At 42.4% G+C, this 144,179-nt stretch overlaps 1 protein-coding gene across 13 annotated transcripts; it reads left to right on the forward strand.

The window, feature by feature from the left end:
* The first annotated feature begins 27,511 nt into the window (after positions 1–27,511).
* On the forward strand, positions 27,512–119,960 carry LOC110535018 (semaphorin-6A). 13 transcript variants are annotated; one of them, XM_036935458.2, is made up of 20 exons: positions 27,512–27,767; positions 63,510–63,653; positions 64,094–64,211; positions 75,168–75,228; positions 75,868–75,930; positions 76,395–76,496; positions 79,242–79,332; positions 91,668–91,787; positions 92,218–92,306; positions 94,020–94,237; positions 94,946–95,077; positions 95,818–95,973; positions 97,082–97,255; positions 98,129–98,269; positions 98,436–98,513; positions 100,283–100,341; positions 100,887–100,907; positions 101,081–101,122; positions 103,155–103,310; positions 116,458–119,960. In XM_036935458.2, exons 2-20 carry the CDS (start codon positions 63,554–63,556, stop codon positions 117,573–117,575), a joined length of 3,039 nt encoding a protein of 1,012 aa, XP_036791353.2. In that variant the 5' UTR covers positions 27,512–27,767; positions 63,510–63,553; the 3' UTR covers positions 117,576–119,960. The 13 variants fall into 13 exon arrangements, with proteins under 13 accessions (XP_036791353.2, XP_036791354.2, XP_090046285.1 ...); XM_036935459.2 differs by having other exon boundaries at positions 27,512–27,682; XM_036935457.2 differs by having other exon boundaries at positions 27,524–27,952.
* Positions 119,961–144,179: the final 24,219 nt, after the last annotated feature.

A 144,179-nucleotide genomic window follows, 5' to 3' on the forward strand; every position in this document is an offset into this window, starting at 1 on the left:
ATTTAAGGCCTATTTCGATAAGTTAACCAAGTTTTTACTGGCTTTGCTAGCCATGTTAATGACGAGCTGACTAGCACTGTCAATCAGTGCACTGTAATGTCACGCTAGCTATTGCTATCAGGTGATTGATCAAAATATTAAGTGAATGTTTATTTTCTTACTACCTTAATTGCATTGCAGTGCTAGCTGTGCCACCAGAGATTCTGGGTTTGAGCCAAGGCTCTGTCGCAGCCAGCCGCGACCGGGAGGCCCATGGGGCGGCGCACAATTTGCCTAGCGTCGTCCGGGTTTGACCGGCAGGAATATCCTTGTCTCATCGCGCACTAGCGACTCCTGTGTAGGTGCAGTGCACGCTGAACAGGTCGCCAGGTGTACAGTGTTTCCCCCGACACATTGGTGCGGCTGGCTTCCAGGTTGGATGTGCATTGTGTCAAGAAGCAGTGTGGCTTGGTTTTGTTGTGTTTCGGAGGACGCATGGCTCTCGACCTTCGCCTCTCCCGAGTCCGTATTGGATTTGCAGCGATGAGACAAGACTGTAACTACTATCAATTGGGAAGAAAAAAAGGGGTAAAAAAACAAAGGGTTGTACTTGTGCTCTGTATTTATGGATTATAATATCACTTCACATTGAGGGCATGTATCATTACTGTTGCTCCTATCTAAAAATATATCTTGTGTACTACCTAACCAGTGAGTGTGTGGCTGTGACCGTCCTGTCAATGCCTGTCATCACCGTTTGATATCTTTTACTGCAGGTATGCTTTTCTGTATTTTTGTTATTTTCTAAACACAATGCATTTATATTATACGATCACTTTGTGGATATATTCTGAGAGCAGTGAACATGTGGCTGGGACCGTCCTGTCAATGCCTGTCATCACTGTTTGATATATTTTTCTGCAGATAAAAACCAAGTCAAACTGAAGTGTCGGTGTCCGTGTGCCTTCCTTCTGGGGGGCTATGTGAAGTTGGTTACAAAATTGGTGCCAAGATCAGTTGTCGCCGATCATCTCCTCCAGAGAGGAGGACCACAACTCCCGTCAACTTCAAGAGACAGTCGATTTAAATATTTGTCATGAATAACATGTCCACACCAAAAATCCAGGTACTTTGGTCAAGCCCAATGGTGATCCACCACTTTTAATGGTGACTGAGGACTTACAACCTAGGGGAGTTAACTGTTATATTGTTACCCCCAGTATTGGTAGGGGGGCTCAGATAGCTAGAATGGTATAGCATAGCTTTTCTGGGAGTGCTGGTGTAACGTCAGTAAATGAACAAGACGATGTTATTGATCAAACAACCGGTCAGAGTGATGGAGATGATAATCACTCCAATGATGATGAATACCATACGCAGCAGTGTTATGTTTGATTTGGTCAAACAGATGGGTCAAGAGATTGGTAACAGTATTGTTTCAAGTCTGTCAGTAATATCACTCCATCCAAGGTCGCCGCCGACACCATCCCAGTGTGCATGCCAGACTGGTCCAAGGTAAACTTTGTCATGAAATCTGACATGTGTGAGCCACCCACTTTCAGAGGTGATGGAACAGAAATATGTACTGTGTATGAGTGGCAGGAAATGATGAAGACTTACTTGGTAAAGAAAGGTTACAAAACGCCAGAGCAAGGTCATGAAATCATGGAACGGTTAATGGGGAGGGCCAAGAATTTAGTCAAGATAGGAATCCGCAGTAACCCCCTTGTAAACATCAGCAGAGACCCTGAGGTTATTTTCAGTATTTTGAAACAGCATTATGGTGAGGCCATCTCCTCTAATACGCTGCTTCAAGATTTTTATGAAACGAAACCTTATCACAGGGAGAGTAGCTTAGACTACTGGGTGCGCCTTAACCGAGTAGCAGATCTAGCTAATGAATGTCTACAAAAACAGGGCAGACGGATGGATGACGTGGGTCATGCGGTCGCCATGATGTTTGTGAAGCACTGCCCCAATCATGAACTGTACACAAAATTCGGATGCAAGCCTAAGGAGAAATGGACAGTGGGTGAAGTTCAGGAATTGATAGACAGCCACCAAAATGACAGATGTGCTACAAGGAGGAAACAAAACATTGACACTACAGGAAGACATCCAAAAAACAGAGGAGAGCTCAGAGCGCCCCATCCTTACCTCAGCGGTTCAAGGAGTTGAGTAGCAATGATCAGTTGACAATGACAACTTGTAACACTGCTAGAACAGTTTATTATTAACCAAAACTCTGCTCACCCCACCACAAGAGAGCCCCGCAGAACTGCACAGCTGTCTCCCTCCTTCCCATGTGCTATATGTGAAGATGTGGCTCACTCCACTCGGTCTCACTGTCTTAATGACAGCATGTGCTTCAAATGTCACAATCCTGGCCATCAAACCATAGACTTCCCACAAAGCAGTAGGTTAGAAGAGAGGCACCAGTTGGGCAGCGGCCATAAAATCAAGTTCCAGCTTTAAACTAATAGGTCTGCACCTTGAGGGGAAAGGTGCAGCTAAAAACTCAGCCCCTATAAATGAATGATCCTGAAATAGAACTGTCTTCATAATCTCAGCAAAAAAATAAATGTCCCTTTTTCAGGACCCTGTCTTTCAAAGATAATTTGTAAAAATCCAAATAACTTCACAGATCTTCATTTTAAAGGATTTAAAAACTGTTTCCCATGCTTGTTCAATGAACCATAAACAATTAATGAACATGCACCTTACAGATGGTAGGCAATTAAGGTCACAGTAATGAAAACTTAGGACACCAATGAGGCCTGTCTACTGACTCTGACAAACACCAAAAGATAGATGCCCAGGGTCCCTGCTCATCTGCGTGAACATGCCTTAGGCATGCTGCAAGGAGGCATGAGGAATGCAGATGTGGCCAGGACAATAAATTGCCATGTCCGTACTGTGAGACACCTAAGACAGTGCTACAGGGAGACAGGATGGACAGCTGATCATCCTCGCAGTGGCAGACCACGTGTAACAACACCTGCACAGGATCAGTACATCCAAACATCACACCTGCGGCACAGGTACAGTCTTGCAACAACATCTGCCCGAGTTACACCAGGAATGCGCAACGCCTCCATCAGTGCTCAGACTGTCCGCAATAGGCTGAGAGAGGCTGTACTGAGGGCTTGTAGGCCTGTTGTAAGGGATGTCCTCACCAGACATCACCAAAAACAACGTCACCTATGGGCACAAACCCACCGTCGCTGGACTAGATAGGACTGGCAAAAAGTGCTCTCCACTGACTATTCGCGGTTTGTCTCACCAGGGGTCAACGTCGGATTTATGTTTATCATCGAAGGATGGGGCATTAGTCAGTCAGTATCTGGCCACACCAGATACTGACGGTTACTTTTGATTTTGGATCCCCCCTCCATTTGTTCAGGGACATATATGTCTGTGGAACTTGTTCAGTTCATGTCCCAGTTGTTGAATCTTGTTATGTTCATACAAATATTTACACATGTTAAGTTTGCTGAAAATAAATGCAGTTGACAGTGAGAGGTCGTTTCTTTTTTTACTGAGTTTGCAAAGAGAAAAATCAAGGCTACACAAATGTGATATATCAACGAACTCGGAGAATAACAGGCAATGAAAGTCTGTTCTATGCACCAGTGACTGTGCAATTATCAGTAGAACTAATAATGGTTCAATGGCCTGTATGTTAAGTTAATTGCTTCGAAAACATCTCTTAACTGAAAGCTCGAAAATGTCCTGTCCTGTAGGACTCGTTGGATGTGGAGGTCAACATTGGGTGGAAACTGCCTATTCAGCACAATGGATCTGACATCGGGATTTTACAATATTCCCATATACGATGAAGATCGTAAATACACAGCCGTTTCCACACCAGTTGGCCTTTTCGAATATAACAGAATGGCTCAGGGCCTCTGCAACAGCCCAGCTATGTTTTCCAGGATGATGATGTCAATCTTTGGGGTTCAGAACTATCTAGATGACTTACTAGTCTTTGGTAAAAGTGAACAAGAAGCACTTGAATGGTTGGAGTTGGTTTTCAGTGGACTCTCAAACAACAACTTGAAGCTTGCCCAAAAGAAGTGCCACTTCCTTAGGTGTTCTGTGAAATTCTTAGGCCATGTGATATCTCAAAAGGGGATCCAGACTGACGAGGGAAAAGTGACGGCCATCAGTGAAATGACATCCACTTAACTCATGGAGATGGATGGGAAAAATCCTGGACTGAAGAGGGTCCAGTCATTTCTTGGAATGATGAACTATTACTCCTATTTTATCAACATGTTTTCAAAAATTGTCAAGCCACTGTGCTGTTTAACAGCGGGACATAAAACCAAACGAAAAGATAAAAATGGCAAGACTGAGTAGGCCGTCCGGTAGGCTGACACCCGAAGACTGGACGAGTGTGTGTCAACTTGTATTTGATGAGTTAAAAGCAGCTGTGATAAATGCTGTAGTTTTAGCTCACCCAGACTTTAGTAAACCCTTCATACTTTCGACTGATGCTTCAATTGATGGCCTAGGCGCTATTCTGAGCCAGATCCCAGAGGGCAAGTGTAAAACTAGACCCATTGCGTTTGCTAGTAAATACCTCAAGCAAGATATCCAGCCCGTTGTCAATAGTTTCTTGCATTGAAATGGGCCGTGCGTTTAAAATGTAGTCACTGGCTAAAAGGTGCCCAGTTTACTTTCCTGACAGATAATAACCCACTCACTCACATACTGACAAAGCCTAAACTTGATGCCTGTGAGGAGAGGTGGGTGGTGAAGCTAGCCCCGTATGGCTTTGATCTGAAATACATACAGTGGGGCAAAAAAGTATTTAGTCAGCCACCAATTGTGCAAGTTCTCCCACTTAAAAAGATGAGAGAGGCCTGAAATTTTTCCATTTTCCAAACGTACTATCAAACCAATTAGTCAGATAAGTATCCACCCCAGAGTTTTCTGCCAAACCGTGAGCCAGGGTGGTCAATCCAGCTGAGGCTTTGGTCACTGATTCGTCCGGAGCTGTGTCTTTTGGGATGAAAATACAACACATGGTCTCGGAGATCACGCATACTCCTCCCTTTTCAGCCAATAACATATCTAATGCAATTCTATTCTGCCAAGCCATCATGCTGATTGCTTCAGTCTGTTCTGCCAAGCCTTTAATAGCATCTCTGGTATAATTGGTAAAGCGCTGTTGATTATAATAAATATAATCAATCCAGTCCATGTTCTTATTGAGAGTAGACCACCAGGAAATGCTTAACTCTAATCCTGTTACGATCTGATTTCTTGCTTTGAACTCGTCTTGTATCCCCAGTAGAACCCCAATGTTATCAATATATACTCTCTCGTCAAAAGACCCAGATGGAGTACTTCTTTTCTCCCGTTTGGCCAACTTCATGTCTTGGTGTTGAATGAGTGTAAAAGGCATTCCCAAATGTACAAGGGAGCATAATCCTGTCCAATCTGCCGGTAAAACCTCGCCCTGACATCATTCCCCCACACAACCTCCAAATGTCAGCCCTGGCCCACTTTACCTTATTGAAATCCCCAGAGTTCAAACCGCCTATCAAATTAGACATGGTCTCGTCAGTGGTAATATTGCAGGTACTAACTTCCCCTACATATTTCCCAAGAGTACTGTACCGGGCCAAACAGTAATAATCTCCTCCGGTCACTGTAAAGGGAGGAAGTCTTGATTTAAAAGGGGAACCTGTGGATATAAATAGTTACTGTAACTGTCATTATCTGGCATTCCTGCTTTCGTCAACAGCTTTACCATACTGGCCTAACCTCCTCTACCCGGAACCGTACTAGGGTGTCGACCGAAAACTGGTCATATCCAACATACAATAACCCTAGATCCTCTTTCATTACTTTTTAAAGGGTAAGACATATCTTTATGCAATAGATCCCTCTCTCCGGATTACAGTCAAAAACTCTTACCTTCACTATACTCAACCTCCTTCCATACTGGGTGAGTAGATTCATATAGCCCTCTCTCTCCGAATGAGCTATGACCTGTCCCCACGACCAACATGGGGACCTGCACCGTTATATACCATAATGGCTCAGAGTCCTAGACTGCCATGTAGTTAAAGACCCCATTTTGTCTACATAAAACTCCATTGAGAGAGTCTTCCCAACCTCTATTCTAACTTCCTGTCTACCCAGATCTAGGGATCTCTTATGCTTGTTTTGGAACAAAATCCTCATTGTCTAAACCATGGGTCAAATTACCACTCTCCGCATACTCAGGTGCGCTCAATTCGCTATCTCCCACATTTAAACGTACCATGTTCTGTGCTAAATTTATCGTATGTCAGTCAATTCGTAAAAAAATATAACATCCTGGTAGCACAAAACTGTATCGTATCTCTCCGTTATTCCCTACATTTAATCAGGATAAGTTGACTTTCTCTTCTATGATACATTTATTTAAATACAACTCCCATCTCAATACATTATTCTAGCAGATCATTTTGGGAAAAATAGCGTATTACATCGAAAGTGTCTCGCCATTATTTACTTATTTTTTCAATTCAATCTAAACAACATATTAAGCGTTCAGTTCACATCTTATACAAACACTAGCGATCATATTTTTTCAGGCAAAACATACAAATAGATGAATTGTAATCTAAAATCAATTTTAGTCTATCAGTTTCAAAGCTGAGATACAAAACTTAGTGTCCCGCTATTGAAATGATGGAGTTTCCCCGCCAATAATTAAATTATTATAATTGTCTGTAGTCGCAAACTCCGGCACCGAGAATTCCCAGAAAATAGTCCTAATTTAAACCCTTCCTGTCTATTTTAGTAATATCAGCTTCTATTCAGGTTCTTTGTCTGAGTCAGATTTTGGACGCCGCCCTTCCATTCTCTTTGTTCTCAGCTCCCTTCCTTGCCTAGGCTAACCATATTTTATAAATCCTTGCCGTGTCTAGTAGCTATGTTATTTATCAGTATCTATGTGTATGGATTTCTATTTGTGTTTTCTCCTTTATGGAAACCTTATCAATAGCTTTGACTGTTGAATCAGATATTAGGTCTTACCTATAAACTATAAGTCCAGGGGTCGTAAATCCCTAGTTAATATCTTATTTTCCGGTTGTCAGAGGGCTTTTAAAGAACACTAATAATCGTTATCTCACGCCACTATTTCTTAGGCTTCCCTCTCGCATGGAACCTCTTGTCTATAGATTTGGCTTTTATCCCATTCCTCTAGATGTTGGTTTCCCTCTCCTCCTCATTTGGATATTTCAGTACTATTTGTTGAATCGGAACGATGGGCAATACTCCCACAATTCAAATGACCATTCAAGTTATCTTGTCCGCATAGAATTCCCTTCCTGTCTCCCCACGCCTAGTTAATATCCTACTTGTACAAGATCACCGTCCTATCCCCCAGCACCTATTTAATATCCTGTCTTAATCTCGGGCGAACATGCCTCTCATGATTAAGTTTATTTTATTTACAGTAGTGCACATTACCACAGGTTATTTTCGAACCTGCCCAGTGTATATCGGTTATACAAAACCCAGTGTATGTTGGTCATACAAAACCCTGTGGGAATAGCAAAGCTCCCATTATTGATCAATTCTAAACATTTTAGAATATCAAATCAAAGAACTTAAATCATTCTCCCCAGAAACGACAATATAGGCTACTGACCTTGCCGCCGACTGGGAAAAGCACTGTTCGTTGGATCTAGTCACCGTCCCTGTCGGTCTGGGGTGTACACCGGCCTGGTCTTTTCACCCTCAATTCAGAGGCCAGGTCTTAAATAACGGGACCCAACCCGCTCGTGTACGATTTTCGGCGTACTACCTTCAGATGGCAGGGACGGATATTTAGATCCGGCATTCGAAGGACCAATTGTTACAGGAATTATATTCCTCTATGTTTTAATACCCAGCTGTCTGAATTGTCAAGCCCTGCCAAACAGTGGCATGACAGGGTCTAATCAAGGTGCAAAGGCTGTTGAGGTCTCTGGTGATGAAGTGAAGTGTTACAGGAATTATATTCTTCTATGTTTTAATACCCAATTAAAAGTCAACCAGCAGCGTTTATTCTCGAGAGTACTGCCCAAGATACATTTTACCACAGGTTATAAACTGAAAATGACGTCATTAGTTTTAGTACTAGCCCGTCTCATCTTCGCTCCAGTACAATGGCTGTATGGTTCTCAAGCTTTCCCACATGTCTCTCCCTATTAAGATAATTTATGAACAGAGCCAAGGTCTGCCTGTGTAGATAAGCATTCTCGCCAGTCTGGCTATAAGTTCATTAATTTCTACCAAGGAACAGACAGTCATTGTTCTAATTCTTGATTATATTTACACACATATTCAGTACTAGGATTATAAAGAAAATTCATACATATACAGTAATATAATAGTATTCTGATTAGTCGGTCCTGATTGAAATGTATACATAGTTAGCCATTATTGATAAAAATTCCCTTAACATGAAGGCACTCATAGACAACAGCTTGTACCAAAAGGGGGTAATATCCATGTGCACTGTCCCTCTGATGCAGCTATCCCAACATCTGCTGCAGGGAGGTTTCCAGCACTCCCCGCTTTTTCACTAGGAGATCTCAAAGAGATGCAACAAGTAGATGAGACATTGGCTCGTGCTACCTATTATGTGGAGAGGAAACGGAGACCATCACATCGTGAAAGAGAACATGAAACAGTGAACGTGCAGACACGTTTAAAACATTGGGAGAAGTTGGAATACAAGGATGGAATACTGTACCGGAAATCAAAGGACAAAACCGCAAAGATGAGATATCAGTTCATTTTACCTTTGTCCCTGAAGGTGGATGTGTTGAAGGGAACACATGATGATGCTGCACACCAAGGTCAAGCAAGAACCTTACACCTCATCAGAAAGAGGTTATTTTGGGTTGACATGGATGAACAGGCGAAAGACTATGTCATGAGATGTAGACGCTGTGTTGTGAGCAATTCAAGAAGACTTGAGGCAAGTGCTCCTTTTCAATTGATTAAGACAAGTGCGCCACTAGAGTTGGTCTGTTTCGATTTCTGGTTGGCTGAAGGAAAGGATGGAGAGAGTATTGACATGCTAGTAGTAACAGACCATTTTACCAAAGTAGCTCATGCCTTCCCTTGTACAAATCAGACAGCAAAACAAGTTGCCCAGAAACTGTGGAACAACTTTTTCTGTCGTTACGGTTTTCCTCAGTGTCTTTTAAGCGACCAATGGGCCAACTTTGAGAGCAAGCTGATATCAGAGCTAATGGACCTGGCAGGAGTGAAGAAAGTTCACACAACTCCGTGTCACCCAATGTGCAATGGACAAACAGAAAGATTTAATAGTACTTTGGGGAATACGATTCGAGCCTTGCCTCCATTGACAAAAGAGAAATGGCCTCAGATGATACAAACTCTCATGTTTGCATGTAACTGTACCGCACATGAGACGACGGGGTTTGCCCCTTTTTACTTAATATTTGGGAGGACCCCACAGCTTCCGGGTTGACGCCATGTTTCGAAGTGTTCTGAGAGACAAGACCGTTTTGGGTAACAGCGAATTTGTAGACTTTCAAAGAGATCTTCAGGAGGCCGTGCGTGTCACACAGAAGAACACATCAAAGGCACAGAAAAAGCAGGCAAGAGAATATGACAAGAAGGTGAGAGGATGCACCCTGGAGGTCGGTGACAAAGTTCTCTTAACCAACAAGACAGAACGGGGCAAACGGAAATTGGCAGATGTGTGGGAATCTACAGCCTATGTAATCAGCTGAAGCAACCCAGATCTGCACATCTACAGAGTAATCAACCCTTTCACAGACAAGAGCAAGGTTTTACACCGCAACTTCTTACTTCCTGTGAACTTTCTTCTGATTGGAGAGGCTGAAGAGGAAACAACCGTTCCCTCCATCCTTTCAGAGGAGATGCAGATGCCAGAATGTTAGGAAAATTATGATTAAATGACTGAACAAATCATTTTAAATGGAACTGTAACTAAGTAAACTTATACTCTGTTTTATTATATCTGATTAACAATATGAGTTCATAAGAAGGGATTGCGTGACACGAACAAGGAGTAATTCAAGTTAATGAACACCATTCCAACTAGGCAGAAACGAATGGGCTGTGGATTAAGTAAGCAGATAAGGTAGTTAACCTATGGTTGAACCGACGAAACTGGGGTCTGGGGTGTTTTAGATAAGGCTGTGAGTGCATTCCTAGGTTTTCTGTTAGAACTGTCAGCTAAGTGGTGATTCGATAATGTTGAGGGGTCAAAAGTTAATTCAGTTGTGTGTCCTGTGTATGTGCCAGGGGGGTCAAAATGAACTTTTAAAGTTCCCTTTGTCCCGGTCGAGAGGAAGGGATTCTGTTAAACAATGAAATGACGTCATGTTATTGTATATAAACTGTTGCTTGTGGTAACGTGGCAGCGCGCTCCGAGAATAAATTCTGTTACCTATTATTGAAAAGACTGGTCTCCGTCTATTTTATGCAAACAAGAATATTACAAATTCTCATAAAATAGATTAAGGGAATTCAATTAATGAATACATATTGGTATAATTCAATTACAGTAACACAGAACTATGAAACCAAACCCACTACCGGATGTGGATGGGGGCAGTGATGACCAGAGACCTGCAGTCTGGATCCTCTGCAGTTCAAAAAGTAGTCAATGAGGCTATGGTCATCGTTGATAGGACAAGAGTGTAATGGAGATACCGAGTCAATGGGAGATTCTGAAAGCGAGCAGGAATCTAGAACTAGTGACTCCGGTCACATGGACCATTTGAATTTCAGAGCAATAATGACTGAGACCCAGAAGGAGACCCTTGCCACTCTGAGGATGGTAGCTTCAAACCCTTGGCTGTTGAGATAGAAATGTCCTCCAAAAGCATATAAAGGTCAGTGACTTTGCCCCAAATTATCAAATTCAAACAAGCAAATCACCCACCCGGAATAGTATCAGGGTCAGTGAAGTTGGCCCAAGTGAGCAGGCCTGAAGCAGCAGACTATCACCCCTAAAAGACAGTGTTAAGGACAAGTCTGACAATGGCACAGGAGAAGAAGGCTGACGTATTCAAATCAAATCAAATTTATTTGTCACATACACATGGTTAGCAGATGTTAATGCGTGTAGCGAAATGCTTGTGCTTCTAGTTCCGACAATGCAGTAATAACCAACGAGTAATCTAACCTAACAAGTCCAAAACTACTACTTTATACACACACAAGTGTAAACGGATAAAGAATATGTACATAAAGATATATGAATGAGTGATGTTACAGAACGGCATAGGCAAGATGCAGTAGATGGTATCGAGTACAGTATATACATATGAGATGAGTAATGTAGGGTATGTAAACAAAGTGGCATAGTTTAAAGTGGCTAGTGATACATGTATTACATAAAGATGCAGTAGATGATAGAGTACAGTATATACATAAACATGTGAGATGAATAATGTAGGGTATGTAAACATTATATTCAGTAGCATTGTTTAAAGTGGCAAGTGATATATTTTACATCAATTTCCATCAATTCCCATTATTAAAGTGGCTGGAGTTGAGTGAGTGTGTTGGCAGCAGCCACTCAATGTTAGTGGTGGCTGTTTAACAGTCTGATGGCCTTGAGATAGAAGCTGTATTTCAGTCTCTCGGTCCCAGCTTTGATGCACCTGTACTGACCTCGCCTTCTGGATGATAGCGGGGTGAACAGGCAGTGGCTCGGGTGGTTGGTGTCCTTGATGATCTTTATGGCCTTCCTGTAACATCGGGTGGTGTAGGTGTCCTGGAGGGCAGGTAGTTTGCCCCCGGTGATGCGTTGTGCAGACCTCACTACCCTCTGGAGAGCCTTACGGTTGAGGGCGGAGCAGTTGCCGTACCAGCCCCAGGATGCTCTCGATTGTGCATCTGTAGAAGTTTGTGAGTGCTTTTGGTGACAAGCCAAATTTCTTCAGCCTCCTGAGGTTGAAGAGGCGCTGCTGCGCCTTCTTCACAATGCTGTCTGTGTGAGTGGACCAATTCAGTTTGTCTGTGATGTGTATGCCGAGGAACTTAAAACTTGCTACCCTCTCCACTACTGTTCCATCGATGTGGATAGGGAGGTGTTCCCTCTGCTGTTTCCTGAAGTCCACAATCATCTCCTTAGTTTTGTTGAAGTTGAGTGTGAGGTTATTTTCCTAACACCACACTCCGAGGGCCCTCACCTCCTCCCTGTAGGCCGTCTCATCGTTGTTGGTAATCAAGCCTACCACTGTTGTGTCGTCCGCAAACTTGATGATTGAGTTGGAGGCGTGCGTGGCCACGCAGTCGTGGGTGAACAGGGAGTACAGGAGAGGGCTCAGAACGCACCCTTGTGGGGCCCCAGTGTTGAGGATCAGCGGGGAGGAGATGTTGTTGCCTACCCTCACCACCTGGAAGTCCAGTACCCAGTTGCACAGGGCGGGGTCCCAGAGACCCAGGGTCTCGAGCTTGATGACGAGCTTGGAGGGTACTATGGTGTTGAATGCCGAGCTGTAGTCGATGAACAGCATTCTCACCTCTTGTCTGACAGTGTGTCTGCCTCCATTGTCAAGGATGTCACAGTGGAAGTGCAGAGAGGGTTTTTCAAGCTCAATTAAGTGGTGCAGAGATAAGTGGGACAGACAATCTCCTCATGAATAATTAAAAGGCTGACATGTCATTGACATTAAGATGGTTTATTAAACAAAAGTATATGACAGTTGGTGAAACTATTGACTGTGCTGAAGTAGGTCACAACGTTATTAAAGATGCAGTTCAATCCTCCTACTAAATATTACACATACATACACTCACGTACGCACGGACACACAAGTGAGCATGCACACACGGACACACACACACACACAAACGTTGGTTTTACTATCCAAGTGGGGACCAAAAAATGTATTCTCATTCAAAATCCCATTTTCCTTAAAACTAACCCTTAACCCCTAACCAAAATACTAAATGTAACCATAATTCCTAACCCTACCCTAATTCTAACCCTAACTGTAACCTTAACACTACACCTAACCCCTAAGCCTAAAGTAGCATATTTCCTTTTCGGGGGCCAGCGAAATGTACTTGTCAGAATTATCATTTTTTACTATCTTTGTGAGGACTTTTGGAACCAAAAAGGATAGTAAAGTTAGATCACACACGTAGGTTTCTTCTCCCTCAGAATAAACATGTCACACCATCTGATAATATCTGCTTGTTTTTTACACTTTGAATTAGACTTGGAATAGAAACGCACTGACAAGAGAAATGCTAGAGAACGTTTAAAAAGCTTTGCCCCAGGTGTGATATGTTAGATAATCTGAACTTGTTTTTCAGGATAATATTTAATTATCAGAGGCCTCGATGGTGGCTGACTTTGTTAGTGAGTGCACTGATCAAACTTCTGTTTAAATAGATATTCTACACTGTCAAGGCAATTAATTATATGCATTGGCAATAATTAAAAGAAACTAAGAAAAGATAGCATTTTAAAATACACATTTCTATATTTCATTCTATATTTTTATTTCCCCATCCCTAATAATCAATGGTCCAAGGTGCCCCAGTACTGATGAAAACAGAGATGTGTAATTCAATCACTTACCACAGTGGACATGAAACTGGACCCATACCAATTTGCTTAGAGAAATAGCTGCAGCATCTGATCCTCAAACACATAGATCAGTCACAGACCTATGCCAAACTAGATTTCTCCTTCGCTTTCAACACCTTCCAACCGTACATCCTTCTAGCCAAAATGCAACAGCTGGACAGTGGACATTTAATCCATACCCCATTTACTGGTATCACTCCTTACGTGCTTAGAGCTTCCAACAGTTGTTCGCTAGTAAAAGCGAACAACAATTACAAATCCCTCCTGGTTTGTATCCATCAACTCTGTAGCAAAGCAGGGCTGATTGAGCTCTGTTGTCCTTTTCATTTTACACACCAATAACTAAATGGGTTTGACCACCAATCATGATATCATGCATGTAGCTCTCAGACGACACCTAAAAGGTGCTTCATGTTCCTCAGGGCCAACCAGTTTTAAAACCTTGTGCTCAATTATCCAACTTAACAGGCATTAAGGAGAACAGTGGGGGTCTATAGGGATGTACGTCTATAGGAAGTGTTGATGAATCATTCTGTATCATGACACAAGCCGAAACCCAAATGCAGACACAGGAGGCAGATGGTTGGTTGGAGTCTTACAATATTTATTAATCCAGTAGGGGAAGGCAAGAGAATGGTCATGGACAGGCAAAAGGGTCAAAACCAGTTCAGAGTTCAAAATGTACCAAATGCCAGGCAGGATGATCAGGCAGACGGGAAAGAAGTCCAGAGTCAGGCAGGGGTCAAAACCAGGAGGATTATCAAAAAGAGAATCGCAAAAGGAGTACATGGGAAACCACACTGGTTCTCTTGACTAACATACAAGACAAGCTGGCACAGAGAGACAGGAAACACAGGGATAAATACACTGGGGAAAACAAGCGACACCTGGAGGGGGTGGAGACAATAACGAGGACAGGTGAAACTGATCAGGGTGTGACATTATGGCGTGTGCAATGTACAGAGAATTGCAATTACTGAACACTGACTATAAGGTGTGTGCAATATACAGAGATCACGTGTGGGTAATGTGTTAATTAAGAACATACATACAAAAATAACTTAAAGTTATAAGTTAAAGTTATTAGTGCAATAACTGAAAGTGATGGACTGTATTTGTAGGGGAGGAGCAATAATGAGCCAGATGTGTTTCTTGTTGTTCTGGCTCTGTTCAGTTTGTCACAATACACTTTTGTACGCAAAGCAAATTTAAATCACTATAAATATCTAATCTAATGTTATGTAAATTAAGGTTCCAACAGTATAATGTCTGATAAAAGTGTTAAATAAAGAGCATGTTGAACCCATTTTTATTGTGTACATTTGTATGTTAAATATCATACACAAGAGGGCAGTGTTGAAACATTAAAGTACTTCAGTGTCAAGAACTTCCTGGCTTTCCAAAACAGTTGAGCCTCAGCCTCTAAACAAATGTTACGCGTAGTGGAATATTCCCTTTGAAACAGGACAATTCTCTCATGGAAAAAGTTTGTTTATGGAAGTTGTTCAAAGGCCATTGGCCTCAATGTCTGTCGTATCATTGTTTGAGATCTCATTGTATTAGAAGTAAAGCAAATTACAACATAAAGTGTTGTTAATCAATGTGGTTCTCTTTCAGGTTCCATACACTGTTCCCGTTAGCATTAGGAGGTTGAACCATTCATAATGCATAATCCAAGGCTTTTATTTCCTCTCCTCTTTGAAGTGTTTTGTGGCGTTATTATATCCAGGCTTGACTAGTAACAACGTTGATGTCTTTTGCGAGCTATAATTACTGGATCAGAGGTAGGAGGGCAAAGCCAAAATGTGCTTGAAGTACCAGTGTGGCCATCCTTTGATGTTTGAGGAACAGAAATGCAACCCTTCCACAAGAGAATTTCCACAGAAATATCTGAGAAGGCCATATGCATCAAACCTTAATGACACATAATGGCAAATAAAACAGTAATTCTTTATAGAGTGAACCATTAGCATTTGGCTCCAGTAATTGTAAAATGGTCAATTATATCATTTTGGTGAATTAGCGTACTTTAAACACCCCTTTAATGGTGAGCTTTGTTCCTGACATGCATGTGTGAAACTGTCCTCACTCAGCAACTACGCCACGTTCAGAGGACTAGGCCAACCGTACCATGATGATGACATTGCTTTTGTTATCGCCATTTTTGTTAGATTGTGTGAGTTTTGAATTCATCTTCTCTGTGTTATGGTTACAGCAGTGTCTGCCGCATGTGTTAATGTCCTAAGTGAAAGCGTCCTTGGCTGCTTTTGTTGTTGAGTCACCTGGTGGTGTCTGTGTGCACTTCAAGTGCAGCATCCTGAAAAGGTGATTGGGGCTGTGGGAACAGTTACTGTATGAGGAAGAAGGGCTGGCAGCAGCAGGATATCCCATCACATTGACTGCACCCAGTTCCTGAAACGCTTCCCAGCAGCAGCGTCCAGGAAGAGGTCGCCAGGGGTCAAGCAGCCTCCTCCCACTGTCATTATCCTTCCATCACCTGCCTGACATCCTTGTGCTGACAACAACAGAACACTAGATGTAGGATCTTTATTTGATCACCCTGTTGTTGCAGGAAATGCAAACATGTAGTGTATTAAAGGTTTAAAAGGCTTCTAAAGTTTGTAATTTCCTCAGAAAAATGTCAGACTTGATTTGCCCTAACAAAAAAATGTATCAACCCCTACAAAAATTGTAAAATTAAGATCCTACACCTGTACTCTTTCACAGAGGATAGCTCAAGTACCGTCTGCTGCTTACTCTTTTTGTTATTCTGGGTAGTTACTTTGTGGCTGTCTATATCTGAGGCTTAAATAAATAACACATCAGATGATTTGATTAATTAATTTTGACACTGAAAAGTTCCATTTTAATTCAAATGAATGTTGGTAATTAACAACAATATGGAGTATAATTAAGTACTATAACATATGCATGTTGTATAAGGTTAGCCATCAAGGTGAAATGTTGTTAAATGATCATTTTCAATTATGCAAATATATGTAAAAATTAATTATTTCAGTCTGCACAGCACTAACATACAGTAGGAGCTGTTACTCCCGTGGCAGATGTCATTCTTTATCTCTAAACCACATTGGGTTTTGTTTTAGCACCAACTTGGTTTCTAACAGGTTAAAATATTTTAGAAATTCAAATGTTTTATGGCTAAATTTCACAGCACTCTTCGCCTATGGTTACACAGTCTGTATACCTTTTGAGTGGAGCTATGACTTTGTTGATTTCCCAGTTCTTCAAATGCCTTTGTGTCATTCGTTGTCTGGCAGCCTCCCTCTTGTCTCTGAAAATGCAAAGTGAACAAGGCTTAATGAGAAGAGGAGAATATTTTTACATGATTTAAAAATAGGAGATAAGCAGATGCTCTGAGCAATTCTTACTCAGATACTGCACTCTCACCAACGTATCTGAAATCTAGTCGAGAATGAAAGACAGATGTGCAGAGAGTATTTCATTCGTGTCCCTTCTCTAGATACTGTAGATATTGTTTGATTCATACATTTATTCATAAATGTATTGCCTCAGCGATAATATGAGGGAGAGAAAAGGTGATTTTGTAAATTAACTTATTCTGATGAAAAGCAGTAATAGGAACATTAACTGAAACGACTTTCTGATATATCAAACCATTGCCAGGGAATATAAATATCTCAAATATAGTGAAGATGAATTGATTTCCTTTGGCACCAAGCTGTTTGTTGTCTGTTTACTGAATATGGAGCCATCACGGTAAATCATTTGATATCAATAGCCCACTACAGCACAAAACGGTGTATACCATAACAGTAGATGTATCATTTACATCTTAAAATGATCACAAATGTTTCTGTCCTAAAGGTAAGTGACTATATAAAGACCGTTTTGTTTTGCATTATGGACCTTGAATGCACCTCAAAATGGTCTAGTGGTCCATTATCTTTAAGGTTAGTTGGTTATTATCCTTGGTGATTTATGCTGTCCATGTAGACCCTCACCCACAATGACCTACCTTGCTTTCATCTGACACATCAATCATTAATCAGTTCAAAGTCAGGTCTGTCATAAGCCTAATCGTGATGTTTAATCATGGGTGGATATCAGTTTCTGCAGACCTCTACTCTTGATTCCTTTGGTTAATTTAAAACATTGTTGCAGTTAATATACAGTAGAGGTCTGCAGACACAACATGGTGAATGTGCACTGATTTCAGAGCAGAAACCCATGCTTTCCACACATAGCACCTTCACCTTAGTTTCAACCATGGGCAAAAAGCACAAAGCTGCAGATCATGGAACAAAAACAACAAGCTCCCTAGACCACTGAGAAAGAATAAATGACTCCATAGACAGTTCCTATGATGATAAAATATGCAGTGGCTCTGTTGAATGGGTGGAACACACTAGCCTTACATGCACATTCACATCCACGTTGAGAGAGTGACAGAAATGAATTGGCTGAAAAATGTATGAGCACAATCGTGTGTTTGCACTGGCAGGATTATTTATTCAGCAAGGACTGAGCACTGTTGTCATTTAATCAGCTGGTTTACCCACAGCTAGCCTCCCATGTGGGGCTGAGACTGGAGATGAGGCTACTGGAGACTCCCTAACCCAGGGAGTCAAAGATGCACATGACACACAGAACCAAGGCAGGGCGGGTCCTGGTCCAGTTACCCAGTAACCTGAAGCATATGCTTATTTTCTGCACAAGGTCCATTTTGAGAGTCATGATGGCAGGCAGGTGCCACTGTAGTCCAAAACACTGGCCTCTTTAACTGTCACTCCTCATTATAGGGAGTCAGAGCAGAAACACTGACTTATTCATGCTTCTGCCAGCCTTGGTGCATGCTCTAGCTCAGGCTCAAGGTGCAAGTTTCTGAGTGAATGTCTACCTCAGCTTTAAATTGTTTCACCATTATAGTTCACCAGCATTTCATTCATTTAATATGCTGAGGTAGATGTCTGCAGCTTTGAGTCCGAACTCAGAGTTCATCTCCGAAAGGGCTGTTTTGCAAACTGCAACATTCGTCTAAAATGATGATAGGACAATATATAGTGACTGGAATAGCTGTACATACAGTAAAACCATCGACAGCAGGCATAATTGGAAAAACTAATCCTGGATCATCATCGGCAAGATCCATTATTGACAGATGTGTAAAGTACTTAAGTAAAAATACTTTCAAATACTACTTAAGTCATTTTTGGGGGGTATCTGTACTTCACTATTTCTATTTTTTACAACTTTTACTATACTCTGCTACATTCCCTATGAACATAATGCACTTTTTACTCCCCACACATCCCTGACACCCAGAAGTACTCGTTACATTTTGACTGCTTAGCAGGACAGGAAAATTGTCCAATACACGCACTTATCAAAAGAACATCCCTGGTCATCCCTACTGCCTCTGATCTGTTGGACTCACTAAACGCAAATACTTAATTTGTAAATTATGTCTGAATGTTGGAGTGTGCCCATAGCTATCAGTAAATTACAAAAACAAGAAAATTGTTCTGCCTGGTTTGCTTAAGATAAGGAATTTGAAATGATCTATACTTTTACTTTTGATACTTAGGTATATTCTAGCATTTACATTTACTGTTGATACTATATTATATATTATATTATATGTATACTGTTGACTGTTGATACTATACTATATTTAAAACTAAATACTTTTAGACTTCTACTCAAGTAGTATTTTACTGGCTTTCACTTTTACTTGAGTCATTTTTACTTTTACTCAAGTATGACAATTGGGTACTTTTTCCCCACTGCATATTGGTAACATACTATTTATCACTTTCAACACATCACTTGCACACACAGCGGGTAGCTGTTATGGCTTAGAGGAGAAAATTATCCTATTGGGATTTAGTAGAATATATAAAGATGGTAAATTCTTATTACCTGTGCAGAATATAAATGGATTGATATCTTGATATCCTGTTACTGAGAGTATGGTGGTCTATGTGTTGATGAGAAAACGTTTTCACTGGAATTTTCTCCGAGACCAATTAAATGTTGTGAAGCTGAGAGGGTGTTAAATAATGCCATCGAATGAATATTTTTCCTGTCACAATGAGATGACTGCTCTGATCATCGTCAAGTGCCATTTATACGTGTCTGTCTGTCTGTCTGTCTGTCTGTCTGTCTGTCTGTCTGTCTGTCTGTCTGTTTGTCTGTCTGTCTTTCCAGAAGATCCTCCACCTGTAATTCATAACTTCATTTCAACTTGTCATGCATGGTGTGCTCCAATGTTTGTTATACACATAAACTGGAAGCTGACACATCCCCTTGTGAAGTAACACAAGACTATTATTCTAACTATTCCACAGTAGGCAAAAATAAAATATCTAAAAGTCGTAATTGATTGTTTGTTGAACCAATATGTGCTTACTCAGACAACAGTAAGATAATAATGACTGGCTCTTGGAGCATGGGTGAATGTTTTTCTCTTGTCTCTAATACTGCATCTGACAGGGCCCCATACAGTTCCTACATAAACTCAGCAAAAAAAGAAACGTCCTTGTCTTTCAAACATTATTCGTAAAAATCAAAATAACTTCACAGATCTTCATTGTGAAGGGTATAAACACTGTTTCCCATGCTTGTTCAATGAACCATAAACAATTAATGAACATGCATCTATGAAACAGTCGTTAAGACACTAACAGCTTACAGAAGGTATGCAATTAAGGTCACAGTTATGAAAACTTAGGACACCAAAGAGGCCTTTCTACTGACTCTGAAAAACACCAAAAGATACCCAGGATCCCTGCTCATCTGCGTGAATGTGCCTTAGGCATGCTGCAAGGAGGCATGAAGACTGCAGATGTAGCCAGGGCAATAAATTGCAATGTCCGTACTGTGAGATGCCTAAGACAGTGCTACAGGGAGACAGAATGGACTGCTGAACGTCCTCGCAGTGGCAGACCACGTGTAACAACACCTGCACAGGATCAGTACATACGAACATCACACCTGCGGGATAGGTATAGGATGGCAACAACATCTACCCGAGTTACACCAGGAAAGCACAATCCCTCCATCAGTGTTCAGACTGTCCGCAATAGGCTGAGAGAGGCTGGACTGAGGGCTTGTAGGCCTGTTGTAAGGCAGGTCCTCACCAAACATCACCGGCAACAACGTTGCCTATGGGCACAAATCCACCGTCGCTGGACCAGACAGGACTGGCAAAAAGTGCTCTTCACTGACGAGTCACGGTTTTGTCTCACCAGGGGTGATGGTCGAATTCGCGTTTATCGTCGAATGATGAGCGTTACAACCAAGGCCTGTACTCTGGAGCGGGATCGATTTGGAGGTGGAGGGTCCGTCATGGTCTGGGGCGGTGTGTGACAGCCTTGCAGGCAATCTCAACACTGTGCATTACAGGAAAGACATCCTCCTCCCTCATGTGGTACCCTTCCTGTAGGCTCATCCTAACATGACCCCCTAGAGGAAATGTTCCGTGCAACCTCAGAGAATAACATTGATTTATACGCTGAGTTGGCGAGTGAGTTTAGAAGAAGTGCATTGGAGATGTTGCACCAACTGTGACTATTAAAACCTACCCTAACCAGAAACCATGGATAGATAAAACTGAAAGCACCAACCACCGCATTTAACCATGTAAAGATGACTGGGAACATGGCTGAATATAAACAGTGTAGGTATTCCTACCTCAAGGCAATCAAACAAGCAAAGTGTCGGTATAGATACAAAGTGTAGTCACAATTCAACGGCTCTGACACGAGACGTATGTGGCACGGTCTACAGGCAATTACGGACTACAAAAAGAAAACCAGCCCCGTCACAGACACTGACGTCTTGCTTCGAGACAAACTAAACACCTTCTTTGCCCGCTTTGAGGTTAATACAGTGCCACCGACATGGTCCTCTACCAAGGACTGCTCTTCTTCTCCGGGGCCAACATAAGTAAGATATTTAAACGCGTTAACCCTCGCAAGGCTGCTGGCTCAGACGGCATCCTTAGCCGCATCCTCAGAGCATGCACAGACCAGCTGGCTGGTGTGTTTATGGACATATTCAATCGCTCCTGTGCTTCAAGATGGCCACCATTGTTCCTGTACCCAAGAAGGGAAAGATAACTGAACAAAATGACTATCGCCCGGTAGCACTCACTTCTGTCATCATGAAGTGCTTTGAGAGACTAGTCAAGGATCATATCACCTTAACCTTACCTGCCACCCTAGACCCACTTTAGTTTGCATACCGCCCCAATAGGTCCACAGACGATGCAATCACCACCCCACTGCACACCGGTGCCCTATCCCATATGGACAAGAAGAATACCTATGTAAGAATGCTGTTCATTGACTTAAGCTCAGCATTCAACCCCATAGTACCCTCCAAGCTCATCATTAAGCTTGAGACCCTGGGTCTCAACCCCAGGGGTGTCAGGAAAACAACCTCTCACTCAACGTCAACAAAACAAATCAGATGATCGTGGACTTCGGGAAACAGCAGAGGGTGCCCCTATCAACATCGATGGGACAGCAGTGGAGTAAGGTGGAAAGTTTTGGGTTCCTCGGCGTACACATCACAGACAAACTCAGGAGGCTGAAGAAATTTGGCTTGTCCCCTAAAACCCTCACAAACATTTACAGATGCACAATTGAGAGCATCCTGCCTGGTAGGGCAACTGCACCGCCATCAACCACAAGGCCCTCCAGAGGGTGGTAAGGTCTGCACAACACATCACCGGGGGCAAACTACCTGCTCTCCAGGACACCTACAGCTCCCAATGTCACAAGAAGGACAAAAATATAATCAAGGACAAAAACCACCCGAGCCACTGCCTGTTCACCCCGTAGCATTGGATAGAAAACACTCTGAAGTTTCTAAAACTGAGAAAATAATGTCTGTGTGTATAACAGAACTGATATGGCAGGCGAAAACCCGAGGGAAAAAAGTTTTTGAGGTCACAGGCTATTTCAATGCTAGCCTATGGGAAAAAACAAATAGACAGGAACCATATTGCAGTTCCTATGGCTTCCACTAGATGTCAACAGTCTCTAGAAAGGGTTTCAGGCTTGTTTTTTGAAAAATGAGTAGTAGTAGTAGTAGTTTTTCCAAGGTGTCCCTCATTAGAAAAGGAGTCTTGTTGCGCGTGTGAATGCGGTGTGCGCTCTTTGTTATTTATCTTCCCTGTTGAACATACTATTTTCCGTCTTAAATTGTATTGTTTATTTAGATATTAGAGTACCTGAGGATTAATTTGAAACATCGTTTGACTTGTTTGGACAAACTTTACCTGTAACTTTTTTGATTCATTTGTATGCATGTTGAACGAGTGGATTACTGAAATCAATAATGCCAACTAAACAGACTTTTTGGGATATAAAGAGGGACTTTATCGAACACAAGGACCTTTCATTGTGTAGCTGGGACCCCTAGGATTGCAAACAGAGGAAGATCTTCAAAGGTAAGTGATTTATTTTATCGCTATTTGGGATTTTGTGATGCCTGTGCTGGTTTGAAAAGTATTTTGATGTGGGGCGCTGTCCTCAGACGCACATGGTATTCTTTCGCCGTAAAGCCTTTTTGAAATCTGACAACGCGGTTGGATTAACAAGAAGTGAAGCTTTTATACGACGTAAGACACTTATATTTTCATGAATGTTTAATATCACAATGTTTGTATTTTGAATTTCATGCTCTGCAATTTCACCGGATGTGGTTGTAGTGGCACTGTCACGCCCTGGTCTTAGTATTTTGTGTTTTCTTTATTATTTTGGTCAGGCCAGGGTGGTGTTTATTATGTGGTGTGTTTTGTCTTGGGGTTTTTTGTAGGTATTGGGATTGTGGTATAGTGGGGTTGTCTAGAATAGTCTATGGCTGTCTGGAGTGGTTCTCAATCAGAGGCAGGTGTTTATCGTTGTCTCTGATTGGGAACCATATTTAGGCAGCCATATTCTTTGAGTGTTTCGTGGGTGATTGTTCCTGTCTCCGTGTTTGTTTGCACCAGAATAGGCTGTTTAGGTTTTCATGTTACGTTTATTGTTTTGTATTGTTCGTGTATCATCTTCATTAAAGATGTATTGAATTAACCATGCTGCATTTTGGTCCTCCTCTCCTTCGATGGAAGAAAACCGTAACAGAATCACCCGCCACAACAGGACCAAGTGGCGTGGTGACAGGCAGCGGCAGCAGGAGCAGCGAAATACAGATTTCTGGACATGGGAGGAGATATTGGATGGTAAAGGACCCTGGGCTCAGCCTGGAGAATATCGCCGCCCCAAAGAAGAGCTGGAGGCGGCGAAAGCGGAGAGGCGCTGGTATGAGGAGGCAGCACGACGACATGGATGGAAGCCCGAGAGTCAGCCCCAAAAATGTATTGGGGGGTGGCTCACAGGGAGTATGGCGACGCCAGGTAGGAGACCTGCGCCAACTTCCTGTGCTTACCGGGGGGCTAGAGAGACCAGGCAGGCACTGTGTTATGCTGTGGAGCGCATGGTGTCTCCAGTGCGGGTGCATAGCCCGGTGCAGTACATACCAGCTCCTCGTATCTGCCGGGCTAGAGTTGGCATCGAGCCAGGTAAGGTTGGGCAGGCTCGGTGCTCCAGTGCGCCTGCACGGTCCGGTCTATCCAGTACCACCTCCACGCACCAGCCCTCCGGTGCCAGCTCCCCGCACCAGGCTTCCTGTGCGTGTCCTCTGCCCAGTACCACCAGTGCCAGCACCACGCATCAGGCCTACAGTGCGCCTCGCCTGTCCAGCGCTGCCGGAGCCTTCCTCCTCTACAGCGCTGCTGGAGTCTCCCGCCTGTCCAGCGCTGCCAGAGTTGCCAGTCTGCATGGAGCTGCCAGAGCTGCCAGTCTGCATGGAGCAGCCAGAGCTGCCAGTCTGCATGGAGCAGCCAGAGCTGCCAGTCTGCATGGAGCAGCCAGAGCTGCCAGTCAACATGGAGCAGCCAGAGCTGCATGTCTGCATGGAGCAGCCAGAGCTGCCAGTCTGCATGGAGCAGCCAGAGCTGCCAGTCTGCATGGAGCAGCCAGAGCCGCCAGTCAGCATGGAGCAGCTAGAGCCGCCAGTCAGCATGGAGCAGCTAGAGCCGCCAGTCAGCATGGAGCAGCTAGAGCCGCCAGTCAGCATGGAGCAACTAGAGCCGCCAGTCAGCACGGAGCAGCCAGAGCCGCCAGGCAGCCAGAGCCGCCAGACTGACAGGATCCGCCAGAGCCGCCAGTCAGCCAGGATCCGCCAGAGCCGCCAGTCAGCCAGGATCCGCCAGAGCCGCCAGTCAGCCAGGATCCGCCAGATCCGCCAGTCTGCCAGGATCCGCCAGTCAGCCAGGATCTTCCAGATCCGCCAGTCAGCCAGGATCTTCCAGATCCGCCAGTCAGCCAGGATCCGCCGGTCAGCCAGGATCCGCCATTCAGACAGGATCCGCCATTCAGCCAGGATCCGCCAGTCAGCCAGGATCTGCCGGAACCGCCAGTCAGCCATGATCTGCCGGAACCGCCAGTCAGCCAGGATCTGCCAGAACCACCAGCCAGCCAGGATCTGCCAGAGCCATCTACCTGCCTGAGCTTCCTCTCAGTCCTGTGCTTCCCCTCAGTCCCGAGCTTCCCCTCAGTCCCGAGCTTCCCCTCAGTCCCGAGCTTCCCCTCAGTCCTGAGCTACCCCTCATTCCGGAGCTGCCCCTCAGTCCAGTGGGGCCCTTGGTTAGGGTTACTAAGCCAAGGTCGGTGGCGAGGGTTGCCAATCTAAGGACGCGATGCATGCGGACTAAGACTTTGTTGGAGTGGGATCCACGTCCCGCGCCGGAGCCGCCACCGGGAACAGACGCCCACCCGGACCCTCCCCTATGGGTTTAGGTGTGCGGCCGGGAGTCCGCACCTTGGGGGGGAGGGGGGGGTTCTGTCACGCCCTGGTCTTAGTATTTTGTGTTTTCTTTATTATTTTGGTCAGGCCAGGGTGTGACATGGGTTTATTATGTGGTGTGTTTTGTCTTGGGGTTTTTGTAGGTATTGGGATTGTGGTATAGTGGGGTTGTCTAGAATAGTCTATGGCTGTCTGGAGTGGTTCTCAATCAGAGGCAGGTGTTTATCGTTGTCTCTGATTGGGAACCATATTTAGGCAGCCGTATTCTTTGAGTGTTTCGTGGGTGATTGTTCCTGTCTCAGTGTTTGTTTGCACCAGAATAGGCTGTTTAGGTTTTCACGTTATGTTTATTGTTTTGTATTGTTCATGTATCGAATTAACCACGCTGCATTTTGGTCCTCCTCTCCTTCAACGGAAGAAAACCTTAACAGGCACGCTAGCGAAACTCCGATCCCAAAGAGGTTATAACCGCTGCACCAACGTATAGGTACTCACACGACCAACGGACATGGGAACAATAACTGACAAAGACAGAGGGAACAGAGGGCACATATGCAACATACTAATTAGGGGAAATGAGAACCAGGTGTGTGTAATCAAACAAGACAGTCCGGGGTTGGTAATAATGAATCCCGTTCAGTGAAGCCTAGAAAGCCAGTGACGTAGACCTCCAGATCTGGTGAACAGAATGAGCAGCAGTACCGGGGGGTTCCGTGACATGTAGTTGTTGGGGAATTGTTAGATTACTTGTTAGATATTACTGCACTGTCGGAACTTGAGACACAAGCATTTCACTACACTCACATTAACATCTGCTAACCATGTGTATGTGACCAATACAATTTCATTTTATTTGATTTAGATTTGATTGGATATCTAAGGGCTTCAAGCTAGTATAAGCATATGTTTTGTTTTGTTTTATTTGTCCTGTTATTTCCATTTAGTGATGTCATCCGTATGGTTATGTCATGTTTGTATACATTGATTCTGTAATGGTGGCAGCCATGGTATAAATAATATTACCACACATAATTACAGGTGTGACATCATTCAGAATCTCGTTAATTTATGTAAAATGCACTTGACCTTTGCAGCATTATACCATTTCATAATTAAAATCATTTTTTATGTTGTCCACACTATCAAATAAATGTAGGCCGGGAACAAATGGCACAACAACTTGAAAGAGACAACAGTCTGTAGGCCTACTCATTTATCTGGGATAATAGTTTATAATCTTTTGGCCATTGACACACACACAATGATCCACCTGCATTGTAATTATGTAATAGTGAGTTACTCAAATTGCAGACTTGAATTTGCCATAATTCAAGAAGATAAAGGTGAAATGCTGTCATAAATCAGTTTACATTACTGGACTGGAACCATGAGGAAGGTGTACATTGTAAATTATATCAGCATGTCTAAATACAATTTGTTGCAGCAAGCATCTGGCCAAGTGGCTATAGTTTATTAAGGGACATAACTAATGCAGCCACCCCCATTGGGCTGTTATTTCATAAAGCAAACACTCCCGATATGAGCATGAGCCATTATGAATCCTTGGCCTTCTAGCGTGTAAGCACCTTGTAACAGATGATAAGCCTGATTTCAGTGTGTCTTGCCTCAATCTAGAGTATGACATGTTTTTGTTTTTCGTGTAGTAGACATAAAAACAAAAGTAGCTGCAACTTCAGAGGGATTTGCTGTTATTCTGATAATTGTTTTTAGGTATTTGTATTTCACCTTTATTACGGAACTCGCAAAGAAATGGGGGTACAATGCGTAACTGTGGGCATCATCATTGTCACAGCAATATTGTTTCTGACAGTTTCCGTGCAAGCCAGATAGGCTTGTGCTTCACGTTTCCATTGCCTATATAAATGTAATAGATCGTTTGTTGTTATTTCTCTTAAACGAAAATCATTCTCTGTACATAATTATTCTATTTGGTCATTTAGGCTATAATGATTCGATTTTTGCATTTATGTCAATGTCTTTTCATGGAATACCAGTGTACATCTAAAAAATACAGTCGTCATAAGAGGCACCCATGAAACAAAAGATCCTATTCCACCAGCACGCTCCAGTCTAGGGTTTATAGCTCCTCCCTGTGTGTAGCGGGTGACAGCTGGGATCGCTGTGCACTAGTAAGAAGGCTTCATCTCCAAATAGGATGACCAGCAGCTTTTGTTAGGGGACTGAGTTCGGTTGCCACGAATGGTTCGGGACGCTCCATTGTTAATTCTTGAACGCCAGGTTGGTCCTGCTCAGCTTTCTCAAATGAGTTTTTAAAACCGCTGGGTTTCAAGTGAATTTCCGATGGATATTCCGATTTGAAGAGGTGCGTAGCCTACAAGAGCGGCATGTAACAAAAAAAGCCCAAGAGGTTTAGAAAAGTAGCGTTCGCATAGTTTTTTTTATCTCTCGAAATGAGCACTGTCTGAACTGCTTTTTGAGCATTCGTTTTAATGGATTAAAGGACGAGCAATACATTTACCCCAAGGCATATCCATTCATGAGCTGAAGGTATTGTATTATGATTTTTAACCTTGGATGTGCATAATAGTAGCCTATTTCCATAGAGCCTATAAACTATAGCCTGTTTTCCAAATCACTATAGGCTATTACAAGTGCAGAACGGATGCATAACGAGGTAGTCTAGGTCACTTCAGTAACTTTATGAAATATCTGTCTGTTGCAGTTAATCAATAACCATTCATTGGGAAAGTGTAGGATTATCTTGTAAAGATAATAGGTATTTTGGCAATTTAAATATAGAATGTTTGTGCGTAAATAAGCATTTACACGAAGCCTATTATCCAAGCTGTCACGGGTCCCATTCAATATAATTTGGAAGAATTTCGACGTGCCTTTAAAGCTTCAGAAATTATAGATTATTATTGACAAGTCTCCGACAATTTTTCCCAGGTGGTGAAATCGTCTATAATTACAACGCCTGTCAATTATGGAGACAAACTCTCACTTGCTTTTACTGTGCTGTGAACTTAGGCTAGCAGGACTCAACATTATAGTCTACTTAAATCATCTGAGCTCTCCTTCGTTGTTGGGCTCTCCATGGCTGCGCAATGAGATACAATTGTCATGTGTGAGAAGACAGACGGGCATTTAGATTGTCAGTGTTGGCTAAACGAATATCACCTGTGTCTTTTCATGTGGAAAATAAGGTATTTTATCGCAGCAGGTTATTTCAATGTATTGGCCTTTATCATTCTTCAACACATCATACATTATTTATTGATGTGGATTTAAATATACAGTGGCTATTTCATAAATGTATTTTCACTTTTATTTTACCACAATTGGGTCCAACTGATTTCTGACTGACATTTCTTTAACTGATGTACTGTAGATGGTTGTAGTTACACCACTTGTCTCTCTTGTCTCTCTCTGTCTCTCTCTGCTTTTCTCTGCCTTTCTCCTCTCTCTCTCTCTCTCTCCCTCACTCCCCCCTCTCTCTCTCTCTCTCTCACTCCCTCTCTCTCTCTCTCTCTCTCTCACTCACACACACACACACACACACACACACACACACACACACACACACACACACACACACACACACACACACACACACACACACACACACACACATAGAGAGATTAGGAGTGAAGCGTTGTCCACACAGGGTGTTTTTAGTGACTACAGGATTTATGGGCCATTTCAGGGATGGTCATTGTTGTAATTCCTCCATTCGGCATCAAATATGTGTTACATGTATGTCATTTATTTCCTTTAGAAAGAGATATAACTGGTGTGAACAGCCATATATACTGGATGCTGAGTTTACCCATTCTTTTTTACTAGGTGGGCAGGGAGGCCCCATGCAACATGCTAACACCTCAGCTCTCTCAGCCAGTTTGAATATGTCTGGGGTTGCTGTATTTACAATGGGAATCTAGTCAAGGATAAGGGATGTTTCTCAATATGTTGAAACCTCCCATTTCCTGTGTGTTTATAACAACACAATTAGGAATAGTGCTAAATGACTGTGACATTTTGGGGGAATTATTTGTAAGATGGGATGGTCTTGTAAAAACATTGATAGGAAAAAGAATAGTCTATGATCCATTATTTCATGAAATCACTGGAAAAAATAATTGATGCGTTCCCATTCTCGGCACTTCCGCATGGATATATAGTGTAACAGTAAAGTTGAGATGAGATACTGTAGAGGATATGTACTATGGGTATCTCTGTGAGATATACACTACAGCATTCTTACAGTGATGGGCAATAGTCCTGGAGCCATTTTGAAACACCTGCCATGATACATTGTTTACAAGACATACTCTGAAAGCAGATCATCCTGCCATTGATGTATGTGTACATGTGTGTCTGCCACTGTGTGACTGACTACATTTGGAGAAAGCATTGTTTTTTCTTCAAAGCAGACAAGAGGAGAAACCAAAACACCAGCATGCATTGTGGCGCCCTCTATTTGGAGCAATGCTCTGTGGGACATTTGATCTGCAGCTTCCCAACAATAGCAATGAGGTTGGCATTGTGTGTGACTGATGTGGATTTGTCACACTTGTGTGCTTGGATCCGCTGTGCAGGGGTGTAGGTTGGTATTTACATTTGTCAGTCAAGGATAGATAGACGTGCTTGGTCTTGAATAATTGATCAATGGCATGCCTATGTGTAATGAATTGAACTCAATTACTCAAAGCGAGGCCTTGTTAATCATTGTGTTCTAATTTAGTGACAATGCTATAGGTCCAACAGAGTTGTCTACTTCTGCATCTTTTATGATTGTATGTTTTATTAATGTGCAGCCAGTGTATTTTTTGTTGTTTAAACAATTTGTGTATGAGAGCATCATTAAAATCCTCACACTCGTCAACATGTGATTTATTTATGATTAACCCTTTATTTATGTATTATTTTTATTGCAGTTCTCTTTATACTTTAATCATTTAAAATTAGGCTTTCATCGCATTTTAGACGGGCTACCATAGTAGTCCACAGCATAGCAAAATAGTATACATTTTAATACCATAATCCTTTGGGGAAATTATATCCCATGTAGCCCATATTTAACTAGGCAAGTCAGTTAAGAACAAAATCTTATTTACAATGACGGCCTATCCCGGAAGACACTGGGCAATAGGACAGCGCACAATGACAGCCGGAAGTGATTCAGTCTGGATTCAAACCAGGGACTGTAGTGACACCTCTTGCACTGAGATGCAGTGCCTTAGATCACTGTGCCACTCAGGGGTCCAGTGGCAGGATATAGGCTAAGTTTCAATGTGACATGAACTGTCTTTCACTGTAGCAACTTTCACCTTCTTGCCAAATGGAAAATTATTATTTTTTGTGTGTCTGTGGGGATATTTTCCAATAACTCTATTTCCATGAGCAGCTCTGTGTGTGCCTCCTACTGATAGAAAATGTTAAACACCTTGCATCCTCCATCCACCCCCACAATAGAATGGTGTTAAGCTCAGATGAAATAAATAGCATGCTGGTGTTCAGAAGCTGCATGACATTCAGAGAAAGTTTTTTTTCCCCACACATTATTCCCCATATTGCAAATAACATGACATTGGCATCATATTTAGTGGTAAACCTCCACTCAAAGGTGAAATAGCAAAACCCATCCCATAGTATCAAACACTTGACCATTGCTCTGACAATAATATATTCAGTGAAATCCAACCCCCCCCCTAGCATTAACCCCCCCCCCCAGCATTAAACCCCCCCCCCCCCCCCCTCCCCTAGAATCTCAATGCACTATTTATTTTTCTTGAAGTAATAGGCCTTGTAAAATTCCCTTCCTTGTTAAATTAACATAATGGAGGTCCTTATTAGTGTCAGAATAGCCAAGGATGTACATTATGGAGCTGATTTTTGACAGAACCTCTTAAGCCAATGGCTGAATTGGCAGAGTGCCTTTTGACATGCTCACTGTTGCTCTTAAGCAATACTTTGTTCATAGAAATGAACACAATTAAATTATGATTGGCAATCCTAGGAGGAGAGTTGATGTAGCCGACCTGCCTGTGTTTCATAGAAGTTATCAGAGATGATCCACCTCTCTGGGATATGTGTTTGCAAACACAGTATAAACTGGCTGAGATAGACAAGTGTTGATAAGGCACCTAATCTGATGCCAGACAACACAGTTTATAGTATGTACAGTTGAAGTCGGAAGTTTACATACACCTTAACATTTAAACTCATTTTTTCATAATTCCTGACATTTAATCCTTTTAAATATTCCCTGTCTTTGGTCAGTTAGGATCAACACTTTATTTTAGGAATGTGAAATGTCAGAATAATAGTAGAGAGAAAGATTTATTTCAGCTTGTATTTCTTTCATTACATTCCCAGTGGGTCAGAAGTTTACATACACTCAATTAGTATTTGGTAGCATTGCCTTTAAATTGTTTAACTTGGGTCAAACGTTTCGCGTAGCCTTCTACAATCTTCCCACAATAAGTTGGGTGAAATTTGGCCCATTCCCCTTCACAGAGCTGGTGTAACTGAGGCAGGTTTGTAGGCCTCCTTGCTCACACACGCTTTTTCAGTTCTGCCCACAAATTTTCTATGGGATTGAGGTCAGGGCTTTGTTGTCCTTAAGCCATTTTGCCACAACTTTGGAAGTATGCTTGGGGTCATTGTCCATTTGGAAGACCCATTTGTGACCAAGCTTTAACTTCCTGACTGATGTCTTGAGATGTTGCTTCAATGTATCCACACATACTTTTCCTATATCTTGCTGTTGTTCTGGGATTGATTTGCACTTTTCCTACCAAAGTACGTTCATCTCGAGGAGATAGAAAGCGTCTCCTTCCTGAGCGGTATGATGGCTGCGCGGTCCCATGGTGTTTATACTTGCGTACTATTGTTTGTACAGAATAACGTGGTACCTTCAGACGTTTGGAAATTGCTCCCAAGGATGAACCAGACTTGTGGCTGTCTACAATTTGTTTTCTGGGGTCTTGGCATATTTATTTTGATTTTCCCATGATGTCACGCAAAGAGGCACTGAGTTTGAAGGTAGGCCTACAGATACACCTCCAATTGACTCAAATGATGTCATTTTGCCTATTAGAAGCTTCTAAAGCCATGACATAATTTTTGGGAATTTTCCAAGCTGTTTAAAGGCAGTCAACTTAGTGTATGTAAACTTTTGACCCACTGGAATTGTGATACAGTGCATTATAAGTGAAATAATCTGTCTGTAAACAATTGTTGGAAAAATTACTCTTGTCATGCACAAAGTAGATGTCCTAACTGACTTGCCAAAACTATAGATTGTTAACAAGAAATGTGTGGAGTGGTTGAAAAACGACTTTTAATGACTTCAACCTAAGTGTATGTAAACTTCTGACTTCAACTGTAAATAGTTAAATGTGTACTGTACTTATACAGGTGAGTGACCATGAGTCACAAACAGCACTTGCTGTGAACACTCATTATGAACAACGGTGGCTTCCGGTTGTGTTTAGCTCATTGGGTGCTCATGAGGTGTGCATCGATGCTTGCATAGGACTACATGGATGCTCTACAGCAGCTTGTCCTGGGAGAGTTCCATGACACTGTGTTGACGGGGTGCTTGTTGCGTGCTTTGCAGGCCCTCCTTCCACCTTCTGTGCCTCGGTGTGTGGCAGTGTATCACAGAGAGGAGCGTGCATCTATCCCCCTCCCTAGGCCCATCTCGATTGGCACTGCATTTCTCATCTATTAATCATTGAGGCTGCTCTCTTATTCGGTTGCCATAGTTTCAGGGCCTGATACGGTGTTGGGGTGCCCAGAGAAGGCCAGGAGAGATTTCAGGGCAGCACTCGGATCAGCACTCTCCATGGGTGTCTGCTTGAAAAGGCTAAATGGTTTCCACTTTCATCTCACAGCGGTGCGCTCCCTCTATAGAAGGAGGAAGAAAATGTAAGGAGGCTTTCACAGTAGGCCTTATCCCTGGAATCATGTGTCTTTCACTGGCGACAATATGGGTCTTATTGTCCTCCTGGGTTTGCAATGGGTGATCTCAGAGATAGAATTGGCCTCCATTATTACACAGAATGTGTTTGGAGAGATTAATTTTGTTGTCTGGTATCACTCTCCACCAAGAAAGATATCAGTATGTTGAGGCTACCAGTGTGTTGAGCATTTGTTTTTCATTCCTCTAAGATGGTCTTTCTTGGCCGTGTTGTACCTCCCAAATGAGTCTGTAACCTATGTTAACTCTTGTAATGGTTTAATGTGGCCATATTGTTGCTGTATCATATTAAACTTTGCCTGTGGTATTTTCAGGGGAGCTAGTGGGCAAAGCCCTCTAATCATGGGACTTTCTTCTTGGCCTTTCATGTGGGCCACATTAAGAAGAAAGAACCTTGTCATTGTTAGTGCCATTGGGATGTAATCCAAGCCTGGGTGATTTAGACACTGCAATTCTCTCATCTGGGTGACCTTTCTGGAGGGAATCCTACCATGGGTTTATAATGGAGAATTGGCCTGTTTGCTCAATTTACCCATGCAGACGTTTTATGGCTTTAAAGTGATATGATTGTAAACTCAGTGACATAATTTTTTTAGGTGTAGGTGACTGGCGAGGGGGCAGGGCTTGTGGACTATTGTTAGTCTGTTATTTATGTGGAGAAATGCACTGTGTAAAGTGCTATGTGAGGGATGCTGCTCTGAGGCAAGGTCTATCTCGAAAGCTTTGATCAAAGTACACCCGTGGTTAGTAAGTGTTATTTAATAGAGCAAATGTCATTTGTAATGCCCTCCCAAGTCATGTAACCTTTCAGACGATGACAGATTTTTTGCAATAGTGCTTTATGAGGTACAGTATTTCCAAATTCCTTATTTTACCTATATGAAAGCAATCTCATCAATTGACGGCTTTTACACGTTAGTTTATTTAAAGATAAATCAAATTGACATATATTTTTCATTAGCTCTAAGTAAGGGATGTTACTACAGACATACAAGAAAGAAGGATCAGTCACTGTTGCTGGCTACAAATTTAAAAAAACTAGAGTCTTTTTCCATTTCTGAATCCAATCAGGACAAGAAATTGAACAATAATACCTCTGTGTGTACATTTATGACATACCTAATGAACAAATTGCAGCCAATGTTGCGTGGTCGTGTGGCTGGTAGGAGACGCACACGACCACAGGGCCCCCAGTGTTTCAGCACTCCTGCCTATCCATCAGCTCAGGTGGACCGGTGGGCTGGGAACACTTATCATCACTCTCATAGAGGCCACACAATGTCCCCCTTGCTCACATTTCACTCAACCCTGATTAAATGTATGGCAACGGATGCTGCATTGTTCCATGCATAGTGATGTGTTCATTATCTAAATTCTCATCTTATTAGGCAAGCAGCACAAGGTTAGTGTGTGCAGGCGGAGGAATACGCTGTTATTATGAGGCATGTTGCTGTGATTGAGCTCTACATTTTATTGAGAAATGCACAAACAGTATTCACAACACTGTTGACGACTACCATACTTTTACTATGCATTTCAGATGAATGTGAATGCTCTGGCTGCACTAGCCATTTGATGTGTTTAAATGGTAGTATTTCGATCAACGTCACTTGTTTACATCCTGTGTACAACCATCAACTTGGCTCTTTATTGATTATGCTGCTAAGGTAATTGAACACTTGATTATTTAATTGCGTTTGGAGACCGTATTAAGATGCATGGCCCTGTTCTCAGGCGCAGCAGTCGCTGAGAATATGGTTTGACTTCACAAATGCAGGTTTTTCATGAATCTTGTTCTGGAGGCAGCTCTGCAGAACGGTCACTAGCTGGCACAGTCACAAAGTCATAAAATCTGATTTAAACCTAACCTCAACCCTAACCTTAACCGCACAGCTAACCCTGATGCCTAACCCTAACTTTAAATTAAGCACATTTTTATTACCATGAATTTTTACAATTTAGCCAATTTTGACATTGCAGTTGGCCTAGGGATAAATCACCCAGTTCTGCCTCCAGGACAAGACTCGTGACAATAAGCATCAGCACGCTTCACAAACAGTCTGAGAATCTGTTAGAGCATCCTCCCATTTGTTTTCTTCCACATGCCATTTTTTTATGCGTTCAAACAGGTTCCTCAACGACTGTCCATTTTAAGTAGGTAGTTAATTATGAAAAATTACTATCAGCAATTCATTAGTCACCCCCTCTTAGGTTTCGGTTGGCTCCCCTGTCAGTCGGTTAGTGCATGTGAGCTAATGCAAGGTAACCAGAGAGGAAGGGAGGAGACAATCTACAGGCAGCGCAGCACAGCTCCTGTTCATCATCTGACCTACATAAGAGAAGGATCCTCTGGTACTGTTGTTTCTGGAACAGTATTTCTTTCTACCTGACTTTGATCTCCACTCCTCTCAGGGTGATGCTGTGTGGATTTATTTCCCTCTGTAGGCCCATTGAGGTGTAGCCTTACTGCCTGCGTCCATACTGGACCTATGTCCCAGTGCCAGCTAGCCAGCTAACTAAATTCCCCTGCATGGTGTATGTAGACACTATCTAAAGCAAACACTATTTAATGTGGCCTCGGTAGATAAGATGGGTCATTGCTGTTAAATGGTGGCGCCGTTGTGTAATCACTCAATTCTCACACTAACAGGTGAATGGCTTAATGTGGCCTTGTGTTATACAGGCTGGCTGCTCCTGACTGTGGTTGAGTCAGGAGTTGTAGAAAAGGTTATGTTGTTGAATCAGGGTTCCAGTTTCAATATATTGTTTGTGCAAAAATGACTATAGAAGTAATTAGCCAATGATTGGTGTAAGAGTCACTTCATCACATTCGATGAAAGCGGAGATCATGTCACGTTCTGACCTTTATTTCCTTTGTTTTGTCATTATTTAGTATGGTCAGGGCGTGAGTTGGGGTGGGCAGTCTATGTTTGTTTTTCTATGATTTGGGTATTTCTATGTAGTGTCATTAGTTGTCTCTGATTGAGAATCATACTTAGGTAGCCTGGGTTTCACTGTGTGTTTGTGGGTGTTTGTTTCCGTGTCTGTGTTTTTCACCACACGGTACTGTTTTGGGTTTCGTTCATTCCACGTTTATTGTTTTTGTATTCAGTTGTTCATGTGTACATTTTCGTATTAAAAGAACCATGGACATTTACCACGCCGCATATTGGTCCTCTGATCCTTTTTGCCTCTCCTCTTCGGAAGAAGAGGAGGAAATCCCTTACAGATCAATTGAGTTAGTGATTTCAACAAATTTTTCAAAAAATCATCTGCTTAACAACTACCTCAAGAACTACCTCAGGAAAATCAGAACTCATGGTAGTGCCAACTACAGTATCTCTTAGGGATGGCTGTAATTGTTCCAGAGTAACAGACAGACAGAATTAAATACCCAAGGACCCCATATTTCTCAGCTCCACCATGAGTGCAGTAATAAGGCGTGATTTTTCTATCCAAAGTGCTCATTGCTTTCCCTTAAGGCAATGTCGACAGTTATTACTGCATCACGGTAATTTCCATGGCAATAATGCTGGACTAATTGATAGAGTAAATACTACAGCTGCATCGCTCTAAAATATGTCCTGAATGGAAGTATGAATGGAGCGTGGCTCTATTCTTTCCCCACTGTACAATTCCCCACACAGTTTTAGTTCCTAATTCTTCACGCCACCATATTGAAATTGAAGAGAGGTTGCGGTTGGAGGAATATTGATTTTAGCCAATCGAATGTTAGCAGAATCTTGGGTGCTTTTTATAGCCATTAGTAATGATTATTTATTCACGTGGACGCATTGTATTACATCTTGGAGGTTATTATGCGGACACAGAGATACTAATCAATGAAAGCATTAATACTCCTGTTTGTCCTGTACTCTCAAACAACTGCCTCCTCCCTCCCCCAGAGTCAAAAGCTTTGACAAACAACTCATGTTGTTCAAATGGGCCAATGTGTTTTGTCATCGTCATGTGGGTTGGTCATAAGAACGGCCTTGCCCTAGTTGCCAATGAGATTGGCAAGAAGAAATCGGCCCAAGAAGAGGTTATTATTCAGAAGGCATGAGTCGAGAAAAAAGGGCCTAACGTAGAATAATTAAGGTGGAGTCACATTTTACTTGAAAACAATCGCAAACTACCCGGGGAATAGATATACTGTACGTGTGTCTTGGTATTGGATAACATGGATATAGAACTGAATCCTCAGTCTCTAGAGTTGGGCCCTGATGTTTGACTAGATACCAGAGAATGCTAGTGATAACATAAGCCTTTTATGGCATTGTGACGGTTGAAACTCAAGATGGCAAACCCAGTTATAAAACAGTTGTTGTTGCTGTTTTTCTTAAGTGCCCTTTGCGTGGGTTATGGCATGGTCTGGGTACGTGAGCCACTCTGGTGTCTAATGGGCAGGGCATGGCGTATAAAGTATCTGTTGGACATGTACTGTGGGTCAGATATCCTAGTGGTCAGATGAGTGGCTGATCATGTGGAAGACAGAGTGATTAGGTTTCCTTCGTGTTGTTGGAGTCCGATGTCTGCTAGAACTCCTCAATCGGTGCCATGTTTGACTATCACATGTATGCGGTATATGAAATGGTGTATCCTACATGTGATATGATGAACAATGGAACTACAACTTGATTAAAGTTCTCCATTTCAGGTTATGTTTCCACCCACCCCATAGGTGAGAATGTAAACTAGAAGTTGATCATAATAACCTATTCACCAACCCCAATAGGCCCATGTTGTGTATAGGGTCAACAACATGATATTTCCTGTGTTCAGGATATGGATGCTGTTGGATGTGGTGGATTATTGTGTCAGAGGATTGATATGATAGAGAATCAGAACAAGGTGGTGGTATTGCATTCACCTTTACATTCTCAAGTGTGGATAAGGAATGGCATCGTTACGTAAAGAGATCTCCATGATTATGCCTGGCCTCTCAGTGCACAGTATGGTAGGTAGTTCTTTGGGTGTGTGTGTGTGTGTGTGTGTGTGTGTGTGTGTGTGTGTGTGTGTGTGTGTGTGTGTGTGTGTGTGTGTGTGTGTGTGTGTGTGTGTGTGTGTGTCTGTGTGTGTGTCTGTGTGTTGTCTGTGTGTGTGTGTGTCTGTGTGCCCCCTGTGAACCAACAGTGCTTGCATCCTGTGCATACAGCAGCAGGGCACACAAGCGCTCATTGTACACTTCAAATAGCAGTGCTTGAGTACAGACAGTTTTGTCCCCGTGGAGATCTGTCAAGGTTATACATTATTCCACAGTTTTCATATGGTAATCATTTCTGGACTTTTCAAATGGAGTTGTTTTAATGAAAGTAGTCGTTCATTGTATGCTCCTTAATGGAATGTGACAGCCTGTACTGTTTAGGTGGCTTAATTGGCCCTCCATAGAGATTGAAGGGTAGAAAGGTGAAAGGAAGAGGAGCCTTCCTTATAACACAGCCAACACGCTTCACTGGCAATTCTAGTTAGTATAAAACCCATTGTTTTATTGGCAAACACAGAACAATAGACGGATGCACTCAACTTCCCTCTTTTAATGAGGACATTGTCAAGAACTATCATCATTATAATGACATTTCTGTTGATTTCCTATTTACTGTATACAGTAGCCATTACAATGACGGGGTTGAGGAATATTTCTGAATTCGTTTTTTTGTTGTTGCCAGTTACAAATGTTTGTCTGTGTGCTTCATCCAGTGAGACATCAGCTGTTTATGTGAGGTTTTCGAATCATTGTTATTAAGTCCTATTTTCCTGGAACCGAGAACACTGATTGACCCCGGTAGGTTTTGTTTATGACACCAAGTCCTAAGTGGATGTGGTTATTGTCGTTGTATGTCTATGCCAGATTAAAGCTATCTTGGCTGCAGAGACCAAGTTAAAAGGCGAGGTGCAAGGCCACAGGAAGCGAGACCTTCCCAGACCTTGCTGAATAGAAAGGTTTTCTTTTATTTGACTTAGTGGCACTAAATCTCTGTAGCTATTTTAAAGTGATGCTCTGGAACTTTTGTTTAATTTCAACCAGTAGTTTTGGAATTGGTCCCCGTTTTTAGTGTACTACATCATTCAATTGTGAACTATGTCATCCATTTCGTATGTTACCTCCTGCAAATGTACATTTTCTGGGCAATTTGATTAATATGTTATGAATCCAATTCGTACAATACTGTATGTTACAAATTTGTTGTGCTTAAGATCTCCCCTAGCCTTATGGACACACCACCTCCCCCTTTTAATGTGGCATAAACACAACCAGTCATGACAATCAAACAATCACTTAAGAAAGGCGCTCCTGTAGGCTACCCGTCCACTCACAAAGTAATTTCACCATCCAAACCACAACAGTGCACTGTGCACCCGCATTTTGATTAAAGGAAAGAGACATCTGTTAACAAACACCAACGTGTATTGTAATTACATTATGTGATAGTCATTAGGCTTACACTTGTAGCCTGAGTTGATGCATGCACTGTTGTCCACTCGCGCCTCGATCTCGGTCTTGTCATCTCTGCCTTGTCTGTGAGCATCTCGGCCACTCATCTCTGCCTTGTCTGTGAGCATCTCGGCCACTCATCTCTGCCTTGACAAAATGTAAGTGTTTTTTCTCAAACCACAATGCAATTTTGAGAGTATACCACTCGGTTTCCAGTCAATTCGCAAATGTTTCATATGGCTGACATACAGAAATATTAAATAATGGTCTAATAGCCTATAGTTTATTGGGCGTGTTGTATTAATTATGATAGGCTCACGTTTTACTGGCGTACCCCCACTATTTATTTTGCCGGGACGCCGTACCGGACCGTACCACCTTACTTTCACCCCTGCCCTTAACTTCACACAGCCCTGTCAACCTTTTCACTCAAGAACTCGCTAATCTCCACATGAGAAGATCATGTTGAATTAGGCACTCTGAATCTGCATAACTCCTCTGGCTTATACTGTTGCAAAATTCAGGTCGGTATTTCTCTGGCGTGTTGACTAAAAGAAGGATACAATTCTCACTGACTGACCAGTGGTGCATTAAATAGCCTGCCTGAGCACGGTTGATTATGAATAACAAAACTGTATGTGTGTCACTTACCACGAAGATAATTATTTTCACCAAGTGTTTTTGCATCTCTGAAATTTAAAAGGGAGAGGAGAATGTTTTTGTAATGACTTTTTCCGATGTTTATTTTCCTCAGAGTGGTGCACACAGGTCTAGAGTGTGGTATAGTTTGGGATGATGTTACTGGTGTGAGTTAGTACCAGCGACAGTTCCACAGTGGGAAGCCAGCTCTGGTGGGGAGACCTCATGTCCAGATTTGGCCTACATTCCAGACACTCAGTGGTCCGTCTGAATTCTATGGCCTGAGGTGAAAGAACCGGGGGAAAGAATCGAGGTTAGTCCTGGGGTCAGTTTGTATGTGGCTGTGGATGTGTGTGCATATGCCTGTGTAGAAGTAATTTATTCAAGATAGATGTACCAAATATTAAAGGATAAGCCTGTGGTGCTGTCGGTATTGCTGTAGTGGATATCCAGGTGTATTGAAGCAATTCTCTGAAGTATGATGGAGAGCAGATTAGCTATTTTGGATGTTGTAGGAGGACTGTTTGGAAAATCTACAAATGAAGTTGCGGCATTGTAATTAAAGGATGTCTAAAATGTACAATACTATTAGGATGGATGTGGCACCACAGCAAATATGGTTGTAGGTTGAATTCAGAGTAATGACTACTAAGACCTTCTCTTTCTCTGAAAAGGTTTGAAGTCAAATGGCCATAAAAGCTGTCAACACATTTGATTCTATGGCTTGTCCATCTTGTTCATCTGCAGGTTACGTCACCAGCATGCTGCCTTGTTTATTTAGATAATGGATGTTAAGCACTGTTGTTGTTAGCGTCACTTGGTGATTGATGGGGAAAAATCCACCTCAACTGACCTGGAAAGCCAGCATGCACTGCTGTTTACCTTGTGAGACATACCGAGACAAACAAGGTATTGAATTTCATAACAACGTGTAACTGTGGGATCCAGACGTAGGGTATACTAATTTCAAAAACTAGAAGCATTACACTGCACTGTTAACAGTTAAGGCTTCATAGGCATAACTGAGGTTATATGCATGGACTGTTTGGAGGTCCCTCTATTCATTGGTCATGTCCCATAGTGGTTGGCTAATTGGTCGTCCCGGCTAGCTACTTTTTGTCCTGGGCTCTCAAAAAGGTGTGTGGATGGAGTTATAGAAGGCACACATGGGGGAAGAGGGAAGCAGAGTTCCTATACAACGCTGTGCTGGGAAGAGCTGAACCGAAGGGGGTCTCACCGGTTTGGGGGAACAGATCCTGCCAGTTGTTGGCCTCCACAAGTTAGCCTTGACCCACATAGCCACCCATGTGTGAGACGTTTCTTTATAGAGCTCCTCTCACTTGAAACATTGAAATATGGGTGTTCCTGAATCTCCCTGCTTGTTTTCTCCACTGGGACCGAGAGGAGGCCCCATGTGGGCTGACATTGTTCCCCCCGACCCAAGGACAATAAGCCAGTTGGCTCTGCCAAGCAGAAGAGTGCTTCATTCTGGGAGAGAGTATTGATTGTTCTATAGGCTGAATGTCTTCAGCTGCGCTAGGATACAGGGAGAGGTCGTTATTGCTCCTGAATCATGGAATCATAGACGTTAGTGGGTCTTTAACATACTCCATGTTGATTACGCTGGTAGAAGAATTATATGTTTTTTGAGGATAATGTATTCTGTGTAATTAGCACCTGGCCTCTAAAAGCACATTCAGAGACATTACAGTGGCTGTGTAAGGGCTGCAAAGCTATGTGATTCAAGAAGGGATATGCTGAATGAGAAAATGGCTAAATTCTCTACTGTTGATTTTATTGTCTCTTAGGCTTTTTACCCATTTAGGAGTCAGTGCTTTATTTGTGTGAAGAAGCCAATGACCTAATCTTGATACTTTATCTTAAAGGCATAAAGACTATGAATCAGTGAATTGTGAGCGATGAGTAGGTCATGGATCATTATAATTTACCCCCTTTCCATTTGGCCATGATTAGTGTTCCTGTACGGTCTGAGAACATATAATTGAAGTAAGTCAAGTGATTGTGATGATAACTTAGGCAACCTATAACCCCTCACCTGTTTTACCACCAACAAACCACACACACACGCACGCACGCACGCACGCACGCACACACACACACACACACACACACACACACACACACACACACACACACACACACACACACACACATACAGAGGGTTGGGTAGGTTACTTTCTAAATGTAATCAGTTACAGTTAGTAGTTATCTTTTTGGATTACTCTGATTACTTTCAGTTACTTTGAAATGACTTTCCCCTTAAGATGCATTAGGAGAAGACAAAAAATGTATATTACCAATTGAACAACATCTATTGAAGGATAAATCAATGTTAGAGTTTACATAGCTGGCCATAAATGGATGTTGTATTTGACTTTATGGGTTATGTGGGATTCTTCTGACCCATTGCTTTCTACCTCAATACAGAATATAATAATAATAGTCTATATCTTTACATTAAAAACCAAAGTCTGTCAGATTTCCAGTCATATGGAAATATAAATTAGCCAAATTCTTTTACCTGAGCATAACCCAAAAACTAAGGATTTATTAGCCTACTCTGTTGTTTATGATTTTGTTTTCATGGAGGACTGATTGCTTCGTGTTGAAAAATAAATTCTGCTCTCATGGACTGGCATACTTTGAGCACTATGGGGAACGTGCTATTTAGATGTGAAAAATGAATGCCATTTGCTATAGACCTATCGTTTATGTATTTATTGGTGACACTTTGAAATCTCGACAATTTGCAGCCGTTTAAGTCTATCAAAAATGTGTGAGTTTGCGCATGTGTCCATTAGGCCTATGGATTTAAAAAAAATAATCATCACAAATTAGAATGAGCAATAAAAGCCCCACTCAGGGGTCTTCTTAAATTAAACTTGTTTTTGACAGTATGGAGCACAATACCACAGAGTTTAGAAGGGAGGAACTGTTGCAAGAGCAAATTTTTTGCTTACTGCCCACCGGTCGCAAAAACAGTGATTGAAAGGCAGCTTTAACTTCCCCAATTATTGGGTTAAAATACACCTATACATTCATGAACAGCCATCCACAACAACCACAAATAGCTAAATGAGAGAGCAGTAGTGTGATTCACATCATTGGGCTATGTAGATCTCAATAATAAGTGATATCCGTATGGCCAGTAGGCCACACCACTGGTGTCATCCTAACCTCCAAGCGTTTATTCAAATTGGATGTATAATCTTTGGATGTCGACAGCAGTCGCACCATTGGAAGACATAGCTTGCTTGGATTGTAGCCTACAAAAGCCTATTCTTGCTCTTTTCCCGTGATCCATCAAAACACATTGTGTGTCATCATAGTAGTCTCTGATTGTGGTCAGAACTGCAGATTCTTGTCAGCTGCCATGTTTTTGGGGTGACTGTGAAGATCCAACCATTTTCAACAGAGAGGAAAGACTGTGGTTGGGTACCACTTTTACAGCATAGAAGCTTAGAAGGACCTTTAAAATCTTTTTACAATGGAGATTAAAGACAGTGGTAGGGTACTACTCTTACAGCAAAGAAACTTAGAAGGCCCTTCAAAAGCTTTTTGCTTTGAAAAATATGTTCCTCACATTGGTTTTCAGTTTTTTTTAAATATATATATATATATATATATATATATATATATATATAATTTTTTTAAATATAAAAACAGGCTTGCAGCTAATACTTTTTTTTTTATCTAGGATGATGGGGCTCTAGTTTTCTTTTCCCAAAACACACTCATATATAGCACACATATTCAAACACACGCGAGTTTGTACACACGCGAGCTTGCACACACACACGCACACGCGCGCACACACACACACACACACACACACACACACACACACACACACACACACACACACTAGCATGGAATCAAAAGCTTAGAATTAAGCTGTGTGTATGCTGCTTCCCCTTCACTGAAGCCCATTTTGGGGGAGGAAACCACATGAAACAGCCTGAGCCCTCCCACTCCCACTCAGCAGCCATTAAAAGATTAGACAACTTTACTGGATCTTATAATCAGTGATGAAATGCCCAACAAAATGCATTTTGATATCTCAACAAGAAGCCAGAGCCATATGCAGGTCATTACAGACTCTCAAAGCCAGCTGTTGTTTCTAGACCTGACTGAAACTCAAGCATAAATTTAAAGTAATTACCATGTCAGAGATCAAAACTGGTCTGACACCACTTTTTCAATTACTCAGAAAGGTTGTTAAAATGCAAATTCAATAAATGGCTAAACCCCCTGAGAGGGATATAGTTTCTAACATTTCCTTATCTCGTCTTTAAGGGTGAGGGCTGCAGACTAGAGGAATTGACTGCTATTCCTCTTTACCCTGAATGAAAGCTGGCTGAGCTTCAGAATCTTGTAATTACAAGGCTGGTACTGGAAATTTCCTTCCCCACACAATTTAGTGAAGATTCCGGAGTCTGCCCTTTTTGTGGAGAAGGAGCCATCTGAGATGTATTGTATACAATTATATAATGTTATTCTTAAAGATGAATGCTGTATTCTTATAATTTACCTCTTTATGGATAACCAGCACAGCTCTCTCTGTTTATTTAAAAGTTTGTTTTCAATGTTCTAGTATTTGATATATATTGATGATGTCTTGTAATATCTATGAATTATGCACGTTTCTATATGTCTCTTGGCAAATTGAAATTACGTAATGATGTTATTTTGCCTTGAGCACTTACTCAGACATGCTATACAAGTTAGTCAGTGCTATTTCTCCAGCCTCCACAACAAGATGCCCTCAGATATTGCCACCACAGTGGCACCGCAGTGACAGTGACATCATCACTAGTGGACAGATCCTGGAAAGGTTCACTTGCAGGGCTAATCAGGGCTACTGTATATCCTGGCAGGAGAAAGCCAACTTGGAATCAAGCAGGGAGACGGGGGAGGTGGGAGAGGGAGGAACGCAACGCTGACTGGAGCAGGGAATGCTCTGAGGTCATGCCATAGGGGCCAATCCCGTGGGGCCCACCCTGAATCCAATGGCAGCTATCCTCACCACTCTGGGGGGAATGCCAGATAGCTGGGTCCTGGAGACTCCACAAGCCTTGCACAATGAATGGCTGTATATTAGCTCTTCCCTCTCTCCCTCTGTCTCACCAGTCACCACAGCCTCGAAGGGCATGACGGGGGTAGTATAACTCTCAGGGAGTTCTTGTGTCGTGTGGAAGAGTGTAGAAGGATGTAAGGAATGTGTCCCCTCAATAGGGAGTTTAGAAGGGTTTTATTTACAGTTTAGAAAGTAAAGGTTTGGTTAACACTTTCTATGAGCCTCCTGTGTATAATGCATTATGAATGCGTTTATATTGTCTTCTATCACAGACACTATCCTCCTTTAATCTGAGTGAATGACAGCTTATGCACAACGCTGCATGTCCTTGTGTTAATTGAACTCAGACTTTGCTGGCATTTATTTGCACTTCCAAGCTTCCATGTTTCAGTGTCTCTCCTTTGTGTTAAGTTAAGTAAACATGAGTGTATATCCCATGTGTCCTGTCCCCCTTCTTCTCTCGTTCATTCATGCCATTGGAGCAGTATAATGAGTTGTAATCAGCAGCAGCCCTGCTGGCCATATTTCATTACACTTTTGGCATGGTTGTGCGGGCGTTTTTATTGCAGCGCCGAGCTGCTCTCAATGAGCTTATGGCAGACCTTGATTAGATGGAGAGCTTGCCGAGCAGCGATGGACGTCACCTTTTTTTAAATAGTTAATCTCTTCCTAAAAGGACAATGACTCCTTTAACCCCCCTCCTCACCGCCCCCATCTTCCCCTGGCCTGGAGTAGCTCATGGCTGAGGCACGCCGTGGATTAAACTCTGTTATCCACTCCCCTTCTGCCTCATATCACACATAGGGAATACTGTTGCCATTTCTTTTGATAGAGCCATCTTATAGGGCCAAAAGCAATAACCATATGTTCCAAAGCAGTCCAAGACAGGAGTACTTCTCCCCCATAGTTACTTTCTCTGAGCCACCACACGATGCAATTAGAATGCACAATGTTCCACGGGACGATTTTACAGCGGCATCATTTCAGAAGCCTGTAGGAATTAAATGTTTAAGATCGCTTGCCCTGAATGAATTCGTATATAAAACAGACAAATATCAACTAGAGAGTGTTAGTTCTAAATGGAAAATGTTAATTCATTCAGGCATTATGGAGGTGGCTTAATCTTGTACAGTTGAATAGAGAGGAGCTACTTTGATTTGTAGTGCTGGGGGGAGGGGGCGGGGGGGTCTGTTCCCACCAGATAGAGCCGTATCTTGCAGCCTCTAGAGTAAAGCTTTCACTAATCCCCTCAATGAGCCACTCCAAGGAGGATTCACCTGAAATTCTCGATACTGAAATGTGCCCCTGCATTGTTTAACAATTTTATGCAGTAATATTGATTTCTCCCCCCAATTTCTCAATTTCTCCCTTATTTTTGTTTGTCAGGCCCACTTTCTTTCAACAGTACTTTCTTGAATAGGAAAGTAATCCCTAGATTCTTTGTACTTACTCACAGAAAGAGAAGTGACTTAATGTTGTATACTGTCCTACAGTGAATAAAATGGCCTTAACGCAGTCATAATATTTGCATAGTACAGGAATAATGTGTTTCTTAAGCTGTCACCTTTTAATAAAATAAGTCATGTTGACGTATGTACCACTATGCAAATACCACACTATTATTGCTGTGTATTCAAAGCCCCAGGAAATAATATGTAGCCTGGTAACTTCAGAAGAGTACTCTAAGCCAGCGTGAGTAAAGGACTTGGACAAGGTATTAGGCCTAAGAAATGTCTGGCATGATGGCTGCTTGTCCATTGTTTCCCCCCAAATTCGCATGTCTCCAGTATTAAATGCACAAACAGTTAAATGTTTTAAGGCGGAGGATGAGCAGGCTTATCTTCTTAAGTCTTAGGGCCTGACACTGCCAGTAAAGCAGACACAGATTTCATTGTTACTGCTAGCAGACAGTAATTGCTATCTGCCCTCCTGGATGCAAGGCTTGTCTTTGGATTAAGCATGTTGGTGGTATGGTGGGGGCGGTTGTTGCATAGGCTGGTTATTACCTCATTGGGGGGAAGAAAGAATGCCGTCTCTCCAAGGACAGTATGGCAGGAGATAGCAACGGATAGCAGAGGATAGCAGGGTAGAGCAGCAGAGGCACAGTTGCTGTTGCCATTAGTTGAGTGGATATTTTGAAACTAATCTGTCTCAAAGAGATAGTCGCTGTGTGTCTTCAATTCCATTAAGTTGATTTACATTATTTACCTTAGGCTTAGGCGGTACACTCTTGGAAAATTAGGTGATATCTAGAACCTTAAATAGTACTTCGGCTGACACCATAGAGGAACCCTTTGCAGAACCCTTTTTGTTTGCAGGTAAAACTGTTTTGGGTTCCATGTGGAACCCTTTTCACAGAGGGTTCTACATGGAACCGAAAAGGGTTCTTTCTACCTGTAACCAAAAAGGGTTCGACTTGGAACCAAAAAGTGTTCTCCTATGGGGACAGCCAAAGAACCCTTTCGGAACCCTTTTTTCTAAGAGTTTATATTGTATATTGGGGTATTTTGAAGTACAGACCGTATGATTTCCAATACCGTCCCAACAAATAAAATAAATACATTATACTTTTTTTTTAATTGTAATTTTTTTTTATTGAACCAGTCACAGGGCATGTTTGTTTACGAAGAGCAAATGGCGAAATGATTATCCACTGTTGAGAACCACAAGATTGATGATGAAGTTACACTTCAAATTCACTACTACTGTTTGCCAGCTAAATATTTTATAACTATAAATGAGCTATCTAAGATGTGCCAAATACATTTTCTCCAGCTCAGGGCTCCAGCTACAGTATGCATTTGGTTTGCTAACTTGCTAGCTATAACGTTAGGTGGCTAGTTTGCAATATCAAGCTTCTTGATTACAGCAGAGACAAGTGTGAGTAGCCTTTTGAGATATAACTTAATGCGCTGGGTTGTCTGTTCTTGTCTGCATTTAGTTTATGTTCACTTGCGCTTGTTAGCATTTAGCTAGCGACCGCTATGGGAATTCACTAGTACTCTGTTAGAAAAAAATAAATAGAATAGAGCTCCTTGTGTGCACTGCAGATAATACCGTATACAGCAACGGTATGAAGGTATGAAAATCTGGATACCGCCCAACCCAAATGTTCCCCCTGATTTAAGTTGCCTGTCAACCAGAAACATGCAAAATAAAGGGAGCGAGTGAGAGAGAGAGAGAGCGAGAGACAGACAGACAGACAGACAGACAGATGGAAACTATTCTGTCAGAGTGCCTTAGACAAAATAGCCGTAGTTGGTGCAGTTCACTGAGATTGTGCTCATCCTTGTGGATATTGTGTCTGCATGAACAAACCCAGGCCAGTGTGTTTATCTCAAGGCCCAGACAGGGAAGCCAGCATCCAGCCAGCGATGATGAATCACATTGACAGAGGGAATCAGGATGAAATGCTAATGGAAGTCTACTCGTGAACGTAGCTCCCTATGGAATAAGATGATGATGTATTCCACGGGGAAAACAATTTATGCAGAAATTGGAATTCATATTGTATTTGTTGGCTGTCGGTTCATGGCGGGATTTACATTGGTTCATTATATGCAACAGCAAGCTGTGAAGTGTATTTTGTATATATGTTGTCAAGGAAACAGCTATATGTTAACCCTTACACAAAAATAGGTGATATTTACAGCATTGTTGACATGATACTATACACAGCATTTCCGTTGTCTGGCATCTTTCTTACAAATGAGCTGAATGCTGGTGTGATGACCAACACATGCCTCATCTCATTCATGCACCGTTATGAACTGATACTGTGTTCCTGACATCTATTGAGGCAGTTTAACCTCTGAGCTTTCCCCTATGTAGTGTACCTAAATGATTGATCAAACTCTTGAGAAAAGCGCTCGGCCACAGTGTCTATCTTCTAAATAAATACTTTTTACGTATTCGTCTGGTATACATAAGGGGATACTTTTTAAAGTTTCTCTCCCTCTTTTTCTCTCTCTGAGATATCAAAGTACAGTTTACAGAAGTTGGTTTAAGCTGCTCCATGCCTGGTGTTTATTTGCTGGCAGGCTGGGTTTCTGGCTGAAAGGAGCGGTAATCCTGGCATTAGGCAAACATCAGAGTGAGGCTGACAGGTTCAGTCTCCTCCGCGTCTCCAGACTTAGGCCTGGGAGCTGCAGGTAGAACGCTGACACTGATACTCCCCACATGCAGGAATGGTCTCTTTATCCAAGAAGGATCTCCATCCTTCATCTTCACTCACTTAGACTGGTGTGAACCCACAGCACAGAACCTCTCTCTCTCTCTTTCTCTCTCTCTCTTTCTCGCTTCACTTTTATCTTCAGTCTGGTCAGACAGGAACTCGAAACGGGATGTCTTTAGATCTAACGCGAGAAGGAGGTAATGGAGAAGGTTAAAAGGTCAACATGAAAGCAACAGGAAGTTGTTGAATTCGGAGGTGGAGCTTGTAGGTTTACAAGGAGGATACCAACAGCTAAAATACGTTTTTGGGGGGGGAATAATAGTTTTTTTCAGTGAACGTATCTGTGAATAGTGACGTTGTTCCTGTTAAATGATACCACGATAATTTTTGTTATGGTGTCATGAGGATGTCATTGCCAATTATGCATAGTGATTGTAAACTACAATCAATTGTTTTTCTGTCAGTTTACCGATCTTCCCCCCTGCATATTATTTCTTTACTGTTCCAGTTATGTACATGTTACTGCCTGCCTTGGGTGTTCCTTGAAAGCAAGGCTAAGGCAACACACCCTCCTCAGGCCCTTCAGGGAAATGTATGGCCATGATCTATTGCCCCGGCGACTGAATTAATGAAAGATTTCCATTAGAAAAATTTAATGACACGGCCGATATAAGAAGTTATCAATCAAAAATGTCCTGTGACACAGCAAGGAAAATTACTTATTGAAGAACCGTCAATCGTGCTTAGGTAACACCTGTGGGGGAGATAGAGGGGAGATAAAGTGTATCAGTTCATCCCACCGGGCCATCCGTGTGATTGAGTTGCTGCAAGGGAAGCTTGTATACCCTGCAGTATTCACTGGTTCCAACTAGTAGGGGCCTCTTACTCTGGTGGGTTGCTGCTGTTTATTTTATGTGATAAAACTGTTCACATCACAAGATTCACATTCTGGCCAGGAGCCATGGTCTGAGATGGGTTGCTGTAGTGTAACTTCAGTCAACAGCATGCATTATTAGTGTCACACACGGTTACATTTAGAATTAGCTGGTGTCGTTAGTAGTGGGATAAGCAGCCAAGCATGCAATTAGGCTATGTGCCCGTGGACTTGCACTTGCATTACATCAGTTTGTCTACAATCCTGTAGAATATCTGAAGGATGTTCTTCTTTTTGAAAATGTCACTTTATCTGCTTTTCTCCTCTGACTTTTGTAGTGTAACACACAGTACATGTACGTTGGTGAAACTTCACGATCGATTGCTCTTTGTGGACTTTTCACTCATTTAGAGGAAGCATACACCAGCATCAGTAATCTGCTTATTTCCCAAGAAAATACATGCCAAGCTGCTCCCAGTTCCTGTATTTGCCTCAACAACACGATGCAGGGTATATTATCGTATTGGGAATGACTGAAATCATACAGCTTAAACAAGTGTTGACTGTAACAATGAAATGGTCTTAACCAATATGAACCAATAATTTTAGCCCCATATACGTAAGCTTAAATGGTTTCACTGTATTGCTAATGGCTAATGGTACAGTACAATTGCATCTGCAAATGTTGACATTCAGTGAGCTCTGTGCCCTGATTGGCTTGGCTTGGGCCTAATCAGTCAAGGTTTAGTTCAGTAGTAGAGACACTGGTCTCTAAAGCACAATATCCAATTAGGTGGAGCAAGGCTAAGTCACAGAGCAGGTGAGGGGGTTTGTCTCGTCAGTGCTCTCTCCCCTCCCACCTTAGCAGTCTCCTCACGTCCAGACGTACTACTACAATAGGCTAGGCTGCACCATTCCCACGGTACACTCTTAGAAAAAAAGGTGCTATGTAGAACCTAAAAAGGTTATTCGGCTGTCCCCATAGGAAAACCCTTTGAAGAACCCTTATTGGTTCCAGGTAGAACCCTTTTGGGTTCCATGTAGACCCCGTTCTACAGTGCCTTGCGAAAGTATTCGGCCCCCTTGAACTTTGCGACCTTTTGCCACATTTCAGGCTTCAAACATAAAGATATAAAACTGTATTTTTTTGTGAAGAATCAACAACAAGTGGGACACAATCATGAAGTGGAACGACATTTATTGGATATTTCAAACTTTTTTAACAAATCAAAAACTGAAGAATTGGGCGTGCAAAATGATTCAGCCCCCTTAAGTTAATACTTTGTAGCACCACCTTTTGCTGCGATTACAGCTGTAAGTCGCTTGGGGTATGTCTCTATCAGTTTTGCACATCGAGAGACTGACATTTTTTCCCATTCCTCCTTGCAAAACAGCTTGAGCTCAGTGAGGTTGGATGGAGAGCATTTGTGAACAGCAGTTTTCAGTTCTTTCCACAGATTCTCGATTGGATTCAGGTCTGGACTTTGACTTGGCCATTCTAACACCTGGATATGTTTATTTTTGAACCATTCCATTGTAGATTTTGCTTTATGTTTTGGATCATTGTCTTGTTGGAAGACAAATCTCCGTCCCAGTCTCAGGTCTTTTGCAGACTCCATCAGGTTTTCTTCCAGAATGGTCCTGTATTTGGCTCCATCCATCTTCCCATCAATTTTAACCATCTTCCCTGTCCCTGCTGAAGAAAAGCAGGCCCAAACCATGATGCTGCCACCACCATGTTTGACAGTGGGGATGGTGTGTTCAGCTGTGTTGCTTTTACGCCAAACATAACGTTTTGCATTGTTGCCAAAAAGTTCAATTTTGGTTTCATCTGACCAGAGCACCTTCTTCCACATGTTTGGTGTGTCTCCCAGGTGGCTTGTGGCAAACTTTAAACAACACTTTTTATGGATATGTTTAAGAAATGGCTTTCTTCTTGCCACTCTTCCATAAAGGCCAGATTTGTGCAATATACGACTGATTGTTGTCCTATGGACAGAGTCTCCCACCTCAGCTGTAGATCTCTGCAGTTCATCCAGAGTGATCATGGGCCTCTTGGCTGCATCTCTGATCAGTCTTCTCCTTGTATGAGCTGAAAGTTTAGAGGGACGGCCAGGTCTTGGTAGATTTGCAGTGGTCTGATACTCCTTCCATTTCAATATTATCGCTTGCACAGTGCTCCTTGGGATGTTTAAAGCTTGGGAAATCTTTTTGTATCCAAATCCGGCTTTAAACTTCTTCACAACAGTATCTCGGACCTGCCTGGTGTGTTCCTTGTTCTTCATGATGCTCTCTGCGCTTTTAACGGACCTCTGAGACTATCACAGTGCAGGTGCATTTATACGGAGACTTGATTACACACAGGTGGATTGTATTTATCATCATTAGTCATTTAGGTCAACATTGGATCATTCAGAGATCCTCACTGAACTTCTGGAGAGAGTTTGCTGCACTGAAAGTAAAGGGGCTGAATAATTTTGCACGCCCAATTTTTCAGTTTTTGATATGTTAAAAAAGTTTGAATTATCCAATAAATGTCGTTCCACTTCATGATTGTGTCCCACTTGTTGTTGGTTCTTCACAAAAAAATACAGTTTTATATCTTTATGTTTGAAGCCTGAAATGTGGCAAAAGGTCGCAAAGTTCAAGGGGGCCGAATACTTTCGCAAGGCACTGTACATGGAGCCCAAAAGGGTTCTACCTGAAACAAAAAATAGTTATATCTTGAACCAAAAAGGCTTCTCCTATGGGGACAGCCAAAGAAACCTTTTGTAAACCTTTTTTTTTCTCAAATTCCATTAGGTTCTGTTGTTTTCATTGCAAAGATTGGATGTCCAGTTGTCCAGAGTGACTTCTAGCTACCCCGCTATCTCATTTCCCCTGGCCTGCCTATTAGCTTGAGGAGATTAGCATCATACTTGTTCAGATCAGATTGCTCTGCTAGAGCAGCCAGCCATTTGCCAAGTCTGTGGGAGTGCTCATGTAGAAAGGGAATAATCCAGGGTTGAGAATCCTAGACAAAAGTCAATATCACACCCATTGTAACCACGAGGGAGTGGGCAAAATGTGTGGTCCACGGTCTTCACACACACAGATGGATGCAACAACTGCTCGTTCGCACATCCCTCTTGAATACTGTGACAACCTGTTTGTTAGCAAGACAAGTGAATGGAACCATATGAAAAACATGGCATTGAGCTTGTGGAAGTGTAGTTGTGCAGATGTGTTTGTAAACATGGATACATGGTTGGGTTAAAGTTGTTTGCTTGAATCACTCTGATGAGGTTTCTCTCCCCTTGCAGGAGTGTTGTAAATGTTGATGGAGCTATTTTCAGGTTGGAAACGTTGCACACCACACCAGTATATTTCCTCTCTAACTCTATTACTTCGTGGTCAAGGGCTGAGGATGGGTGGCATAACATCATACCTTTCCACTCCACAAATCCCTCATGCATTTATACCAGTCAAATTGATAAATGTGATCTCGCAACTGTATTGATGTGAAGACTTTTCTCATTTAGGCTTTTGCCTCTGAGGGGAAAAGGCCTGTGAATATATAATTCCCACTGAAAATGAATGTCATTGTTTTATTGTTTTCTCATTTATCTACTGTGAGAGCTCCCTCCAGAACTGACCCATCCCTCAGACTCTTCTCCGTACTCAAACTCATTTTGGGATTCATACCTCGTAGAGTCAACACTTTCAATGAGACCCACAGCAGTGCTTATTTATTTTGCACTAAACCACACAGCTTGTCTCAGTTACTCGATTGATTCCTTGTGCATGTTTACTTACATGAAGCAGCCGTTCTTGTGCATGTTTACTCGCATAAAGCAAACGTTCATGTGTTGTGGGGTTTTATTAATTACACAAATTCTGTTGCAAAACGTTTTGGAACAGAAACCGTTTACTCCAAACGGAAAATGTTTTGCAACGAAAACAAGAGTTTCTATTGGACATATTCAGGTAGGTCCGTCCCCGTTATTTTTTTTTCTGTTTTCTTCTGAATGATTCTTAAACGGTAAACGATTTATGTTGCATTACGTAATGAATACACCCCTGCTTGATATTGTGAGGTGATGTCGTAGCCCTAGTTTGTTTCCGGCCCCTTTGTATTTTTTGGGGACATAGATTTGAGTGTGATGTGAAAAAATCTACTCTCAGTGCTCAGGTTTAGTCACAGGCACACAACAGTTAGCATCAAATGGTTTTCCAGCAAATTGGAATTATTCAACGTGACAATTCAGAGCCCTATCACATTTACACAGTGTGCTAGGCTGTCAGGGTGTCATCTTTTTAGGTAATTTGACATTTAGCTTTTGTGAATATTTTTGCCATTGTGCCGCGGCTCAGTAAGAGGCTATATTTTCACCCTGCCCTTCTGAGTTGTGCATTTGTTTGGTCAAACAGAATATCAGAGAGGGCTGATGATCTTGGTTGTGCCGCCACATTTAGCTCACTCTCCAGATCCAGTTCCTTAAAAAGGAATGGAATGGAAATACATGGGTTAACAGCATGATTACAAGAATGGCATACATCAGAGAAGAAGACGGAGCTCTATCAGAGGAGGTAGATAATTGGATCAAAAGGGAAAAGTCGTCTGGTACCAAGCCACCTTATCTGTAATCATTTTCCCTTCTGCCCGCCGTCTCTGTATCAACCCGCTCCAGATTGATTAAGTTGTGTGGCCTGTATCATCTTGCGTGATTGGCAGCACTGGGAAAGGTTCTGATATTTAAATGTGTAACCTCATTCTTTTTGGGGCCAATCTTTAAAGCACCAGCCTTCATAAATGATTTTCCAGGCAGAGTGAAGAAGCATCTTGCACCGCGGACCGCTTTTTGCCGCTCCGCATCGGAAGATGAAGAGAGCAGGAGACATGAGAGTGGGTTATATGACACATGGTATTTAATACTGTTTGCTGTGCAGTGCAGTGCTGAAGCTCCCTGGACTGTAGCTGACCCTGTGTTGTCAGTGACCGTCTTGGTTATGTTTACTTTGGCGACGCTCCTGCGGAAAACGCCAAGCCTGCCCTGTTCGGTTCAGTTCAAGACATCCACCTCAGGATGTGTTGAAAGGCCTCAGTGGTACAGTACTGTCAGATCAGGAAAAAAAATCATTGTTTCAGTTTGCTAGAAATTCTCCTCATCTGTAATGTGCAGATCAGTGCTATTGGACTTGAAAGAGAGCCTACAAAGTGTTTACTCAGCCAAGGATCACCTAATTGTTGTTTTCGGTCAACTTTAGAATTAATTTACCCTTGTTGGACAACAGTGAGCAGCAGTGCCAGTCATTATAATGTGTCTTGATCAAGAGGTATACTGTACACTACAAACCAGGCTAATGAGAGGCGGACTGAATTGTGCAAGAGGAAATGGCTGCAGTTTTACGGGCTCCTAACCAATTGTGCTATTTTGTGTGTTTTTTATTGTTGCGTTGTTTGTAACTTATTTTGTACATAATGTTTCTGCCACTGTCTCTTAGCTTCTGGATATCAGAACAGCGATTAATCACCTCAAACTGGATGAAAATTGTTTCCTTAACGAGGCGGACGTGAAGGATTTACTCCAGATACCGGATCAGACCCAAATCCCTGTCATTCACATGAAGAGAAGCTGCCGATACACGGGATGCAGGTCTGTGTGCCTTGTGAGAATTTGTTGACGAGTGTGCAACCCGCCTCTTTCATCAGTCCTATTGGTCAACCTGCAATCATTGGAGAATAAACTGGATGAGCTCCATTCAAGACTATCCTACAAACATGACATTCAAAACTGCAATATCTTATATTTCACGGAGTCGTGGCTGAACGACCACATGGATGATATGCAGTTGGCTGGTTTTTCCGTGCATTGGCAAGGCAGAACAGCTGCCTCCGGTAAGACAAGGGTTGGCGATCTGTGTCTATTTGTCAATAATAGCTGGTGGGCGAAATCAAATATTTAAGGAAGTCTCAAGGTTTTGCTCACCTTAGGTAGAGTAACTCATGATGAGCTGTAGACCACACTATTTTTTCAAACAATTTTTTTATCTATATTTTTCATAGCTGTCTATTTACCAACACAAACCGATGCTGGCACTAATACCGTACTCAACCAGCTGTATAAAGCCATAAACAAACAATTAAATGCTCATCCAGAGGTGGCGCTCCTAGTGGACGGGAACTTTAATGCAGGGAAACTTAAATATGTTTTACCTCATTTCTACCAGCTTGTTTCATGTGCAACAAGTGGAAAAAAACTCTAGACTACCTTTACTCCACACACAGAGATGCGTACAAAGCTCTCCCTCGCCCTCCATTTGGCAAATCTGACCATAATTCTATCCTCCTGATTCCTGGTTACATGCAAAAACTAAAGGAGGAAGTACCAGTGACTCGCTCAATACGGAAGTGGTCAGATGATGCAGATTCTAAGCTACAGGACTGTTTTGCTAGCACAGACAGGAATATGTTCCGGGACTCATTCGATGGCATTGAGGAGTATAACACATCAGTCACCGGCTTCAAGAATGACGAAATTTGGCTTGCCACCTAAAGCACACACAAACTTTTAGAGATGCACAATTGAGAGCATCCTGTCGGGCTGTATCACCGCCTGGTACGGCAACTGCACCACCCACAACCGTAGGGCTCTCCAGAGGGTGGTGCGGTCTGCACAACGTATCACCGGGTGCAAACTATCTGCCCTCCAGGTCACCTACAGCACCCGATGACACAGGAAGGCTAAACAGATCATCCAGTAGTGAACAGCTACTGCCTGTTCACACCGCTACCATCCAGAAGGCGAGGTCAGTACAGGTGCATCAAAGCTGGGACTGAGAGACAAAAAAATTGCTTGTATCTTAAGGCTATCGGACTGTTAAACACCCATCACTAACACAGAGAGACTGCTGCCTTCATACAGACTTGAAATTATGGATCACTAGTCACTTTATTAATGCCACTGTAATAATGATGTTTACATATCTTGCATTACTCATCCCATATGTATATATTGTATTTTATACCATCTATTGCATTTTGCCTATGCCGCTCGGTCATTGCTCATCCATATACTGTATTTATATGTACATATTCTTATTCCATCCCTTTACTTAGATTTGTGTGTATTAGGTAGTTGTTGTGGAATTGTTAGATTACTTATTGATATTGCTCCACTGTCTGAACTACAAGCACAAGCATTTTGCTACACTCGCAATAACATCTGCTAACCATGTGTATGTAACCAACAAAATGTGATTTGTTTTAAGTGCATCGATGACGTTGTATCCCAGTGACCGTACGTACATACCCCAACCAGAAACCATGGATTACAGGCAACATCTGCACTGAGCTAAAGGGTAGAGCTGAATCTTATAAGAAATCCCACTATGCCCTCAGACTAACCATCAAACAGGCAAAACGTAAATACAGGACTAAGATTGAATCCTACTACACCCGCTTCGACACTCGTCGGATGTGGCAGGGCTCAATGCTGTTCATTGACTACAGCTCAGCGTTCAACACCATAGTGCCCTCAAAGCTCATCACTAAGCTAAGGACCCTGGGACCTCTGCAACTGGAGCCTGTACTTCCTGACAAGCAGCCCCAAGGTGGTAAGGGCAGGCAACAATACATCTGCCACGCTTGCGTGGCCAAGCATGACTCCAACACCATCATTAAGTTTTCCGACGGTACAACGGTGGTAGACCTGATCACCAACAACGATGAGACAGCCTATAGGGAGGAGGTGAGAGACCTGGAAGTGTGGTGCCAGGACAACCTTTCTCTCAACGTGCTATTTAATTTTTAACTTTAGTTCATGTAGTAAATATTTGTCTTAACTTAATACTCCATAATGACAAAGCAAAAACTGGTTTGTATAAATCCTGTTATGGATGATGCGAATTTTCGCAGCTTTTTGTTAAAAATCGTGCAACATTTCAAAGTCCTGCTACTCATGCCAGGAATATAGTATATGCATATGATAAGTATGTGTGGATAGAAAACACTCTGAAGTTTCTAAAACTGGTTAAATCGGGTCTGTGGCTATAACAGAACGTGTTTAGGAGTAAAAATCCCTGGTAAAACTGTTTACCAAAAACAAAAACAAAAATATTCGTCCTCCATCCAATGAATTGTTTAAGACGAGAGAAAATATATGCGAACCCCCTGTAAACGCCTACAGTTTCCGCACGATGTCACCATTGCTATCAATATCAGAATCATTTATCCCTGGTTACAACACGAATAGACCCCTCCCTTCTTCTGACGCACCACAGTATGTTGTGAAACTGAAAAAATGGACGATGTATTCCAGACTTGCTGCTATCGAATACAGATCGCCCCGTGATCAATTTGATACATCATTAACGTTTATTAATACCTAAAGTTGGTTTAGAAACGTCGTTTGAAGTGATTTGTAAAAGTTTATAGGCGACTTTTGTAATTTTAAAAAGTGACGTTGCGTCTTGTAAATGGACTTTTTGCAGCATCAGACTGGCCTTCAGCAAATGACATTTTGGGTATACAATGACGGATTTAATCGGGAAAAAGACCCAATTGTGATGTTTATGGGACATATAGGAGTGCCAACAAAGAAGCTCGTCCAAGGTAATGAATGTTTTATATTTTATTTCTGCGTTTTGGGTAGCGCCGGCTACCGCAAAATCTGTTGTTTACGTGTCGTGCTGGTATTTTGGGGGGTGCATGCTATCAGATAATAGCTTCTCATGCTTTCGCCGAAAAGCATTTTACAAATCTGACTTGGTGGCTAGGTTCACAACGAGTGTAGCTTTAATTCAGTACCTTGCATGTGTGTTTTAATGAAAGTTTGAGATTTAACGAGTACTAAGTAAAGTACTATAGGTGGCGCTCTGAAATTTCCGCTGAGCTATCCCTGTGCAGGGACCACCTCCATAAGAAGATAAATACATTTTTGCAAATGTATTACAAATAAAAATGGAAATATCACATTTACATAGTTATTCAGACCCGTTACTCAGTACTTTGAAGCACCTTTGGCAGCGATTATAGCATCGAGTCTTCTTGGGAATGATGCTACAAGCTTGGCACACCTGTACTTGGCAGGTTTCTCCCATTCTTCTCTGCAGATCCTCTCAAGCTCTGTCAAGTTGAATGCCGAGCGCTGCTGCATAGCTATTTTCAGGTGCTGCCACCACCATGTTTCATCGTAGGGATGGTGCCAGGTTTCCTCCAGACGTGATGCTTGTCATTCAGGCCACAGAGTTCAATCTTGGTTTCATTAAACCAGATAATCTTGTTTCTTGAGAGTCTTTTGGTGCCTTTTGACAAACTCCAAGTGTACTGTCATGTGCATTTTACTGAGGATCGGCTTCCGTCTGGCCACTACAAAAAATACCTGATTGGTGGAGTGCTGCAGAGATGGTTGTCCTTCTGGAAGCCTCTCCAATCGCCACAGAGGAACTCTCTGTCAGAGTGACTATTGGGTTCTTGATCACCTCCCTGAAGGCCCTTCTCCCCTGATTGCTCAGTTTGGCCAGGTGGCCAGCTCTAGGAAGAGTCTTGGTGGTTCCAAACTTCTTTCATTTAAGAAAATTGGAGGCCACTGTGTTCTTGGGGACCTTCAAAGCTGCAGAAATGTTGGTACCCTTCCCCAGATCTGTGCCTCGACACAATCCTGTGTCGGAGCTCTACGGACAATTCATTCAAACTCATGGCTCGGTTTTTCCTCTGACGTGCACTGTCAACGGTTGGACCTTATATAGACAGGTTTGTGCCTTTCCAAATCATGTCCAATCAATTGAATTTAGCACAGGTGGACTCCAATCAAGTTGTAGAAACATCTCAAAGATGATCAATGGAGAGAGGATGCACTTGAGCTCAATGCCAATTCTCATAGCATAGAGTCTGAATACTTATTTAAATTAGGTATTTCTGTTGTTGTGTTTTTATACATCTATACATCAACATTTCGAAGAACCTTTTTTCGCTTTGTCATTAATGGGGTATTGTGTGTAGATTGCTGTGGAATTGTTTTTATTAATCCATTTCAGAATAAGGCTGTAACGTAAAAAAATGTGGACGAAGTCAAGGGGTCTGACTACTTTTCAAAGGCACTGTAGGGGTACCGTAGGGTGTATAGTAAGGTGTCAAATTATTATTCTGTTTATTATACTCTACTAATCAAGCATTGATTGACTGAATAAGCAGCAGTTTGTGGAAACTGGCTGATCATTAACTTCCACTGCTTTGGCATCCACCCTGAGGTCTCCCTCCATAGGATATTGGAACACAACACTTTATTTGCCCCATCATCAGATAATAGATGCCATCAGTGGATCCTTCTCACCCTGGGTGGAGCTGTTCAGTCCAGAAGCCTCTCTCTCTCTTCACTACTTTACTCAGTGCTGGGTGTTGTTAGTGTGGTGTGTTCCTGTGTTCACACCGCTGTGTACAGTCCATGTCTGGTCTTGCCAGGCTGATGTCAGGGCTATTCCCACCCTGCGAGAGCTGCAGAGGCTGATGTAAATGACCTAACTGTCAGTCAGTCACCACTGAACTGTTTATCTGTTGGACTCTCATTGGGGCTTCAACCACTACCACTGCTGCACATCTGCAGGTATTTCGTTAAATCCCAGCCTCCTCCTTGCCCATTAGACAACTCGATGGGTAGTGTAGGGTATGCTGAATATGAATGAGTAGGTGTTTAATGGTAGACATGCCACATCTCAGGACTCTGAACAAGATAAACACGCGCAGGAGCTGTATTTTCATGGGGCCCTCTCGTGAACGTTGTAGATGAAATACATGTCTGTTATTGTTCATGGTCGCCGCATGTCCCTTGCTAACATGTTGATGCAACAGCAAAGATAATATTGTTAGGCTGGTAATGTATTTATGGGGGAAGTTAAGGGTGTTTGGGACTATGGGCCTAAACCTGGATTGGGTGTGTTTTACTCACAGTGGAGCGGTAGTAATTCCTAGCTATGGCTAGAGCATGGCAAAATGTCTTCACTCTGAGAGGGTTCTCTTGTTGTTTAGTATCTGCTGCTGGCTCTCTGCCAGTGTTGGTCTTGATTAGCCCGCCATTATGTTCCACAAAAACAAAAGACACTTTATAATTTAAAGTGTGTGTATAGGGTGTAAGCTTTCAGAATGTCCACATGTATTAGTACTTACAGTAAGAAAAATACCGGACACCTCTGTGCTTTGTTTGTGGTCGTTTTCAGCAGGGATTTTGAGGGATTCTAAACTTCAACCCCCCCATTTGGTTCGGAGGCAAAATAATAATTCACTCTGAAAGTTTGCACATGTGTAATCATTCATCTCAGTCAGTAGTCAGAGGCGGAGAGATGTCATCAAAAGAGCATTTGACACCAAGACTGAACAGACTGAAACAATTTAGTTGCCACAGTGACTGCAATTCAGCAAAGACCACATTTCCCTGGGTTTAGTCGTGTGTCGGAAGGTAATGAAAGGGCTTTGAAGAGCACACTGTAGTTAAATCATTTTGTGCTCAATTTCTTTTCGCTATTATATGATGCCCTGTTGGTTGGTTTTGATGTGACGAAGAGATTGGTTGTGAATTGAGCTCCTCTGTCCTGTGACATGATTTATGACGACTAAGATTAACTATCAAACATTAATTTGTCAGAAAGAACTGTCTGCAGTTAGGAGGCACAACAATGCCACATTGTGCCCTGTAGTGTCTAAATTAGAAATGATAAAGCTGTTCTCTGGAACATCATAATCGATTCAGCTCCCATGTATCATTTCATAGTATATTATTCAGTTAGCAATTCTGTGTTACGTTTCTATGTTTGTTGGCTCTGTCGACTCCATTTGTCATTTACAATAGACAGTTCCATAGGAACACTGGCATGTCTCCTGCCTCATCCTGCTCATCAATCAATTATTGCTCGACTTCCTGGTCAAGGTTCATGAAACAAAACAGCCCCCATAGTGGTATATGTACAGAATCTCATATTGGTTTGAAAAGGGAAAATGCACAGGGCTAACAGAGATTCCAAGGGCTTATACCCAGGCCTTCTGTCTATTGTTGTGCCAGCATGTCTATAAAGTAGGTGAGGTGAGGGAAAAAATAGCCTTAGCGAGAAGGAAATTCAACAACCAAGGTCGTTCCCTTGGTTTTATTTGTATTCTCCTCGCTGTTAAAGTGAATCTCCCAGTGAATAATGTTTTCACTCTCTTTCTCAATGAGATCCACAGGAGCATGGAGAGAACCCCCCCCCCCCCCATCAATCCCTCCCTCTATCACCCTCTCTCTCTCTCTCTCTCTCTCTCTCTTTCCCTCTTTTTCTCCTCCAACGAATACAGAGCCAGTGAACAAATGTGCTGGGGATAAACAACTTTTATCATACAACCCCCCAAAAAACATCTACCGTTTGGCTCAGGATAAAAGGTCTCTGAATGAAATGCTTATACTCGATTAGATTAACGCTGCAGTAATTGTCAGGGTTGATTTATTGAGGTAATTTGTTGCCACAACACACAAGAAACATCAGCATGGTCACGGGCTGATGTAAATACAGTTAGCAATCAGGGGCCAACTCTTAGATGCTGATAATTATGTACAAAAAATGGTGCTGCCCTATTAAGTCTGCCCCGACACCAGGATCCAATCATATAAGCTCTCCTATTAATTCAGCATATTGGCCAGGATGCAGTCCAGTAGAACTACCACTCCTGATGCTGCTCAGTTAATCACAACAGGTCTACTTCAATAAGACCCAGCCTGCCATCGTTCTATGAAGCATATTACCCTGCTAATCCAATTGTTGTTTGATTACTTGCAATGCAGCTCTCTTGATGTGTGTATATATATATATATATAGATTGCAGATTGCATCGGCTATGAAAATCAGATGCTTTAATTGTTTCATAATCTTTTTTCTTCTCTGTCTTCTCTTTGCAGGCTAAAGTAAAGAAGTTATCGAGGAAGGAACCAGCAGTGCTACAATGAGGTCTGAGGCCTTGTTGCTGTATTTCACGCTACTGAAGATTGCAAGGGCTGGCTTCCCAGAAGACTCTGAGCCAATCAGTATTTCACATGGCAACTGTGAGTACCCCGAGCTGTTTCCAACTCCCCCCAAACACCCTGCTATCCAACCACTACCACCCTCTACCCCGCCTCCCCTTTCACTCTGAGTGCTTTTGGAAGGTAGAATGTAGTTTGGTGCCCAGGGAATAAAAAAAAAATAGGAGTTAAAGCAGAATCTGAAACGGAGCCCACCCTACATCAAAGGATAATCCTGTATTTTCCTGTTGGGGCTTTCATGCAGTGTGTGATAGTGTAAATACCATATGAGGCTAAGATAGGTTTATTGAGCTTTCTCTCTGTTTGGGTAGACTCTATATTCCTCCCAGCCATGCATCCTCCAGCAACTTCCAGCAACCTTTCTTTCTATCAGGATTTTTAAAAACATATTGCCTTGTGTGGGAGGGGGGGGGGGGGGGGTTGCTTCTGATATTTATTGTTTTTGTTCCCCCTTCTCACAGATACAAAGCAGTATCCGGCTTTCTTTGGACACAAACCTGGAAGAAACAATACACAACGGCACAAACTGGATATCCAGCTCATCATAATAATGAACCGAACGTTGTATATCGCCGCCAGGTCAGTTCCTGCCCTTTTTCTCGCAGGCCACTAGCTCTCATATCGGTTCGAGTTTTTGATATTCCCCACAAAGTCATATCAGATGAGATTACAATGAATTGGGAATATGTGATGCTATTTTAATCCAATAATGTGAGGCCGTTCCTTGTGTAATGTCAGGTAATTTCATTGTACTCTATGTGAATGTTATTTTGATTTCATCATTGAAATGTATTTGGGGGGGGGGGGGGGGGGGGGGGGGGGCAGGGTGAAGTAGCATCTTAATAATAATAATAATTTTGTACATCCCATTTCTGTTTAAGTGGATACGCACACAAAGAAATGATATAAAATGTAAACCCAAAACAAGGTATATCAGTTAAATTCAATTAAAATCAACTAGATTCAAATCCACTGAATACAATTCCATTGATTTAATGTAAATCAATAAAATAAAAAAAAAATGTGTGTGTCGAAGAGACTTAAAAAAAGACACTGACTTAGCCAGACTGGTATCTTTCGGCAGACAGAGGTGCACAGCGGATAAACTATATTCTCTTTTAAGTATGATACTGTTTGTGGCTATTTCTCTTTGTATTATTATTGTGTCTTATTATTATAGTCCATCAGTCTTGCTGTAAAAGTTATTCCAAGCACCTTAAAGAACTTTCTTGCAACCTTGTGGCCCCACTGAACACAGGCTATAAATAACGGGTCTAGGGCTGAAACTGAGGTTGTCTGACGGAGATGCCAGAGTCTGCATTAATAGTTTTCTCCATGGGGAAAGGATATTGATTTCATTTAATTGTGTATCATTCTTTTTCTGAAACTCAAATGTACTAATCAAATCAAATTTATTCATATAGCCCTTCGTACATCAGCTGATATCTCAAAGTGCTGTACAGAAACCCAGCCTAAAACCCCAAACAGCAAGCAATGCAGGTGTAGAAGCACTAGCTTGCTTGGACATGGGAAAAAATACAATAATAGACCTTACATGTTACAATGTGAACAAAGCCACAGCATTCTCCACTGCATTGGAGGATACAGATGATACGGATCTGTGTAATTTTTTGTATTGGCCTAATTACATAGTAGATTGATTGGATGCTTTTGAAAGCAACAATGGGTTGCGTTGTTTTCTGAAAACTTCAAAATAAGTGGCCATTGAAGCCTGGTTTCTAAGTAGCAGGACTGTTTAACACATCTGTGGTCATTAAGGAGGTGTTGGGCGCTTTGGAGTCCTAGCCTTTGGTCTGACTGCTGCCTCCCACCTGCTCCATACCAGGCCTGGGAGAAATGAGAAAGGGAGGGTTTTATTAGTGGGGGTGGCTTGAGGACAACAAGGTGTGTCTCTCAGTAGCGTATTTAAAGGAGACAGGAATTCCGACGGACACATGGCGAGGGGGGAATGTGACACAGGGATTGTTGGAATTGCTGTCGTTGAGAAGAGTAGATTGATTATAACTGGGAGAAATGTTTGAATCGATAGAATTATGTCACCGAAGCAAAGTGGACACCGAGATTGCTGAGCACAAACGGATATTAACAACTAGATGACCAACAGTATAAAGCAAATAGTTGGATGGTCATTGCAAGAACAGAATTCAGAGTAAGTCAACAGGCCAACCGTACAAACCATACAATGGAAACTTGACCTAATCAGATCTCAGTTGAGGCCCATAAACTGCCTTTACACAGGCAGACCAATTCTGATTATTTTTCAACTAATTGTGACTCACCACCTTCGGTCTTATGTAGCAAAATTGTTAATGTTTTTTTGTTTTTTTACATTGGACAAAAGTAGAGACTCAGAGCTACACAATGGTATATCATACATAGCATTTTTGAAGAGCAAAGGGAAAGCATTTCTACTTTGAAAGTTGATACACTTGTAAACTCACTTTTGAGAAAAGGGCCTTTGAATGTTATGGTACCTACTAGAGAGCTCTCCTTTGTCTACACCCATTCAGCATTGTCTACACCCATTCAGCATTGTTCACGCGCTCTTAAGCCAGCCCCACCCATCTCTTTAAGGATTCACATGAGGTCATGTGCTAAACAGTGAGTAGTGTGGTAAAGATCAAGACTAAAAGTGGCATTAGGCTCCAAAAATGAAAAATGAAAGAAAAAATATTAGATGACGCTTACCCAGACACACTTGGTAAAAATGCTTTAACCACCAGCCGCATCCAGTGGTGAAAAATTACTAAATTGTCATACTTGAGTAAAAGTATAACATTTCATATTCCTTATATTAAATCAGACGGCACAATTGTATTTTTATTTTATTTATTATTGACGGAAAGCCAGGGGCACAATGTTCTTCAGTATCAAAAGTAAAAATATAAACCATTTCAAATTGCTTACATTCAGCAAACCAGACGGCACAACTTTATTATTTTTAGTTGATGAGCCAGGGGCACGCAATTGGGTTTTGTGAGTCTGCCAGGCAGTAGGGATGATCAGGGATGTTCTCTTGATACGTGTGAATTGGACAATTTTCCTGTCAAAATGTTACAAATACTTTTGGGCGTCAAGTGTATGGAGTAAAAAGTGCAGAATTTTCTTTATGAATGTAGTGAAGTAAAAGTTGCCAAAATTATTAATAGTAAAGGAATGTACTAATTCAACAAAAAAATACTTAAGTAGTACTTTAAAGTATTTACTTAAGTGCCTTTATACCAGTACATTAGCATACTTTATATACTGTTACACATGCACTTATCACATAGTATTCCATACATAAGTTAAGGCCATGCAACCTGAATTGAGACCTGAGTGAGGTGCACATGTACAGTACATAAACATGGGCATGCGCCACACATTTATGTGCTGGACACTTGATACGATCACATGATATTGTTGTGGTATGTCACAAAATCATGTTATGACCACACATATCAATATTCATTTTATATATCAATATTTTGCTGTCTGGCTATGTGGATTGTCTCTACAGAAGGTGTAAACGGTACAGCCAAATGGTTACTTGCATAGTAGCAATATCAGAAATAGATAGTGTCAACACAAATACAATAGACAGTATGTACAAGAACAATATCAATAACGATATCAGTGATAGACGAGGTAGTTATATGCATACAATCAGGGATAAAGTGGCTGAGAAGCAGGATAAACAAAAAAAAATAGTAGCAGCAGTGTATGGTGTGTGTGGTAGGAGAGTGTCATGTGAATAGAGGCACTGCAGATAGTGCCGATGACTGGTCCGTCCAAACCACACATGAAGGGAATCTATATTCGGAGAGCCTGTCCTTGACTTTGGTGCAGGGCATGTGATGTCCATAGCCTCTTCGTTGCAAAACTCCCTGATCTTCTCAAAATGATAGTTTGTCTAGCTGTGTCCAGTCCAGGTGGTGATTTTACAGGCAGACCATCTATGAGAGGAAGGATGTCAGCATTGCACAGCAGCTGAAACCTGGTCCAGACAGTCCAAACGCTCCTTGGGGATAACACCAGGCTCCAGAGTGTTGAATCTGTAAAACAGGGAATAACAAAAAAAATCTGACGATAGCTGTGGGATGTTGACCCCTGCCACAGTGCCGTCCTTCACAACACCAGCAATCTCAGACAAAGTGTTCACACTGGTCTTTCTGAAGCGCTGCTTGATGAGGCCGAAGCATCAGTCGGGGGCAAACCACTGCCGTTATCACAATTCAGGTCCACACGTGTTTTCCCAACTCTGTAGTTGGTGAAGAAATGGTGCATGTAATTGATGACTGCGCTGGTGCTTTTGGTTGTGCCAGCTCTCTTATTGTGGACTGTATGACTGGTGGATTCGAGTCAGGCGTGTTCTACTGATTGATGCTGAAAGACAAATTCCAGATACAAATATATTAGCATTATTATACACTGCTCAAAAAAATAAAGGGAACACTAAAATAACACATCCTAAATCTGAATGAATGAAATATTCTTATTAAATACTTTTTTCTTTACAGAGTTGAATGTGCTGACAACAAAATCACACAAAAATGATCAATGGAAATCAAATTTATCAACCCATGGAGGGTCTGGATTTGGAGTCACACTCAAAATTAAAGTGGAAAACCACACTACAGGCTGATCCAACTTTGATGTAATGTCCTTAAAACAAGTCAAAATGAGGCTCAGTAGTGTGTGTGGCCTCCACGTGCCTGTATGACCTCCCTACAATGCCTGGGCATGCACCTGATGAGGTGGTGTGTGGTCTCCCGCATCCGCCAACTCCTGGACAGTCTGTGGTGCAACGTGGCGTTGGTGGATGGAGTGAGACATGATGTCCCAGATGTGCTCAATTGGATTCAGGTCTGGGGAACGGGCGGGCCAGTCCATAGCATCAATGCCTTCCTCTTGCAGGAACTGCTGACACACTCCAGCCACATGAGGTCTAGCATTGTCTTGCATTAGGAGGAACCCAGGGCCAACCGCACCAGCATATGGTCTCACAAGGGGTCTGAGGATCTCATCTCGGTACCTAATGGCAGTCAGGCTACCTCTGGCGAGCACATGGAGGGCTGTGCGGCCCCCCAAAGAAATGCCACCCCACACCATGTTGTAGACTCCGTCTCATGCTACCATTAGAGTGAAAGCACCGCCAGCATTAAAAAGTGACCAAAACATCAGCCAGGAAGCATAGGAACTGAGAAGTGGTCTGTGGTCCCCACCTGCAGAACCACTCCTTTATTGGGGGTGTCTTGCTAATTGCCTATAATTTCCACCTGTTGTCTATTCCATTTGCACAACAGCATGTGAAATTTATTGTCAATCAGTGTTGCTTCCTAAGTGGACAGTTTGATTTCACAGAAGTGTGATTGACTTCGAGTTACATTGTGTTGTTTAAGTGTTCCCTTCATTTTTTTGAGCAGGGTACAATAGATGCGAAATGGCGTTCTGAGATATCACTACACACAGTTCACACAGGTAATGTTAGTTACTGTAGCTAGCCAGACATCTAACGTCAGCTAGCTCACTAACAGCAAGCTTTAACTAGTAATACAAACAGATTGTCATAGCTAGCTAAAGTTAACCAATAGGTTCAATGTTAGCTAGCAAACATTAGGCTAAATCTAGCGATGCAAAATGGCATTCTGAGAAAACATCACTAACGTTACATACGACTCATACACATAAGTTAATGTTAGCTAGCAAGCCAGCCACCTAACCTCAGCTAACGTTAGCTAGCTAACAGCAAGTTTTAACTTGGGATCTGTCGTTTAAACATGTTATGTTAACGTTAGCTAGCTAAAAAATTAACTATAATCCCAATCCATAGAGTAACGTTACTAGCAATACAAACCGATTGTCATAGCAAGCTAAAGTTAAACAAATATCGTTAGGTTTAATGTTAGTTAGCAAGCCAGCCATCGAACTCCAGCTGGCTAGCTAACAGCAAGCTTTAGCTTGCAATTAAAATAACTTTCTGACAAAATTAGAAACGTATAACGTTAATATCTGAATCCTTAACTAGATTCTTACTGGTATACATGGATGAAAGCTTCACTGCAGACTGCAACCCCTTTTATAAGACATCCTGTATTGTTTCCATTTAGTTTGCACAGCTTGTTTGGCCCTTTGTGTTGCACTGATTTCGAGTCAGCATTCGTCGTCCAGAAAGTAGTCCATCACAACTTTTTCCCACTGACCTTTGTCGATAGTGCCTGATAAATTCAGGGCAGCAATGCTATTGAGAGCAGAAGAAGCATATTTGCAGGTCTCCATGGCTAACATTATATCTTTCAAAAACACTATTACGAGCAGCTCATTTTACAGACACAAGATGCAACACCACAGACCAATCCAAACTCATCTTTCGGCATGTCCAGCCCACTCATTATTTCAGCCAATCATGGCTAGCGGGAAGGTTGCTGACTTTCTCTGTGGCTAAACCAACTAGGCTCTTAATTTAAAAATTGTATTCGTATTTACAGATGACATACAAGTTTGATATTAAGGCACATGAAAGTTCACATGTTCGAGAAGGCATTTTTGCCAAAAAAAACGAACACATTTTTTTACATTTCTTAAAAATACGTTCAAAAGGCTCTCATGTGAAGTCGTGACTTGAGACGTACGCCTAGTTTCCTGAATCGGGTCACAATTGGTCTTTTGACCAATCAGATCAGCTCTTTTGCCAGAATTGGGCTGCCGGTGTATAGTCATAACCCAGTGAAATGTGTCTGTTGTGGGCCAGTGTTGAGGGCCCAGTTTTGTGGGGACAGTGTTGAGGGCCCAATGCTGTGGGTCCAGTGTTATGGCCATTATGCCATGCCTGAAGACCAGAAATCTCAGTGTGCAGCCTGCAGATGGTCAGTGGAAACCGTGTCCAAAACCAAACTCTGTTTCAGGCCATTTTGTGAATGGTATAAATCCTTTTGGTTCTTGTTTTACGCTAGCAATAACACCACAAGCTCTTTTAGCAGCAGGACATGCAAACATATCCACTGCCAAAATTGTAAATCGACGAAAGTGTCTTAATCTGGAGAAAAAACGTAATCTTTGGCAATGCTGGAGCTCCAACATATGCTGTAATTGACATTATTTGGTCTTTTTGGGAGTAGTTTTAAATAGTTATCTTGATTAGGTCATTCTCTTTAGTCATTTGTGGCTTGTAATATGTTAATTCTTCCATAGTTATGCATTCAGTTCATGTCTGTTGTGGATTGGTTTAATATTCTGTATAATTTTCTAAATTCCTTTTTATTAAAGACATAATCCACATGCCAGGATATTACACATTTATCTCCTTTGAATCAGTCATGTTCTTTGACTAGCTGTTAGTCTAATATCTTAATGGGAAGAAAACCAAGTTTTATTTTGATTTATGTAACCTTTATTTAACTAGGCAAGTCAGTTAAGAACAATTTGTGTCATAGGCCTATCTAGTAATTCTCATGGTGATGAGCAATGACATTATGAGATAGCTGTAATATTTGTCTGCTTTAATTTACCATATTTCTAAGCTAAAGTATGCATACATCAATGTTGTCATGAATTCTAATAAAACTGGGAATTAATGTCACCACCCAGTGAGCACAAGATGTTGAAAATACATATTTCCACGTCTTTTCAACCAAAATGATTTATGTTCAACGTCTTGTGTTCATAGGGCAGTCTGGCTCCTTCTGTGCACTGCCCATACTCAGCCTGGCATCGGTTGTCAGAGGCCTACTCCCTGCTGTATGTTGAGTGTGTTCTTGTGGTGCTGCTGTGTGGGTGTGTGTTTGCTAGCCCTGTCCAGGGCCGACTCTGTGATCAGATGAAGAGCAGACACTGAGGCTTAGCCCAGACTTAAGCTCTGTCCTGGTGTCTGCCCGCAGAGACGATCAACCGGCCACTGCTAGCCTGCCAATAACAGCCAGCAGGTACCCCAAGACCCAGGTCATGCCGCATGCTGGGCATAGTCACCATTCCCTGCCCTCAACTCCCGCTAACCATGGCAACGGCACCCACCCTCTGTTTACGCCCCTCAATAAGGGTGGGAATGGTAAAGTCTGCCTGCGTGCATGTGAAAGCATGTCCCCGGTCCTCATGAAAACCCTGGGTATCTTTGGGCTGCCCCACTGGAGGCGCATGGGTCTCAATTATTCTAGTCGCCATCAAATCCTGTTAAAGCCTGTTAATGATGCGGATTACACTTCCTCTGCCTCTCAGAACCAGGCCGTAATTTTTTCCACTGCAGTGTTCTGCCTGTACAAAATGTAAATAAGACTCGGCCAAAAGGACAGCCAGAAAATACTCAATGAGGCTCCTCTTTAAGCCACTCCTGAGTGTAATCGTGCCCATTTTCATACACTTGTGTTGGGATGTGAGCGAAACAATGTACAATGCCCCCCTACCACACATAATCTAGTTATGAAGAGGGTGGAATATGGGGAGGGGAGTGTTCCATTTGGAGGCGATAGGTGTGGGATGCATACTAATCAGGGCCCCCTTTCTGCCGTCCGAGCGCGAGATTGTTTCACAAAGGGTCACCAGATGGACTGCACTGGCCTGCAGTTCCCCCCAGAAGAAATGGGGTGTTATGAAAACGACATTCCCTAGCACAAAGCCCCTCTGTTCTCATGGTTGGATGTCCAAGTCTTCCTCTTTCCCCCTAGACACACCAAAGCGTTACTTTCAACTTTCAATGTTTAGAGCCGTGCAGATATTTACATACCTTCCATCCAACTCACATTCTTACGCCCCTATTTTCAGGAAGTACAGAGCCCACTCCGCAGTGATTAATATCACATAAAAAACAGGTTGGGCGAGCCCTGAATGCTGATTGGCTGAAAGCCGTGGTACTGTATATCACACCGTATACCATGGGTATGACAAACAATGGCTATATATCAATAAGGCACCTTGGGTGTTTGTGATATATGGCCAATATACCACAGCTAATAAACTGTACCATGGAAATTTAGAAGATGTATTTTAGAAGTTACACTACCACATAGAGCGCAGTGGAGATGAGAGGCGATCTGGCCTGCTGTATATTTAAGAGCTCGACCATATAGTTAGTGGAGGAAATGAACGGGGACTTGATCTGACATGAGCCCAGGTGCAGACAGTGTTTGACTGCTGGTGTTGACACAGAGACAGCTCCAGCATTGTCCTGCCAGGATGTTTGCATGACACTTGGCTTGGCTCTGTCTTATCTCTGCTGGAGCTCTGCTCTGATTCGACTGCTAGAGTCACTAGGCTCTGAAACACTGGCCACATCACCAGGAGGGAGCAAATTATTGTAAATATGGACTTTTTGGAACAACGTCTCCAATTTGGATCAATTAGGCAAAGCATGTGGTGGAGAGAGAATCCAGAGAATCTTAATGAAGAACATTTTGAGGAGGATGTCTGTGGCCTGAGCTTGAATCAGATTTTTTCGCAGCTGTGAAATTTCTGCCCTGCTAGAGCAGCCCCGGTCAACTGTAAGTTGTCTAGGAGCAACAATGGCTCAGCCGCGGTGGTAAGCTATACAAGCTCACAGAACGGGATTGCCGAGTGCAGAGAGAGAGAGAGAGAGAGAGGGTGGAGCTTCTCCAAATGCTACGCTCTCAAGATTAACGATTTAATTTACGACGTAGCTCTGATAACATAACTTAGTCAGGTTTTATCCTCTTGGACAGGTATTCCCAAACCAGGGATACGTGCAATGCCGTCGGGGGTACGCCAAATAAAAATGTGATTCCCATTTTTTTAAAATATATATTTAAAATATATATATTTTTGTTAAAAACAATTGCTTCACATTTTCAATACATTTGGGTGAGTTTTTTTTCTTGACTGAGAAGCCTCGTTTCACTGCAAAATTAAAATTAAACCATAGTGTTCAGCGAATTTACAACACAATGTCAAATATAGATAGCCTAGTCAAATAATTAACATCCAATCACATTAACCTAGTTTCTCACACGACTGACCTATCTGGGTGATGTTTTTCTCGCCTGGATGATCTGAGTTTACGATTACAGGGACTCTCCTCAACTATATTCAATGTGCGGGACAAAATTGAGCCTATGATTAAGAAGTTGGAGCTCCACTCTGTCTGCATTGTCAAGGACAACACACAGGTCTTTCCATCATTGTATGATTTTTTTGTGTGCAAATTAACTCAAGCTTACAGACAATGTCAAATGTGATAAACCGAAGCACCTGAGTGAGTTGGGTGCGCAATTACACAGGTACTTTCCCAAAACAGATGACACAAACAACTGGATTCGTTATCCCTTTCATGCCCTGTCTCCAGTCTCCAGTCCACACATCGATATCTGAACAAAGCTGAGCAAATCTCGCTGTTAAGACACTGATGCCCTTTGCAACCACATACCTACGTATGTGAGAGTGGATTCTTGGCCCTCACTAGCATGAAAACTAGATACAGGCACAGACTGTGTGGAAAAGTATTTAAGACTGAGATTCTCTCCAATACAACCCAACATTGTGGGTTGTGTGCATCCTTTCAAGCACACCCTTCTCATTAACCTGTGGTGAGTTATTCACAATTTTCAATAAACAAATAAGGTTTTATATGTAAGATGGTTAAATGAAGAGCAAATTATTGATTATTATTATATTATTATTTGTGCCCTGGTCCTATAAGAGCTCTTTGTCACTTCCCACGAGCTGGGTTGTGACAAAAACTCACACTCAATCTTATGTTTAATAAATGTATCGTATAGTGTGTGTGTGGCAGGCTTACAATGATGGCAAAAAACGACATTTGAGAGTGCGCTGACCCTGGTGCTAGAGGTGGTACGTGGCTGGAGGTTGAACATTTGAAGTGGTACGGGGCTATAAAAAATTTGGGAACCACTGCTCTCTAGGAGATGCTCATTGAAGTGGATTCATTTCAGAATTGCTGGTCCTCCAGACTCCAGCAAACTTCTGTGCAGGTTGAGAGTCATAATCAAAGCCCAAGTCAGACAGCGTCTGTTACAGACTTTGATTAAAACTACATTCACACAGTCGTCTCAAAAAAATGAATCTCAAAAGTGGTTGCAGCGTTGAGCACAGTCACCTTTCCCTCCGCAAACAAGCCTGTCAATCACTCTCAGAGCCTTTCTTCACGGTCAGTAAACACAGTCTGGCAGAAAGGTAGTTAACTCCTGAGTTTATGTGTTCCATATGCGGGTAGGAAAGTCTGGATTACCAGTGAAACGCATAGGTCTTGTCTGCGCTTTAATGAGTGTTAGTATAGATTTCCTATGGCTGAACATAATGCTTAATTGACCTGAACAGCATCGAGTGACTTGGCAAACCCCCCCACCTCCCACAAACCTTTCCCATGAACAAAGAGGCTTTTGTCTGGGCGGCAGCAGCACTGTAAACTTTTGTTGACTGCTTCTGTCTGACAGAGTAAATAGCCCCTTTGTATATTGTTATTTTTTGCCAGTTTGAACAAAGTTTAGACAAATATGAACCGTTTAAGATTTACTGGTGTAGAAATGGTTGAATTGTTGTTGTTGAGTGCCTCTCTTATTTCCTCTCTTTCAGGGATCACATATACACGCTGGATACAGACACCGCCAACTCCGAGGAGATCTTTTTCAACAAGGTGAGTTTTTGGGGGGGAGAAGACGTGTTGTTCTGCGCCGTCCTCCGGGTGACCATACCGAACACTCGCCTAATTACCTGGCGGACCGTCCTGTCCAGTCCCTCTCCAGCGGCTTGTCTGGCGTGAGACACGGCAACGCCGTGACCCCACTAAGCACGTTATCCTATCAGGCACCAACCCACATGCGTCATTGCTGGTCAGCAGGACGGGGCCAATGAGAGAAACCTGAGATGTATGGACATATGTAACAACCTCCAACCTCAGTGTCTCCTCAGTGTCTGTGTGATCCACCTAGTTGGGGCAAATAATAAGAGCAAGCCGGAATCTCTCTGTCTCAAAGAGACTGAGACAGAGAGATTGATCACTGAGAGCCTGTTTAGCAGTAGTCTTTAATCAGTGGCCAGACTCCAAACACTAACACTGCACTGTAGCTGTAGTAGAGGCTACTCTGCTGTGGAATGGCAGCTCGCTGGCTTCAGAGCAGCCTTGAGAGGACCCACAGGGCATAAGCAGAGTGCAGCCAATTGTGCGAGGTGACTGCCTGGTGCTCCGGGCTGGGCTCTGGCTCTCTTGAGGAATGATGACCACGGTAACTAAGCAGAGATCTCAATTGATTCCCCATCAATTTACTCTCCACAGAAACTGACATGGAAGTCCAGACAGGCAGATGTGGACACCTGCCGAATGAAGGGGAAGCACAAGGTACAGACTACTGATCTACTTATTCTCCCTCTCCTCAATGTACTGAAGGTTACAGAATACATCATAATAACTAGGGCCAGGAGGTTTTCTTGCCCATGGGACCCTACCAGGAAAATGCATGTGCATATTCATTTAAACCTACTTATGCCACCTCAGAATGCCTTGCTGTCTCAAATGCTTCTATATGAATACTCTATTGTGAAATGAATATTTACCTGTTGTTTTTTTATTATGGCATGGACAAATCCACCCATTTCCTTTATTGTGTAATTCATGTTATGTTTTCCGTGCATTTGACATTCTCATCAAACGATATACTGTACAGTTAATAGCATTCCAGGAACGTAAACTAGTCAGTCGCCATCATTCATTATTCATAGCTGTCAATGTCGTTTCGCTCTCGTTTCTATTCAGCACAAGAATGAGACAAGACAATTAAAAAATGTTTCCCCTTTCTCCCCAAGGATGAATGTCACAATTTCATCAAGGTCCTCCTGCAGCAAAACGATGACACCTTGTTCGTGTGCGGAACAAATGCTTTCAACCCCTCCTGTCGAACTTACAAGGTACAGCTCGCATTGCTCCCTACTACCCATGCTCTGACTTCACCTGTTAAGAATATGCCACCAACACAGTGCTGTATTTCACCAATATGGGTACGACGTAAAGGAGAAGATGTGTGGAGAGATGGACATTGATGGATTACTTTCAAAAGCCCATGGTCAGATCTGTCCCTTTTTCTACGTGTAGTTTGTCATGTTTGATTTAAAAGCAGGTAAACCTACATGTAGGCATAGCAGTTATATTGAAATAAGATGCTCTAATCAAGACAGGCGGCCACCTCAGTTGTCAAGGCATTTTTGGAATAGTTTCAAGATTTGGCTTTGGCTTTAGCAGAATTATTAAGCCTGTCTTCTTTAGAGAGGATTACCATCGGAATTAAGGCAGCCCCCCGCAACTCTCTGAATCAGAGGTGTTGGGTTAAATGCGGAAGACACATTCAGTTGAATGCATTCAGTTGACTAGGTATCCTCCTTTCCCCTTATATGTCATCCTTAGGAAAGATATCTCTAGAAGGCAGTTGTTGTTGGCATGTTGGGAAATAAATTGGTGCCACAGTAGACTTGATTTGAAGGTGTTGTTGAGAGACATCAGGGATTTGTTGTTTACCGCTGAACAAGACTCTTTTGCTTCATTGGGTTTTTGGTTTCAACGAAGCACAGAAAAGGCTTGTGTTCTCACTTGAGCATTCTTTAGAGAATGCAGAATGTATGCCCAAATTTTATAGGCATGGTTAGTTTTACAGTTCCTCTGCTCCCATTTCAGACCCTTTTAATTGTTATTACTGGTATATTGTCTGCGAAAAGCTGACATCCTCACTGACATACCGTAACACTTAACGAGTGGCGCTGTAAAATGTGTAAACGTTATGAGGAAGAGGTGAAATGAACAGGCTGTGCCTGTCGGCTGTGGGCCGTTGGCAGGCTCTCCCAGCTGACCGATTCCAGGCTTTTGAGGTGCATCCACTCCTCAATGATCAGCCTGGTTTTGATTTAGTGGGAGAGAGTATGTGTGCGCATGCATCCACCTTGGCTACAGTTTGCCTCACCATCTCGATGACCTGACAGGCCTGAAAAGAGCTTCTGTTTCGGGGCCAACCTCATCCCACATTAATCAGAGCCACGGGGAGGGGGGAGGGCTATACAAATGTTCCTGTCGACGGCAGCTACATCCCATGCCCCCCCCCACCCACCCCCCACACACACTCCTGAGGGCCGCTCAGACAGACACCTTGGCAGCCATAGGCCGCTCCCCTGAGCTAAGGCCCAGCTCGCTTTGTGCAATAAAGCCTCCCTCCCTAGCTGCCTGATATTCTATGGGTGTCCATTACGTCACATGTTGCCGGGCGGAGCAGGGGAACAGTCCTGAGAGGGCCCAGGTGATATGGATCAGCCATGGTGTAAAGCCTCAGCCCTAGCCCGACAGGCAGCAGAGAAATGGAGTGTGACTGTCTCAGTGGGAGAGTCATTGCACTGAAATTGTGCACACTATGATTTCCCATAGCAGTGATAAACCATATAGGATAGCAACATAGACATTCAAGGCCCCTTTCCACTGTGGAAGCAACCACCCGAAGGCCATGCTAGAGATATCCTTATTTTCTATTTGTATTAATAATTTTCATATCGGGCCTTAATGATTGAGTTAATTAATCAATTAAAATCCTCAAGGTTAGGTATAGCTTTCCATGTTTCTAATTGTTTATGGAAAAATAAAATAATGTCTTCAGGAGCAAGAACATAATTGTTTATCCCTTTTCTCCTTGCTGTTTGATAGTGGATTGACCTCATATGTCTCCCAATTGCCTTGGAGTCTCTTCCTCCTATTCAAATGGCAGGAATATATCACTGACAGAGAGCCAAGCCCACAGTAGACAGAGGTCATTGCCACTGTGAAATTAAACAGGCAGAAGGGGGGCCTCCCTCCCTCCACCAATGCTGCAGCAGAACCCAGTCCAAGTAACAGATAGTCCAAGAGACTCAGGCATAGTGCCTCAACACCCACAGTGACAGCATAGTGCATCAACACCCACAGTGATACAGTTGAAATGAGTGCCCTCAGACTAGCTACGCCATATCTTTAATAGAAAATAAATGTAATTGGAATTTCCTGTCTCAAAAAATGTGTATCCTTTAAAGGGTCTCTGTTTATACAATTATTCATATCTTGATAGCCGAGAGAAAAATCCACTGCTGGTGTTAGTTGTCTCAATAAAAGGTCATGAGTAATTTTCACTGCCAAAACAGCTTCATCTATTTCTCTGGCAGGGTTTTCTGCACTTAGTGAGAGTGTGTGTGACCTTTTTAGTGGCCAGATGATAGCTGTTTCCACCGAGACAGGAATAGAAAATAAAATGACCTGTTTAGAGACCAAAAAGGGCAGCGTAAGCACTTCACCTTTCTTGGCAAGCTGCAGTCTTTGTGAAGAGTATGCTAACTTTGTTAGCTTTGTTAGCATACAGCGATCTTGACCTCAGCCTATGCCCCATATGAAAGACTCATGCCTACTGGGGATGACACGGGTACCCATGGGGGAGGTAACTGACCTTTCACCCGGATATGATACTCAGCCACTGCCACTACTGCTGCAATGTTGTGTGAAATATGGTGCCATATTTAACACAATAACATCATTTTCCAATGAGGATAGGGTTGGGTTGGGGTTTGGATGGGTTGGGTTGGGTTGGGATGGGGTGACTGGAAGCTTTTGGGTGGATTTTCCTCTGACCTTCTTCCCTTCCCCCACTGTAGATGGACACCATGGAACATCTAGGGGAGGAGATCAGTGGGATGGCACGGTGCCCATACGATGCCAAACACTCTAACATCGCCCTGTTTGCAGGTGAGAGACCATAACTAATTTGTTACTGGAATGTGGATGTGGCCTGGGAAAATATAGGGTACACTTTAGCCTAATGACGTAGCCTTTTAAAGCTTGTATTACCACATCAATATGAGTGCAGTATATATATTATGTTGAGTGTGTAATGTACTGTGTTTATTTTGTATACAGCAGTACCATTGGCGATCAGTGCCGTTTAATATGAGGGAGAACGATTGTTTTTTCATGAGCATAGCCTTATTTCTATTACAGCATATCGGATGACTTTCGTTCATATTCCATTCACCCAGTTCAATGTAACAGCGATAGGTTTAGGCTACTACATGATACTCAAATTTTCTCTATACCCATTATGAGGTTTCTACAACCTAGCCTATGAATGAAAGTTTACAACGTAGATGCACACAGGTCGAGAGACAAATTTGAGTTCACAGACAGTGACACATGGACAGACATTGACATTCAATACCACCTTGCACACTCTTGCCTGCATCTAGCTGATATAGAGTGTAATCATTAGTCCAAGAGTTGCACACAAGAGTTTCTATTGGACAAATTCAGGTATGTTTATCCCCATTTTGTTCCATTTGCATCCATTTAAGAAACGTTTTTCAACAGAATCGGTGGAATGAATACACCTCTGATCACGCGTTAACACAGTTCACTTTGATAGCAGCCACTTTGTATTCCTTGCCTCATCTATGCGCTATACTCCGCTCACCTCTTCCCTTGCCATGCTTGTGTGACAAGGCGAAAAAACCTTTCCAAGCCAAATCGCTACACACAGCCTACATCGTTGTCACCATATTATCTAAAGTAACGTCATAGTCAGCATAGCTAATAGAACTCATGCGTTAGTAAACCCACGACAATCATGCAGTAACTTTACAATGTACAGTAAGTAAGCAGTTACACTGGCGGGCCCGGTGGCAATAAATTAGTAAAACCAAAAGCTTACCTTGACTTGGAACAGTTCCAGTGTTGTGTTGGAAAGTCATAGCCAGCTAGCTAACATAGTATCACTCTGTTTGAGCAGGGTGTTTCAGTAGGCTAAACTAACTAGCTGCATTTGCTAAGTAAGTGAAAATGAAAACATGACAATATCTCTATTTCTCTCTTGCTTCACCTTCATTTTGGAAGATATGAATTTGTTAAAAACTGTTCAACTATTGTCTTTCTCTCTTTGAGTCAACTACTCACCACATTTTATACACTGCAGTGCTAGCTAGCTGTAGCTTATGCTTTCAGTACTAGATTAATTATCTGATCCTTTGATTGGGTGGACAACATGTCAGTTCATACTGAAATAGCTCTGGTAGGTTGGAGGACGTCCTCTGGAAGTTGTCATAATTACTGTGTAAATCTATGGAAGGGAGTGAGAACCATGAGCCTCTTAGGTTTTGTATTGAAGTCAATGTACCCAGAAGAGGATGGAAGCCAGCTGTCCTCCGGCTACACAAGACTTTGCAAATAAATTATTTGGTGACGTGACAGGTCGAGAGAGGTTTAGTATAGGTTTAGCTAAAAATGAGAACTTTTTAGCCATTTAAACATTTTATGAAATTCACTGAGGAGGATGGTCCTCCCCTTCCTCCTCTGAGGAGCCTCCACTGAGCAGTTCTGTGTGTCTAAGACAACTTTCCTCTCGGGGACATTAAAGTTCTTCATATTATATCCAATACTAAGAGAAATTAAACCACTTGTATGAATGCTATGTCAAGAATGTGTATTTATTTACAATGTATCAATATGGCTCACAGTAATTACTTAAATGTATTATGCAAATGTTCCTTTCGTCTTAGTCGTTAAACATTAGCTAGATAGGAGAATCTTTCTCTATTTTAATGCAAGGTTGCATTAGGTATACTACCGTATATTTAATACTTTGTGGCCCATTTTGATATCAATATACTAACAGTACAGTATGTCAGGAATAAGTGGCAGTCTGTTACATGCTGTTGAACTCTGTGAAGACTCTTTTTCTTGGCAGATGTAGATTGTGGGCAGCTTGTAAACACAATAAGTGGTTTTGCACCCCCAAAAAATGGACTCTTCTCCTGAATGTGGGGATTAAAAATGAATCAAAAAGACGAAACCCCAAATGAGTCAGATTTCCGTTGGTGGGTTTCAACTCCTCCAACCGAGGAGCTGTTAGTGATTCATTCCCATTGATATTCACTGTGAACCGATTTATGAGGTTTTTGTTCAATTCAACCTGGTCACAGGGCATTTCATATTATTCTGTATGTAAATCCAAGACCCTCCATTTAGTATAATATGTTATGTTTTGTATGGTATGTATTAATTTGTGGATGTCCATCACTCATTTTGATATGTTACGAATTACAAGTCGTATGAAACATTGTATATAAACTCAGCAAAAAAAGAAACGTCCTCTCACTGTTAACTGCGTTTATTTTCAGCAAACCTAACATGTGTAAATATTTGTAGGAACATAACAAGATTCAACAGCTGAGACATAAACTGAACAAGTTCCACAGACATGTGACTAACAGAAATGAAATCATGTGTCCCTGAACAAAGGGGGGAGGGGGGGTATCTGCCACCAGCTGCATTAAGTACTGCAGTGCATCTCCTCCTCATGGACTACACCAGATTTGCCAGTGCTTGCTGTGAGTTGTTACCCCACTCTTGGCATTGTCCCTAGCCCTCACCCTCCGATCCAACAGGTCCCAGACGTGCTCAATGGGATTGAGATCCGGGCTCTTCGCTGGCCATGTCAGAACACTGACATTCCTGTATTGCAGGAAATCACTCACAGAACGAGAAGTATGGCTGGTGGCATTGTCATGCTGGAGGGTCAAGTCAGGATTGGCCTGCAGGAAGGGTACCACATGAGGGAGGAGGATGTCTTCCCTGTAACACACAGAGTTGAGATTGCCTGCAATGACATTCGACGATAAACGCGAATCCGACCATCACCCCTGGTGAGACAAAACCGCGACTCGTCAGTGAAGAGCACTTTTTGCCAGTACTGTCTGGTCCAGCGACAGTGGGTTTGTGTCCATAAGTGACATTGTTGCCGGTGATGTCTAGTGAGAACCTGCCTTACAACAGGCCTACAAGCCCTCAGTCCAGCCTCTCTCAGTCTATTGCGGACAGTCTGAGCACTGATGGAGGGACTGTGCAATCCTGGTGTAACTCGGGCAGTTGTTGTTGCCATCCTGTACGAATCCTGTGCAGGTGTTGTTACACGTGGTCTGCCACTATGAGGATGATCAGCTGTCCATCCTGTGTCCCTGTAGCGCTGTCTTAGGCATCTCACAGTACGGACATCGCAATTTTCTGTCCTGGCCACATCTGCAGTCCTCATGCCTCCTTGCATCATGCCTAAGGCACGTTGACGCAGATGAACAGGGACCCTGGGCATCTTTCTTTTGGTGTTTTTCAGAGTCAGTAGAAAGGCCTCTTTAGTGTCTACCGTCTGTAAGCTGTTAGTGTCTTAACGACCGTTCCACAGGTGCATGTTCATTAATTGTTTATGATTCATTGAACAAGCATGGGAAACCATGTTTAAACACTATGCAATGAAGCTCTGTAAAGTTATTTAAATTTTTACAAATATTGTTTGAAAAACAGGGTCCTGAAAAAGGGACATGAGTTTACAAAAGTATGTGGAAACCCCTTGAAATTAGTGGATTTGGCTATTTCAGCCACACTCGTTGCTGACAGGTGTATAAAATCGAGCACTCAGCCATGCACTCTCCATAGACAAACATTGGCAGAAGAATGGCCTCACGGAAGAGTGATGGCACCGTCATATGCTGCCACCTTTCCAACAAGTCAGTTCGTCAAATGTATGCCCTGCTAGAGCTGCCCCGGTCAACTGTAAGTGCTGCTATTGTGAGGTGGAAAAGTCAAGGAGCCGCTAAGTGGTAAGCCACACAAAGTCACAGAATGTATCGCCTGTCCTCGGCTGCACTCATTACAGAGTTCCAAACTGCCTCTGGAAGCAACGTCAGCACAATAACTTTTCGTTGGGAGCTTCATGAAATGGGTTTCCACACACAAGCCTAAGATCACCATGCGCAATGACAAGCGTCGTCTGGAGTGGTGTAAAGCTCGCCGCCATTGGACTCTAGAGCAGTGGAAACGTGCTCTCTGGAGCGATGAATTTCGCTTCACCATCTGTTAGTCCGACGGACAAATCTGGGTTTGGCAGATGCCAGGATAATGCTACCTTCCTCAATGCATATTGCCAACTTTAAAGTTTGGTTGAGGAGGAATAATGGTCTGGGGCTGTGTTTCATGGTTCGGGCTAGGCCACTTAGTTCCAGTGAAGGGAATCTTAACACTACAGCATACAGTGACATTCTAGACAATTGTGTGCTTCCTACTTTGGGGCAACAGTTTGGGGAAGGCCCTTTCCTGTTTCAACATGACAATGCCCCCGTGCACAAAGCGAGGTCCATACAGAAATGGTTTGGAAGAACTTGACTGGCCTACACAGAGCCCTGACCTTACCCCATTGAACACCTTTGGGACGAATTGGAATGGCAACTGCGAGCCAGGCCTAATCACCCAAGATCAGTGCCCGACCTCACTAATGCCCTTGTGGCTGAATGGATCCCGGTGCCCGCAGCAATGTTCCAACATCTAGTGGAAACCATTCCCAGAAGAGTGGAGGTTGTTATAGTAGCAACGGCGGATCAACTCCATAGTAATGGCCATTATTTTTCCTCTGACACTGACTGGTATAGAGGTCCTGGATGGCAGGAAGCTTGGCCCCAGTGATGTACTGGGCCGTTTGCACTACCCTCTGTAGTGCCTTGCAGTCGGAGGCTGAGCAGCTGCCCTAACAGGCAGTGATGCAACCAGCATGTAATCCATGCTCTCGATGGTGCAGCTGTAGAACCTTTTGAGGATCTGAGGACCCATGCCAAATCTTTTCAGTCTCCTGAGGGGGAATAGGTTTTGTCGTGCCCTCTTCACGACTGTCTTGGTGTGCTTGGACCATGTTAGTTTGTTGGTGATGTGGACACCAAGGAACTTGAAGCTCTCGTCCTGCTCCACTACAGCCCCATCGATGAGAATGGGGGCGTGCTCGGTCCTCTGTTTCCTGTAGTCCACAATCATCTCTTTTGTTTTGATCACTTTGAGGGAGAGGTTGTTGTCCTGGCACCACACGGCCAGGTCTCTGACCTTCTCCCTGTAGGCGGTTTCATCGTTGTCGGTGATCAGGCCGACCACTTTTGTGTCATTGGCAAACTTTATAATGGTGTTGGAGTTGTGCCTGGCCGTGCAGTGATGAGTGACCAGGGAGTACAGGAGGGGACTGAGCACGAACCCCTGAGGGGCCCCTGCGTTGAGGATCAGTGTGCCGGATGTGTTGTTACCCCTTCCCACCTGAGGGCGGCCCGTCAGGAAGTCCAGGATACAGTTGCAGAGGGAGGTGTTTAGTCTCAGGGTCTGTAGCTTATTGATGAGCTTTGACGGCACTATGGTATTGAACGCTGAGATGTAGTCATTGAATAGCATTTTCACATAGGTGTTCCTTTTGTCCAGGTGGGAAAGGGCAGTGTGGAGTGCAATTGAGATGGCATCATCTGTGGATCTGTTGGGGGGACATGCAAATTGGAGTGGGTCTAGGGTTTCAAATCAAATCAAATTCAATTACATTTGTCACATACACATGGTTAGCAGATATTAATGCGAGTGTAGCGAAATGCTTGTGCTTCTAGTTCCGACAATGCAATAATAACCAACATGTATCTAACAATTTCACAACAACTACCTTATACACACAAGTGTAAAGAGATGAAGAATATGTACATAAAGATATATGAATGAGTGATGGTAAAGAACGGCATAGGCAAGATGCAGTAGATGGTATCGAGGACTTTATATACATATGAGATGAGTAATGTAGGGTATGTAAAACATAAAAGTGGCATTTGTTTAAAGTGACTTCATGTATTACATGTATACATGTATTACATAAAGATGGCAAGATGCAGTAGATGGCATAGAGTACAGTATACACATATGAGATGAGTAATGTAGGGTATGTAAACATTATATTAAGTGGCATTGTTTAGAGTGGCTAGTGATACATGTTTCTGGTATAATGGTATTGATGTGAGCTATGACTAGCCTTTCAAGGAACTTCATGGCTACAGACGTGAGTGCTACGGGTTGGTAGTCATTTAGACTGGTTACCTTAGTGTTCTTGGGCACAGGGACTATGGTGGTCTGCTTAAACATGTTGGTATTACAGACTCAGATAGGGAGAGGTTGAAAATGTCAGTGAAGACACTTTCCAGTTGGTCAGCGCATGCTCACAGTACACGCCTTGGTAATCAGTCTGGGCCTTGTGAATGTTGACATGTTTAAAGGTCTTACTTACATTGGCTGCGCAGAGCGTGATCACACAGTCTTCCGGAACAGCTGGTGCTCTCATGCATGTTTCAGTGTTATTTGCTTCGACGCGAGCATAGAAGTAGTTTAGCTCATCTGGCAGCTCTCGGCTGTGCTTCCATTTGTAGCCTGTAATGGTTTGCAAACCTAATCAAATCTAATCAAATTGTATTTGTCACATACACATGGTTAGCAGATGTTAATGCGAGTGTAGCGAAATGCTTGTGCTTCTAGTTCCGACAATGCAGTAATAACCAACAAGTAATCTAACTAACAATTCCAAAACTACTGTCTTATACACAGTGTAAGGGGATAAAGAATATGTACATAAAGATATATGGATGAGTGATGGTACAGAGCGGCATAGGCAAGATACAGTAGATGGTATTGAGTGCAGTATATACATATGAGATGAGTATGTAAACAAAGTGGCATAGTTAAAGTGGCTAGTGATACATGTATTACATAAAGATGCAGTAGATGATATAGAGTACAGTATATACGTATACATATGAGATTAATAATGTAGGGTATGTAAACATTATATTAGGTAGCATTGTTTAAAGTGGCTAGTGATATATTTTACATCATTTCCCATCAATTCCCATTATTAAAGTGGCTGGAGTTGAGTCAGTGTGTTGGCAGCAGCCACTCAATGTTAGTGGTGGCTGTTTAACAGTCTGATGGCCTTGAGATAGAAGCTGTTTTTCAGTCTCTCGGTCCCAGCTTTGATGCACCTGTACTGACCTCGCCTTCCCGATGATAGCGGGGTGAACAGGCAGTGGCTCGGGTGGTTGTTGTCCTTGATGATCTTTATGGCCTTCCTGTAACATCGGGTGGTGTAGGTGTCCTGGAGGGCAGGTAGTTTGCCCCCGGTGATGCGTTGTGCAGACCTCACTACCCTCTGGAGAGCCTTACGGTTGTGGGCGGAGCAGTTGCCGTACCAGGCGGTGATACAGCCCGCCAGGATGCTCTCGATTGTGCATCTGTAGAAGTTTGTGAGTGCTTTTGGTGACAAGCCAAATTTCTTCAGCCTCCTTCACCTCCTCCCTGTAGGCCGTCTCGTCGTTGTTGGTAATCAAGCCTACCACTGTTGTGTCGTCCGCAAACTTGATGATTGAGTTGGAGGCGTGCGTGGCCACGCAGTTGTGGGTGAACAGGGAGTACAAGAGAGGGCTCAGAACGCACCCTTGTGGGGCCCCAGTGTTGAGGATCAGCGGGGTGGAGATGTTGTTGCCTACTCTCACCACCTGGGGGCGGCCCGTCAGGAAGTCCAGTACCCAGTTGCACAGGGCGGGGTCGAGACCCAGGGTCTCGAGCTTGATGACGAGCTTGGAGGGTACTATGGCGTTGAATGCCGAGCTGTAGTCGATGAACAGCATTCTCACATAGGTATTCCTCTTGTCCAGATGGGTTAGGGCAGTGTGCAGTGTGTTTGAGATTGCATTGTCTGTGGACCTATTTGAGCGGTAAGCAAATTGGAGTGGGTCTAGGGTGTCAGGTAGGGTGGAGGTGATATGGTCCTTGACTAGTCTCTCAAAGCACTTCATGATGACGGAAGTGAGTGCTACGGGGCGGTAGTCGTTTAGTTCAGTTACCTTAGCTTTCTTGGGAACAGGAACAATGGTGGCCCTCTTGAAGCATGTGGGAACAGCAGACTGGTATAGGGATTGATTGAATATGTCCGTAAACACACCGGCCAGCTGGTCTGCGCATGCTCTGAGGGCGCGGCTGGGGATGCCGTCTGGGCCTGCAGCCTTGCGAGGGTTAACACGTTTAAATGTTTTACTCACCTCGGCTGCAGTGAAGGAGAGTCCGCATGTTTTCGTTGCAGGCCGTGTCAGTGGCACTGTATTGTCCTCAAAGCGGGCAAAAAAGTTATTTAGTCTGCCTGGGAGCAAGACATCCTGGTCCGTGACTGGGCTGGTTTTCTTCTTGTAGTCCGTGATTGACTGTAGACCCTGCCACATACCTCTTGTGTCTGAGCTGTTGAATTGAGATTCTACTTTGTCTCTATACTGACGCTTAGCTTGTTTGATAGCCTTGCGGAGGGAATAGCTGCACTATTTGTATTCAGTCATGTTACCAGTCACCTTGCCCTGATTAAAAGCAGTGGTTCGCGCTTTCAGTTTCACGCGAATTCTGCCATCAATCCACGGTTTCTGGTTAGGGAATGTTTTAATCATTGCTATGGGAACGACATCTTCAACGCACGTTCTAATGAACTCGCACACCGAATCAGCGTATTCGTAAATGTTGTTATCTGACGCAATACGAAACATATCCCAGTCCACGTGATGGAAGCAGTCTTGGAGTGTGGAATCAGCTTGGTCGGACCAGCGTTGGACAGACCTCAGCGTGGGAGCTTCTTGTTTTAGTTTCTGTCTGTAGGCAGGGATCAGCAAAATGGAGTCGTGGTCAGCTTTTCCGAAAGGAGGGCGGGGCAGGGCCTTATATGCGTCGCAGAAGTTAGAATAACAATGATCCAAGGTTTTTCCAGCCCTGGTTGCGCAATCGATATGTTGATACAATTTAGGGAGTCTTGTTTTCAGATTAGCTTTGTTAAAATCCCCAGCTACAATGAATGCGGCCTCAGGATGTATGGATTCCAGTTTGCAAAGAGTCAAATAAAGTTCGTTCAGAGCCATCGATGTGTCTGCTTGGGGGGGAATATATACGGCTGTGATTATAATCGAAGAGAATTCTCTTGGTAGATAATGCGGTTGACATTTGATTGTGAGGAATTCTAAATCAGGTGAACAGAAGGATTTGAGTTCCTGTATGTTTCTGTGATCACACCACGTCTCGTTAGCCATAAGGCATACGCCCCCGCCCCTCTTCTTACCAGAAAGATGTTTGTTTCTGTCGGCGCGATGCGTGGAGAAACCCGCTGGCTGCACCGCCTCCGATAGCGTCTCTCCAGTGAGCCATGTTTCCGTGAAGCAAAGAACGTTACAGTCTCTGATGTCCCTCTGGAATGCTACCCTTGCTCGGATTTCATCAACCTTGTTGTCAAGAGACTGGACAAACCCTGCCCCATCCGACGAGCGTTAGACCCGTTGTAGCATGATTCGATCTTAGTCCTGTATTGACGCTTTGCCTGTTTGATGGTTCGTAGGAGAGCATAGCGGGATTTCTTATAAGTGTTAGAGTCCCGCTCCTTGAAAGCGGCAGCTGTAGCCGTTAGCTCAGTGAGATGTTGCCTGTTAATCCATGGCATCTGGTTGGGGTATGTACATCATGGGGACAACATCATCGATACACTTATTGATGAAGCCAATGACAGATGTGGTGTACTCCTCAATGCCATTGGAGGAATCCCGGAACATATTCCAGTCTGTTCTTGCAAAACAGTCCTGTAGCTTAGCAGCTCCTTCATCTGACCACTTTTTTATTGTCACTGGTGCTTCCTGCTTTAATGTTTGCTTGTAAGCAGGAATCAGGAGGATAGAATTATGGTCAGATTTGCCAAATGGAGGGCGAGGGAGAGCTTTGTATGCATCTCTGTTTGTGGAGTAAAGGTGGTCCAGAGTTTTTTCCCCCTCTGGTTGCACATTTAACATGCTGATAGAAATTTGGTAAAACGGATTTAAGTGTCCCTGCATTAAAGTCCCCTGCTACTAGGAGCACCACCTCTGGGTGAGCATGTTCTTGTTTGCTTATGGCGGAATACAACTCATTCAATGTGGTCTTAGTGCCAGCCTTAGTCTGTGGTGGTATGTAAACAGCTATGAACAGCAATAGCTCAAGACTTCCTTAGATATCATGCACCAGCTGTTATTTACAAAAATGCATAGTTCGTTGCCCCTTAGCTTAACCAGACGCCCCTGTTCTATCCTGCTGGTACAGCGTATAACCAGTATGTTGATAGTGTTTACAGTTTTGAATGTCCCGTTGGTAGTTTAATCTTCCGCGTAGGTCATCTATTTTATTTTCCAAAAATTGCACGTTTACTAGCAGAATGGAAGGAAGTCTGGGTTTATTCGATCGCCTACAAATTCTCAGAAGGCTTCACGCAAATCACGGGGATCTGGGACTGTTCCCGGGAGAGCAGTATATCATTCTCATCAGGCTCGTCAGACTCGTCAAAGGAAAAAAAGGTTTCTGCCAGTTTGTGGTGAGTAATCGCAGTCCTGAAGTCCAGAAGTTATTTTCGGTCATAAGAGACGGTAGCGGCAACATTATGTACAAAATAAGTAAAAAAATAAGTATTAACAATGCAAAGAAACAAACAAAAAACAATTGGTTGGGGACACGTAAAACGTCACCCTTCTTCTCCGGCGCCATCATAATATGCCTTCTAAACACAAATGCATCTTTTGTAAATCATGTCTGAGTGTTGGAGTGTGCCCCTGACTATCCATACATTTTTAAAACAAGAAAATGATGCCCCCTGCTTTGCATAATAGAAGGAATTTGAAATGATTTATACCTTTATGTTTGATACTTAAGTATATTTTAGCAATTACATTTACTTTTGATACTTAAGTATATTTAGAACCCAATACTTTGAGTAATATTTTACTGGGTGACTTTTACTTTTACTTGAGTAACTTTCTATTAACCTCTAGCGACGAGCAATCCTGTATCCGGGAGCGTAATCATAGCCTCAAGCTCATTACCATAACGCAACGTTTCCTATTCATGAAAATCGCAAATTAAATAAATATATTGAAACACAAGCTTAGCCTTTTGTTAACAACACTGTCATCTCAGATTTTCAAAATATGCTTTTCAACCAAAGCTACACAAGCATTTGTGTAAGAGTATTGATAGCCTAGCATAGCATTAAGCCTAGCATTCAGCAGGCAACATTTTCACAAAAACAAGAAAAGCATTCAAATAAAATCATTTACCTTTGAAGAACTTCGGATGTTTTCAATGACGAGACTCTTAGTTAGATAGCAAATGTTCATTTTTTCCAAAAATATTATTTGTGTAGACGAAATAGCTCCGTTTTGTTCATCACGTTTGGCTAAGAAAAATACCGGAAAATGCAGTCACTTACAACGCCAAACTTTTTTCCAAATTAGCTCCATAATATCGACAGAAACATGGCAAACGTTGTTTAGAATCAATCCTCAAGGTTTCTTTCACATATTTATTCGATAATCTATCAGTGGTGGCAGCTGGCTTCTCATCAGAAACAAACTGAAAAATACTGCAGCTGGAGATTACGCAATAATTGCAACGGAGGACACCAAGCGACCATCTGGTAGATGTAGTCTCTTATGGTCAATCTTCCAATGATATGCTTACAAATACGTCACAATGCTGTAGACACCTTGGGGAAAACGTGGAAAACGTAAGCTGACTCCTAGCTCCTTCACAGCCATATAAGGAGTCATTGCCATGAGGCGGTTTCAAAAAATGCAGCACTTCCTGATTGGATTTTTATCTGGGTTTCACCTGTAACATCAGTTCTGTGGCACTCACAGACAATATCTTTACAGTTTTGGAAACGTCAGAGTGTTTTCTTTCCAAAGATGTCAATTATATGCATAGTCGAGCATCTTTTCGTGACAAAATATCTTGTTTAAAACGGGAACGTTTTTCATCCAAAAATTGAAAGAGCGCCCCCTATATCGAAGAAGTTAAGGTATCTATACTTTTACTTAGTATGGCAATTTGGTACTTTTTCCACCACTGCTCTGAGACCATGTTGTTCAATTATGTAGTTAAAGTTTCCAATGCAGCCATCCATTTGAACCTGAGGAGCTGATTTCATCCTTGCTGCGGATACTGTTCGCATCGAGGAGCATGTGTGTGTATTTGTTTGTTTTCTGTCAATGAGCCTGAGGTTTCTGTGTGTATCCATTTCTCTCGTCTTGGTTTCTCTACATGTTTGTGCATCCAGTGATCAACATCAGCATCTTTGAGTGTTTGTTTGTGTGTTTGGCCCATGACTGGTATGGCGGTTGACTTCTTATCCCTCTCCCTCTCTCTTCTCCCTCCAGATGGAAAGCTCTACTCCGCAACAGTAACAGATTTCCTAGCGATTGATGCTGTCATTTATCGTAGCCTTGGAGATAGCCCAACTTTGCGCACTGTCAAACATGACTCCAAGTGTCTCAAAGGTGAGGAGAGCCATCGGATATATAGACCTGAGGGTTGAAAGAGGTGATAACATGGACAATGAATGACGGGTTGGAAAACAAATCAGAGTTAGAGTGAAAGGGGGGTGATTTGAGGGATGATTTGCTATTGCAACACACTTTATTTGAGGCTGTCACTCTCACAACCAGTCCCATAGCAGTTATGTACTCAGGAAATTGGCTGCCCCTTGGGAACGAAAAGAACATGACCAGGTTGTCAAAACTGAATGGGGAGAACCCTCATTCCCCCCAACATGTAAATAGCCCCCTAATAGAGTTTATGGATTGAGCTACTCCCTGTGCTGTACTTGGGCTGTGCCTCACTGCACACTGTGATTGATACTTTAGGTATTGGGTGTAAAATGGGGTGTCTGATCTCTTTTGTGATGATATGCCTTCTTTTTTTTTCCAGAGCCGTATTTTGTACAGGCAGTTAACTACGGTGACTTCATCTACTTCTTCTATCGAGAAATTGCCATGGAGTACAACACAATGGGAAAGGTAAGCTGATTGGGGTTGTCTGTCCCTTTTCTTCTGCTCGAATCGGGGCTACTTCTTGCTGGACAGGAGAGAAAGGAAGCGCTTTGGGAAGTAAACAGGAAGTGGGTGTATCAAGTATCTGGAAGGGCGTTCAGCAAGACCAAAATGGTCAACCTTTTTCGATACAGAAAAACATTTGCAGGATGTGGGCCTAAAAATAGTTGAAAAACAAAACCGTCTGGAAAGTCATTTTGAAGTCTAAATATATTCTCTGACTTGCATGTCCGTGCTACTGTTTGACCTGTTGCTCACTCGTGCTGTTTCCTCAAAGCGTTTCGAAGTTTTTCTCCGAAATGAGACAGACAGGAAAAGAGAGGAAAGGAAAATTACTTTATTCTTCATTCAAGGTTTTAAACCAGAGGGATATGAAAGATGTTTGGATTATTTCTTTCATTTCAGTTTGCATGGAGAAGGTTTAATTGGGTACCTACAAGGAAATTATATAATTATATAAACATTATGTATTTTTGATTAAATGGGGGCGGGGGGGTGTATTCACCCAATTTCTGGTTATTTTGAAAGGGATATCAATATAACGAAGCATGTGGAGTAGAGCGCAAAGTGGTTTGGTTGATAATTTGTGGTAGAGGAATAATACTTTTTGATTGATGAACTGGAGTTTCTTTTGACAATCTGAAATGTAAGAAGTTCCACAGTCATTAATAATGTGTGCTATTGCATATTTATGCATGATTCATATTTACAAGACCATGGCTCTGGTCTAAGAGATTTGCCTAGTTATGGAGACCGAATAGTAATAAGCTGTACCTTCTGTGAGTGAGCTGGTTGGGGAATAAGGAGAACAGCCAGACAACAGGTGTGTGGTGTAAATGTTAGCAAAACATAGGAGTTGATTATTGACTTCAGGAACCAGAGGAAGGAACATGTCCCGATCCACATCAACGGGACTGCAGTGGAGTGAGTCAGCAGTTTTAAGGTCCTCGGTGTCCACATCACCCAGGACCTGTCATGGACCACTTTGGTCAAGAGGGCGCAACAGCGTCTCTACTTCCTAAGGCGGCTGAAGAAATTGAGCATGCTACCCCGCGTCCTCTCTAAATACTACTGCTGCACCATCAACAGCGTCCTGACCAGTTGCATCACGGCCTGGTACGTGACCACAAGGCCCTTCCTGGAACCGTGCTTCCACCTATCCAAACGGTGCCTGAGGAAGGCCCGCAGGATCATCAAGGACCCCACACACCCCAGCCATGAGCTGTTCACTCCCTTGCCATCCCTTACCATGAGGTCTGATACCAACAGGCTCAGAGACAGTTTCTATCTACAAGCCATCAGACCTCTGAAGACTTGAACTGGACTGACCACCTGCTCTGATTTTCCATTCCATAGCACACGTGCACTCACTGCACAATTTAAAACTTGCCCCCAATCCCCCTTCCCCAAAACACGTGTAAATGTTGGACTATAAATTGTCCCTTCCTGTATTATGCTTATGCTAAAATGTTTATTCTATTCTACTGAGCCATTTACTTTATTTTCATTTTCTTACCTTTTATTATTTCTTGATGATGTCTCATTGTTGACAGGAAACTGCAAGTAAGCATTTTGTTGGACGGTGTATGCCATGTGTATCCCGTGCCTAAGACTACTAAAACTTAAAACTTGAAACTGGGTGTGTCTGAAATATCCACTGAGTGTGTGTGCGTTGTGCAGGTGGTGTTCCCCCGTGTGGCCAGGGTGTGTAAGAACGACCGGGGCGGCTCCCAGAGAGTTCTGGAGAAACAGTGGACGTCCTTCCTCAAGACCCGTCTCAACTGCTCCATCCCAGGAGACTCCCACTTCTACTTCAACATTCTGCAGGCCGTCACCGACGTCATCCACATCAACGGACGCGACGTTGTCATGGCAACCTTCTCCACACCTTACAACAGGTACGAGGGCCGGCAGACACACAGACGGAAATCAATTTCCCAGGCCAACCCAGCGCGTAATTCACTGTCACAATAGTTGTGTGCCCTTTGGTCAGGTGCGTAATGTCATTCCTGCGTTATTCATATTGAGAACGTAGAATCATTTAAGTGTGGGTTTTTATCTAAATTGAAATTACAAATGAGCAGTAGAGCTGCTACATATTGTAATTCCCATTTTATGGTGGTTTTTAGGCAATAAGACAATTGCTTGTGACAATGCAATTGAGCATGGTTTAATGGGCATTAAAAGTCAATGAAGCGGCTTGGAATTTCTATAAGCGAATTTGATCCGGGCATGAATCGCAGTTAGCGAGCGAAATGAGAGGGAACAGATTTTGACTAGAGGTAGCATTCAGGATTTATTAGCCATTCATTTAACCAAGTTCCTTGGCAGCATGGCTTGCCTCTCGCTCTGTACATAGCCAACGCTGGCTGATTACTAAGATGTACAGCCTTGGCCACGAGGTTAACAGAATAACAGCTCTGTAACCGTCACAATCCTGTCCTTGTACATGCTGTCTCTTAATGCCAAGGCAGCTGAAATGCCCATAAGAAATGACTGGGAAATAGTGATTCAGAGCTATGCTATGCACAGTTTGCACAGAGTGGTCCTAACAATCGGACTGAGGATTTTTTTTGTTTGTTGGGGGGGGTGGGATGTTTATACAGCATTCCTGGGTCGGCCGTCTGCGCCTATGACATGGCTGAGGTGGCTAATGCGTTCATGGGACGTTTCAAAGAGCAGAAGTCCCCTGATTCCACCTGGACACCTGTTTCTGAGGATAAAGTTCCAAAACCAAGGTATGCCCCCCCCATCTCCCACACACAAACAAAGCCACACCCGCAGCATGAAAGACGCTCGATATCAGCAAACAAAGCATGAGATCATATTCCAGATGGCTGCCTACTTCTACAAATGCACCAGCTTGATAAATCTCCATCTCTGCGTTCCTAATTACCCGGCAAAGAGCAGCTCTTTTCCTCTAAAAACCAAGATCTGTGGAGGGGGATCGTAAGTGGTGTAAATCCCCATATGGCTGATGATGTGGAGAGCAACAGGATACCACCCCTGGTGATTAGCATAAAATGATGTGTTTGTGTAAAACAAGGTCAGGTGTTAATGAGATCGGAAATCCACGTCTCGTTTATTCAATTTCATTTCTGTCAACATTATCAGCAGACAAACAGAAGGGAGTTTTCACAATGTTGCCCAGTTTTTTTTCAACTGTCTCTTCTGCAGCAGCAGACATGCCATGTGTCATCGTCTCCCTGACTGATCTGCCTCTGGTGCTCTCTTTATGTACTGTAGACCTTATTGCATTCTGCAGTGTCTACCATGGAAAAGAGATTGAATTCAGTGTGGACAACCTGGTGGAATCTTTGGCCTGGGTGTCCCGTAGTACAGTAAAAACCTTTTTTATCAAAGGCAGCTTCACTTTTACAGGGCCCCTCTCCTCTGCTCCTCTGCCCTTATAAAGAGATCAAATGGCCGCTCTCGGACTCTCACCTGTTTGATTCCCTGCTGCTTTCATCCACTTCAGGCCCGGGTGCTGTGCTGGCACGCCGTCCTTAGAGAAGTACAAGGTGTCCAACGAATTCCCTGACGACACCCTGAACTTCATCAAGCAGCACCCTCTCATGGATGAAGCTGTGCCCTCTATCGCTAACAGGCCCTGGTTTCTCAAGACCATGGTGCGGTGAGTATAGCATCACTAGCTAGGATGGTACGCCAGCTAGCTTGCTAGGTAGGTCTGGGTTGTGGGTGGAGTTCATCAACGTCATGCGTGCATTATGCATTACTATTTGTAATAACCGGTGGAATCTTTACATAAATACATCGCCGTAACATTTGTGATTTAAACGGCAGGGCACATAGCGAAGTGTTATGTTACATGCAATGTCAGCAGTTGAAAGCATTATACAAGTCTAAAGCAGTCACTTTTATGAGGGCATATGGTGGAGAGGCGGTTTTAGTATCTATGTCACAGCCTCTGTGTGTAGTATGACTCTGACACAGGAAGTCAACTGCAAACTGACTCTATAATAGGACTTTATCTCATCTATTCCCCAAAGGGACATCTATGAATTCAAGCTTTTGTTACAAATTGGAGTGGACTATCAAATCCTATCAACTATGAAAACCTATTCCGTTCCCTGATGTACAGTAGGTTCCAGCTCCTAGCCAGTCACAATCTGTAGATTGTCCCTCTTAAGATTTCTCATTATGGGACAAAATCATGGGCATAGTTCTTGAGGTTGTTGTTATTCTTAATAGGACAGAACCATATAATACTTGATGTTATTGTTTATGGTACAAAAGCATGGGCATAGTGAACACAGACATTCAATGTCATTTCAAACCAAACAGTCTGAGTGGGAGAGAAGGCCTCTTCTCATTAATTTGATTGTGATGTGCGCATTTACTCCGGTAAATGTAAAATCATCTTGTGCTCTCATTCCAGCGTTCAGGCATTGTTTTCTATCTTCCAGCGTTCAGGCATCTGTTTTATATCTTGTGACCCTGTGTAAAGAAGAGATGTCTTTAAACAGCCAGATGGAGAGGATGTGGAGTCCTTAAGTTACTGAATAATGTCTTTAATCATTTCCATCTCACTGAATGAATAGCTATGAAAATGCATTTGCACATGGATCTGCAAATTATACATCCTTGTGATAACACTAGGAGCTCCATGGTCAAAATGTAATTGGATATTTTTCTAGATAACACTCAGTGGAGTTCAGCCCCAAAAATTAAATCAGGAAATCCATAAATGTGTTATTCACGGTACTTCATATCCCTTCCAGATACCGGCTCACCCGGATCTCCGTGGACAACGCTGCGGGACCCTATCGGAATCACACTGTCGTTTTCCTGGGCTCGGAGAAGGGGATCATTCTGAAATTCCTGGCCAAGATGAACAGCGGTTTGCTGAATGACAGTCTCTTTCTGGAGGAGCTCAACGTGTATAACCCGGAGAAGTGTGTATTCCATTAGCCAGCCATGCTAACTAAACCAGCAGCACTACCCTAGCCCACCACATGGCTACTCTATCATTTAAAGCATTTCATCAGGTTACACTGCACTGACCACAGCTCTTAAATTAAAGAGCCGGCCCTGGAGCTTCAGTAACGGGGGCTCAGACCGCAAGGCTTTACTCTTACAAATGCAGGATGATTAAAGAAAACAGAGAGGGACTGGGTTAGTCTTTAAAGCCAGACTGAGATCTCTCCTTAATATATTATGAAGGGGCTTTTGAAATATTTGGAATGGAAGTAAATGAGAGAAAAATCTGCCTGGGCCTTGCCAATGCAAATATTTACTTGACAGGCCTGATGATGGGGTAGAGTTAGTGAGCGGGATGAGAGGCAGGGCTTTCAAGGTGACGGGCGTTTGTTATCCAACATCATAGCGTCACGTGACATGGGTGGGTCTGGAATAAAGTACTAGCCCCCTCTTTCCTTCTACCACTGTCTTCGTAGCATGGGCAGAGCAATCTCTGGCCCGCAACCATCTGGTCTGAGTGAATAGCGCTGACTTGCTGGGTTGGATCAGGATCTGGGTTTGCCCACCGCTCATTACATAGTGTAGATGGACTATAAGCTCTAATTGAGGGCTCTAATGCAGGGCTGGAGGTAAATCCCTCCTCTGGGGTAGATGGATGCTCTGCACAGGGGGATTAGCGTGGGGCTCTCTTATACCCCGCAGACAAAGATGCTTGGGTGGGGCTTTGAGCTCCTATCAACAAAGACTGGAGCTGTTTTAAGTGCTCTGTTAGTGTTGACAACTCATGCCATTCATCTGTCTGTCTGTCTCTCTCTCTGCCTTGTCGCTAACTCTAACTCCTCATCCAGGTGCAGCATCGATGGTGTGGACGACAAACGTATCGTCAGCATGCAGATCGACAACCAGGGCCACTCTCTGTTTGTGGCCTTCACCTCCTGTGTGGTCAAGGTGCCGCTCTCTCGCTGTGAGAGGCATGGCAAATGCAAGAAGTAGGTTCAGAAATAAAACCCTGCATCCATCCATCCTCTTAGATTCAGGGCTTTTGTAATGCATTTGTAATGTCATAACTAATCAGTCATCAGGAAAGTAAAAGAAAGGCTGTTAAGATACACACTGTGATGACAGCTGTGTGTGTCTGTGGTGTGTTTCCTCCAGATCATGTATTGCCTCCAGGGATCCCTACTGCGGCTGGGTGTCCGAAGGAGCATGCAGACAGGTGGTGCTCGACCCAAAGTATGTTCCTGCTCATTCCACTATCATATACAGTAGTCATAATACGATCTGTGCCATGTGTTGACTGGTGACCTCAATGACTTCACTCTATACAGTTGCAGTTTCTATGATTAGTCACATTTTTTGTGGTGCTCTATATTTTCTTCTAGCTGAAATGGCCATTGGAAAGGCTGATGGAAGGAAAGGGATATTTGCTCTGGCGCTGAGGCTGGGACTGGGACTGGATCATGGGTTTGCGAGGAGGGGGTTGATGGTCACCATAATTTATAGCTATGTTTATGACACAGAACGAGATGCATTTTGAACAAACAGCATGTGAGGTTTCTGTGGGTGGAAACCAATTTTACAGTTGAAGTCATAATAAAGGAACAGCTTTTGATGTTAAATGAATTTAATCCCAGCCAAATGATTGGTCTCGCATGCTACATTACGATATCCTAGTATAATTTCTAAAGCCAGGGCCTCTCGACTGTTCTGATTGAGTTTCCACTTTGGAAATTGAGTAGACAGAGGCATTAGGAGGTTAGATGACCTCACTTTTTACTGTACAATATTTCGAAGTGAGTGAGTGGGGATTCGAGAGCTATTATCTGTTGGTTTTGTGGCGAGCTATGGATAGCATTTGGACGGACACGTCCCAGTGTTTAACAAAAGGCCTTAATACAAACAGGCCCTGGAGAGACTCAGTTTCTCTCTCTCTCTCTCTCTCTCTCTCTCTCTCTCTCTCTCTCTCTCTCTCTCTCTCTCTCTCTCTCTCTCTCTCTCTCTCTCGCTCTCTCTCTCTCTCTCTCTCTCTCTCTCTCTCTCTCTCTCTCTCTCTCTCTCTCTCTCTCTCTCTCTCTCTCTCTCTCTCTTACCCCCCCTCACACCCCCTGTCACGCGCTTACTCTCTCTCTCCCCCTCTCTCTCTCTCTATCTTTCTCCCTCTCCACAACCATCTGGACTTGGGGGATGATTTTCCAGCTCTTTCATGTCAAGATGCCTCTTTTAATGTCTGAAAACAGATTGGCCCCTTGTCACCTGCATATTCCCCCTGACCAGCTTGCATATGATGTGGTTCTGCTGTTGACTATTCCTCCCCATGCTAACACCTGTACTATAGTATAATAACAGGTTCCCACTTGCACCTCCCTCTTGCGTATTCCCTGAGAAAGCCAATGCTAGATAAATCGAGATCAGATTAAAAACTATGCAGAATGTGTGTGGAAAGATTTTAAGGTTTTGTTCATGCAACTGTGCGTCTGGTTCGAGACTGTGAGTCTATGATAGGCAAATCAGATTAGCAGATTAGGAGATACCAAGAGATGGATTTTGTTGTGCATTTCAAAATTATTTGATTAAGATCCTTCTTCTGGTTTGAAGCCTTGTAGACTGGCATGATCCACGTTCTGATTGTGAGCAGTGATTTACGGAGTGTGGGCTGTCATCCGTGACTGTAATCTCTCTGACAGTTGGCTGCTCTGTTTCACTGCATGGTTGGTGGTCCTTCAGGAAAGTCGGCTCTGAGCTGAGCATGGCTGGGAGAAAATGGCATCTCTTTCACTAGAGCTTCCGCTGCCCTAGTGTTCACCTTCCTTCCTCCTCATTGGCCTGGCCGCTGGTCCCGATGTGTGTGATTAGATGATTGGACCGTAGACCTATATCGATAGTGATGGTATACAGTACGGTTGTCCTCCTGGCTGATTGTGCCTGTGCTCATCCTGTGTGAGTCCAGATCTGTCCAGGCCTGTGCTCAGTATTTCACCATGATGTCTCTGTTAATTATGCAGATCGGCCTTCGAGCAGGACGTGGAGCATGGCAACACAGATGGACTGGGAGACTGCCAAAGTAAGCAGGCCTCTTCCCTCTGTTGATCTGGGCTCAATGTGCCTCTGTCCTACAGGATAGGGACAGGTCTTTCACACACACACACACACACACACACACACACACACACACACACACACACACACACACACACACACACACACACACACACACACACACACACACACACACACACACACACACACACACACACACAGCTCCATGCCTAGTTAAATAAAGGTTAAATAAAATAAAAATACATCACTAAAGAGGCTTACACAACAATTGTTTGTATAGACTAGAGTAGAGCACATAGCTCTGTGTTAGTTTCTGGTTAATAGCAATTAATTACAAGAAAACAAGAAAACAAGCACTTCACAATCCTTTAACCAGAGAAGCACTATAGATCACAATGGATAATAATGCCTATCTTCAGTTACGATCTTCAATTACTTTGAAGAGACGAATGAAAAGCTATTGAATGATCATGCCAATGTATCATTCATCTTGCAGGTTTAGCTTTTGCTCTTTGAAAACATTGACACATTTTTCCTTTGACTTTTTAGATACGTTTGTGGCCCTCAACGGTAAGTAACAACACTAAATTAACAAGATGATACCTACCCTCAACCTTATTTATTTTCAGCTCTTCACTTCTATCAATTCTTTGCTCTCACCCCGAAATGATGCCCTGCCCACTATTTCACAGGTGACTAAACGAACTGAGCTTTAATTTAATTCATTCCTTTTCTTTCTGTAGATGTTCAGTCCAGTCCTCATGGTCATGAAAGGGCTCGCCATGGTCAGTTTACTTTTGTTTTCCCCCAGTCTGTTTTAACGTGTAGTACTGTAGCTTCTAGCGCCCTCCCTAAATCCACTCCCTAGTGTTCAGAGTCCAGACCTTCTCTCCCCTCCACCCTCCTCCTGCCCTGGCCTGCTCTACTGTGAAAGATCCCTAGACTGCAATGCAATAGTATTGATTTGTCCTGACCTTTTTTTCCCTAATTGGATGGATCTTGTTGTTAATAGAAAAGGCCTCTGAGGTTCACTGTGGTTGACTAGACTCATCAGGGCACATGGAAAAGATGGAGGGTTGTTGACAAAGGCTAACATAAGAAGCGGCAACATTTTTCATACAAACCCACAGCTGCACAATACCACTAGTTTAGGCTACAGCATGAATACACACGCAGACAGACTGCACAATTAAATTCCACACTTACACGATCGAGTGTGTTTATGCTTGATTCTTGGTGCTGGTTGATTGAAACCATTTACCCCCCAGGCTTATGAAGAAAAATGATAAACAGTCTTGGTTAGCCTGCAGTGATGTCACAGTCTTCCATTGCACCTCACACATCACACTTGAGCTGTACAAGATTCACACTCCCATAAGGAATGACAAGAATAGCAATTATTTTGAAGTCATTCCAGAAATACCTCTCCACACTCCTTTTCAGACCCCATGTGTTTCTCCCCCATTTCCCCCATTTCTTCCTGTCAGATTTCGGGTCAAATACAAATTGTTTGCTCTTTCAATGCAGCTCAACAGTAGTGTGTTTATTCACCCCAAGGTCTGACTGTGTTTTTGAGGGAGTCAAACCCAAGCATTTCAGGTTCCGACACAGACTGTTGATATAATATTTAAATGTAACTGCAAATGCCCCCCCAGACAAGCCACTGCCTGTAATTAATTTATAAAAAAGGTATCAGCACAAGTCGGCAGTTTAGGAATTTATTTTCCAAGGAGCTGATCCTCCGACTCCGTATGTGTGTCATCTGCCTGAATTGCACTTCCCCTGGCCGTGGAAAATGAATTATAAAATAGTCCTGTCACGCTAATCTCTCAGCCCACGGTGCATTGTTAAATAAATCATTTTAATGATTGCCACGCGGAGGCTGCGGGGCTGTTGTGCATGGAAGACCAACAGCAACAATCCCGGCCCCCTACCACTGCTCCCCCTCCCCCACCAGCCTCTATCCGCAACCACCACTCGTGAGAAAGCGTGTTAAAATGGTTTACTGTGAGCTGGCCTGATTAACATACGAGCTGTTGATTACAGTATGGCCGCTCACCGCCTGGGAGTAGCCTCAAATTATTGCTCTAAACAGGAGCGACGTGGGGATGGTAATGTGATAATGTGATTTATATGGTTTTATTGTCAGAGGCGCCACCAAAATATACAGACTGGAACTTAAGGCGGAGGTGGAACGAATATTGATGTTGATACAACATAGAAAAATAACGGAGTATGGTAGGGTCTAATTTTAGTCCTGTTTAAACTGTGGCCAGCGATAGGCCAGCAGTGCAGGGTTTCATTAAGGAGTGTAATCCGAAGGGTAATTTAGGTTAGAGGACATTAATATCTTACCCCTCGTGATTAATTTGGTCTTGAAGTTGGGCTTTTTACAAAGCGCTCTACTAAATATAGCTGATAGATTGACATTGAAACGTAACGGGTAGAGGAGAGCCTGGGACGTGAAGAGAAGGGAGGATTGTTAGGGAGGGATAGGGCTTTTTCTTATGCTTCCCTGAGGTGATTGTGTGAGAGGTGGTTCAGTTCTTGCCAGCGGCAGCATGACATGTGAGTGAAGGAAAGGAATGGTTCTCCTCTCCTCAGAGACTCTCTATCTCTCCCTTCCTGCAAGGCCACAGCTCCCTGGAGATACAGAGTCCAGTAATCAGTTGTCCAGGGTCGCCTCACTAGGCAGGCACACTGTCTTGTAGCTTCGCACAGCCCATCTGCTCCTCGAGTGTGTGTGGGTGTATGTGCGTATGCACATCTGTGTGAGAGAGAGTGTGAGGAGAGTTTAACATGTGTTGTGCCCGGCAGACCATCCCACCCTCCCATTCCCCACCACGGCCCATCCCCCTGCAGGAGGACCACTGGGTCGGGGCGGCATGGTGGAGCAGGCGGACACCCCCATGCCCTCAGATAACAGGGACCCCTATATGGCAGTACCCTCTCAGACCCAGCAGGATGCCAATGGTAAGCCTTGGAATAGAAAAGTCCATTTCTCCTGTGGCAGGGATGAGATTTACTGTGTCTGCTTCCAGCTGACTAGCCCAGAACTGAAACAGTGTCAGGAGAGAACAAATTGCCACACCCCGGAGAGAGAGATTTATTAAACAAAGACTCTAATGTCCCTGAGAGATGTAATATACAGACCATTACGCTTCAGGAAAAAAATGAAGATTTCACTGTATTTATTTCCACAAGAAGATGGCCCCAGTTTTATCTTGTGCAGGGACATGACATTGAATGCCCTTTTTTTGCTGTCTTAACATCCCAGCTGGCTCAAGGTCACTTTAAACTCAGACACATAAAGATGCCTGGAGAAAACACAGCCATGATTACACTGGCATGATCAATGTCATGTACCGTAATAGAGCAGGAAAACCATTAGAAGTTCCATTACCTGAGTCATCTTATTAGATGAGTGGTTACCATGAGTAGATATTGATAATCAATAAGGATGATTAGAGGTGACCGGTGGCCTCATAGATATCCACAAAACACACACACACAATGAGGAGTACAGCTAGAGGACTGTGTGTGTTAGGGCGAGGTCATCAGGGAGGAGGAGTCTATCTTTCTCTCTCTTTGGTACGTGGCAGTGTGTGAGGTCTCTGGGGTTGTACTGTAAGGATGGGTCACAATTCTCCAACCTTCTCCTGAAGTGAGCACTTCCCATCACAAATTTGAACGCATTGGTGAAAATATTGACTGGAGGGAGTTTCCTCCATTATCATTGTCACCATCCATGATGGAAATTGTGAGAAAAGACTGGAAGGGTGGAGAATGGTGATGCAGTCTAGATGAAGCTCAGTGAGCTAGCTGTCTCTCTCCTGTCGCTTTCCTCTCTGGAAGCTGGAAGCAGACACCTGTATAGGCAGACCAGACAGACACAATGGTGGCAGAGAATACGGCATGCTTAAACAGCATCACCGTGGTGTTGCTACCCTCGTTGCTGTTACCTGGGTCCTGGCTGGCCCCGTCCATCATGGCAACCGAGTTAACAGCAACAAGGGCTCACATTCAAACTCAAGCTTCTCACAGTATTTTTCTCTATTTTCTTTTCAACGTCACTTTTGCAGCTTGTCTCTCTGTATTATGAGTTCAGTTTCAGCTCTAGCTGCTTTTTTTTGCTATGAAAGTGAGCTCTGATGATATTGTCTGTTTTGGTTCTGTGACTGTTTTCATGGCTTGGTTTTTAAACTCTGGCTTGACTATTTATGTTCTTGCTAGGATTACTTTGATGTATTAAGCTCCATTTTGCCTTCATGCAGCTTAAACCATCGCTGCATGGCAATTGAGCACCCCTTTCAACAGTACTCATCTCCTTATGTCCTTATCCCTCTTTCCCATGTGCAGGTGCACTTCTCTTCTCATTCCTAGCTCCAGGTGCCAAATGTACTGTGAAAACATAGTGCTGAGTGCCAGTCTAACACATTAAGGTTATAGGGTATGACAGCCACTGTCTCAAAGCATAACCATAGAGTCATCAAACCTCCATCTTAGCCAAATGAACATGAATACTGTACATACAGTACAGGGAAATCTGAATTCTTCATCACCAGATGTTTTGATCAAATGTAGTTGCATTAACATTAATTAAACAAATTAAACTATAAATATTGCAGATGTATAACTCCCCAAATTCTGAGCCCCCAGATTAATCCTTGCTTGCAATTAAAATGATATAAAATTCCAACTTTCTATTTTGAAGCTCACTCATTTGTGGGATCTGTTAATGAATATTACAGTACCAAAATGAATTAGGGCAACACATTGGAATGATTAGAATGGTAAAATAATGAGTATCCGCACTGTGGATATTTAATAGTTCACCCTCTGCCAGAAAAGAGCACCAATGTTGCTTGGTTTGCTGTCCCAGTACATTTGAGCACCGTTGTGTCTGGGCTCATCTATCCGTGTGATATCCCACCTCTCTCTCCTGCGACCCTCCCTCCCCCTCTACCTCCCCCCTGCACCACCATCTGCTACCATTGTGAACAGTCTCCCTTCCACAGGACCTTTCATCTGTCGAGATGGAATGTTCCAAGGCTGTACCTTATGTAGTGCAAATGTATTACTAACCATATTTATAGAGCATCCTACCCTCTACCAACTGAAGTCATATCGATATATCTATCTATCTATCTATCTATCTATCTATCTATCTATCTATCTATCTATCTATCTATCTATCTATCTATCTATCTATCTATCTATCTATCTATCTATCTATCCCCTGCCCTGCCCTGCCCTGCCCTGCCCTGCCCTGCCCTGCCCTGCCCTGCCCTGTCTGAGGCAATGAGTCCCGTCCACCCCCTCTCTCCCTCTGCCCCGCCGACCTGTGGCCATTTCTGTGTGTCTCTCCAATTTATGGGTTCATTACAAAAGCTATCCAGACAGGGCGAGTGGGAAGGGGAGGGAGGGAGGGAGGGAGGGAGGGAGGGAGGGAGGGAGGGAGGGAGGGAGGGAGGGAGGGAGGGAGGGAGGGAGGGAGGGAGGGAGGGGGAATTCTCTCCCGTCGCTCTGTGGCCTTGGTCGTCTGTTGCACAGTCACTGTTCTAATCCCTCCATGGATACATATTTTGCGTTGCATTGTTTAACCCCATGAAGTTACACAGGAACATCATTGGATATGTTTAGACAGGCAGCCCAATTCTGATGTTTTTTCACTACCTTCAGTGTTGGCAATTTACACTTGGAATAGACAGACAGTTAGCAAGTTGCATCTAGATCGGTTATTTTCAGCTTCAGTTGACTGGCACCTGTGTACCAAGAAGAGTGGCATGATAGGGGCACAACCTTGGATTGGTGCAGATTACTGTGCCAAAATGTAATTTCAGTTTGAACACTCACCATTATCAGGCTGGAAAGTCTACTAGGAAATTCTGAATAAAGGGAATAATAGAAATTAGGTCCTCACTGCTCAGCGATCTAATTTACTGTATTGTAATGTCTAAATAACAGAATTACTCAGGAAGCCTCTGATTGTATATACTGCAATGTAATATTTAGGTGAACTGGGAGAAACAATGGTATGCCGTCTCCTTTTGAGTCTATATACAGTACGAGTCAAAGTTTGGACACACCTACTTATTCAAGGGTTTTACTATTTTCTACATGTTAGAATAATAGTGAAGATATCAAAACTATGAAATAACACATACTGAATCATGTAGTAACCAAAGAAGCGTTAAATAAATCAAATAATATTTTATATTTGAGATTTTTCAAAGTAGCCACCCTTTGCCTTGATGACAGCTTTGCAAATTCTTGTCATTCTCTCAACCAGCTTAATCAGGTAGTCACCTGGAATGCATTTCAATTAGCAGGTGTGCCCTGTTAAAAGTTCATTTGTGGGCCTCCCGGGTGGCGCAGTGGTCTAGGGCACTGCATCGCAGCACAGGCTCTGTCACAGTCGGCCGCGACTGGGAGGTCCGTGGGACGACGCACAATTGGCCTAGCGTCATCTGGGTTAGGGAGGGTTGGAGGAGGAGGTGTGATGGTGTGGGGGTGCTTTTCTGGTGATGCAGTCTGTGATTTATTTAGAATTCAAGGCACACTTAACCAGCATGGCTACCACAGCATTCAGCAGTGATACACCATCCCATCTGGTTTGCGCTTAGTGGGACTCTCATTTGTTTTTCATCAGGACAATGACCCAACACACCACCAGGCTGTGTAAGGGCTATTTGATCAATAAGGAGAGTGATGGAGTGCTGCATCAGATGACCTGGCCTCCACAATCACATGACAACCCAATTGAGATGGTTTGGGATGAGTTTGACTGCAGAGTGAAGGAAAGCAGCCAACAAGTGCTCAGCATAAGTGGGAACTCCTTCAAGACTGTTGGAAATGCATTCCAGGTGAAGCTGTTTGAGAGGAGAGTGTGCAAATATTTCATCAAGGCAAAGGGTGTCTACTTTGAAGAATCTAAAATCTAAAATATATTTAGATTTGTTTACCACATTTTTGGTTACTACATGATTCCATATGTGTTATTTCATAGTTTTTGATGTTTTCACTATTATTCAACAATGTAGAAAATAATAAAATCAAGAAAATCCCTTGAATGTGTCATGATAGTCGTAATGATGAGACCAAGGTGCAGCGTGAATAGAGTTCCACATATTTTGAATGAACTGAAACTCACCAAAACAAAACAAACAAGCGACCGACCGACCGACCGACCGAAACGTGACGCTACTAGTGTGCACACAGGCACCTAACTGGAGACAAGATCCCACACCAGAAAGTGGGAAAAAGGGCTGCCTAAATATGATCCCCAATCAGAGACAATGATTGGGAACTATATCAGGCCAACATAGACATACAAAAACCGTAGACATACAAAAACCCAGATTACCCACCCTAGTCACACCCTGACCTAACCAAAATATATAGAGAACAGAGATATGGTCAGGGCGTGACAGAATGAGTTGGTGTGTCCAAACTTTTGACTGGTACTATATGTTTCATTTCTTTAGTCTTCTCAGAAATATTGTCTGCAGAAGTCTGAAAAAATAATCTGACCTGTTACTTTTACATTTGCGCACTTCCGCCTTTTATGTCAAGCTTCAAGCCACGGGTTTCCTTTCTCCCAATTAGCTTGCATTATGTTGCCCCGCTAGGTTGTCCTTTTCCTTTGTGTCAGAGACCACAAACAGTACAGTGCCTTGCAGCCTCTTTGTCTTTTTCTAAGGTGGTCTTACATTTAAACACAAGTCTCTCTCTTTAAATTATTCACTGTAAATTGCACTGCAATTAAATTAATGAATAATTTCCACAGCATAAGTTTGATCTGAATAGATCTTCACATGCTTAGCTTGAGCACAATGTTCTTGATCATAAATCGGTGGTCTTTCAGTTGTAATTGTTTGACAAATTTAGTCGTTATAGGTGCATATGTGCATGTAGCCATGACTCCAAGGCTGATGTGAAAAGATCTGATGTGATTGGTCAAAAGACCAATTATTTGGAAAAAAAAATAATTAATTGGGCTGCCTGTGTAAACGCAGCCAACAGAGAAGGATATATGCCCATTCAACTAGAGCACATGTGTCAAACTCAAGGCCCATTCAATGCGGCCCGCTAGGGGTTAAAAAAATTATAATTGGGACAAAAAACAAATGGAAACTGAAGAAATTTGATTGGACTTACATCTCTTCACTCTTTCCAGGTTGCTAAGAATCCCGAAACAAAAGCTGGATAGTCAGGGAGCATCGATTATAAAAAAAAAATTTATAGATTACTATTGTTTTGCTCATTTTGACAGCAAAGAAATGTAAAGAATTTTCAGTGCGGCCCTCCGGACCTCTGTGAAGACCGAATACTGCTCACAGGCTAAATGAGTTTGACACCCCTGAACTAGAGAGATAGCCTTTCCGAGGCTCCGACTAAAGAGTTACATATACATAAATAATGTGGCTTTGAAGAGAGAATATATAAATACAGTCATATTTGACTGTATATAGGTGTACAGTAATTGTGTATGAATTCAGTGAAGTATCCAATATGCCCATAACAACTCCTATCATGAATCGGTTTATGGTCAAGTGTTCCCTCTTACATTGGCTCTTGGTGGATAAAGCATGTCTTCAGGGTATGCTTGGATGTCGAAAGGGTTGGTATACCAGAAGGCCAGCATCCTGGAGTCGCCTCTTCACTGTTGACGTTGAGACTGCTGTTTTGCTATGACTATTTAATGAAGCTGCCAGTTGAGGACTTGTGAGGTGTCTGTTTCTCAAACTAGTACTTGTCCTCTTGCTCAGTTGTGCACCGGGGCCTTCCACTCCTCTTTCTATTCTGGTTAGGGCCAGTTTGTGCTGTTCTGTGAAGGGAGTAGTACACAACGTTGTACAAGATCTTCAGTTTCTTAGCAATTTCTCACATGGAATAGCCTTCATTTCTCTGAACAAGAATAGACTTATACGAGTTTCAGAAGAAAGTTCTTTGTTTATGGCCATTTTGAGAGTGTAATCGAACCCACAAATGCTGATGCTCCAGATACTCAACGAGTCTAAAGAAGGCCAGTTTTATTGCTTCTTTAATCAGAACAACAGTATTCAGCTGTGCTAACATAATTGCAAAAAGGGTTTTTAATGATCAATTTAGCCTTTTAAAATGATAAACTAGGATTAGCTAACACAACGTGCCATTGGAACACAGGAGTGATGGTTGTTGATAATGGGCCTTTGTACGCCTATGTAGATATTCCATTAAAAATCAGTCGTTTCCAGCTACAATAGTTATTTACAACATTAACAATGACCACACTGCGTTTCTGATCAATTTGATGTTATTTTAATGGACCAAAAATTAGCTTCTCTTTCAAAAACAAGGACATTTCTAAGTGAACCCAAACTTTTGAATGGTAGTGTATCTGCATAGAGGAAAAGGTCACATGTACAGGCAGATTTCATGTTGTCAAGGCCAATTCCTTTGGAATGGTCAAGTTCTTTCAGCTTCTTTAGCACAGTTGACTCAGACAATTTTTCGATTAAAACTCGAAACTGCTAGAATTGACTCTCCCCATCCAGGCTGTACCACATCCTGCCATGATTGGGAGTCCCATAGGGCGGCGCACAGTTGGCCCAGCGGCGCCCGTGTTTGGCCGGGGTAGGCCATCATTGTAAATAAGAATTTGTTCTTAGTTAAATAAAGGTTAAATATATATTTTAAATAACAACCTGATTGACAAGGTAACTTAGCTATAGTTGTTAGGTGCAACCATGGTCTTGTCTGATGTAACCTTTCCTCCAACGTCCAGGCTAAGATTTCGAGCTTTGTTCTTTAATCTGTTAGTGTAACCTAACAGCTTCAGACACATCCATATTTTACTCAGATTGTTCCTGTTCTCACCTATTTTGTCATTAAAACAATATTTCTTGGCCTTCTCTATCATCCTGTTAGCCTCATTTCATAATTTCTTATAGTCTATAAAAACTTAATCTGCCTTGGATTTCCTGAACTCCAGAAAGAGTTCATTTCTTAGCTTAATTGCCTTTAAAATATTATTGCTTAGCCATGGTTCTGTTCTTTGCTTAATTAAAAAAATGTTTATCTGGAACCAGCTTGTCAACATCATCTAAAACAATTATTTAAAATTTCCCCAGGCATTTTCCACCTCATTGCATTTTCAATACAGTAAACCAGTCCAATTTGCTCAAACAATTAACAAAAGCATCTGCACTATAGTTCTTCATAGACCACATTTTTATTGAGTTGTGACACTTAAAAAACTGTTTTCTGAACCTTCCTACTACAAAAAAGGATGGAATGATCACTGAGCCCATATTTTACATCCCCACTGTATGACATCCTTGATCTATCCGACACCAACACAAGTTCAATGATGGTTTGGGTAGAAGGGCAGATTCAAACCATTCTTAAAAGCTTTAAAAATAAAATTGTCCTTTTTACGCATGTCTGTATTAAAATCACCAGTAACAATAACCTCTGATTTACCAAAATCTGTACAGTTAGAGCAAGTCTCCTCCAACAATTCATAAACTGGTCTTGTAGTCTGTAACAGGTTCTGACTATAATGGGTTTGCATTTTGGTAATAGAATGTCCAGCAACACAGCTTCAGTCTCATCATGGCTTAAATCTAAATCTGTAGTTGAACCCAATCTCTGATCTTACATAAGTACAAACTCCCCTGCCTTTGCGATTGCAGTCTATTCTAATTACTATATAATTTTTTATCTTCAATCTCAGTGTTTTTTATCGAACCATCTAGCCATGTTTGAGTAAAGCAAAGCACTTTCACCTTACAGTTACTGGAGAGTAGGCGAATTTCCTTGATCTTGGGAGGTTAATACATTGGTAGTGCCTGAGTTGGGTGGTGAGATAATAGCATTAACTTGTTTTTGCTGATTCATCCATATAATACTAGCAGATGCGGAATAGATCCAAATGGTGTGAACATAGTTAGCTAGATGTGATGGTCTGCCTCTTCCTCCAAGTTGAAAAGACAACCATGACCACAACCGTAATCTTTGAACACAGAAATGGGTTCTCTCCAAGGCATGGTAGATGTACTGTAACCTCAAAGCATTTCCTTTCATCCTCCCTTCCAGTCAACGGGGTATGTACTGTGTTTTGTGTTTGCACCGTTTAGTCTTTCAGCGAGTGGCAGTTACACATCAATGAACACATTTCAGTGAGATTGAGATTTTATCATTTTCAGACAATGCCTGTGTATGTAGAGGTTACAGCTCTGGACAACGATGCTATGAAGTACAAGTGGCTTTGAAGTATGCCCAGACAAAGCAGGCAGTATAAGCAACAACTGGGTTCCACTAGCTACACAGATTAAAAGACTGTCTATGAGAATGTTCACACATCTCTGTCAGACTAGATGACAATGTTTCTCATTTTACAAGGAAGTGCTGGGTTGTTTTGACACGTAGGAATGCGTATTAAATATCTGTGTTAAGGCTTTTGGAGGTATGAAATTCAAATTAGATTGTTGGACAGGAAATGTATTCTCCTGGTGGCTATTCACACTGCAATCTGACAATGAGAGTCAAAACTAGATGATATTAGATGATATAAGAACACATTTTTAGGCAATGAATAATTACAATTGCTTTACAGAGCCTTCAGAAAGTTTTCACACCCCTTGACTTTTTCCACATTTTGTTGTGTCACAGCCTGGATTTAAAGTGTATTAAATTGATATTTTATGTCACTGGCCTACACACAATACCCCATAATGTCAAAGTGGATTATATATTTTTTTATATTTACAAATGAATGAAAACTGAAAAGCTAAATAAGTTTTAAACCCCTGTGTTATGGCAAGCCTAAATACATTCAGGAGTAAAAATGGGCTTAACAAGTTACATAATAAGTTGCATGGATATAAAGGAAACCACTCAGGGATTTCACCATGAGGCCAACGGTGATTTTAAAATGGTTACAGAGTTTAATGGCTATGATAGAAGAAAATTGAGGATGGATTAACAACGTTGTAGTTACTCCGTTTCTAACCTAAATGACAGTGTGGGAAGAAGGAAGCCTGTACAGAATACAAATATTTCAAAACATGCATCCTGTTAGCAAAAATATACTGAAGTAAAAGTGCAAAGAATGTGGCAAAGAAATTAACTTTATGTCCTGAATACGAAGTGTTATGTTTGGGGCAAACACAACACATCACCGAGTACCACTCATCATATTTCCAAGCATGGTGATGGCTGCATCATGATATGGGTATGCTTGTCATCTGCAAGGACTAGGGAGTTTTTTAGGATAAAAATAAACAGAATAGAGCTAAGCACAGGCAAAATTCTAGAGGAAACCCTGGTTCACAATGCTTTCCAAAAGACACTGGGAGACAAATTCACTTTTCAGCAGGTCAATAACCTAAAACAGAAGGCCAAATGTACACTGGAGTTGTACATTTTAATGTTCCTGAGTGTTGCTGAGTGGTGTGGTTAAAGTTTTGACTTAAATTTGCTTGAAAATCTATGGCTAGACTTGAAAAGGACTAGCAATGATCAACAACCAACTTGACAGAACTTGAAGAATTTTTAAAACAACAATGTGAAAATGTTGTACAATCCAGGTGTGCTGTAATCACTGCCAAAGGTGACTCAGCTGTTTTTATGTTCAATTTTTTTCTCCCACTTTGACATTAAATAGTATTTTGTGTAGATTGTTGTCAAAAAAAAGACAATTAAATCCCTTTTAATCCCACTTTGTAACACACCAAAATGTGGAAAAAGTCAAGGGTTTTGAAGTTACTGTAAATGTCAAGCCTCAACACTGTCCTTGATACTCTGGGGCTCAAGGTCATCCAAGACCATTCTAGTAGTAAAAAGTTGATTGTCAGTTTCCTTGATGAATGAGCCCTTCAAATGAATAAAGCCACCTTGATTTAAAAGACTGCCATCTTCTGATTTGTCTGAGGCCTAGTGTCCTTTATGGTTGTGCCCTCTTTGTAGTTAAGATGAGAAACAATTGACTTCATACATGAAAGATATACATCTTCAAAGGTCTCAGGAGGCCTTGGGGTTGTTTTTAAATCCCCCCTAGTTGCTCTAGGCAGGGGAGCTATGTTTGATGGAGACCAAGTCACTGCTGGTTGAGAAATGCCTTAACCCTCCTCCTACACTGTGAGAAGACGAACTGCCAGCTCCATAGCACTCCTCTCTCAACAATGGATGCTTAGGTCTGACATTCTCAGCCCTCTGACTGTGTTGTTCTCAAGTCAAATCCAACTCTTTGAACTGCACAATTGTGGACGATTAATATGCTTCAATTCAATGTAACTAAAGTTTTCTAACAAAGTTTTCCATGCCCTTCCAAAAGTAAGCAAGTGAGCCAGAGACATATGTATTTATGTTTTAGAAGGATTATAATGGAATGAGCCAGTACTGCCAGAAAACGGCACACACATTTTTTTGGACAAAATATTTATCTACAAGTCAAACGTTTCAGTCCAACACTTCTCAAATATAACAACATCTCCAGATGTAATTTCAGTCACAAGACAATAACTTAGAGACCACAGGCCTAAATTGGAGTGGGATGATGTTTTTAGAATATTTTACAAATTAATCAAAAATGAAAAACTGAAATGTCTTGAGTCAATAAGTATTCAGCCCCTTTGTTATGGCAAGCCTAAATAAGTTCAGGAGTAAAAATGTGCTTAACAAGTCTCATAAGTTGCATGGACTCACTCAATGTGCAATAATAGTGTTTGAAATGATTTTTTTAATGACTATCTCATCTCCGTACCCCACACATACAATTATCTGTAAGGTCCCTCAGTCGAGCGGTGAATTTCAAATACAGTTTCAACCACAAAGATCAGGGAGGTTATCTAATGCCTCGCAAAGAAGGGCTCCCATTGGTAGAAAGGTACAAATAAAAATAAATATAATAAAAAGCAGACAAAAAGCAGACAAAAAGATAAGCAGACATAAAAATAATAAAAAGCAGACATTGAATATCTCTTTGAGCATGGTTATTAATTACACTTTGGATGGTGTATCAATACACCCAGTCACTACAAAGATACAGATGTCTTTCTTAACTCAGTTGCCGGAGAGGAAGGAAACCGCTCAGTAATTTCACCATGATGCCAATGGTGACTTTAAACAGTTACAGAGTTTGATGGCTGTGATAGGAGAAAACTGAGAATGACTCAACAACAACATTGTAGTTACTCCACAATACTAACCTAATTGACAGAGTGAAAAGAAGGAATCCTGTACAGAATTAAAACGTGGCAAAGCAATTCACTTTTTGTCTTGAATACAAATTGTTATGTTTGAGGCAAATCCAATACAACACATTACTGAGTACTACTCTCCATATTTTAAAACATTGTGGTTACTGCATCATGTTATGGGTATGCTTGTAATCGTTAAGGACTGAGGAGTTTTTTTAAATTTTATTTCATTTATTATTATAATATTTTTTTTAGGTAAGCACAGGCAAAATCCTAGAGGAAAACCTGGTTCAGTCTTCTTTCCACCAGACACTGGGAGATGAATTCACCTTTCAGCAGGACAATAACCTAAAACACAAGGCCAAATCTACACTGGAGCTAAGCACAGGCAAAATCCTAGAAGAAAACCTAGTTCAGTCTGCCTTCCACCAGACACTGGGAGAACAATTCACATTTCACTAGGACAATAACCTAAAACACAAGGACAAATCTACAGTGGAGTTGCTTACCAAGAAGACAGTGAAAGTTCTTGAGTTGCTGAGTTACAGTTTTGGCGTAAATCTACTTGAAAACATTTGGCAAGTCCTGAAAATGGTTGTCTACCAATGATCAACAAACAATTTGACAGATCTTGAAGCATTTTTTTTATGAATAATGGGAAAATGTTGCACAATCCAGGTGTGGAAAGCTTACCCAGAAAGACTCTCAGCTGTAATCATGCCAAAAGTGCTTGTACAAAGTATTGACTCGGGGGTGTGAATACTTATGTAAATTAGATATTTTTGTATTTCATTTTCAATAAATCTGTTTTCACTTTGTCATTATGGGTATTGTGTGTAGATGGGTGAAAAAATCAATCCAAAAATGTATTTTGAATTCAGGCTGTAACACAACAAAATGTGGAATGAGTCAAGTCAAATCAAATTTTATTGGTCACATACACATTGTTAGGAGATGTTAATGCGAATGTAGCGAAACGCTTGTGCTTCTAGTTCCAGTGCAGTCATATCTAACAAGTAGTCTAACAATTTCCCAACAACTACCTTATACACACAGATCTAAAGGGGTGAATGAGAATATGTGCATATAAATATATGGATGATTGATGGCCGAGCGGCATAGGCAAGGTGTAATAGGTATAAAATACAGTATATACATATGATGTGAGTAATTCTGGTAGTGGTAGTTCTGAAGGCTCTGTAACTCTAGGAGCGTGGATGGGCATTGGGTAACACTTTCATCAAGGAGTTGGAGGTTATCATTTCGCTCTCCATGTTTATAGTGAAGAGGACTTCTAATGGAGCTGGCCCATTTTTATTAAAAACAACCCACTGCCGTTTCACTTGATGCAGTATCTTCTCCATCCCTTTCTTTGCCAAGATGCTTGTCATCTCTTCTGCTGCACTTTTATTGAATCATCACTTTAGTAGCCCATAACCGCCTGTCTTTTTTTCTCTCTTCTTTTTTTAAAAATTGATTGTCCTGGAAAGTGACCTCTAAGAAATTTATGACACAGGTCCTTTGATTTGGAGGTCTAATCATAAATGCAATATATTCTCTGATATATGAGATTGTATCACAGCCATATAAAACGAGTTCCATTTGCATCAAAGAAAATAAGATTTCCCTTTGAACGTTCATTTATCTAATATATTTTTTTTCATTTCAGCTGCCGATGTTTAATCTTTTAATTCTTTGTAGAAGCCATAACATCATTTTTGCCAAGTGTAAGACTGGATTTAAGCGGATAATATTTTCTCAAAAACAAGAGTCTACAGTCCTGCTGCAAATAGGACAAATTAGATAGGACAAATGCTTCGTTATTATTTGTGCTTTATTCGTCAATTAATTGAACCATTTGATTTTCACCTATATCATTGATCACTAATTCATTTGCTGATATATTTGAAATAATTTCATCCTTGTCTTTGCAGGAGTTATCCGTGAGAGTTACCAGAAGGGGCGTGACCAGCTGGTCCCTGTCACACTGCTGGCCATCGCTGTCATCATGGCCTTCGCCATGGGTGCCATCTTCTCTGGTATCCTCGTCTACTGTGTGTGTGACCACCGGCGACGAGACATTGAGCTGTCTGGGCGTAAGGACAAAGACCACGACAGGAGGGGCTCCATGAACAGCGTGACCAAGTTGACCGGCCTGTTTGAGACCGGGGCCAAGGACAGTCGCCCTGAGGCCATCCTCACCCCGCTCATGCACAACGGCCGCCTCACCAATGGTAAGATTCTGATCAAAGCCGACCAGCACCACCTGGACCTGGCTGGCATGCCCACCCCAGAGTCCACCCCCATGCAGCCCCGACGCAAGCCCAGCCGGGGAAGCCGCGAGTGGGAGAGGAACCAGAATCTGATCAATGCCTGCACCAAGGACCTGCAAACCATGGGCTCCCCAGTCATCCCCACTGACCTGCCCCTGAGGGCCTCTCCAGGCCACATCCCCAGTGTGGTAGTGCTTCCCCTGCCACAGCACCAGCATCAGCAGCCCTACCAGCATGAGTATGTAGAGCAGCCCCACCGCAGCGACCTCAGCCAGATGAGCCTGGGTGACCAGGGTGCCACACTGGAGTACAAGTCCCTAAAGAGCCCCTGCCACAGCCTCAACCTGGTGGAGAGCGACGGACTGCCGCCCAGAGTGCCCCAAAGGGAGGCCTCCCTCACCATCCCCCCTGCCGTGCCCCAGATGGGCAAGCGGCTCGAGGTGCACTCCTCCGTCTATGGCCATGAGTACAAGCGGGGCTACCCGATGAGTGCCCAGAAAGGCTCTGCCCTCAAAAAGCACAACACCAACTCGTCCAACTCCTCTCACCTGTCCAGACACCAAAGTTTTAACCACGTGGAGTCGCCGCCCCCCGCCCCACAGAGGGTGGACTCCATGCACATGAATTCCCAGGGGATGTCCCACTCCCGACAGCCCAGCATGAGCTCTTATGGTTCATTGCCCCGGACCGGGGTCAAACACCTCAAGCCTGACGTACCGCCCAAACCCTCTTTAGTGTCCCTCTCAACGAAAGTCAATTCCAATGACTCCTGCACATAATCAGCACGCTAGGAATACAGAACAGGAAACACAATTGCATCTCCTTTTGTCCTTGTACAGCAAGGACAAAAGTGTACAGCAAACACAACACTGCAAACACAACACACTTTTTAAAAGTTTTTTGTTTCTTTTATATATGTGTAAATATTCCACAAATGGTTGATGTTGAGCTCAGGCTGTTGACTCCCAGTTCCTCAGAAACACGGAACACTTGCTACTGAGAAGAAAATTACTTTCATGAATATTTAATTGACAAGCAACATGTCACCCCTGTAGCATTCAAGACGGTGGCTGTGTTGGACTTTTGAACACTATGACTTGACTGATGTTTTGTTTTCTTAACTGACTGCTAAACGCACATAGACAGTGAGAGTAAAGGGGAGCAATTATATAGTGAGGACTGGGGTGTTCTCCCAGCAAGCACTTGGGCACAGCGAGCTCTGACTGGAATGACAGCTTCAGTTTACGTGGAAAACTGTGAAATGCCTCTCAGTGTTACAGCTACTGGACACAGCAATCAAGTTCTGCGTTGGTTGAAAAAAGCCTTGGTCTGAGAATCTTCTACTGCATTGGTTACTGAATAACACATGACTGTTAATAGTAATAGCTTGTTGTATTTATTTTTAATAAGTGCTTTTGAAGAAAATACTGACATTTTAGGCTCATAGAGAAGAGTTATTTAAATATGAATTAATCAAGAATGAAATTATTTAAAGTCAATCAACTGGAGCCAGTACAACTTTCTTGACACAAAAGGTCCACCAGGTCTTCTAGCGCCTTGGGTTTTTGAAGCTTGGGATATATGTGACCTCTGTATGGAGGATATATTTATTTAACTGTGCCAGATGGGACCTACATGATGGAGCAGAACCTCCCATGTTAAAGAAGTCAGAAAAATACAAAAAACAGAACTCCTGAAACTCACTCACTCCTCCATGGGCATCTACATACGTTTGGCACTGTGGTTTTGCAGTCAGTCTCTCTCTCCCGGTTGGCTTCTGGCTCACTGTGTATTAACAAGGTTCACTCTTGCATATAAAAGTGCAAAGGGAATAAAACGTGGAATTCCACACATGAAAAAGAGAAGCGTGAGGATGTTGGGCGCTCTGCCAGGTGTGGAGAGCGGCCATTTTGGCAGGTACTGAAATGTCTTGTTTTCTCTTGGCGCGTCACGCAGTCCTCTGATTGAATTATATCTGTTGATAGCCTGTTTCTCTTCCACATGTAAAGTTGTGCCTTACACCCTGAGTAGTGACATTTTCTTTAGCTGGTAACTATGTCTCCTCTTTGTATTTTCTTATGTCGTCTTTCACTGGTTTGATAAAGGCAAATAAAGAATGTGATCTTGTTGTAATTCTGTTCCCTAGAAATATACAGACATATTCTTCTTTGTAGTTCATTTCAGATAGTGCCAATGATGCGCTTAAAGCAACCCTTTTTGTTGTGCTGGCAGTGTCGATGATGTTGTTGTGTGTTGAATTTTTTACTTTGCTGTTTGATTGGAGGGATTAATGTTTGTTCTTGAAATGGCCTCTTAGGGTCTTGCTGGTGCACAGCAATAATCAAACACTAACATATGAAAAACACACCAGTATACTGTACAGACATGGCACCAGGTTCCTAGTGTACATGACAACACTTCAGTTTCTAGGCAGTGAAAAGCAGGCTGGTTCCTGTGATAGAAAAGAGTAAAAAAAAATATTAGGAGATGTTTTTTAAAAACACATGTTCCAGGACGATTAGAGTAATTTAATTTGTACTAACTCTCTTTATCAAGGTCTTATGAATGACAGTTCATTGACCAATCTGATCACATTTTTATTGATCACATCTCCCCAAATCAACAGAGCACTCCTTTAGTATTGTGTGTAGATAGGTGAGTTTCTTGATCTCAAGCAGATTTCCATTTACAATGGAGGAAAGCCAACTATTTCTCATCCACAGCCAATGCAAGAAGAACGAGTAGGATATTTCCACTTTTGAGGCATATACAGTATGTGTTAATTGAACTAACGTGTAAATAGATGCTTATAGGGTTCGATTGCAGCGACTGCGACATACATCATGATCAGATTAGGTTTAGTAAAGGGAAGGGAAGGTCATTTGAACTTTCCACCCCAATAGTGCAGATTGCATCTCTAGCCACGGTCTACATGGCTACTGTGGACAGTGTGTCTCTTTGGTGTGTGTGCCTTTGTCTTTCACCCTTGCTATACACTGCTAGATGCAACTGAGACAGACTCAACTCGTTTTGAACTTTGTAAGCTTGTAAGATATTGTGATGTCACAAGGTTTTTTGCCCTACTCCATTTAACATCTGATTCACAGCTTAATGTATGTTGTAAAAAACATTCTCTTTAATAAATGCAAAATGGAATAAAAAAATATATATTGTCATGAAGATGGTTGTATTTCCATGATTTGAGAGCAAAACATGCTATAAAAAAAGATGCTTGCTCTGATAGTACAACAGAACAGATAAAATGCTTTTAACTTATGGGAAAATACAGCTAACTTCCGTGATATGGTTCTTATTTATGCTTAGAGTACAAGAGGTAGCACTTTAAAACCTACGTTATGTTGATCCAAGATATTTTGGAGAATTGTTGGCAGTATTTCAGTGTGAATAAACAGGCTGATAAGAATCAGTCTGGAGCCATTAACTGGTTTACAGGTTGGAGTCATTCATTCAACAACACCTTTATGATATGAAGGTGAGTCACTATGCGTAGAGATTAGGTTACAAGGATGTGACGCTAACAATAAGGGTCCTTGTTCTCTCACAATCTTGTATTGTTCATTCACCTTTTTATTACCTTTGAGTCACATTTTCATCACTAATGTAGCAATACAGTCAGTGGTAGAGAGCACAATAAGTACACAAACAGCTCTTTTAAAAAAGTTTTTAAAAAAGGACACTGGAACAGCTCCATATCATCACAAATTCAAAGCAAACATTATGTTATGTATCTACCATATGTCTTTGTGTTTGTTAAACCAGTTAAACAGATAGGTTCAGGAACAACAAAGCTTTTGGAAAAAATACATAGAGAGAGATCAGGGGCCTGCTAATAAACAGACAAAGTGCTCACAGGCCATTGCTGGAAACAAAATGACAATGTATCCAAACGTAATGTAAGATCATGTATATGTACACTACATGTCCAAAATTATGTGGACACCTGCTCGTTGAACATCTCATTCCAAAATCATGGGCATTAATATGGAGTTGGTCCCCACTTTGCTGCTAATGTTAGAACATTGCTGCAGGGACTTGCTTCCATTCAGCCACAAGAACATTAGTGAGATCAGGCACTGATGTTGGGCAATTAGACTTGGCTCGCAGTCGACATTCCAATTCATCCCAAAGGTGTTCGATGGGGTTGAGGTCAGGTATCTGTGCAGGCCAGTCAAGTTCTTCCACACCAATCTAGACAAACAATTTCTGTATGGACTTCGCTTTGTGCACGGGGGCATTGTCATGCTGAAACAGGAAAGGGGCTTCCCCAAACTGTTCCCGCAAAGTTGGAAACACAGAATCGTCTAGAATGTCATTGTATGCTGTAGCATTAAGATTTCCCTTCCCTAGAACTAAGGGGCCCTAGCCCGAACCATGAAAAACAGCCCCAGAACATTATTCCTCCTCCACCAAACATTTGGCACTATGTATTCGGGCAGGTAGCGAAACCCAGATCCATTCATCGGACTGCCAGATGGTGAAGCGAGATTCATCACTCCAGCGAACAGGTTTCCACAGTCCAATGACGACGAGCTTTACGTCACTCCAGCCGACGCTTGGCATTGTGCATGGTGATCTTAGGCTAGTGTGCGGCTGTTTGGCTATGAAAACCCATTTCATGAAGCTCCTGACGAACAGTTATTGTGCTGACGTTGCTTCCAGAGGTAGTATGGAACTCGGTAGTGAGTGTTGCAACCGAGGACAGACGATTTTTACTCCCTACGAGATCCAGCACTCAACGGTCCCATTCTGTGAGCTAGTGTGGCCTACCACTTCGCGGCTCAGCCGTTGTTGCTCCTAGACATTTCCACTTCACAATAACAGCACTTACAGTTGACCGGGGCAGCTCTAGCAGGTCAAAAATTTGACAAACTGACTTGTTGGACAAGTTGAAGGTCATTGAGCTCTTCAGTAAGGCCATTCTTCTGCCAATGTTTGTCTATGGAGATTGCAGGGGTGTGTGGTCATTTGTATGTTATGCCTGTCAGCAAAGTGGATAAATTTGAAGGGGTGTCCACATTCTTTTGTATATATAGTGCATCTGATAATGGACAAAGAAAAATAGGCATGTAATAACATTTGCTACATGTTATAAATACTCTCCTGGAAGAAAAAAAATCTATGGGAATTCTGTTTGGATCGTGATCTACTGTGACACAACGGTGGGACTACTCTACTAGCTTCAGTGTTTGCCAGTAAATGCACAAGCGCAGACATAACACCCCACCTTCCACCACCACGTCTCCAATTCCTGCTGGCAAGGCTCTGTGCTCATTTTGAGTGCTGCTGCCCCACAATCTGTGGTCACAACAAGCTTAGTGGAGTAATCCTTGACCTCTCATCCAGCTATCAGTTCCCCCTTCTGATACATCTCTTAATGCCCTACATCCTCTTATTATGTGTGACATTCCCTGCCACTGGTCCACTGTTTCAGCCAAAAGAGTAACCATCACAGAGACTATACAGTACAACAATGTCCCTCTTAATGTCCCTTTGAATTAATACAGTTCAACAAGTCATTAACCACCAATGACCCCTTTAATGATAATTATCACTGGTTTGTTGTGGTTTATTTCTCATAATGGTATTGTGTGTCTATTTTACAGTGTATGATTGTGAAGCACGGTCTCTAAGTCCTCTACCCTATTCTACCTCCTGCTAGCCCAAACCACAGGAGGAAAACCTAACACAAAGCAAACCTGAGAATGGAATGTAAAACAAGAATCTATGATGTTGGTGGCTGGCACATAATGATTGTTTATATGAATTCCTATGTCATGCGTATTCAAGACACAACGTCCCTGAGAAATCTCTATCAGAATCACACAAAAGAAGAAGAGCATGCCCCTTGACAATTAGGTACTACTACTGTGGCATTGAGATTTTAGAACACAAATATTAAGAGGGAAGGTTGATGTGACATGTGCAGGACAGGGCTGTTCCATGGTTTAATTTGAGGGCTTCATGGTGGTGGTGGGAAGAGTGGAATGAACTATGGGAATGAGGAGAGAAGAGGCATTCAGTGCAAATCTTGAGCACACATGTGGCTTAGCATAATGGTTGGCAGGGGGATCAAAACAATGCCCACGGGTGACGTGAGGGAGTAGAGCAGAGCAGAGCAGGGGGACTTGGACATGGTCCTCCCACTCACTCAGAAGCCACTGCCTAGGACTGGGAGTGACTGACTGGCTCTATCTAACAGGAGCAGGGGGTAATCCTCGGAATAGGTTTATACGCTGAAAGATGACTAGGAGCAGCACAATGTCCTCATAACACTGTCATGATTAAATTAAGACCCTATTCTATTGAATATAAAAGGGGCCCAGAGTTCTTCCTGGTAAGGTTGCATGGTCAGGAAGAACTCAGACCTCAAATCATGACAGTGTTTTCTGGGTATTCTGATGGCCACTAGCATGATCAGGAACAAGCAAGTTTGAGAAGTGTGAAATAATAGATCTTAATGATTGTTTCATGCCTCATGATTATGGGTAATAGTCAGATATCTGGTTTGACTGGGATTATTGTCGGTCATCCCAATGGCAGTTTGCATTATGATGACCACTCTGATAAATTGTGACTGAATGTTGTTAAGGGTATGTATAGCTGGAAAGCGCAGACTGACCACTGTTCCCCTTCCTGTTGTAATTAAGAGTGGTAGAGTGGGAGGTCAAAGGAGCGATGTGGAGAAACTTTCACCTCACTCAACTGACACAAAACTAAAAGAAACATAGAAATGTGAAAGTTATCACGTAACTGAAAATTGGTTGTGAAAATTACATTTCCTACACTGGTTTTATCACATTGTTTCCTTTTCTCTGATTTCAAGATGTATGTTGTTCTATGGCTTTGTCATTCCATGATTTATTTATTTTATATAAAGGATAATTTCATATTTATTTGGTATAATTTTTTGCCCTACACTTTTCAGAGAACTGCGTCAGCTAGAGCAATAAAGTACACTGACAAACAGTCACGGAAATTATTAATGAGCATGTCACCAGCACGGTGGCTGTGCGTGCCTTCAAGGCTATGGTGAAATGGATGGCAATGACAAAGGACTATGAACACATTATCTGGCATGGCATATTAAAGTCAAGAAGAACTGGCACCAGAATCATTCATCCACCTGTCTTGTCCGAAAGTCTACCAACATCACACATAATAAGAGGATGTAGTTCATCGAAGGATACCAAATACCATTTGAGATACAGACACATAGTTGGAGCTGGTATGATTGTTAGGACACAAACACATGCAGGGAAACATCTCACCTAACTTCAGATAGGGCCACAAAAAAATACTCACGACTGCCTAGGGCAAAACATTTGTCTGCAAACAAAATTGACACAAAGAACTCCACAATGGTCAGACACATGTGGTTTGCACTTCCATGCCATTATCTAAAACTGACAAAACAAACAAAATTATACACAACCAGACACTTGAACAACCAATTACAGAGTCCTGAATGAACAGAGCTAATCCACCAACATTCCACTAATAGGAATCACTTACTGCACACATATTTTTTTTAACCTTTATTTAACTAGGCAAGTCAGTTAAGATCAAATTCTTATTTTCATTGATAGCCTTGGAACAGTGGGTTAACTGCCTTGTTCAGGGGTAGAACAACAGATTTTTACCTTGTCAGCTGAGGAATTTGATCTTGCAACCATTCGGTTACTAGTCCAACGCTCTAACCACTAGGCTACCTGCCGCCACAGTGACATCCCCTCTGCTATCAGGCCTTGTCTGATGTCGCTGTACCCAGACTTGCTGTGTGTGTGTGTGAGTGTGAGTGTGAGTGTGAGTGTGAGTGTGAGTGTGAGTGTGGGTGTGTGTGTGTGTGTGTGTGTGTGTTTATCTCCCAGGTGTATAGTGGAAAGATATCATTGACCTTGAATTCAATCACCTTGTGTTGATTTCTCTTCAATTCTCAGACTAAGAAAGTGAGATGAAACGTGTGGTGTGAAGAGGTCTAACAACACCAAATTGCAAAAACCCTAGCTACTTGTCAAGATGTATTGTTCTTCAATGTTGTGAAATGATTTTCAACTTGGCATCTGTTCCAAAGCTGAGATTACCCTCGCTAGCTACACCATGTACCTACCTGCCTTACCTTGCCCCGTGCCACTGCCTGCCGTGCTGCTATGATGCTCTGCTATATTTACTACAAATTACAACTCATTGTTAATAATCAATCCAAGGATTACCTGGACGTAGTCACATGATGTGTGACGAGCAAAAACTAAACTATCTGGCCAGGCCTGCACCCTGTTGGAATACAGCCCCACTGGACACGCAGACAGACATGGTGAATAATGGCCCCTCGTGCATCACCCCTCCCCCTTCCTTCTCTGACTGCCACCACCCCTGTCACCTGATCCTGGCGGTATGGGGAACGGCTGTCATGTCTGTCCCCTCCCCGCACACACCCATCCACACAGATACAGACAGACTCTCTCTCTCTCTATGTCTCTATGTCTCTGCTATAATCAGGGGGGTACAGCTGTTGCCAGGGTCATCCAGGGCTGAGGAGATCACTCGTGGAGGATGGCTGAGGAGCTGGAGGTCACCAGTGTCGTAATTATACGCCAGAGGTGGCCCGCCATGGAGCACTCCCATTGATTTTTATGTCACACAGGATGGAAATTCATGGATGAGATTTATTTCCGGAACCGATGAAAGATTTCGAAGTTGCCTGGTACAAGGTTAGGTATCATTGTTATGATTTTGGCACGGCTATGTTTTTATGTGTGGAAATTAATTAATTCAGAGATTTTTATAGACTGTCAAGTGTGTTTGGGAGGATTTTGATTCCCAAATATGGAGACATGACTGAAGTTCAAGTCATCACAGCCCCAAATTCAAGAGCTTACAATCAAAATCACTGAATATGAAATAATTTACTGTAGCACATGCATGACTAAAGGATTTAATGAATAAATCAACTCTTTAGTCTCATTTGTGATTATCTGACCACAAACCAATTGTCTTATAATAAAGAGCTTATACCACACTAAGTCCTTATTGTAATTTCTGTGTCAAACCTATTTCATGTCATTACAAGGGAGTTCAAAGGGCCAGACAGATTCTAGGTAGATCATCAGTCACTTTTGACATTTAATATTGAGCCCTATGTGCATGGGTCAAAAATAGTGCTTTACATAGGGAATAGTGTAGTATTTGGGACACAACCCTGGTCTGAGGCACATTAGGGAGCGCAGACTGAGTGCCTGAGACAACTCATCCTCATGACAATATGATCGGAACCAAACCCATTGGAGACGTTTATCCCAACACTTATTGCTATTTTTTCTTGTAATTATTATGGAGATTACTGTTAAGGGTTATTCATTGTTTGCTCACAACCATTAAAGTGACAGATCATTAATAGATACAGGGGAGAATGATTTATTACCGCAATTCCATTGATTTAATACACAATGTATTGTTGAAAATGTTTCTATGCAATCATGCTATATAATAATATGACAAGTTCCTATCTAACTCTGAAATATCAATGTGAGCAAAAATGAACAGAAATTAGCTCATATTTCTTACACATTGATTTTGCATATCTACATTAATTCTGCACAATTCTTTCCAGAATTGATTTACTATTTTTTCAAAATATGTCACACACCTCCCTCTCCATGCACTAATGCAGGTCCATGTGAATCATAATGCGTGAGTTCTCAGATGTGTTGCTGTGCTGATGATGTGTGATGTGTGAGATAGTAGGGCTGAATACCATGACCAGGGCATGCTTGGTTCCCAGCTGTGAGCTAGCTAGGGTTCTGTCTTGTCCTCCGTCCCCATCTCTTCTTCATCCATAATAGATGAGGGGGTTAAACCTCCCAGGGGTCTGTCCTCTCCCTCCCCATCTCCCCAGCTGTTCTCAGCCAGGGCCCCATTTGCATGCATGCTTGTCCACTTGCATTCATTTTGCTGACAATGCAGCTGATCCACTACGGCAAAGCACACATCACAGCCGCTCTCACCAGGCTTCTATGGTACATGTAGGCTAGTAGCACAAGGCCTGAACTGACTCCCTTCAGGAAGTGAAGTAGTGTACCTTTAGACAGCTTTGCACAGTACCGCGAAGATCACCTTCTAATGGGCCATCTCTTCACGCCTGCTATCCGCACACATCATGATAAGGCCGGGCAGGCTGGCTGTACATCTCCTACTACACCCAGATAATGTTATGTATTTCCTCCGCCCTGACTAGATGGAACAGTCAGAGAGGTGCTTTTTTTTATTTTAAATTTTTTAGACCCTTTTTCTTCCCAATTTCATAGTATCCAATTATTAGTAGTTACTATCTTGTCTCATCGCTACAACTCCCGTACGGGCTCGGGAGAGACAAAGATCGATAGTCATGCGGCCTCTGAAACGTAACCCAACCAAGCCACACAGCGCGCATACAACACGGAAGCCAGCCGCACCAATGTGTCGTAGGAAACACTGTGCACTGCGCCCAGCCCGCCAACAGGGGTCACTGGTGCGCGATGAGACAAGGATATCCCTACCGGCCAAACCCTCCCTAACCCGGACCTCCTAGTAACGGCAGCTGCGACAGAGCCTGGGCGCGAACCCAGAGTCTCGGGTGGCACAGCTAGCGCTGCGATGCAGTGCCCTAGACCACTGCGCCACCTGGGAGGCCCAGAGGGATGCTTTTTAATGGGGCTGGCTAGTGAGGTTTACAGCCATGCATAATGAAGTAACAAATACAGCTAGGATTATAGTGCATCCAGGGATACCGTTGTCTCGGCTGGTGGACTGGAGATAGAGACCCTTGTGTCATCATCTAGGCTGATCTAGAGTGGTGTCGTGGAAGATTCAGTTTTGTTGGTAACATTTGTAAGATGTTTTATATTCATCAAATGTGTGTAAGTTACTTCTCATCAGAATGGTATTTTTGTATAATTCTGTGGCGGGGTTGCAGTTTTCTGTTCTATGTCGAGACTAAGTTGCATGGGCTGCAGAGAGGGGAGAGGTCAAAGTGTCATCATGTGTAAACATATCTTTTACTCCCTACCTTTCCCAGTGGGGAAAGGAGGGTGGCAGTGTCTGGAATCATTCTATGCTCCCTCTAATGTTGTTTCTATCTTAACCTATAGCCTCATTCTCCTCTCCGTGAGTTTGTCCAGGATTGTTTGTATTTATAGGGTTGGTTGTATCTAAATGACAATTTGATATATGCCTGTTGATATGGAGGATTGGTTTATGGTTCCGGGGTTTGAGAAAGGAGACAAAGCTGAACGATGAATTATGTCTATGCTGTCTGACTATGTGTGTTCTTTGCTATTAAAGGATCTCAGTTGCATTGTAAGGGGGCTCTCAGAAAATTCATTGAGAGACACTGCATTTATCTGAGTCACAGAAAATGCTATAGAGCTTATATAATTAAAGATGGACTTTGATAACTAACTCTGACTTGTGTTTGTGGTTTGCTCCCATGATTTGGTAAATAGAGGAAATTTCCACGACAGTGGCCATGGATGATGTCTGGTGGGGGGCCTCGGAGGCAGCCCTTCAGCCCAGACTGAGTCAATGTTCCCTGGGGTCAATCTGCCCTCCTCCCCCCTGCAGATGGTAGAGTCCTGGAGCTTTTCCCTGAAAACAACTAAATAAATGAAAACTTCACTAAATAGTCTGAATTAATAAAAAATGTGACTCTTGGTTGACTCCATGTTAAAATGTGCATCAGAAAACATGTTTCCATTCATAAAGTTAACCTCTCTAAGCAGTCTGAGAATATCTATGGTATTTCTGTAGTGCCTCCTCCTTTTTTTATATATATATATATAATGCTTGTCTATTAATATATTTTTTCTCAGTACAGTGAATTACTGGTGTCATAAACTTCTTGTCATAATCAATACATGTTTTGCCCTCAGAACAGCCTCAATTCGTAAGGGAATGGACTCTACAAGGTGTCGAAAGCGTTCCACAGGGACGCTGGCCCGTGTTGACTCCAAAGCTTCCTACAGTTGTGTCAAGTTGGCTGGATGTCCATTGGGTGGTGAACCATTCTTGACACACATGGGAAACTGTTGAGCATGAAAAACCCAGCAGCGTTGCAGTTCTTGACAAACTCAAACCAGTGCGCCTGGCACCTACTACCTACCATACACAATACATGTCTCGATTGTCTCGTCTTCATCTTTTTATTTAACCTTTATTTAACTGGGCAAGTCAGTTAAGAACAAATTCTTTGTACGCTCAGTGTATATTGCAATCTAGTTCTCTGTATCTCTATTTCTATACTTCAAACTGCTTCTCTGGATCTCTATTTCAATTATACATTTCAGAATACAAATCTGTACTAGGCAGATGAAATCCTCCCAGTGGTTTTTTCACACGATTGGAAAAAACATGTGGTCTTTAACACGAGGGGCACGCTGAAGAATGTACCCTTGCTAGGGATGGGGGAAAAGTATGACACCAATCAGGCCCCCGAGGACTGGAATTGCCCAGGCCAGTTCTAGACGATTCTGTGCTTCCAACTTTGCGGCAACCGTTTTGGGGAAGGCCCCTTTACCTGTTTCAGCATAGCAATGCCTCCGGGCACAAAGTCGAGGTTCATACACTTTGACATGTTGAGTTGATATTTTTGTTCGGTGTAGATTCACAGTTGCCATCAAAGTCATTGTAAAGGGTAGGTTTACCAGAGAAAATTAAAGTTAACCATACTCTATAAGCCATATATCCTAATGATACTATTTAGTCCTACATAGCATTTGCAAATGTTAATACGATATCCGAATGAGAGTGAATAACAAAATCAACGAGGGCCCCCAGGAAGTCTGGGCCCCTGGGCACGTGCCCCGCATGCCCGGTCGGTAATTCGGCACTGATTACTACAAGTTTATATAGCTGGCTAGACTAACTACACTAATTTGCCAATCTTAAAACTGCCGTGGGCTCATTAAGTGACTGTCAGTGAGTGACATATAAGAGGTAAACTGCTGATGCACAACCAAGTTTTGAAATTGCACCTTACGTATTCTAATATTCTAACTCTCAAAGGTAAGTTTAGACCCCGACTGAGTCCCTACATTTTATTTTTATTGTTGTTATTTGGTGTCCTCATACTCTATGTAGCTAGGGCCCTGCTTGCACTACGTACCTTTGATGTAATCTCAACTGCATTCCAGGTCATTTGGTTGTTACTAGATGAAGCACAGTGAGAACACTAAGTTATTGTGCAGATACAACATATCTGACATTGTATTCCCATTTGAACTTTGTTGCACAGTGATAACACATTTAGATGTCAACTAAACCAAAATCAGACATAGTTTTTTCCACTGGAATTTTTGATGATTCTAGATGGTTGAAAGTATAGTGATAACACATTGGGGAATTCAACAAACTTCTGGGCGTCGCAACCAAATATTACCCACACTTCCATGTCGAAATTAAGTGGTGTTCCCAGTGGAATGGTAATTCACATTGGCTGAATGGGTAGTAATCATGCTCGCTGGAAAGCGTTCTCCATCATGCACGTTAAGTTACTCACACCTCACGCAGCTGCCGACCCTGCAGTGCCTCAGCCAAGCACATTATGGCATTATGTAGAGTAGACTGTAAGCACTGCAGAGTTTATGTGTTGTCAGACTTACTCGTTTAGCAGAGAACTGTGGCTCTTGTCTCGCACACATGCTTCAAACCTGTTAATATTGTGACATGTCCATGAGGCGATCATAGCACAGTAGCATCACAGAAATAGGAATTAACTCTTCTGCAGTAAATGGATGATCCTTTTACTGGTGCACAGTAATATTTAACCATAATCGCCACTGCAGCATTGAGAGCATGCTAAGCTATAACTTGCTTTAGCTTGACAGCAACAAAGCTCTTTTATCCACTGCGTCAACATGTTACAGGAAAATGTTCATCAGACAATATAGCCTACTTTAGTAGCTATTTATTTACCATAATTCAGTATTTTATTAGTAGTGTAGACAAAACGTGCAATTTGCATGATCTTATTGTGATGACCCTCCCACTCTGTCTGCCGTATTCTTTCTCGCTGCTCTTGTTTTCCTTATTAGGATGTCAGTGGGCGGAGCTGGAAGGGTTGTCAGCGAAATGGGTGTGTCCCGGGGATAAATATACCTTTCCCCCATACATCGAGGAGACTCTCCACACAGACACACATTTTTGTGGTGGCATTTTAGGGCTTCTTTGTGTTCATTTGTTTTGGCACCTCGTAACACCCCTCATTATCATCATCATCTATGCACTCATCCACTCACTTACACTACTGACACCATTGTCACTTGTATATAGCTTATATATATTGCTTAATAAATATATTTTTGTTATTTCTTCATCTCCGCTTTGTCTCACTCATTATTACGGGCTACGAGCTGGTTCGTATGCATTATGCAACTTATTAACTCAAAGTCGATGAGTTGTGTCGCATCTATAACATCAGTGAAATACTGTAACAGACCATGACCGTAACAGTTAAAGATCATGACCATTAGAGACCATGCCAAAAACAGTCATCAAATTCTAGGACTACTAATTTGAAGACTAATATTTTCTTTGCATGGTCTAACATTCAAGTCTACAGAAGTGTAATGAGATGAATACAGTTCTAATTGCCTGTTTCTGAGAAGTCCCAGTAAAATAAGGTTATAAGGGGGATGAGAGTAGGGGTTAGTGAGGGGGAGGGCTTGGCTGAGCTGGGCTGAGGGAGGTAGTGTGTCATGTGTGTGAGCACAGCAAGCGGCATGGCTCCTAACCAGCATTGTCAATCTCATTAGCACACTCATGCACATGCACACTTCCCTGCCTAGAAGCAATGACACACCTCCTTAATCTGCTCTTCATCCCACAATATCCTCCCACATACGCACAAACATACACGCAAACACAAACAAGGAAGCATGCAATCGCATGAGAGCTACAGTACAGGCAAGCAAATACGCAAGCACAAACAGGGACACAGGCAGAAAGAATGACTGGCACACACGGGCACAATTACAGGCACACACGCACGCACGTACGCACACTACTTAATAAATTGCGTTTGGCACAGCAGTCCTGTAACAGCTGTCCTTCAACTTTGGGTGAAGACGGCATCATCTGGCTATTGAAAGATTTGTTAATTTCCAAATTAGGAGACACACTCATATTACACAGGACAGAATAAAGACCCATAAATACTTAATTCCTGCATAAATAAATGAACAGAATAATAAATAAACAAGCAAGTTAGTTACAGCAAACAGCCAAACACACAGACTCAAGCAAAGACTATGTATGTGGGTGTGCAAGGCAGGCACTGAACAGCAGGCCAAAATAACAAGTAGTAAAGTTGGACAACATTTTCATTTAACCTTCATTTAACTAGGCAAGTCAGTTAAGAACAAATTCTTATTTACAATGACAGCCTACCGCTGTCGACGGGACTCCCAATCACAGCCGGTTGTGATACAGTCTGGGATTAAACCAGGGTCTGTAGTGATGCCTCTAGCACTGAGATGCAGTACCTTAGACCGCAGCGCCACTCGGGAGACCATGGTATGGGGTAGATTTCAGTATTAGGAAGCTGCAGAAAGACAAAGATTCTGGAGTGAAGGATTCTTTTATGGTAAACAGGTGGAAAAAAATGTGAGGATTTGGCAATAGGATTTTCTCTCTGGAACCATAGGTACTTGGATTTGTGAAACAGGATTAGTTGGTGTGTAATAATATGGATGCTGTGGGGGTAGACTAAACTCTGGTGTGTGTGAGTGAGAGAGTGAGAGAGAGAGAGAGAGAGAGAGAGCGAGAGAGAGAGAGTTGAGGATGTTGTTTCAACGTAACGTGGCGACAATGTGATCTGGAATCTTGGTGGAAAATACATTGGATTTGGAGAAAAAATTATCTACATAAACTGTTGTTTTGAGGGTGAAATTTCTACCACAGGATTATGTCATCATGGTAACTAGCACGTCGAACTGGCCTCACAACCACAGACCACAGAGTGCCCTATGGTGACGGTGGGGTTATGGTATGGACAGGCGTAAGCTACGGGCAACAAACTATTTGAATATACAGAGATACCGCGGCAAGGAGATATAAGAAAGCTCTGGAAATATTGTAGTTTTTTGGACACATATTTAACCCCTTTTTTTGTTTGAACAAAACTACCTCCATACTTCCATTATTTTATTTTTTTTACCTGTACCGGGTTACCTTTAGACGAGTCCCGTGACACTATTTTGTTCATGAGAGACTAACCTTTCCATATAGTCTTCACATTAGTTAGCATAGGCTTTTCGGATGCTACAGCCGTTTTCATGAGAAGAACCATTTTTGGGATGTCTCCTGGTCTGACAAACAGCAGTGTAGCTCTGCCACTTCCACCACTGATGCGAAATACTGAAATAGGCAGTTGTGGTGGATTGAGATGCAGCCCATGCAAAAAAACAAATATCTCTAGCTTAAATTGATGGATTTTGATGTGGATTTTTTTATTACCTTAATTCAATTGACGCAGGGGTGGGTAAATAACCTCTTACAGGAAAAATCCACCCAAAACCATAATTCCTTTAATTTACAGTGTTAAATAACAATAACATGTGTGAACAATATTCTTTGTGAACACATTTTTATTTTGTTCGTATAATAAAGTTGGATAGCAACATGGAAAATCATTGTGGACATTTTTGCAACTCAAGTTGACTACAACATCCACAGTGCAATGCTCTCTCTAATGGCTGGCTGGTTTGCTAGGTAGCAAATGTAGCTACACACAATAATACAAAAGACAATATCAGCATGTAACGTAGCTGTAAAAACAAAATGTACTATCAATTTAGGAGTCTACAATCTCACCATGTTCAACCTGCAGATCACATAGTGAAGTCTAACATTCGTATTGGCAGATCTACTTTTGAGGAGATGGGAAACATTGCCCTTGCTATATCAAGCTCTGAGAGCTCTCCTTCAAGGAGTGAATGGGAGTCTATTGGGCACTAGCTCAAAAACACAACATTAGAACAAATTTCGTCAACAAGAAGTACAACATTGCACATATTTTCAAAGATATGAGATAATTAACTTATCTGTAGTATCGTATAGCATTGGAATCGTGACATTACATACTTTGACTTTGAGAAGGGTTTGCTGTGACGATAAGCTTAGCAACCGTGTGTCACAGCATGACAACATGAACGCCATTGGTCACCAGTCTGCTGGGTGGGGCGTTACACGTTCCTTCATTAATTGTATTCCTATTTCCTTTCTATAATATCTGTGGCAACTGCAATGTTCAATGCACCCTGGAGTAAAGGAAAAATGTGCTAGACCCTCCATTAAATTACACATTTCTCGAGGAAGGAAAATCTCCAAAATATTATCAATGGCTCATTCGAAGGAATACATCCTGACATCGGCAAGTATTGAAATCTTACATGTATGATAGACATTTTCACTATCTAAAAATCGTATTCTTATTAACTTCCAGTGTAGTGAGAGCGACTTCATCACAGCGCTACGTAATACCGGCGGGATTTCTGCCTGCTTGAACGCCAATAACTCAGATACACATGAAAACATGGAATGACCCAGGGAACCGATAGAACATCACTCAGAAATGAATAAAATCAATATAGCATTCAAAATGGGTGAACTGTCTTTAAAGTGTTTTGCATGTTTGTCCAGTGTGGCTCAGTTGGTAGAGCATGGCACTTGCAATGCCAGGGTTGTGGATTCAATTCCAACAGGTGACCAATACTAAAAAGTAAAAAAAATGTAATATATTTTTTCTTTATTATTCCCCGCAAACCCTACCACCGCTCCCCTAATTGGAGTAAACTATTAAACAACAACACTTAGGCTTCTACTTTCAGCTTATACATACTATATACAGTTGAAGTCTGAAGTTAACATACACCTTACCAAATACATTTATACTCAGTTTTTCAACATTCCTGACATTTAATCATAGTAAAAAATACCCTGTCTTAGGTCAGTTAGGATCACCACTTTATTTTAAGAATGTGAAATGTCAGAATAATATAGCAGAGAGAATTATTTATTTCAGCTTTAATTTTGTTCATCACATTCCCAGTGGGTCAGAAGCTTACATACACTCAATTAGTATTTAGTAGCATTGCCTTTAAATTGTTTAACCTGGGTCAAACGTTTCGGGTAGCCTTCCACAAGCTTTCCACAATAAGTAGGGTGAATTTTGGTCCATTCCTCCTGACAGAGCTGGTGTAACTGAGTCAGGTTTGTAGGCCTCCTTGCTCTCACACGCTTTTCCAGTTCTGCCCACAAATGTCTATAGGATTGAGGTCAGGGGTTTGTGATGGCCACTCCAATACCTTGACTGTGTTGTCCTTAAGCCATTTTACTACAACTTTGGAAGTATGCTTGGGGTCATTGTCCATTTGGAAGACCCATTCGCGACCAAGCTTTAACTTCCTGACTTATGTCTTGAGATGTTGCTTCAATATATCCACAGAATTTTCCTGCCTCATGGAGCCATCTACAGTGCCTTGCGAAAGTATTCGGCCCCCTTGAACTTTGCGACCTTTTGCCACATTTCAGGCTTCAAACATAAAGATATAAAACTGTATTTTTTTGTGAAGAATCAACAACAAGTGGGACACAATCATGAAGTGGAACGACATTTATTGGATATTTCAAACTTTTTTAACAAATCAAAAACTGAAAAATTGGGCGTGCAAAATTATTCAGCCCCTTTACTTTCAGTGCAGCAAACTCTCTCCAGAAGTTCAGTGAGGATCTCTGAATGATCCAATGTTGACCTAAATGACTAATGATGATAAATACAATCCACCTGTGTGTAATCAAGTCTCCGTATAAATGCACCTGCACTGTGATAGTCTCAGAGGTCCGTCAAAAGCGCAGAGAGCATCATGAAGAACAAGGAACACACCAGGCAGGTCCAAGATACTGTTGTGAAGAAGTTTAAAGCCGGATTTGGATACAAAAAGATTTCCCAAGCTTTAAACATCCCAAGGAGCACTGTGCAAGCGATAATATTGAAATGGAAGGAGTATCAGACCACTGCAAATCTACCAAGACCTGGCCGTCCCTCTAAACTTTCAGCTCATACAAGAAGAAGACTGATCAGAGATGCAGCCAAGAGGCCCATGATCACTCTGGATGAACTGCAGAGATCTACAGCTGAGGTGGGATGAGGTGAGGTTTGATGAGGTGAGGATTGTTGTCCCAGCTGAGGTGGGACAACAATCAGTCGTATATTGCACAAATCTGGCCTTTATGGAAGAGTGGCAAGAAGAAAGCCATTTCTTAAAGATATCCATAAAAAGTGTCGTTTAAAATTTGCCACAAGCCACCTGGGAGACACACCAAACATGTGGAAGAAGGTGCTCTGGTCAGATGAAACCAACATTTCTCTGTGTCTTTTCAAGGTCCTTTGCTGTTGTTCTGGGATTGATTTGCACTTTTCACACCAAAGTACGTTGATCTCTAAGAGACAGAACGCGTCTCCTTCCTGAGCGGTATGACGGCTGCGTGGTCCCATGGTGTTTATACTTGCGTACTATTGTTTGTACAGATGAACGTGGTACCTTCAGGCTTTTGGAAATTGCTCCCAAGGATGAACCAGACTTGTGGCTATCTACAACTTTTTTCTGAAGTCTTGGCTGATTTCTTTGATTTTCCTATGATGTCAAGCAAAGACGCACTGCGTTTGAAGGTAGGCCTTGAAATACATCCACAGGTACACCTCCAATTGACTGAAGCTGTTTAAAGGCACAGTCAACTTAGTGCATGTAAACCTCTGACCCACTGGAATTGTGATACAGTGAATTATAAGTGAAAAAATCTGTCTGTAAACAATTGTTGGAAAAATGACTTGTGTCATGCACAAAGTAGATGTCCTAACCGACTTGCCAAAACTATAGTTTGTTAACAAGAAATTTGTGGAGTGGTTGAAAAACGAGTTTTAATGACTCCAACCTAAGTGTATGTAAACATTCGACTTCAACTGTACATTTTACGGACACAATATATTTTTTAATAGTTATATTTTGTTTGTTTTTAGTCCTGGCCTTCTTCTATGTTTGATTTCTATTTGCCATGTATTTGTAACTGTGCTATTTCACAAAATTTCTGAACCAAAATACATTTTACAGACCCCGGATGTTATACATTTGTTATCTTGTGGATTTTGTTCCTACCCTTCAGCTCCATTCAACCCCTTCCATCTATCTCTTAACACCATCCATATTGGATCTCTATTTGCCACATATTTTTCAACTGTGCTGTGATGCTTCACAAAAGTTCTGAACCTTTCTATTGTCATAGTTTCTGCAGATTGTAAATTAAAGATAATAAAATTAAAGATAATTAAAAAATAATTATTACATTATTTATCTTTTGCCTATGACTTTTCAAATCACCCAGTATTGCTATCTGCAGCGTTAGTTCAAGGTAAATGTTGCAGTTCTTCAGCCATCGCTGGACCTGTGACCAAAAATGAGCTACATATGGACAGTACCAAAATAAATGATCTAATGATTCTGCCTCCTCGTAGCAAAATCTGCAGAGCTGGGAAGGTTGTATCCCCCATAACATTACATTGGTTGCAAAGAATTTTGTATAATTTCAATTGAAAAATTAGAAGTTTTGAATCCGGCGTCATTTTGCATGTCAATTCATAAACCATGTGCCATGGAATCAGTACATTGAACATCTCTTCCCATCTATTTAGCAAATTATATGTCACATCTGTCAATTTTTTGTCCTTAAAAACGGGTATATTTTTTTATTCATCACAATTTTCTTTAACCAATTTTGGTCTTTAATACAGGACCGGCAGATAAGTTCCTTACCTTTTCCCCCTTCCACTTGCCTCTTCCATTTTTGCGGTAATGCCGCAATTAGTTGGTTGTAATTTTGGGTAGAGCAGACATTTCCATATATCTGTGTTAGCTGTGTGTGTGACATAACTCCACCAATCCTATTTATGATATAATTTACAAAGATTATACCTTTTTATAATCAAATAAAACATTTTTTATCCATTAGTATATTTGAGTTTAACCACAATATTTGTTGTATTATTTGTTCGGTCTTTTCAGGTGGATTAAACCGAAATTTCAACCAACATTCTATGGCTTGTTTAAAAAATAACAATATTTTGGAGATTATTTTGTTTTCAAATAACCGAAAGAAGAGAGAAAAAAGCCTAAATAGCCTATTAACTTGTCGACAAGTTAACAAATGATGTGTTGGATTAACGCCTCCCATCTCAACCAAAAATGTATTTAAAAATACAGGATTAAGCCAGTGGTTTAGATGGAATTATCCAAGCAGTGGATACATCTCCTTTACATTTTTATAGTTATGTATTTATATTTATTTGTATTTAACTAGGCAAGTCAGTTAAGAACAAATTCTTATTTACAATGACCACCTACCAAAAGGCAAAAGGCCTCCTGCGGGGACGGGGACCGGGATTAAAAATTCAAAATAAAATAAAATATAGAGCAACACACACATCACGACAAGAGAGACACCACAACACTACATAAAGAGAGACCTAAGACAACAACATAGCATGGCAGCAACACATGAAAATACAGCATGGTAGCAACACAACATGGCAGCAGCACAACATGGTAGCAGCACATAACATAGTACAAATATTATTGGACACAGACAACATCACTATGGGCAAGAAGGTAGAGGCAACAATACATCACACGTAGAAGCCACAACTGTCAGTAAGTGTCCATGATTGAGTCTTTGAACGAAAAGGGGGAGATAAAACTGTCCAGTTTGAGTGTTTTTTGCAGCATGTTCCAGTCGCTAGCTGCAGCAAACTGAAAAAAGGAATGACCCAGTGATGTATGTGCTTTGGGGACCTTTAACAGAATGTGACAGGAAGAAAGGGTGTGGAAGATGAGGGCTGCAGTAGGTATCTTAGATTGGGAGGGAGGCCTAAGAGGGTTTTATAAATAAGCATAAACCAGTGGGTCTTGCGATGGGTATACAGAGATGACCAGTTTACAGAGGAGTATAGAGTGCAGTTATGTGTCCTATAAAGATCATTGGTGACAAATCCAATGACCGAGCATCTAGCCGCTCGAGAGCACCCTTACATGCCGATCTATAAATGATGTCTCCGTAATCTAGCATGGGTAGGATGGTCATCTGAATCAGGGTTAGTTTGGCAGCTGGGGTGAAAGAAGAGTGATTATGATAGAGGGAACCACGTCTATATTTCACCTTAGCCTGCAGCTTTAATATGTGCTGAGAGAAGGCTGCGTTGTCAACCAAACACAATTCAATACTACTTTTGGAAGACAATAAATAAATAGCCTTGTTAAGGCTATCTTACAAACTAATATAACCGTTTTTATTCAACCTTAAAATGACTAACACATCCATGGCCACATTTTTTGTTTGTCTTCTTGTGTAATCATAGAAAGCGTCCATGCTCAGGGTCGCAGGGCTGCAGAAATCTTCACAATTCCTATAATAATCTGCACTGTATCTCAAACGGCATTGATCACTTGCACCATGTACTCTACTTGAATGTAATCTCAACTAACTGCAATCCAGGTCATTTGTTTGTGCTATTAGATCAAGCACAGTGATAACAAATGAAGTTGTATAAATAAACAAAATACCGGCCAAAATATCTGTTATCCCATTTGAACTTTGGTGTGCTTTTAAGTGGTTGAAATTGCAGTGATAACACATTTAAGGTGACAACATTACCAAAAATCAGACAGTGATTTTCCATTGGAATTTGGTTGTGCTTTTATGGTTGAAAGCATACTGGTAACACATAGAGAACTCAACAAACTCATGGCTGTCTTTTTGAGTTGGTGAAAATAGGTTGGAAACTCGTTGATCAACGTATCTACCAAGTATTACCCAATTCTCCATGCTGAAATGGCAAGGTGTGCCCAGTGGGTGGTAAAGATTAGAAGATCTCAAGGATTAAATGGGTTTTAAGAATTTATTTGACTCTCCTAATTTTAGGACTTTGGCTGTGGTAAAATATGAATGAGCAGGTTATTTTTGTAGGGCCCTCTCACACAGCATTGACACTGTACTGAAAAGCAAAAAAAACTATGTCCCCAGACAACGACAGCTACAAATTACACAGGAAGATCATGGCAGGAGGTCATCCCTCTCTCATGTCACTCCTCTATTACTGAGGAAATGGCAGCTTCGCTCGTAACTCCACAAGTGCTATCTAGACAAACATTATTTTGCAGTGATATCAACAGTCTTGTCTTTCGGCACTCGGACACAGCCTGGTCCCATTTACAAGCTATCTTTTAAATGTGTTAGCTTTCAATACATGGCTCACAGCATGATCACAAACACAAATTAATATAAAAAAAAAATAGAAAATGAAAATAAAGCGAGGACTGGTTGTTTGATGGAGTGCCTGCGGGCTGAGCAGTATGTTTGCGCTGACGGCCACCACTCATTGTGTCAGCAGAGGGCGGAGAGGGCTCTTCTCTCCCTGAACCTGCCATGTGTACCACCACCGCCTCCCATCTGTGCCTCAAACTATTTACCCAATGTACTGCAACAAAACGGAGCGCCGCCACACTTTATGCAACACACAAACAAGGACATCTGCAGCAAACCGAGAGAGAGAGAGAGAAAGCAAACAACTTAAAGCAATGATCTAACAGAGTGGAAGAGAAAAGACAACGGTTGAAGAAACAGGTGAGGAGAAAGAAGAAGCTACTGTGTAGTGACACTACTGTCATGGAGCGGCGCTGCCAAGAAGACTGGAGACGTCCTCAGCAGACACTGGCCTCCACTCAGACAGCAGCAGTGCAGCTGCAACAATGGCGCTTGTTTTCCAGACCCTTGGGATGATTCGGCCCCTACTGCTGATTTCAGGCATGAGCGTGTGTGATAAGGGAGCACTGGGTCTGATATGAGGAGGCATTGTTGGCGAGGCTCAGGGCTCGGGCTACAGTACAGTAAGTGGGCTGATGAGTCTGGCTTCATTGGAGGGGTGGATGGTGCGGTTATGGGGCTGTGTGCATCCTCAGGGCTGGTGATGCCCCCGGTCCCAGCTGGCTGTGGATCCACTGCACCCCACCCCATCCTGGCCCGCCATACCATTACATCACATCGTCCATCACAGTGGAGACACCATATAGATAGAACACTTGTTGTATTGTCTATGGGAAACAACTGTCTCTCAGCACGCACTAGCTCACTGTTAGCCATGCAACTCACACAGACTAGGCCTAATACGGATTGCATAACTCCACACAGAGATCTGTATCAAAAATGTATAAAAAAGAGCAAATTGTGTCCTATTATCTGCCACTAAAAGCAAGATTTGACTTTAATATAGTTGCAATGATTGTTCTGTGAAGCATTAGCCTGGCGCCCCAAAGACTTTTCCATCAAATCTGCAGTTCCTTCGACACACTACAGATTTTTCCCTATTCTGTTCTCCATGTTATTGTCCATCTCTATGGTTGATGTGGTGATCGTGTACAGATCATTGAGGTTTTTTTTCATTGTCAGTTTGTGATTGGGTTCAAATGTCTGTCTGCGTCTTCTTGGTCCATTCGTACCAGAGCTGCCATTATCTCTGCCTATTATTTCAGGGCCAGCATTCTTTGCACAGCAGTCAACCAGTCTTATCCAGGATTAGTGCATTATCCACTTATTTGAGTTAGTTGGTTCAGGCCACCCCTGACACTTGCCCATAAAAACCTGACTGCTTCGTGTTTACAATAAGGTTAAATAAAAATACAAATAAAATAAATACTGTTCAACAGGCCTCCGCGGTGTCACAACACGCACATGCACAGACACTCGAGAAGGACTCTCTGTTCTGTGTTTTGCTTTCTCTCAGTTGGAGACTTTTAGCACCAATACTTTTTTCCATGGCAGGCTGCGATATGCCATCTGTTCCTCGTGCTGTGGAACACACAGCTCCCTCAGGCAGTGACTTTGGTGTTTTTTTCACATGGTGGCAAAACTGTAAATTGGGTAAAATAACAGCCATTACAGAACACTAGAGAGGTTTTCTAAAGAGAGGTGACTGCCCAGGTAGCAACAAATGTTACCAAAACTTTAGAGAACGTTCCCTTAGGTGTCTCATTAGGTCATTAAACGTTTTCATAGGAATGTTCCCATGATGTGCAAGGAATGTTTCCAAGAGACCATTCCCTTAATGCAAGGATGGGCAACTCTAGTCCTCGAGAAACCATGTTCTATGTATGTTTGATGTGACGTTGATGGAATATTCTCCCAACCCTCAGAAAACTGGACACATGAATGTTCTTGCAATGTCCCATAAAATGTGTCTAGAACATGAATGTTGTATATTATGAAAACATTGTAACCACGTTCTCGGTGAGTTCTGCTTGACATTAATTAAGGTAATGTTCTCCTTAGTTTAACACCAAAACATGCTAAACATCTACTCAGAAGGTTTTTGCTAACATAGTTCCGGTAAGTAACAGAAAACTGGACACTCGAACATTAGGGGAACATTTCGGGTAACATTACAAAAATGTTCTCTCTCCCAAGAATTGTTAACTAGGTGGAGCCTTTTTTGCATTTCGACATTGGGTTCAGAGTGTTTACCGCCTGGCATCTTCACTTCAGAGTTCATTCAAAGAGGAACAATGTGCACAAGAGTAAAAAAAAAAAACTCCAACATGTCCTGCCTGTGGCAGAAGAATCATGGATCAGCTGTCAGAACCTACTCTTCAGTGAGTGACTAACTCATCCATTTTACAACAGCTATAGATCCCATTCTACATGCTTATTATCCCATTAACACAAATGCTGCCTGCTAAGTTTGATACAAAAACAACAGTCAACAACCAAAGGCTACTTATTTCTTAAGTAGGAAAGAGCTAATTGAAATGGTAACTTCTCTCAATAAAAATCTACTTCATAAATGTGAAACGAGGCCATAAAGTGTTTTATTGGCTCTCTAAAGAGGGTGGGGAATACAGTTTCACTCGTCTTTTGTTCGGAGTGCTGTCAACTTGACAGGAGAGTCATTTGAGATTAGGGAGGAGCACCTGTAGCTATCTGTTATGGTGAAACCTTGACCATTGGATAATTCAGATCATTGCACAACTCAATTGATACTGCTCCATTTTGTAACGCTTATTGAAAAGAATATACTGTATCTGGGAACCTCTCTTCTGCAAACAGTGGAGACGAGGGATTTGTATAGTGTCTCTGTAACCCTATCTGGTGAAACCAAAGGTGGGGTAGGATGAGAAATAATGAAGAAAGGTCTTTTTAGATTACAAAATGGTTGTATTCATCTACTGCTAAAGATTACATATACCTAATTTCTTGACACGTTCGTACATTAGTGACATTTCATACAGAAATATTCCTAAATACACATTACCTGCATTCCACAATTAAAAAACATTTGTGTCGCGAATCAAAAGACACAGGTAGAAAAAGACAACTCAATTGAACGATAAAGTGAAGTTGGATGACAGTCTTATATGCACATCCTTCCCACTCTAAAAACAGGGACAAAAATGGATATTTCCCATTATACCAGCACATTATCAGGACAGGGGTCTTGTCAGTGGGAATGTTAACGACGACACGTCTTCTTGCAAAGCCGTCATCACACAAACATGTAAAAATAGAATGGGACCCGCATCAAAAGTGAGGGAGTCCAACTGTTGCCATCTCTAGCTGCAGGGAGACAGATAATGTTTGTTTGACAATTAGGAGAAAGGCAACATGGCTGAGGGTGTTAGGCAGTCAGTCATGTGGAACTTGCAGCACTGACCTTGTTGTAGAACTCAAGCAGCTCCTGGTGGCTAAATTCCAAAAACACGATCTCCACACTCTGGAAGACAAGAGGAGAAAGGCTCACTGTGAGTCAAGGGACGTCACGGCCGACAACACTCCCTCAGCTTTCTATAAAAAACATCACTCTCATCAATTATTTGTGCACTTTTGTCCAGTGAAAGTAAGTACACAGTCATAGAGATGGTGCATGTACTGTCTAGTACATGTGTCCCCACCATTCTCTCTGAAACGATTTTCACCCAAAACCTAATAGCCATGCTCCAACTATCATGATTCACCAAAACGTAAAACCACAATTTCAGTATGAGAGGGTTGGTTGGTATTCACATTTTCAATGAAATGAAGACACTTCTTTAGCTCAGAAAAGGGCACTTACAGTATAAGACAAGACATATCTTGCGATCGGAAATAAACATACATTAGAATGAATAATAATATACCGTTAAGGATTAAGAGGAAAGCAAGACATTGCTGTGAGAGTTATCCCAGTGTTGGTCTGTGCACCAACCAACACTTCTAGCCGGTGCTGTGGGGCTGAAGGCACAATGAAGGAGGGAATG

The sequence above is a fragment of the Oncorhynchus mykiss genome, chromosome 11 (genome assembly GCF_057628025.1).
Source record: "Oncorhynchus mykiss isolate SJ-2025 chromosome 11, ASM5762802v1, whole genome shotgun sequence".
Classification (NCBI taxonomy): Eukaryota; Metazoa; Chordata; class Actinopteri; order Salmoniformes; family Salmonidae; genus Oncorhynchus; species Oncorhynchus mykiss.

What these genes read in the sequence shown, in the direction of transcription:
- LOC110535018 (XM_036935458.2), top strand. Translation starts at nt 63,554, where the DNA reads ATGAGGTCTGAGGCCTTGTTGCTGTATTTCACGCTACTGAAGATTGCA. An exon ending in TGGACTGGGAGACTGCCAAA is followed by an intron (nt 100,342 to 100,886) that starts GTAAGCAGGCCT and finishes TTGACTTTTTAG; the next exon opens with ATACGTTTGTGGCCCTCAAC. An exon ending in TACGTTTGTGGCCCTCAACG is followed by an intron (nt 100,908 to 101,080) that starts GTAAGTAACAAC and finishes TTCTTTCTGTAG; the next exon opens with ATGTTCAGTCCAGTCCTCAT.